The 143,174-nt window shown below is 38.8% G+C and overlaps 8 protein-coding genes, 2 long non-coding RNA genes and 2 pseudogenes across 23 annotated transcripts in view; 7 read left to right on the top strand and 5 right to left on the bottom strand.

Annotated features, from left to right (window-relative positions):
• Positions 1-3,390, top strand: part of LOC148743187 (uncharacterized) — a 10,594-nt gene extending 7,204 nt beyond the window's left edge. The window contains exon 4 of the transcript XR_016002575.1: positions 2,822-3,390. The gene's annotated coding sequence lies outside the window, so the exon portion shown is untranslated. The remainder of the gene's footprint in view (positions 1-2,821) is intronic.
• Positions 3,391-3,489: 99 nt separating this feature from the next.
• On the top strand, positions 3,490-15,217 carry LOC148743186 (delta-1-pyrroline-5-carboxylate synthase-like; annotated as a pseudogene). Its single transcript, XR_015997042.1, has 9 exons — positions 3,490-3,708; positions 4,441-4,631; positions 5,815-5,829; positions 7,579-7,800; positions 8,521-8,680; positions 12,008-12,186; positions 12,564-12,738; positions 13,356-13,451; positions 14,832-15,217. The product of XR_015997042.1 is annotated as a delta-1-pyrroline-5-carboxylate synthase-like (transcript).
• Positions 15,218-15,489: 272 nt separating this feature from the next.
• On the bottom strand, positions 15,490-25,586 carry LOC148743185 (vesicular glutamate transporter 2-like). 3 transcript variants are annotated; one of them, XM_088763506.1, is made up of 6 exons: positions 25,390-25,586; positions 22,753-22,853; positions 20,379-20,475; positions 18,734-18,870; positions 17,949-18,120; positions 15,490-17,794 (listed from the first exon to the last, which is right to left on the bottom strand). In XM_088763506.1, the coding sequence occupies exons 3-6, from the start codon at positions 20,402-20,404 to the stop codon at positions 17,773-17,775; spliced, it is 357 nt and encodes a 118-aa protein (XP_088619632.1). In that variant the 5' UTR covers positions 20,405-20,475; positions 22,753-22,853; positions 25,390-25,586; the 3' UTR covers positions 15,490-17,772. The 3 variants fall into 3 exon arrangements, with proteins under 3 accessions (XP_088619632.1, XP_088619640.1, XP_088619635.1); XM_088763514.1 differs by having other exon boundaries at positions 15,490-17,728; XM_088763509.1 differs by having other exon boundaries at positions 22,753-22,850.
• A 6,412-nt stretch (positions 25,587-31,998) lies between these two features.
• LOC148743184 (uncharacterized) lies at positions 31,999-34,137 on the top strand. The gene is made up of 2 exons (XM_088763488.1): positions 31,999-32,203; positions 32,399-34,137. The coding sequence occupies exons 1-2, from the start codon at positions 32,091-32,093 to the stop codon at positions 33,660-33,662; spliced, it is 1,377 nt and encodes a 458-aa protein (XP_088619614.1). The 5' UTR covers positions 31,999-32,090; the 3' UTR covers positions 33,663-34,137.
• LOC148743183 (uncharacterized) lies at positions 33,654-35,662 on the bottom strand. Its single transcript, XM_088763491.1, has 2 exons — positions 35,407-35,662; positions 33,654-35,264 (listed from the first exon to the last, which is right to left on the bottom strand). The coding sequence occupies exons 1-2, from the start codon at positions 35,578-35,580 to the stop codon at positions 34,212-34,214; spliced, it is 1,227 nt and encodes a 408-aa protein (XP_088619617.1). The 5' UTR covers positions 35,581-35,662; the 3' UTR covers positions 33,654-34,211.
• A 2,047-nt stretch (positions 35,663-37,709) lies between these two features.
• LOC148743182 (uncharacterized) lies at positions 37,710-42,752 on the top strand. 3 transcript variants are annotated; one of them, XM_088763470.1, is made up of 6 exons: positions 37,710-37,847; positions 39,460-39,531; positions 40,004-40,015; positions 40,514-40,609; positions 41,843-41,980; positions 42,624-42,752. In XM_088763470.1, the coding sequence occupies exons 1-5, from the start codon at positions 37,817-37,819 to the stop codon at positions 41,956-41,958; spliced, it is 327 nt and encodes a 108-aa protein (XP_088619596.1). In that variant the 5' UTR covers positions 37,710-37,816; the 3' UTR covers positions 41,959-41,980; positions 42,624-42,752. The 3 variants fall into 3 exon arrangements, with proteins under 3 accessions (XP_088619596.1, XP_088619594.1, XP_088619601.1); XM_088763468.1 differs by lacking the exon at positions 37,710-37,847 and adding an exon at positions 38,181-38,436; XM_088763475.1 differs by lacking the exon at positions 37,710-37,847 and adding an exon at positions 38,962-39,065.
• A 21,490-nt stretch (positions 42,753-64,242) lies between these two features.
• Positions 64,243-131,211, bottom strand: LOC111320911 (uncharacterized). 2 transcript variants are annotated; one of them, XM_088763459.1, is made up of 6 exons: positions 130,845-131,211; positions 130,635-130,700; positions 130,164-130,343; positions 129,930-130,031; positions 128,950-129,148; positions 64,243-65,713 (listed from the first exon to the last, which is right to left on the bottom strand). In XM_088763459.1, exons 1-5 carry the CDS (start codon positions 130,896-130,898, stop codon positions 129,095-129,097), a joined length of 456 nt encoding a protein of 151 aa, XP_088619585.1. In that variant the 5' UTR covers positions 130,899-131,211; the 3' UTR covers positions 64,243-65,713; positions 128,950-129,094. The 2 variants fall into 2 exon arrangements, with proteins under 2 accessions (XP_088619585.1, XP_022779378.2); XM_022923643.2 differs by lacking the exon at positions 64,243-65,713 and adding an exon at positions 126,204-126,814.
• On the top strand, positions 69,156-79,905 carry LOC148743181 (delta-1-pyrroline-5-carboxylate synthase-like; annotated as a pseudogene). Its single transcript, XR_015997035.1, has 10 exons — positions 69,156-69,332; positions 72,261-72,482; positions 73,202-73,357; positions 74,243-74,567; positions 74,901-75,049; positions 75,944-75,961; positions 76,705-76,882; positions 77,261-77,435; positions 78,047-78,142; positions 79,520-79,905. The product of XR_015997035.1 is annotated as a delta-1-pyrroline-5-carboxylate synthase-like (transcript).
• Positions 80,178-87,490, bottom strand: LOC148743180 (uncharacterized). The gene is made up of 4 exons (XR_016002569.1): positions 87,440-87,490; positions 85,066-85,162; positions 83,424-83,560; positions 80,178-82,482 (listed from the first exon to the last, which is right to left on the bottom strand). It is a non-coding gene; the product is annotated as an uncharacterized LOC148743180 (long non-coding RNA).
• LOC148743179 (uncharacterized) lies at positions 99,073-104,100 on the top strand. 3 transcript variants are annotated; one of them, XM_088763425.1, is made up of 6 exons: positions 99,073-99,193; positions 100,805-100,876; positions 101,349-101,360; positions 101,859-101,954; positions 103,188-103,325; positions 103,972-104,100. In XM_088763425.1, the coding sequence occupies exons 1-5, from the start codon at positions 99,163-99,165 to the stop codon at positions 103,301-103,303; spliced, it is 327 nt and encodes a 108-aa protein (XP_088619551.1). In that variant the 5' UTR covers positions 99,073-99,162; the 3' UTR covers positions 103,304-103,325; positions 103,972-104,100. The 3 variants fall into 3 exon arrangements, with proteins under 3 accessions (XP_088619551.1, XP_088619542.1, XP_088619557.1); XM_088763416.1 differs by lacking the exon at positions 99,073-99,193 and adding an exon at positions 99,618-99,780; XM_088763431.1 differs by lacking the exon at positions 99,073-99,193 and adding an exon at positions 100,147-100,409.
• Positions 103,320-105,910, bottom strand: LOC148743178 (uncharacterized). Its single transcript, XR_016002567.1, has 3 exons — positions 105,369-105,910; positions 104,747-104,930; positions 103,320-103,449 (listed from the first exon to the last, which is right to left on the bottom strand). It is a non-coding gene; the product is annotated as an uncharacterized LOC148743178 (long non-coding RNA).
• Positions 131,212-136,922: 5,711 nt separating the features above from the next.
• Positions 136,923-143,174, top strand: part of LOC111320927 (uncharacterized) — an 8,824-nt gene continuing 2,572 nt past the window's right edge. For 2 of the 5 annotated variants that reach the window (XR_016002554.1, XR_016002555.1), the window contains exons 1-8: positions 136,923-137,024; positions 137,122-137,212; positions 138,151-138,304; positions 139,198-139,242; positions 139,438-139,482; positions 141,351-141,458; positions 142,611-142,679; positions 142,796-142,854. Coding sequence is in view for 3 of the 5 variants with exons in the window: in XM_088763380.1 (XP_088619506.1) it covers positions 136,982-137,024; positions 137,122-137,212; positions 138,151-138,304; positions 139,198-139,242; positions 139,438-139,482; positions 141,351-141,458; positions 142,611-142,668; positions 142,796-142,854 (603 nt within the window). In the remaining 2 variants the exon portion in view is untranslated. The remainder of the gene's footprint in view (positions 137,025-137,121; positions 137,213-138,150; positions 138,305-139,197; positions 139,243-139,437; positions 139,483-141,350; positions 141,459-142,610; positions 142,680-142,795; positions 142,855-143,174) is intronic. The other 3 variants (XM_088763380.1, XM_022923673.2, XM_022923672.2) reach the window with 3 other exon arrangements.

Genomic DNA, 143,174 nt, shown 5'->3' with positions numbered 1-143,174 from the left:
TCTCCTCGAGAGTACGAGTCGGGAGTGTTTGGAATTGGTAGAACTGACTTTACCAGGTGTATCCGGCCCAATTCTGTTCTGCGCTTTAACAAGATGTTTCTGTCTGTATTGTTTTGGACCACGACGGCCACGTGACTAGAGGTTCCCGGGGTTATTTTAGTAAGTTCCTCGCCCAATTCCAGTCCGTCTGGGAGCTCGCTGTCTTCCTTGGGCTCAAATATTACTGGCATCCCCTCTGGAACTGGTCCGAGGTGAGTTTGACACTTAACTGTCGTTGCCTCTCCTTTTGGCAGCATAACATCTCTCTTTCCGACTTTAACAGCTGCAGTACCGGTATCCTGTGTTCTTGACTGGATCAGATTGATCAGGGTACCTATGCGAGTATGATGAATTGAAGGGAATGACTGCTGAATGATGTTACTTGCCGCTTGGTGGTTTCCACCATATTGAGCGAGGATTTCTTCTATAACATTGAAGCCAATGATTGGGTACTCTTGTTCCTTTTGTCCCACCAGTACTGGAACTGTCAGCTCATGAGCAGTTGTATCGTCCCCAGCCAACTTAAACCCGATCTCAATCCAACCGTCAAATGGAATGTTTGTCCCATTCATCGCTTCCAGATTCAGCTCTTCTCCTGCTCCCAACAACTCTTCAACATTTCTTAACACCTCCTGCGGTAAGTGAGTTTGTTGCCACTTCCTTGACACAACACAAACCTGGGAACCTGTATCCCATAATGCCTCCACTTCCTTTCCCTGCATTAGGCATTTTACCACGCACCTCCGTCCCACGATTTTTGTCAGTCCGAGCTGCTGCCTTGGCGTCAGGTGGCAGGGAAACGTCGTGTTCAAATCATGGCCATCATCTCCGGCTGCTTTCTGTTTCTCAAGTTCCTGTATAGCCATGCAAACTGGTTTATGCACAGCTCTGTATTTTACTTGACATTCTTTTGAATAATATCTATTGGTCTTACAGGCTCCGCCGCGGTTAAGTGATACATGGTCTGTGCTTTGTTTTCCACACTGCACGTAACGGGACTGGTTTTCTTGCCTGGTCACACCCTGTCCCATGGACGTGACCTCTGGCCGTTTCCCTGGAATTCTGCTGGAGAGCGTCGGCTGAATTGGGCATTACACTCGCGTACATAATGGCCACTCGCCCCACACCTGAAGCAATGGTTGCACGGCCATCCATTCCCACTTTGTTGGCAGGTCCTACACCGTGGGGGTTGTCTCATAGGCTGTTGTGTGAGGGGGGTTTGAACCCGGAGTGGGGCCCGAACTCTCTCTTTGACTGCGGCCACCTCTGCCTTGAGCTCCCTTAGTTCTTTCATGAGACCTTCCTCCACCCCATTATTCTTTGTCTCCTGCTTGTCCCCTCCCTTTTGAACAGTATTTACCTTGGGGGTTAGCTGTGAACCGAATTTCTGTGATCGCTCCAGTTCGTCACTGAAACACACATTTAATTTCTCGAATAGTTCTTCATCGCTTATAAATTTCTTTTCCAAGTAGGGCTTCATTTCGATCTTGATATTCTCATTTTGCAGGCCAAGGGAAAAACTATGGACAAACATGCCATGTACTAAGGTAGGATCATATTTCAGGTCCGAGTCAGTTTCTTGAGATGCAAACAAGATCTTCTGTTTCAAATCGAGAAGGCGGATCAAGAATTCTTGAGGTTTTTCCTTTGGCTGTTGGACAGTTGAGCTCAACTGATGATATAGTTCGGTTGCTGTTCTCTCCTGATAATGGGAACGCATAATTCTCCTCAATTTGGCCAGTGTTAAATCTACCTTACCCTCCAAATAGCTTCTTAGGCTTAACGCCGGATTTATCGCTTTTATCACAGCCTCTTTGATTTCATCCTCTGTATAGTCGTTCTTTAACCCATTCTCAATTTGATGTACTAGCGAGGAAAAACTCAAACGATCCTTTTGCGACGCGTCGTCAATCTGGCCCGAAATCTTGAAGTCGCGTTTGAATTTTGAAATTGACACCGCGGGATTTTGCTCTATTTTGACGGTCGCCTTACTATTTTCAGAAGCTTTCGGCGGTTCCGTTTTCTGTTCCGGTACAAATTTTCCCTGCATACTTAGAGATGACGACAACACTTTGAGCTTCTCATTATCTAATTCTTCCGTTTCGAGGTATTTATTTAGAGCTCGGATAAAAACCAACCTTCCCTTGCTCTCAGGCGGTACAGTAATGTTCAGCCCACTACAAACTTCTTTAAGCCTTTCCTCGCTCAAGGAACACAACGCGGCCTGAATTTCGATCTGCAGACTCTCGGTGTCCATCATACTTCCAAGAAATAATCTTTCGTACTCACCAATAGTGCAATCAGCCGTTCACAAAAGAAATGCGACACTCTACGTCAAGATCAGTCCGCCGTCGACAGCAATCGACCACAACCAACTCGCGCTCGACGAATCAATCAAGCGTGCCAATTACTTTGTCCTTCACAACCCAAGGCAGTTCTTCGTCGATGATAAGCCTCTTCGGTCCAGTCCTGGCAGGGTCGCCAATGTTACACACTCAAATCAACCAGATTAATGAAACACAAGGTTATATTTATTTCCAAAACTTTGAGCACGTGCGTTTTCTCTCTCTTTCCCGACACCCTTTTGGGTTCATGAACTCGACAAAACATGTCACGCACTCTACAGTTACACCGATAGTCACAAGACAAGATGAATCCACATTTATAATATCAGTTCTAATTGCTAACTTTCAAGATTGAATGATAATATCAGTTATTAGAACTTTTAAGACTTCAGTAGTCAAGTGGATCGTGTATTTTTTATACTACCTTGCATTTACAGATTTCAAGACAATTGCCCTAAGGCAGCGGCGTCTGCAAACGAGTTTGGAGACGTGGCACAGTGTGACAGTGACAGAGAGATTGAAGAATTCAACGAGAGACTGAAATCTTAAGCGACTGCCTGTCTGCTGCAGAACAAAGCTGTGAAACCGAATCTGACATTACCAATCACGACACAATCACGAGTTGAGCGCTTTCTGAAATACATTAAAACGACTGTCAACAATATTATATATATAGGGTCAGGCGACAAGTCTTTCTCATGTGTAAGTTTATTTTCCGTGAACCGTGAAACTCGAAAATTAATTATCGTGTTTCGTGATTTGCGTTTTTTAATTGTCGTGAACTGTGCGCGCGACCCCCCCTTACGGCCCCTCATCTATTGATCAAGTAAAGTATACAAGCTCAGAGCTTCTGCGTGCAGCTTGCATGGGTATTAATAGGGTCAGGTCCTGCCAGGGGGTTCCCTGTGTTGCTTGTCTGAATTTAAAAAGCTACGGTGTCATTATTTTGTCTATATTTCTCCACCTTGTTGTTGTTGTTGGAATTTTGGTGAACAAGATCTTAATTTTTTCAGACTTTCATATATTATGCTATCACTACTTTTTTGGCCATATCCCTTGTAGGAATTTACCCTGGCTGGGCCTCTATGGGGCCAGCAAGGGAAAGAAGGCAAAAAGGGAAGGGTTGCTATTGTAGCTTAAGGCATTTTGAAATACTTTATTTTAATGTGATACATTTATATAGAAATGGATTGGAAATGCTAGACAAAAGGAAAAGATAAGTTCTGGAGTACAAGCAGCTCCAAAGCCAATTAAGATTCCAACGGGTTCTGGTGACGTGGCTCACACTCCTACAACATGTTCTGTTCAGAGTATTTCAAGTCAGGTGAGAGGCCTGATAATGTTTTCAAACAAAGAACAAATTATTTACATGCATTGTAACTATTATAGACCATTGCTAAAATAATTATAGGGTAACATTAGAGGCATTACAATCCTGGGGGATGGGTTTGCAAATCCCCCCCCTCCTCCCCCATTTCAAAGAATTTTTCAGCATTTGTCAGGCAAAATGCTTAGAATTCAGGCAACAGTAGAATCAATTTTAAGGCAGTTCTGCATCAGTTTAATGCTAACACATTAGGAAATTGTGTAATTTTTTCAGGCATGGAGGTCACAGTCCCCCCCTCCAAGTGCAAGGGTGCCTGTACGTCTATGGGTATCATTAATAAACCTCTACCAGTGAATTATTTCTAAGAAATGAATATTGTAGCTTTCTCTCCTAACTTTGTCTGCTGGATGTTAGTTTTATTTTGGTGCCAGAATACCAGATTTAAATCAATAATGGACAGTGGTTTTGTCAAATGTTTCTAAACCCCAGGAGGGGTACTTGCAAGGGTGGGGGTCCAACAGAGCTCTATATTGTAACCCAAAAGGGTTTTCATCCTCAGCTTCTTTTAACCTTTGACAACATAATAGAGTGGTTGATTAATTTATTTTCAATTTAAGTTAGATCTTTGATTGCTGAGGAAACTGAAAATCATGCAGTGACACTATAATAATCAAACTAATTCAATTGATATTCTGTGGAAATGAAAACTTTAATTTTTTTTTTTGCTAGATGAGTGCAAGAAATTGTCTTTGCCTCAAAAGAACAAAGAAGCTGCCAAGAAGTGGCATGACATGACATCTGCAGAAAAAGATGAGTTCAAAGGAAAAGCAGAAAGTTTAAAGGCCCCAGATGTTTCAGAGCTTAGTGAGGCTCAAAAATCTAAGTTGATATCAGCTCACAGGAAAAATCTTCTAAGTGAGGTAAAGATTTCAATCACTTTACGAAATAATCTCTGAGTCAACTTCCAATTAGGCAGCATAAACCATGAAAATTCAGAATAATTTAAAACTTTATTAAAAGTGGATGAATAATTTCTAATTGTTGTTAGTATAATTTCAGAGCTGAGCAAAGAGTTTCCAACAATCTGATTGGTCGAGCGGTTCCTTATATGACGCTATATAAACCGCTCTGCATGGTTTATATAAAATGTTAAAATAAAATGTTAGTAAATGTTACTAAAATGTTATGATTTTAGAATTTTCTCCGTTGTTCAGCTCTGAAATTATACTTAAACAATTATTCACCTCAGGTTCGGTGAATATTGTGGAATAATCCCCTCTACTTCGTCTTGGGGATTATTTGATGATATTCACCTCTCCTTCGGCGAATAATTCTTAATTATACTCTGTGGTAATTAATGGAACAATTTTATTATTGGATATTATAGCAATTGGGAAATGGGGAGCATAGGATGAAAGGCTGTGCCCTTTCCCCTGGCTTAGTGGTAAAATGTCACTGTCTCTGGAGGGGTTGGGTGAGGGGGAAAGACAGCGTAAAAAATTTCTAGATACACTCATCCGTTGCTGTAGTTTCATTCAAGTTTTCTTGGGCTGTACATCTCTGTTTTGTTTTTAGTGCATGGGACAGTATGCATGCACCTATCGTTCCACTTGATACCTCATGTATAAGTTATTCTTCATAATTACTCAGACTTGTTTGTTCTTCATTATGCTCAAATTGCAAAAAGAGGCAGTGTGCACCACCCATCCACTTGATCCCAGTTGCATACATGTAACTTATTCTTCTAAGATTCTCCATGTACTGGAGGACTTGTTGGTAGCCACATAATGAAGTGGAACTGAAAATGATTGGACAGGGTCGTCAGAAAGCTGATGAGTAAGCTATTTCTACATTATTGTGGAATTGCCATGCCAAAGGAACCAAAGAAATTGTCCAATTGTATGAACAGAGTAGCCAAAAAACATGAAACTCATCATCATAGACAACCTAAATAAAATTTTGTTGAACAGTTCAACTTAAAACAAAGTTTTATGTAGAATTTAGCTCAGTGAGAATGTAGTTAAACGCTAGACAATTGACTTTTCTTACTAACACTGTCACTGTCTCCTTCTCTTACATGCACTTTTCTCACGACTTGATAAGATGGCCTGGGCACCGGTAAGTAACATTTTCAATCACAAATCCCTAATTCAGTTACTTAGCACCATTTAGAGAGGTTAGTTGGCACAAGAAGTTGTAGTCAGTGAAGACAAAAATTTAATGTTGAAACTTTACCATCTGTTTCCGGGTTATTATCAATTCCAAGAACCCTAAAAAATATGTATTAATTTTAGCAGTTTCCTTAAACTTGAGAGGCCCAATTGAAGTATAGCATGTACATGTTTATTTTATTGTCAAACTTTGAGAACATTACCTTTAATTTGTGGATCAGCGAGTGAAATGTTTAAATTATGCTCTGGCATATTGGAGATTGACCTAGTATTTTAGCTTGCCATGCATTTTTTGGCATTAGTACATAGCTGCATTGTGGCATTTTTAGCTTTTAACCATTAATCCTAAGATCTGATTGCTAATTCTCCCCTCTAGCTGCTACACATTTCCTTGTAAATTAGTTACAAGAATTTGGTGTTAGATCACAATCACAAATTCTACTTGATAAGTTTTGAGTATTCTCTTTACCTGTTAGCTGGATATTATTGAATATTATTGGGGGAAGTTACATGTTGATCACTTCTTGGAGTTCTTTAGGGTCCACCAATTCTAAGCACAATTTATCACAATTTATCTTTAGTTTCCTTGGTGACTCTGTCTTGGTCTGAATTAATCTCACTCATAGGATTGTTTGCTGTTCCTGTCAATATGTCTATGTTTATGTTGATTCCAAAGCCTTGTTGCATGCTCATTGTAAACAGTCATACAAAATACACTCTTTACGAGCTGTTCTTCTAGTGAAAAAACTTTGAAATTTTGTTACAGAAATCAGCCTAGTAGTGAAAATCTTGTTTATAATCTTAGTCAATGGACTTTTAGAAGAGATTGACAGATATCTTGTCCTTACAATATCAGTAAGCAAATTCTCCACACTGTTCACCAGTGCGGTACTGACTAGGAGAGTTTGTTGAATGATCAGTAGCTTCTGCAGTTGGTGATCATTTGCTTTATTCTCAGTACTGTAATGTTTGATTCAGCCGTCATATTGTAAGAAGAATTAGATGCTTGTCACCCGCAGGGTTAACCAGCATTCAGTGTTCATCAGATCGTAGGAGCTGCAGACATTACTTATCAGTCAGAGAGTTTTTAGCTTGATGTGACGCTATAAACTCTCAAATTCTCAACATCTATTTATCGGTAATCAAACGACATTGGATGCAATTTGGAATGAAAAAAACGCGTGGAAAACTTTTTACTGATAAAAACAAATTGTGCACTTTTTTGATCCAGCAAATAGCCACTGACAAAATTGAGAGCAATCACTGTATCCTCAACATGACAGATACAAATCTGCAGGTGTTCTAAGCATGTAGGAATCTAATTCATCCTCGGGGTAAAAACCTGACGAGGGTTTCTTTGTTTCATGAGGTATTGTTTTGCTGTACGCTATAGTTTATAATGTTTTGTTGTCTTTGTTTTACGTCACTTGTGAGCTTCACAGGTTTTTACATCGAGGATGAGCCGGGAATCTTAGCTGTAGATAAAATTTTAGACCAATTTTCAATTGTGTGCTGAAATTAATACGGAATTGCTGTGGGGTTTTGCTTAACTTTCCTCGGTGACTTCCTGATGTTACTGTAAATGAATGAATGAATGTATGAACTATTAAGCTTCAACGTAAATGTGAATTTCATAATAACGTGACTGTTATTCCACTGTTCTTAAAGAAGATTCGATTCTCATTGTTTTCATCAGGTGATAAGTTTAAAGGAGAATGATAGTTTATCTTCCTTGCTAACAGTGGAACTGAAGTCAGATTTGCTGTTGATATTATCAGGTGTACAAGGCATTAACAGCGGCCCTCCCGACTTGCCTGAGTCTCGCCTTCTAGACACATTTAGGCCAGCGGACGTCAGTAATATTAAATTCGGAGAAAAGTCACGTGTTGGCAGGGGAGGCATGGAGTCTAAAGTGAAGGTTTGTACTTCCAATAGTCTCAAACAAGTTTGCAAAGAGTATGAAGGGGGAACTTTAGAAAATTGACCGTCCATGAGCGAGGATTGTTAGAGCACCGGATACTCTTAAGGCGAGGTCAGGTAAATTTTATTGGAACGCAGCATTGAAATTCCCATTCGCAAGCAACGAGTTGTCATTCAAAAACATGGTGAAACAGCAGTCTTTTTGATTCAATACAATCACAAAAAAGTACAAACGAGAAAGATACTGAATCTTGAGGTAAACTTCAAGGCAGACAGACAGATACTGAAATTTATATGTAGCCAAATCCTTTCAATTTTGGACTACCCGTACACAGTTACATTATTCTCTGAGTACATTTTAGTTACCGTATGGCCTATAGTGCCGTTTTGAAAATTATCTGTAGTTTAAAACTCTCTGTTTTCAGTGGAGAATTCTTTCGGATAAGTGTGGACGCAAGGCAGAACGATGACAGAAAGTCACAGCACGGTGGGAACGGGACTTTATGCTAAATTTAGTACGAGTCATAAATCGTGTTATGATTCCTTTACAAAGGCAAGTTTGCGTTTGAATCTTTGGGAAAAAGAGATCGAAACAGTTTCGCATGGCGTGTCTTCTGCGATTTGCTCTCAGAGAAAAAGGCTTACAAAATAACGATGAATTTAAGTTCAACTCTCGTAACTTAACCGTTTTAATTTTACCTTCTTTATGACTGTTCAGGCTGCAGCCTGGGCACTAAAGAGCGCTACGAGTGTAGTTATAGCCAATGGTACAGGAAGTGATTACGTCATTCGTCAAGTTCTGAATAGCCGAAAAGTTGGAGCATTCTTCACTATGGTCGACGAACCAGGGCCATCTGTAGAGAATCAGGCTGCGGCAGGTACGTCAGATTGTACCTTGTCCATGTCATCGTCATGTTGTAGTTTACCTTATAGTGATTGGTTGGAAACTTAAGGCAGCAGGCCAATCGGAGAGCGCTTTATATTAGATCGAGACTTGATTGCGATACTTTTATGTTTAGAATTCTCAAACTCTAATGGCTATCTGATACAGAGTTGATCTCGACCTTAACTTAAATATTAAGAAACGCTGGAGGGACAGGATCCTGAAATCAAACAATTAAAGAGGAGATTGGGATGTCCACATAGGGTTCTGTGAAATTATTGATTTTAGTTGCCAGATTGGGGGCAGTTTTTGTAAAAATGCCATATCAGCGTTTTCATTCAGTGTGCATCCTAAACTAGATACCGAGTGTTTTTAGTGATTACAGTGTCTGGTTAAGCCTTTCAGTAACTTCCCCCATTCCCCCCTCCCTCCTGAAAATTTGTGGTAACTCGCGCGTGATGATATTCCAAGTGGTCCAGGTTGATCCTGTGACTGTAAATTTGCACCTTCTCGGGATATACTAGTTTTATAGAATTGCTTACTGTAATTCTGCTTTCCTTTTTTTCTGCGTAAATGTGTTTTTAGGTTTCTCTTATTAAATCGCTTTTTTCATAGCTCGATCTAGCGGAAAATGCACGGAATAGTTGTCGACGAGATGTTTGACCAAAATAACCCAGAATTCCCTTTGGTTGAGGGGTAGTGTTCGGCTTTTGCCACCATCTCTTATTGCCTCGGCCTAGGTTTAGAGCACGACTTCAAGCTGAGTCTTCTCGCGCCTCATGTATCATTTCAACATTCAAACGTCACGCGCAGTAATGCAGTTTAAATGATGCGCCTTTGTTTTTCTTTTACGTGTTTTGTCTAGCGGGTCAGAATCATTTACAAATTAGCCGACCTTCTTATCGAACGCAAGGATCAAATTCTAGATGCAAACTTCAAAGATCTGGACTATGCTCGGTTTGAGAGACACTTAAGTGCCCTTATGATGGACAGATTACTTTTGACACCGTCCGTCCAAACTTGAAAACCTTTCTCAGGGACTGAGACAGATTGCGAATTCCTCGCACAACACCTTGGGTCGTGTGCTAAAACGAACCAAAATCGCTTATGGTTGAAAGCTGAAACAACAAACTGTTCCAATTGGAGTGCTTCTTGTGATTTTTGGATCTTGCCCAGCTGCTTTAGTGCAGGTACAGCTGTAGTGGGTTTAAATGTTTCTCATCCTATTCCTTACAAAGTATTGTAAGATTTAGAAGTTGACTTACCTGGTGTTTAGATATGAAAAGTATTTGTTCGTTCGTTCGTTCGTTCGTTCGTTTTGTTTTGTTTTGTTTTTTCTTTTTTTGTGTGTTCCTGTTGACTTCTTCTTGATCCAAAGTAATCTGAAAACATAAAAATCCTGCTTTTATAAAACCAGGGATTTTGAGCCTTACCCATAAAAAACGAAAGGGATTTTTTCCCTCTGGTTTTGTTTGTTCATGTATTTGTCTCTTCATAAGCTGGAATTTTTTTCTCCAAGGTGGCCTGTTTAGCCATCAGCACAGGCAACGGTTTGCTTCTGAATGGTGGTAAAGAAGCTTATCACAGCAACAGATGTCTTCACAGTCTTGTTGCAGAGGCTTTGTCCATGTACGTTCCCCCCTCCCCCTCCCCCAAGCTGTTAGTTTGGTAAGTTTTGTGACGGTGCTTAGGCTGATCAGCTGACACTAATCCAACATCCTTGTTGTTTTTTTCGCCTCAACAGACGTCAGTAAATGTTTACAATTTTTACTGTCATTTGTAGAGAGAGTCAAATAATTTCGTGATAGTAAACCGGCAGCAGTAACTTTTTCTGAAGGATTAAAACATTAAACGGGCCCTTATAAACTTTTCATACATCAATTTTCTGCTCTCAATTTAAACTTTCTATTGACTAACATTGACTGACCTCCTCGCAGCCATTGACTTTGATTCAGAGTTTTACTGCCTTGCAATTCACTTCGCACACTGAATGTGGACTAATTAGGTTTCAGTATGTCTTCGATGCTCTCAGTAATTACTCAGGGATGAACTTCGCAATTCTTTTGCTTTCCAAAACATGAATAAGCAAAGTGGGTACCCTGTTCCAGAAGTTCTCTCAGACCGCTTTTCGATTGGGTATCGTAAAACAAAACTCAAGTAATCACAAGGAGCCAATGACGGCTCAAATAAAAAAAAGCAAACGTTTGAGCGACCATCTCGCCTCTGGTTGTAGTTTTGGATCCGATTGGTCGAGGAAGTGGTACGAGTTTTCTGGACCAATGACGAGGCGCAGTAAATTAAACCAAGATGAAGACAATTCCGAATTTCTTTTCACACTCAAGTGGAAATTTCTCTAATAAATGAAGCGCGATGGTACGAAGAGCGTTGAATTGGGAAAGTTTGGCGTCTACCCTTCCCAAACCTCCTCTCCCTTCTCACCGGCGATCATTTCTCGTAGAAGCCGTGCCACAGATCTGTGATCGAACTCTGTGAGCCGATCACACCCGTGTCAGTCCTGTAGTCTTTATATACTGACTGTGTACATGTTATTCTTACTGTTAGGTCAGCACTCGAGAAGAGGTAAATCATCTTAATCAGTTGGGTAAATACGTGGATGTAATCATCCTTCGAGGCTCCAGTGAGATGATTGAGCGCATTCAGACAGAGCAAAGAAATTCCTGTTCTTGGCATGCTTAAGGAATTTGCCACGTGTATGTCGACAAAGATGCAGATCTTGAAATGGCCACAAAGATTGGTGAGCATTATATAACTCATTATTATACCTCATGCTTGGTGAAAAAGCGTTTCATTGCCGATTCTACTTGATTTTTAATTGGAAGTAGTAATAACCCACGGTTGCATTCGTTGTGCTTAACTTCGCTCGGTGATTGGTCCAAAAAACTTGCAGCATTCTTCTAACCAATTATTCTTGATTCGGGTGCGATTAACGCGACAAGAACCCGCATTCTGCAATCTTCAGCGATAACTTCCTCGATACTACTTGTGGTGTTTGTGTGGGGATCAACTTTACCACATGGATTTACTTTACTTCAAGGATCGTGAAATACGAAAATTTTGGCTTTTTTTCCCAAAAACCATTTGATAACTCTCGCTATTCAACTAGATGTTTAAACGCGCAGAACGTATTCGGCCCAGCAAAGCTGAAAATGTTGGTCATCAACGAATATTTAACGAAATCTCATGGGTAATATCCTTAAACCAAACCGTTCTTCAATGGCTTTCCGTTTTGGCTTAATGATTGCCGAGACAAACATTTCGTTGTGGGTGATCATGCTCGTACGGTACATCTGTTAAACTTGATTTTTTGGCATCGATCGTCTGTATTTTGGTTGCAGTATACTCTATTCTTCCTTTGTAATAATGGATTCCAAATGTGACTACCTTGCAGCTTGCAATGCTATGGAGACTCTTTTAGTCCTCAGGGATCTTATTAGGTCACCATTTCTGGAACACATGCTGAAAGCTCTCAGGGAAAAAGGAGTAAGTTATGAATTTTTGTGTTATTCTGCGCAATTGAATTTATTTGGTCTTTGTTTTTGTTTTTTTTTTTTTCATCGCTCTATGCGTTTAAGCGTCAAAATCACGAAATTTGACAAAACTATGAAAACACAGCTTTGAGTGAAATTGAAGTGCGAAGCTGTTTTATTATTGTTATTATCATTTTTTTGTTTATTTTTTTTTCAATCAGTACGCTTTTTTTGTTCGTCGCTAACCTACGTAAGTTCGCTAATTACTCATGCTGGACAAAATGTGCGTCCTTATTAGGACCACCAACTCACCAACTGACCCCGTTCGCTAATTTTGTTCTTATTTCTCGTATTAATTTTATTTGTTTGTTTAATTGATTTTCTTTTGAGGTGATAGTTCACGCCGGACTCAAGTTGGTCAAGACTTCACCGGCTCTGGCCAAGACTACGAAGAAAGAACACAGCGAGTTAGAGTGTGCAGTGGAAGTAGTCAGGACTACAGAGGAAGCCATTGATCGCATCCATCAATTTGGAAGCTCTCACGCTGTCATTATCACTGATAATGGTAAGAATATCTTACTTAATCTCTTCGTAATCAGGGTTCTTCTCAGCTCTGTTTTGATCGCAATGATTTCGCGGAGCTATGACAGTGTGATGAAGATTATATCAGTGTTTTTGGTAATTCAAGTGATATTTAAGAGCTATTCACCGAGTGAGGGTGGCTATGCAGCGAGGTGAATATCCACCGCTAGCTACATGTAAAAAACATTAGTCTTTCAATGTTAACGCCACGCGCTATTTTAATTTGCCGCATATGTTGACTAAGCATTTGCTAAAGTTTTCATTATAACAATTCAACGTCCGTTTGTTTCCAGTATGGGGCATTTCTTTCAATGATTGTAAGGTCCGTTTTTAGAGGTCATTTCTGTTGGCCATCATCTCTACACTGTGATGTTTCGTATGTTTGTTTGTTTGTTTGTTTGTTTGTTTGTTTGTAGAATCCTTAAAGCGAACGTAAGCTGCGCAACGCAGAAAAATATAGACAGCTTACTTATGTTTTCCAAGTTTCTATGTTATACTACATATTGCTCAGTTCACAAATTTGTAAGCCGCGCAAGATGCATTTATGGTTTGCGTTGTACCGATTACTAAAAGCCCCTTATCAAAATATTTTATTTTTAGAGGGGACTGCTAATCACTTTCTAAAAGCTGTGGATAGTGCGTGTGTCTTCCATAACACAAGCACTAGATTTTCCGATGGGTATACCTTTGACCTGGGTAAGTATGAAACAGTGTGCTTAGCTATTACAGGAACACAATTGCCGTTAATTAGGTAAAATAAAAGATTCAGTTCGTGGAGCGCAAAATTGATTAGTAACCCGATGGGAGGAGAAATTTGCTTCGGTTCCGGTAACAAGGGTTCTAGTTATGGAGTGTGAAGGGTTAAAAGATTATCCCGAAGGGAAATAAAAATCTTGTCGAGTTTTCGGGAGGCTTGAGGCAAAAAAAATGTAACCTGCGACGATCCTTAATTGGTAAAAAGGGATACTTTTGCTCATAGATATCAGAGGTCCGGGAAACAGGTTGCAGGCGCGCAACTACGGCAGTTATGGGATTGGATTTCTTATTTTGACACCGTAATGATGATGACATCCTCCATTCCCAGTGTTCTTCGTGTAGCGTGGCACCTTTCGTATTCTTTTTATGTAATCATTTGGAATTTAGAAGCTTGTAAACCTTTAACTTCCATCATTGACTCGGGGCCCGTTTCTCGAAGGTACAGTGCAATTAACGGGCCGGTAAAGCTGTTCTGTTTTTGCGGCTACTGTTTCCTATAGGAGGAATATGTTGTTATTCAATGTGGGGTTTCAGAAGATTTGTAAATTGTGCAATAAAACTATCAGCTAAAGGAACAAAATGTACAGGTTAGAGTACCAGAACCTGCGAATCTATTCTCTAAATTTTGATTGTAAAATATGGCTTCGGGCCTGTTCAGTTAATGGGACTTTCGGAAAACGGGCCCCAGAATTTCTCCTTAGGGAATTATTTATTGATCCAATACCAAATTCTCCGAACTAGTTTCAATCTATTTGTATGGCTGCCTGTGAGGAGAATTGCTAATGATATCTTGGGAGTGAACGGGCTAATCTAATTAAATACGCATAGGTAGGATTTTTTAAAGGCGGTGGGAAGAGGGATAGGGACGCTGTCACGAATTTCCGCGCTCTTATGTGAAATGGCTCATACTGCATATTTACGCGTTTGCATTCAAGCGGGGAGAATGACGAACAAGTGGAGTATCTAGCCACGGAAAACATATAATGCCATGACGATTCTTTGGATTTAGGCAGTTTTCCAAAAGTGATTCTGAAGATTTGAATGTTGTTGACCTGAAAAGGTCGTTTTACAAAGGGAGGGGAAATTATGCGCGCATCGGGACTCCTACCTTCCAGGTACACCCGTGAGTCCATTAGAACCTTGAAACCCCGGTATAGCTCCAGTGCTTTGCCCGTTTTTCTACCTGTTGATTATCGTGGGTCTTCTTGCCCTGCGTAGGAGCATAGTGTGTCGCGGAACTTGCTATAGGTAGCGGAGATGGGAATTCATCGAGTCCTTCAAAGGTACAGGATACTAAATAAACATCATTATTTTATTTAGCTGCTAAAGTAGGTATCAGCACAGGTCGTATCCATGCCCGGGGTCCTGTGGGTGTGGAAGGATTACTGACCGCTAGATGAGTAATGACTGGCCAGGGACACACAGTGGATGACTTTGCTGATGGAGGCCTGCTCAAATATCTTCACGAGACCCTCCCGATTGAAGACACTCCTCAGGATTCTGTTGACGAAGAAATGACTTCGGATAATGGCGACAGCGAAGTAATACAGAAATGATTACGTAATGCTAAACGTGTGCTTCAGTTTGCGCACAGCACTCGTTATACGAGTCAATGTTATGCTTTTGATGAGCGTATGTTTTGAAACGTCCCGCCCAAGAACGTATTATTATGTTGAATTAATTTAACTATTGCTCTCATGCTTGTATCTCAGTTATCCGTTTTTGTTGTCCAACTACAATTCATAGAGGACAAATAACGCCAAAGACGAGTACAAATATCACGCGGTATTTGTACTCCAGAAAGCCGGTTAGACAGGTTTTCTTGCATCGCGCAGGCGAAGAATTGGATTAAAGTTACGGGAAAAAAGATGGCGGACAATTTGAATCATATTTCTGACGACAAAGAGTCGGAATGGGATGGCAAATATAGATTTAAGTTTATTAGTTGAATCGAACGAAGAAAAAAAAGCTTGACGAGTAGGAAACTTTTTCATTTATTGAAGAAAATAGAAACAGGAACACGACAACGCGTCAATTCCGTCCCGCCTCCTGAAGTAACAGTTTGGCGGGTTGGATAATAAATAACTCATTAGACGTTTGATTGTGTAGTATCGCTGAGTATTTTTACTAAATACGGCACAACTCGTAAAAATACTCAGCAATAATACACAACAAAACGTCTAATTAACAATTATTGCACGAGCGCGCGTTGGATATGAGATGATAGATAGCCAACGAAGCGCGTAGCGCTGAGTTGGCTTTAATCATTTCATATCCAACAAGAGCGAGTGGAATAATTGTTTTATTAAAAACGTTAAATTAAGTATAAAATTTTATTAAATTTTTAGCTCCCTTTTATTATTAAGCTGACACTTACGATGGCCATATTTGTAGATTATGGTATGTTGGTTGATATACCATAATGGCTAAGCCAATAAAAAGTCTTGAATTGCATTATCCAATGATCTAGTTTTTAATAATAAGATATATATATCTTATTGCTAGACACTGTAAAAATATCACTGACAAGGAACTTTTTCCTCTGTGGATAGCTAAAAGCGGAACTCCATTTTTAAGAAAATAGGAATATTTAAAACTGTTTGGTTGGCTTTCCGTTCGACTTAACGCAATCTTGATACCTTGTTTCCGTTCTTGTGCTCCATGCTCAAGCGATACTGATGAATATACCGTAATAATAACTGTACGTTGACCCCAATAGTTGACTGTCACGTTCTCAGGACAGACTATGCAAAGCAGAAAACCTGACTCTTGATCAAGGATACAAAACTGTTCGAGAGTTTTCGTGATAATAATAGTTGTTATATTGGTATTACCGAGATGTTGCTGTCAACCCCGAGAAAGCAAGATATTGGTTTACTTCGTAATTCGGTTCTTAAGTCAATCCCGTGCATGTTCCACGATTGTCCGCGGAGGAAAGGGGCAGCTGAAAAGTCCCTGGTCCTGATGCCTGTTACAAGAACATGCACAGTTTGAAAATTGTTCTTAAAGCAGACTCTTTGTGTGTTCGGGGGGAGGGGGGAGAGATAGGATCTGTGCAATCAGTTCTGACATGTGGAAAATGCATAGGACACAACTCTGCTATTTTAGTACGGTTATCGTTATCAGACACAATGAGAATTACATGAAAAAAATTAATAAATAAAACGGAACCGAATCGTTGAGACAGAATCGTTACGACATCAATGGGTTCTCTGCATCTTCTATTTTCTATCTGCCCTTTCGCCCTCCCTTTCCCTCTCACGTACAAAACAAAGATCTGGTCGGCTTGCTGACAAGTATTATTATTAACAGAGTTTCAACTAGCCGTAGCGTACTGTAACGTGAAAGGTATTTTCTCTTGCGAAATACTCTTTATTAACAGTTTTATCACCGATGAAGGAGACAGGTTCTACGTAACAGAGACTAAATAATGTAACATTCAGAATAAAACTCCATGAAATAAATACGTTTGATAAGTTCCTTTCTTAACTGGTGCATATTCGCTGACGTTTAAACCAATCGTGTTCAAGCAAAATTATATGATGGATTAACTATCTGAACGGATCTTGGACATCACTGTCCGCCTGTTATCCTTTTTTTCGAGAGGTAACAATCATAGTCACGTCATTTGCAGCCTGGAGACGAAAGATTCCGGTAGCCCGGCTAAAGATAATACGGTTCTTCGCAGCAGTGTCAGTACGCTTTCCCCTATTCTCTCCCAGATCAGAACATGTGGACCGCTCTGAAAAGAAATACTGCAAAGTAGTAGGATGATTAAAGATTCATTCTTCAGTTAAAACTTATCTTACGTTTGTTCATAGAGGCCAAATGTTCATATTTTTTCTTAATTAAGGTCGACATACTTCGAAGATGATACTGATCGTATAAAAAGTCATAATTGTTGATCACGCCCTTCAAACTGCCAAACTCCTAGCCTCGGTCGGATGATGAAGTAGAATTACTGCGTCTCACTATGAGCCACACGTTGGTACGTATTCCTTCGCTCTTTGCTTCGCACTAATTAAACGGAACAAAAGAGTAAGGACTAGAACCAGCTTGCCACCGTGATACTGGAACATGTAACCATTGCACCTTGCCACGTAGTTTCTACTGTAGCACTGTATCATTCTGTGTGAGTCTTAGGAGTCTTATTCCTCTTTGTCTATATCTTCCTGCGTAGTAGGTGATGCCCATGGCTGGTGTTCTCCTAAACAAGGCTGTGTGTAGAATATTACGGCGTTAACAAGTGTGTTCCAGAACACTATCCTCCAATCTTCTTGTATCTAAATGAGAAAAACAATTACAGCCTTTAAGCTTGCGGAATGGACTACCATTGTAAACAGTGGAATGTACAGGGCAGAAAAAGTGCAGATTCAGTTTCGAAACAAAGCATGCGTGGTTGGTTCCTTGAGGTCCCTCTTATACATGTCAACTTACTGGGTTATAAATCCAGGAGCTGATGCAAAGGGTGGGGCAATGTCCAAATGATCGACAGCGTAACCAATAGCATTTAAACCAGAAAATTCAACACCCAATACCAGGAATATAACACTTGTTCTCCTTAGCCAAATATAGCCTGTTGCCACTATAAATATTCCAGCTAATAAACCTATGGACAGAATCGGAGAAGATTCATCTTTAAGTGAATCTTTAAGTCAAAATTTCATCCACTATCAAGTGAGATTTACGCATGGCCCGCATACATCTCTCCACATACGCTCAGACTATAAGTTTTGAAAATTTGAAAAGTTTGTTTTGACTTAAATGGAACGCCATAGACTGGCGCGCGCGAAATACCACAAAAACGATCCTACAATAAAAAAAATTTTCATTTATTTTCTCAAGTCAGAACAAGAAACTCACAATTCATCGAAAACATTACTTATTTTCTCTTTTTTTTTTCACTGTTGTCACTTTTTTTTTTTTTTGCAACAAATGCAAAGAATGTTGGTTTGTTTTTTTGTGCAATAAAGGCGTACAAGAGAACCAGAGCCGCATGGCTTTCTCCCGACCGGCTCACGTCAACCCGTCCAGCCCTGTACACGTCAGCTTTTGGTACACTTTTCTATGGGATTGCGCGAGCAGGGCCAGACGGATCATATGCTAATTTTACTAATCCCTGCGACAAAGACGATCATATGCGAGCCTTAACAGAACCATAGTTTATGCTACTGGCCTTAGTGATTGCTAACTACTTACAGATATACAAATGTAAGTATTACCTGCCCCGTAGTAAATTTTTCGTATTGTACCAACTTTACAAATCTTGTATCTTATGAGCATATCAGCTGTTATTCTTCCTACTGGACCTAGAATGGCTTTAAACAAATACGGACAAGTTGCTAGGAATCCGGCCAGTCTGAAACGAGAAAAAAAATAAACATTGTCTTTACGTCGGCAGGTGAATTCATAACTTTTATGTACATCCTAAAAAAAGCATACGTCTCTTTGGTGGTTTTGATAATGTTTTCTTCGTTTAGCTTTTCATGTCTTAGTCTTGCCTAATTTCTATGAGAATCTACTTTAAGGAGATGCGGAGAAAAGGTTACTGGTCAGGCTCATTTTTTCAGCGTCTCGAGTTGGCCCGCCTGACCAAGACCAACAATGTGGCAATTAGAGAAAAAAAAAAAAAAGCAAATTTAAAAACTGCCAGGGAGCTGGAATAAATCAAAGTCATCAACAATGGATAGTTCTCATTTGACTTTAATCCATGGGTTTTAAGGACCTTAATCACAAAATAATGCTCTCAAAAACAAAACATCTGACAGAGTAATGGTAGCAAATTTTAAAATGTCGACTATTTCAGCGATATTCCCTCGTCATAGATCCAACAGAGGGTAAATTGATGCTCAAGACTTCTTCTACACTTTTCAAAACTCGCCACAGTTGCTTGCCTGACTCTAGAGAATCATAAAGAAAAATGCTTATTGTTTGACTTTGCCGCAGATGCCTGATCCAGTAAGGTGAAAGTTTTGATGACAGTTTAATGACATATTACAATATTACAAGAAATATGCACTGCCCGCAGTCAGCAAAGGCTAGTCGAAGCGGGCAGTGTTTAATACATATATTAAAAAAATATCAAATAAAAAAGATTTACAGAGAAGAGATTCAAAATTCTAGACAAATTACACCTCAGGGCAGGAAACTTTCTTTTCAATTCACTTGTCCCTTTGGACAAGTGTAGTGTGTATTTTACTTGTCCGAACCACAAAACTACTTGTCCCAAAAAATCGGCAACAGCAATTCAGGGTTCCAAAAATCCTTTTTTATCAGTTCAACAATGCCCCAGTTAAGTGGAAATCAATGGCGACGCTGAGCGAAGAAATCAAATACACAGCTTGCACAAAAAGAAAACAAAGTTTATTTCCTAGGCTCTTAGTTGTAAAATACGGGAAAAAATTATTTATTATTTGTCCAAAGTCAGGCAACGTTAGAGCTCTACAACTTAGGCCTAGTTTATACGTCGCCTCAGTCGAATTTAATTCAGACCAATTTAATTCCATTAAATTCTTCGTTCCTTCAACGTAAACCGTGGCGTGGTTTTATGCGTCGAAATCAATACGATCGAATTTAATTCTCTTCCCAAATGCAGTGCCTCGGGTCGCTGCGGGCTCGCCAAAATAAATTGAAATACATTAAGAAAATGTATGCATTTCATTCGACGCGGTGCTAGTGGGACGTTAAAACTGAAGACGCGTTATCGCTATTTTATCCGTCTTACCAAGACGGGTAAAACGTGAAGGACGAATTCAATTTACCAGACGAATTTAATTCGTTTTAGACGTCGCGCTATCGTCAAATTCAATTGCTTGTGGAACCTTGAATTAAATTCGACTGCGGCGCGACGTATAAGCTAGGCCTTACTTGTCCAATCGCACAGCTTCGATCATCTTTTTCCTTGTCCGAATGGAAAAGTTACCCGTCTCCGACGTTCGGACGGGCCAAGTTTCCTGCCCTGAAACTACATTAATACATTTAAGATAAGGCAAGAAAACAGAACAAGCTGGGGTCTTATAGTTGTGCTATTAAAGTAGACAAATCAATATAATCGTCATATTTTTTTCGAGTCTCTGGAGGAGGAAATCGTGAGTTTTACTCTTAAAATTGTATTTTGATAAGGTCCACATTACATAAAATAACTTTGTGTTCTATAATAATTATGTGGTTGCCATGACACCAACACATGAGAATTTTAACAGTGAGAAACAGTGATAAGAGTTTCCATCAGAAGGTCAACCCGCAAAACTAACATGTATTGTAAATAGTAAAGGAGAGAAAACACTATTAGATATGGTGTTAATGCTAAAGTAATCTAAAATTGTGGACAGAGAAACTAAGTTGAGGTAACAGCTAAATGCAAGCTTGGTGTTTGTCTAAGCCTGTGTATAACTGTACAGCATGTATATGTCACACCATTTTGACCCCTACTTCATTCTTCAATGTTGTTTTACAAGTGACTGTGGTTTTTCTTTTTTTCTCGGATAACATTGATGCTAATGTACATGTACTGTAGATTAGTTTTATTCACATAATAGAGACTTTTGATCCCAAAATGCACAAGTACTTTGCTGAAAACAATACCATTAATAGTACGAGCATATACAACTTTGTAAGGGGTTTTAGGAGGGCTTATAAATAAAGGGCCTTACAAACACAATGTATATATCTAAGGGAGCTTAAATTTACCAGAACAGAAACACTTTGATACAAGCTGTGGCAGCACTCATCAAAATATGTTTTACATTTGAGAAATTGAATTCATTTCATTACATTTGGAACAGAATTAAATTAAAGCTTAACAACTTGAACAAATTAAGCTGGAATGTAACAAAAAAGTAGTTCAGACTTTTAGCTTGAAGCTCATGTTTTCTCTTAATTATTAAAATTTTAATGTTGAATTCGAAGCAGTGAGGCTTCCAGCTTTGTTATAATTAAAACAAGAAAAACCATATAATTTTATCTCAGCCAGTAAGAAGTACATCATTATGAAATAACAACATTGACCACGCTTTGTAATGGCAATTATGATCTTCCTGGACAATTAGATGCTACAAATGCTGTATTTACTGACGCAAATAATGATCTCTTTTTTTTTAAAAGGCCAGAGCAGCAGCTACTTGTGAACCACTCGACATGGTTATTGCGAGTTGTTGGTTTGTGGCAAGATTACTGAGTTGATTTTGAAAATGGCCATTTCTTACCTCTTGATTGTGTTTTTTATTTTCTTGAGATCTCAAGACACAATAATAGCGTTCAAAAGATATATTTTTAAAAGCGAAGACAGATACGACTCAGTTTTACTTCCTTTAAAAAGAATAGACAGTACTCTTGTCTTCTGACTGCTGTCATCAAACTATTTGATTCGGAGAACTCCTTCGCGACATAGAAAGGAATGACAAGGACACATCAAAACCAGTCTCCAGACACTTTATCTACCTATAGTCATTCTAAGCAGTGTCAATGAACGCTGTTCATTCCTACTAATTCATTCTTCTTTTTCTCGTCACCCAGTTCCCACCCAGCATTTAAGCTCCACTTTCTGCATATAAACACACACAACACACAATTCTCCCATTTGCTCTGTCAGGAAGGGCTAACGCTCCAAATGTCAGCTTTTTAACTCTTTTACGGTGGTGGCCAATTTACAATTTCAACTTAGTTGATAAAACCAAATTACCATGTTACACCAACTGACGCAGCACCACAGTTTCTTTAGAAACTTACCCCTTTTATTCCTTAATTTTGACATTTAGAAAACGGAGGAGATTTAAGTATGTTGAAGTCATACATGTTTTTACTCAGAGTGTTTGGAAGGTGTATTTAGTAAGCTCAAATAACAAATTGTAGAGGAAGATGATGATCATTTTTTGCTCAGGTTGACCGAGGACAATAATAAACAGAACACTTAACTGTCCGAGATAAACACAGGTGCATGATGTTGGTATTAGTAAGCTTGGAAAGAAATTAGTGAAGGACCCAATTTTGTTTATTAATTCAGTTGCAGCCTAAGCATACATGCGAGTCATTAAGTTGTTAAACACACGTCATGGTTTTTTTAATTGTTGTTTAACTGCAGCTAGAACTGAAAATCGTTTCTACAGCTGACTACATGTATACTCTTTCATCAACAATTCCGAAAGAGTTATTTGAGGCTTGATGCTCATGATGATGTTAAGGATTTCCTAAATTTTAAAAGGAATTAATAAAGAAATGATCTTTTATAAGATGTTAAACTTACTTGAACCCTTTTCAAATGGTTCCAAAGGCTGTACTTCACAGAAATCACAGACAAGTGCAGGCAAATCATCTACTCTTCATCAACTTACATTGTGTCATCTGCTATAAAAAACAAAACTAAACTAAAACAAAAACACGAGGGAAATGAATTCAATTTTTCATATCCTTATCAGCAAATGTGACTGATTAACTGTTGTTCAGTTATCACAAAAGATATAATTTTAATGAAGCAAATTTAACCTGCAGATGAAATTCAAGCAAAGAAACGATCCTCACAAGTTGACTGTAATTCATATAATTATTATAAGCAATTGCAGAAACGAAACCAGAAAACATTCAGGCTTTGAAAGGATTCAAACCCCTGCCTCCAAGATACTAGTTGAGCAGTCTACTACCAACTTATCAGCTACAAAGCCACATGTTTAAATAGGCAAAATTTTGAAGCAAATCTAATAAAAATTTTCAATGAATAATCAATTTGAGCTGCAGGTGAAAAGTAAGCAATGAAACAGTCCTTGCAGGTGGACTGGACACTAAAGTACCAAGAGAGAGATTACTGAGCCATGAAGCCAGATTCAGAGCAAAAACTAAGAACAATGAACTCATTTGCCCCCAAAAGCTAAAAAGGAAAGATTTTCAACAAGGGTTGTCATAGGGATGCCCAGCATCATTACTGAAAGCTTAATCCAGTAAGGTTCAAATTACATAAAAATTTCTGTGTTGACTTCTATAATAAATATGTGGTTGCCATGACACCAACACATGAGAATTGTAACAGTCAGAGAAACAACTCAATGAACAGTGATAAAAGTTTCCATCAGAAAGTCAACCAGCAAAACTAACATGTATCGTAAATGGTACAGGGGACAAAACACTATTAGATATGGTGTTAATGCTAAAGCAATCTCAAAATGTGGACAAAGAAATCAAGATGAGGTAAGAGAGCTGTCTGTCTGAGCCAAATATATGTACAACTGTACAGCATGTATGTCACACCATTTCGACCCCTAATTCATTCCTCGATGTTGTTTTATTGGCAACTGTTTTTTTCTTGGATAACATTGATGCTGATGTACATGAATTGCAGATCAGTTTAATTATTTCACATTATAGTGACTTTTGGACCCCAAAATGTAACAAATACGTCTGTATACAAGTACTGCATTGAAAACAATACCATTAATTAACTCAGCATAACAGTATAAAACTGCTGGTTTAATTAATAGTCTGAGCATATACAACTTTGTAAAGGGTTTTAGAAGGGCTCATAAATAAATGGCCTACTTCATTCTTCAATCTTGTTTTATAAGTGACTGTGTTTTTTTTTTTCTTGGATAACATTGATGCTAATGTACATGTACTGTAGATTAGTTTTATTCACATTATAGTGACTTTTGACCCCAAAATGCACAAGTACTTTGCTGAAAACAATACCATTAATACTCGGTGTAACAGTATAAGACTGCTGGTTTAATTAATAGTACGAGCATATACAACTTAGTAAGAGGTTTTAGAAGGGCTTATAAATAAAGGGCCTTACAAACACAATGTATAATTATATCTAAGGGAGCTTAAATTTACCAGAACAGAAACACTTTCAATTGATACAAGCTGTGGCAGCACTCGTCAAAATATGTTTTACATTTGAGAAATTGAATTAATGAAAATTTCAATTCATGAAGCTCTTGATACATTTTGTTTCTAGTACACACTGTAAGTCAATACATATATTGTTTTGCTGTGTAGTATTGCTGATCGAGTATTTTTACAAGTTGTGCTGTATTTTGACGAGCCCGTAGGGCAAGTAAAAATACAAAAAATGAGTAAAAAACTACTCAGCGATACTACACAACAAAACATCTAAGACGAGATTTACTATCCAACAAGCTAAATTGTTATTTCAGTGTGAGGGAATTTTGCAGATATTTCTGGAGTACAAATGTCGCGTGATATTTGTGCTTGCAATTGTCTTGCACGTTATTTGTACTCTTCAAAACACAATTGGATAATAAATATATCTTATTAGTCAGACGTTTTTTGTGTAGTATCTTGCTGAGTATTTTTAGGAGTTGTGCTGTATTTTAACAAGCCCATAGGGCGAGTCAAATACAAACAACGACTAAAAATGCTCAGTGATACTACATAACAAAACGTCTAATAAGAGATTATTATTCAACACGCCAAATTGTTATTTCAGTGCGGGCGAATTTCGTGGACATTTCTGAAGTACAAATATCGCGTGATATCTGTACTCGTCTCGCGCGTCACTGAAGGACCAAACAGCTCATTTTATCGATTTCTCGCCCCACTTCATGACCGATACTGAGGGAGGTTAAATGTCTTTGCCCTATATTTCGATGGAAGAATTTAGAATATTTAAAATAATCGCCTAAATTTCGTGGTGTTTGTTGTGACTAACAAAAAGCAAAACGAAAAAATCAAAAGGTTGCATGGTCTATGTACTTTGAGTTGTTCAACGAGGTTAGGTAAATGGACTGGAGGTCATTGTTTTGTCCACCAATCCATTGCTTGGTGATCAGTTCTTTCAACATTTGTTAAAGGATAAGTACGCAGTGGTACTAATAAGATACATGTCATAGACATTGAATAAGTTGAAAGTCTTGTTATTAGACCTCACCTGTCGAAGTATAAATTCGAATTTTCATCCAGGAGGGTTTGAAGTTACTTCCCACATCCGATGTACAGAGTGAAGAGGAGAATACTCTTTTTTTTAGAAAAGGTTGCCAAATGTAACACAGCTGTCGAAACCAACCGTCCTAACTATACAGTGCGACATCAATTCTTTCAGTATTCAATCCACAGCCGTCCGCCACTTCGAATGTGGTTGCTAGGTAACTGAGTCGAGAGGAAGTCATGGCCAATCAGAAATAAGAAACCGCGTTCAAAGAAATCTTTGCTTTTCATTGGAAAATCTGGATTTTGGAAATCCAGATTTCGGATTTTAGGGTGATTCCCTCGTTTTGCACTGCGCAACCTTTTCTGTTCATAACATTGCGACATCCAAGATGGCGGCCGTTCTTCCCGCTAGCGTGAAAAGAACAGACAAGGGACGGTTTAGCGGAGCAAAAGCTTTTATTCGTAATAAGAATGCCGCAAATCGGCTAACACTTCCAGGTCTGCTCTCGAAAAACAAGTAAATGAAAAGGAAGTGCGTGATCCGGAAGTCTGCAGTAGATTTCCACTTCGCGGCCGTCGAGTTGTAGAATTAAATGTCCTCACTGAGGCTTTGGACGGGAGCTGTGAAGCGTGTGGGGCAGCTCTACGGCTCTCCGACTGCGTAAAAGAAACAGTCTCTGGGCTAGGATCACTACTCTACATAAACTGTTTAAACTCCGAGTGTGGAAAGACAAATATCTGTCGAAGAAAGAAGACCCACCGCAGGTAGCACCGGAACAACGCGAGGGAGACCAATCTTTGATGTAAACACGAGGCTCGCTGCGGGTTTGTTTACATTTAATGTTGCTAAGAATATTGTTTTCCACAATAAAAGTACCCATTTAACATCTAGAAAAAATCCGAGCCCCAGATGGGACTTGAACCCACGACCCTCCGTGATCTAGTCGGATGCTCTAACCAATGAGCTACTGAAGACTCGACTGGAACCGCATCGCGCGGCTACACAGCCAAGTATTGGTAAGCACCTGTGAAAACTCACCAACAGCATCACGCTGTCACATTAAGGCATATCAAGATGGGGCCAACCAACCTCCAAAGTGAGCATGTAAAGATGAAACAATTTTCAGTGTAATAGAAAAAATCCGAGACCCAGATGAGACTTGAACCCACGACCCTCCGTGATCAAGTCGGATGCTCTAACCACTGAGCTATCGGAGACTCTATGGTGAGCAAGGGTCAATTTGTGGGCCTCGACTGGAACCGCATCGCGCGGCTACACAGCCAAGTATTGGTAAGCCCCTGTGAAAACTCACTAACAGCATCACGCTTACCAATACTTAGCTGTGTAGCCGCGTGTAAAGATGAAACAATTTTTAGTGTAATAGAAAAAATCCGAGCCCCAGATGGGACTTGAACCCACGACCCTCCGTGATCTAGTCGGAGGCTCTAACCACTGAACTACTGGAGACTCTATGGTGAGCAAGGGTCAACTTGCTTCGACTGGAACCGCATCGCGCGGCTACACAGCCAAGTATTGGTAAGCGTGATGCCGTTAGTGAGTTTTCACAGGTGCTTACCAATACTTGGCTGTGTAGCCGCGCGATGCGGTTCCAGTTGAGGCCCACAAGTTGACCCTTGCTCACCATAGAGTCTCCATATGATGTGCGATCCTCGCAGTAGATAGCGCTATTTATGCAATAGCGAAAATCAGACCTGAAAAAAATCAGGCCTGTACGGGACTCGAACCACTGACCTTTGCGATACTAGTGCAGCGCTCTACCAATTGAGCTAAAAAGCCAACTGGGAGCAGGCCGTTAAGTTGATTCGTAATAAACCCGTGAAAGTGATAAATGAGATGCAATAAATATATGAAGTTCATATATTTTTGAACTGCGGTATTAGATACGTATGATGGGCGATCCTCGCAGTAGATAGCGCTATTTATGCAATAGCGAAAATCAGACCTGAAAAAAATCAGGCCTGTACGGGACTCGAACCACTGACCTCTGCGATACTAGTGCAGCGCTCTACCAATTGAGCTAACAAGCCAATTGAGCTAACAAGGCAATTGAGCTAACAAGCCAATTGAGCTAACGAGCCAACATTTATCACCTTCACGGGTTTATTAAGAATCAACTTAACGGCTTGCTCCCAGTTGGCTTGTTAGCTCAATTGGTAGAGCGCTGCACTAGTATCGCAGAGGTCAGTGGTTCGAGTCCCGTACAGGCCTGATTTTTTTTTTTTTTTCTTCAGGTCTGATCTTCGCTATTGCATAAATAGCGCTATCTACTGCATGGCTTTAGGGTTGGTATGACATTCGTACTTAGCTGCCCGCTCCCGATATTGACGATGATCTTTATTCTGACAGACATACTCTACGAAATGAATATTGACAGATAATTAAATAAGTAATAATAGGCAATAGAAAACAATTAAAAAGCTGACGTTTTGAGTATAAGCTTTTCGTCAGAGCGAATGGAGGAATTGTGGGTTGTGTGTGGGTCTTATGCAGAAAGTGGAGCTACGCTATTGGTGGGAACATGGTGACGAGATAAACATGAATAGATTAGTAGAATGAAAAGCGTTCGTTGATACCTATGGGGTTAATAGTGCCCATTTCAAAGATAAAATTTTGTTCAAGAGTTTTGCGGCTCTCCGAGCTACCTAAATGTAAGGAAATACCACAGATTGCCATATGCTAGTCAGAATGATAAGGTAGATTAAAAGGTCTAGCGTTTTACTCGTCACCATGTTCCCACTAATAGCGTAGCTCCACTTTCGGCATAAAACCCCCACACAACCCATAATTCCTCCATTCGCTCTGACGAAGGGCTAATGATCGAAACGTCAGCTTTTTAACTCTTTATGGTGGCCAATTTACATTTTCGACTTAGTTGATATTACCAAATGACCTTGTTACCCCCACCGACGCAGAATCAGTTTCTTTAGAAACTTACCCCTCTATTCAATAGAAAATAATGTCTGTCAGCATCCTCTTTAAAACTGCTAGATTTTCCTTCCTTGGAATTTAACTAAAAGAAAAAATAGACAGATAGGTAAAGAGATGAATTTTTAATTAATGAACTATTGATCAATAGAGAGAGCGATAACTCCGATGAATGGAATTTCCTTCTGTATTTGATTTTGACAGACAGGGTAATAAAATTAACTAAAATTGATGGTGAGGATCACGCACATAAAAATATCAGCTGAAAGTTGATATTCTCTTGCAACGAAATGATGATGACGTTAAACGGGATAATTTGAGCGTCACTGATTCACACTGTCACAGGTCACAGATAAAGTTATGAGTTAGGGCCTGTTTACACGGAGGTGGAGGACCCTAGGTAGGTGAGGTAGCCCGCCTGGCCGTGGTCGGAAAATAAAATGCCTTTACATACAATCTTACAACCCTGTGGTGCCGGGGTGAAATTTTTCGAGGTTGTTGTTGCGCTTGTAATTAGGGACTTGAAGCATAGGCGTCCCAGGCTGACGTCTCGAGAAAGACGAAAGAATTATTCTCGAAAACGTTTGTGCTTATTCATAAAAGCGCCACGCGATGTGTTACACGGTGTTAGGTTACGCAAGGAACGTACCGTTGACAATTTGAACCGGTTTTGAACCTAAAAGATTAAGATCTAACTCTAAGCGTGAGCGTGGGACGTTAAAAAAAAAAAAGGAAAAAATATAAAAAAAAAAATTAAGAAAATGAAAAAGGATAATAAAAGCAACGAATATAACGTGTTGAGTCTCCTTACTTTTTTTCCGCTACCGCTTTGTCGTTTACAGTCCTTTTAACGCTTTGCTAATACCTACCCGTTCGAGCAGCATTATTATTAGATATTGATAAAGCACTCTCACGGATGGAAATTTGAGGGATATCGGTCGACTTTTGTGGAATTTATCAGCCTTCGCTTAAAATTCGATCTTATTATTTTAGGTATTGCCGCCAATGACCTTTAGACCCCAAAATCACAAAGCAAGCTTGGGTCTCCTGTGTTGATACATTATATGGAAATGTAGTGATAACGAAATATGGCTGATTTACAACGCTAATTATTCCGAAATGTGAATATTTTAGACTCCTTGTGTGTCCGTTGCAACTTCTGGTGATTTCTGCTGTTTTGGACTTGCTTTGCCATCACTGTTATTCCTATTAGACTCCTTCTTATGGGACGTCACTTGTTTTTCCATAAGATTTTCACCAATAGGTCGATAACATATGAATGCGGCAGTGTTGAGTTCAAAGTAAAAATGTAAGTTAATCACTTCCGAGGTTTCATTGGTAAGAGGACGTAAAATTTGGTGTTTTAACGTTTTAATTCTGTATGGGACAGCTAGGAAAGTTTTACAACACGCTTGTTTCGTTTTTAAGCTTTTTTTTCCATAAACGTGGCCCTGGTTAGACGGGCTACCCCACCCTGAGGCGTTTGCGTGGCAAATTGTCACCTCGGCTGACAGGGTTACCCTACCTGGTAGACCGGGCTACCCGCTTAGGCGGGTCATCCCACTTAAGCGGGTCACTCCACTTAGACAGGCTACCTCACCTACCTGGGGTCCCCCACCTCCATGTAAAGAGGCCCTTATTTACTTTCTCACTAACAGTTTCTAATTGAACGTTACTAAAGGCTTCTCACTAAGAGAATACGGTTTATAATGTTTTGCTTCTCACTGCCTTTAAACGATGGTGGGGAATTATCGCACAGTTTAAAAACTAACTTTAAATGTCATAGGTCACAGAAAAGGAGAAATGGATATTATATTAATTCTAATGCTTCCGTTATGTTTGTCCTTGTATTCGTTTATCTGCGAACGAACGAGAGTATGCAATGATGAGCGAGGCTTCTGCCAACATGACAAGCACTTGATACTCAAAATGTTTCAGAGTTCTAAAGCTAAGACGCGAATGGTGTCTTCTGATCGTTTCAAGTTATCTGGAATTAGTTTTCTTTTATCTTTTTCTTATACCTTGGGTCCAAGACAAAATAATGATAGTATAGTGATACAAGCTTGGGATCTTCAAGAAACTTGATAAATTGTAGATTTGAAAAAGAAAAGGGGGGATTATTCAGCATAAGCATTGTGCACAGAGCGTCTGTGTGAGATTTCGTTTGTGTGTTTGTGTACATGAGCGTGAGTATGTCTTTACTTACAGGTACAATATCAGATACTGTACATGCTCATTAGCAACAAAATTAGTATTCCAAAGTTGACCGACTTAGCCTCACCTAGATAATTATAGACTGAAATAAGCAGTCTATTCTTATTTGCGTAAACTGAGGCCACCGCACGTCGAATTAGTAAATCGGATAACTCCGCACTCTCGTGACTGAAATGCTATTGGCCGTAGAAGTCCTCAGGGAAATTCCCAAGACCCTTTATACGCTTTTGCAAGCATAACTTCTCTCTCCTCGCACGTCTACTGACGCCACGGTCACAAGAACCTACTGATTCGCTGAGATTTGGAAGAAAGCATAGCTTTCTTCGCTGTTGCTTGTGTATAGCATCAAACTGTCTCTATGGGATACAATGAAATATATGAAGTTCATATATTTCATATATTTAAATATATGAACTTCATATATTTCATTGTATCTGATTTATCACTTTCACGGGTTTATTACGAATCAACTTAACGGCCTGCTCCCAGTTGGCTTGTTAGCTCAATTGGTAGAGCGCTGCACTAGTATCGCAGAGGTCAGTGGTACGAATCCCGTACAGGCCTGATTTTTTTCAGGTCTGATTTTCGCTATAGCTTAAATAGCGCTATCTACTGCGAGGATCGTGCATCATACCTGTCTCTATGTCTTTGATAAGAACTCCTAATTGAAAAGTCTACAGAAGGGCGTTAGTCCCGCGATATTCTTTGGTGCCTAATAAGTTGCAAACCATGCTTTATTGAGCAAGGTGACTTTACTCACTTTAAAGCAGCTGATCTGTCACATTTCCTGAAATAACAGGAAATTCATTTTATTTCTGAGACGAGTCTTTGATCAAAGGCATTGTGGAAGAACTTTCTTAGCGTAAAGCTGGAAACGTTCACCACAAAGGAAATAGCCTTAGCCAGTTGACGATAATATCATTATATCAGATTGATCTCCTGCATGTTGATTGGTTATAACTAGTGACCTATTAGAGGACTGAGGCGTAGATGACGTCGCCACAAACAACAACTGGCTTCTCAGTACATACTGAAAAAACAGATTCCACTTTAGCTCGTGTCTGTTAAGTAATATTTCAAAAACTCGTGCTTCGTGTTTCATCGGGGTTTCCAAACACGAGAAAACTGATGAAAGCACGAGGCCGTAGGCCGAGTGCTTTTATTGTTCTCGAGTGTTTGAAAACCCCGATGAAACACGAAGCACGAGTTTTTGAAATTGCTCCTCAATCGTGCATTATTAGCCAAGAACAATGAAAAAATTCTGACTGATTCTGGCATTTTACGGGGAATTGGGGTTTGACATTTTATCAAGCTCTAGGGTTTGATATTTTATCAAAGTATAGTGGGAAAGCCTTTGGGTTTCTAAACACACACATGTGCCCAAATTTGCGTATTGTGATTGGTTTGTAACTTGATGAATTATTAATAAGTTTGAGAAGTAAGAGATCATAGAGTGCCGAAGTGTGACGTCATGTTACCATGGTAGCATTTTTGCTGGATCTAAACACTATTTGGCGTCTTTCGTTACATCTCATCATAAAATGGGCCAATGCTTCGTTCCCGACTGCAATCATCAGTCAGAAAGTCACAATTGCAGCTTTTACCGTTTCCCCAAAGATCCTGCTCAAAGAAGAAAATGGATTTCTCTAATAAGGTAGGTTGATTTTTGGTACAATGACCACCATGATGCACGGCCACGTGTCGGTTATAGTTACGCGGAAGATGGTTTTATTTAACCACTCAAAAGTGCACTGACCTGTGGATTATACCTTTGAAAGACCTCTAGAGAGAAAAAAAGCTTTTTTTTACGTTATGATTAAAGGTTAAAACCTTCGATTTCTCTCTCCAGACGAGCTGATCGTGAACCTGGCAAAGGCGCTCGAGTTTGTAGTTGTCATTTCCGAGGAAGTAAAGAAGAAGGCCCCGAGGTCTTTTCCTGGAATAAAGACAAACTATTTGAATCTCGAAATGCTCCAAAAAGGAAAAAGCAAAGAACTGAAGTCCCAGAGACAACGACTATCGAGCAGATCCTTTCAGAATCTTCGACGAAGAGCAACCAGAACGAGCCTTGCGAGCTCAGTTGCGAGGAGATGCAAATGAAATGCACTACTTTGCAGACTGAAAATATCCTGCTACAAGCAGAGCTAGGGACATTAAAGACCCAAGTATCCGAGTTGAAAGAAAAAGAAAGCTACTTAAAAAGAAACTACAGCTCTTTTAACATGGATTCAAAGGTAATCAACATGGAAACTGGCCTCCCAAACAAAGAAATGTTCCACATTGTTGTCGAATATGCCGAAAGATACCGCAACGATATTGTTTACGTGTGTGGCTGGAAAGTAGACAAGATATCTTTTGAAGATCAAATATTGATAACATTGATGAAGATTAGACATAATTATCATAACTTACATTTAGCTGAACTTTTTAGTTGCAGTACTGCTACAATAGCGAATATTGTGACAACATTTATCCATGTTTTGCACCAAATTCTATATGAAGATCAAATGGAGATAGCTGTTCCATCCAGACAAAAAAACAAAACTTCACTTCCAGGCTCATTTAGCTTATTTGGAGACTGTCGTATGGTAATAGATTGCACCGATATCGAGGTTGCTACACCTAAGCTTATGAGTGACCAAAAATTGACATATTCAACGTACAGGGGTATGAATTCTTTTAAGACAATTGTTGGTGTGGCACCCAACGCGGTTATAACTTATGTAAGTAAACTTTTCCCTGGCTCAGTATCAGATAAAGTAACGGTTCAAAAGTCAGGAATATTAAAGCATTTTGTTGCTGGGGATATTATACTTGCGGATAAAGGGTTTTTGATAAATGATATTGTTCCTAATGGTGTATATGTGAACATTCCCCCATTCTTGAACAATGGAAAATTTACAGAAAGTGAAGTTAAGTTAACAAAGAGCATTGCAAAATGTCGTATACACGTAGAACGTGCTAATGCTAGATTGAAGAACTATAAAATTTTAAATTTTGTGCCACCATACTTGCGATCCCTCTCTGGTAAGATTATACAGCTATGTGGTGCTTTAGTTAATTTACAAAACCCATTAATTAAGGAAACCAATGACACTGTTGACTTTGATTAGTCATTTTAATTGAAATATTGATCATCTTACATCAGTTTACTAAGGCCTGGTATACATTGGCATTGTCTGATCATAGTTAATCAATTAACTGTATTCTGATACAAAGAGTGGACAGGTGTTGTGTGATCTGTGAAAAGCTTGTAACCCTATTTTACTTGCTCATGATACAAGGAATCATGATACACAACTTAATGACAAACTATTTATTTCTGATCAGTATTCCTGCCACCACACCCTTATGCTAGTCTTATTATGAATTCAGATAACCAACTGTATTCAAATACAATTACAATGAATCTATCATTTTCTTGTCTCAAGTAGCTAATGTAAAAACCCCAGCAAATGTTGCTGTTTAAAGAAAAACAATTTTAAGATTAACATGAACATTTTTATTTTATATACACCCTTCAGTTACTGCATATTTGTTGTAAAAGTTGCAATGATTTTACCAAATAAAACAATATTTTAAAAAATATTTCTAAAAGTATGTATTATCAAATCCATTACTTTATAAAAAACTACATTAATTTTACAACAAAGTCTTAAAATTTAAAGACCACCATCAACAAGTGCAGGAATCATGTGAATTGTATAAAATTCTTGAAGTGAAAGAAGATTTGGTTCCCATGTGCAGTCTTTCTGGATTGCCAACACAACAGTTTGCATTGTTGTCCAAACCACAAAGTAACAGATTTGCTTCCCAGTTATAAACAGCTGACCCTGGACTTGATGCCAGTAGTGGTGGGATTGTTTTAAACAATAGCCAGCATCTCTCTTTACTAAACAGAACTTAGGGTCTTTAACAGCCTCCTCAATTGTTGAATTGCGATGTGTGTAAGGGCATTTGACTTCAATGATCGCATTGTCATCAACAAGTCCATCTGGTGATGCACCCAAAACACCAGACTTGTGTAGCCAAAGGCCACAATCCTTTACTACTTTCATTGTTAATTTGGTGAAGGCCTTTATTCCTTCTTTCTCGTTAACGACACCCCATCGAACAGCCTGCACTCGAGAGATGTCGTATTCTCCAAGAACACGCTTGATAAGGGAAGGAGTGACTCTTTTTGCTTCAAGAACTGGACCAAAATTGCTAGCAGTCAAACGTCCTTTTCTCACCACATGCCACTCTCCACATTCACGTTGCTCTTTCGTGATCTCACAGACTGATTTCACTTGCTGCTCACTTACTTTCAATTTTTCCAACAAGAAATTTGTATCAAGTCCGCTTTCAACAAACTCTCTCGATAAAATGATTTCTTCGACTGTGGAGATCGGCAGACGATTCTCTTTGTCAGGTTCGGGGCTCAAAAGCCATAACATTCCTGTGAACTCGCCGTATCTCTTCAGCTTGTTCCGTAGCCATTCTCTGTCCTCATCTGTAGTTTTTCGTTTTAGGACTTTAGTTTCTTTGGGTGGATACAGATCTTCTACCGTTTTAACCACCTCGGATGCCTTTTGTTTCTTCCACTGACATTCGATGTCAGTTCTACTTAAGTTGTGGTAGCCATGAAGGAACAGAGCTACAGCGTGACTACACTTTGAACCGCCACGAGGGCACTCGCATTCTGTGGAACGTATTTCGTTTTCTTGAAGATATATCTGCGAAGGAAAGAGAAAAAGAAATATAAGCTTACTTTTCAAGATTTCCTTTAAACGAAGATTCGAAATCACTTAATTTAAATAAGTTTTGGTTTGGCGATGTTAACGGATAGACATCGAGTAATAGAAATTTTACACTTACTGTGACTTTATACGTCGTACTTTTCATGCTCGCTTGCACTGACCCTCTGATAATTCCATCACAATAGCAAAAAGATAGAACGTGTCCAGATTGGTAATGGTTTTCGCCACGGTTTAAAGATTTAGGCTCATCTGAGAAGTATTTTGCGAACGATGTTATCGACAACGCCGCCATGTTAAACACATGTGAGTTTGTTTAGATCCAGCAGAAATGCAACCATGGAAACGTGACGTCAGGGCTTCGGTACTCTATAGTAGAAGGCAAAATGCGATAAGAATATCAGTAGCTCATTTGGTGGCGCAACTTCTACATTATGACGTCATGTGTGATCTGGCAAATGCATGGCAACATGGAATATATTTGTTGATGTCACACAAATTTGGCTGAAAGAAATGCATCAAAAAAAGAGGTGGAAAGCTACGCTTTTCTGCAATCGTTTTGCTCATTGCTGCTTATGTTGAGTCGGGGATTAACAATTTTCAGTCAAATCTATCACAGTTTCTCCGAACTGTAAGGCTCTGTAACCGACTTGGCACGAGCACATAACTTCGTAAAGCAAAAACTGTTTAACTTCAAAAGCAGTTTTCGGATAAATAGGGGAGTTTTGATGCTTTCCATGAAAGTCCTATCTAAGGGAATAATTAGGCGTACCTCTTGGTCCGGTGGAAGCATGGAATAGTAAAAATATAAATCAGAGAAAGTGGTGCGATTCATAGTGATCTACACCCTCGACAAAAGGTCCTCTCATTCTTACATAAAATACAAAAAATAGAAATTGTATATCAAAAAGTCAAGGTTAATATTTCAATTCCCTGTTTTTCTAGTTCACATAGCATTAAAGAAGTGCCGCATGGCATTACAGAAAAAAAATGGAATTGAACTTTCCTCTTCGAGACGCAGCAACCACATGGTAGGACTACGATGTTGAAAATGTGTGAGAATAATGCACCGGACACTCTTGTCTCACTAAACAGATGATAGATTTTTTTCGCAAGAAAACAAAATTCCCAGTGCACCTGGCCCCAAGTCGGAAAATTCTGCTTACGTAAATTATCTAAACTTATAATTATGCTCAAGGAGCGAAACAAGGCTTCGCTTGTTAGCTCAATCTACTCTGCATTCAGTTTGAGTCAGTTATACCAGAGCGGAGTACTGGTGGCTCCTTTTCAATTCAGTAGAAGATTTAAGATGGAAAAAACATGAAACCTGAAACGAACACAAATTAACAAAGGGTAAACACCACAGCGTACACTATTGAGTTATAGATACACGTGGGTGGTTGCTATGCACGAAAGAGGCGTAAGAGTTCCGCGTGGCGATAGCCGACAGCGACTCTAGCTTCTTGAGTGTTCAGCAAACTTCTCCAAGTGCATTAATAACTCAATAGTGAACGCTGTAGCGTTTCCCATTTGTTTTATAACAAATCATTGATACACTGTACCAAAAGAGTTTTCTTATATTTAACAAGTCTGGCGTGACCAGAAAAAACAAGCGCGCGCGGAAAACTAGCCTTTGCATTTGCTCACGTCAGCAGCGTACACTATTAGGCAAATGGTGGACACTGAATTGACCAATCAGAGCGCGCGCCTTACCTTGGTTATATTTTACAATTATTCGCCGAAGGCGAGGTGAATATCGTCGAATAATCCCCGAGACGAGGTCGAGGGGATTATTCGACAATACTCACCGAACCTAAGGCGAATAATTGTTTTAGTATAATTTCAGAGCTGAACAACAGAGAAATTTCTAAAATCATAACATTTTAGTAACATTTATTAACATCTTAGTTTAACATTTTATATAAACTACGCGGAGCTGTTTATATAGCGTCATATAAGGAACCGCTCGACCAATCAGATTGCTGGAAACTCTTTGTTCAGTTCTGAAATTCTACTAATATAGTGTAATTCAATTTCTAAATAAACTGGCCTCAAGTCTGTAGATTATTTAGATCTTTCCCTTCGCAGTTTTTCTGGCTTTATACGAGGAAGTTTCTACCACTCTATCTTTATCCACATGCGCCTTATTAACTCAAAAAATTAAAACTTCTCTGTTTCCCTCGAGTGATAACCCAGAAAAAGATAAGGAAGATCTTCTTGCCTATTATAATTATTATCTTTCCATCTCTGTCGTTGCGCTAATTATAACTATTAAAGGAAAGCTCTGCTTTCCAACTCTGTCACTGATGCATGTCGATTGGACTCAATTTGCACCGCCACGTGCAAAATAAATCTCAAGTGAATGACCATGAATGGCACCTAATTATAGAATGTACCCCATAAGTAAGTTCTGCTCGCTAATTATAACTATTAAAGGAAAGCTCTGCTTTCCAACTCTGTCACTGATGCATGTCGATTGGACTCAATTTGCACCGCCACGTGCAAAATAAATCTCAAGTGAATGACCATGAATGGCACCTAATTATAAAATGCACCACATAAGTAAGTTCTGCTCGCTAATTTAGTTGTAACTATTAAACGAAAGCACACTTTTCCCCGGCGCCAGTGATAGAATAGGAAAACTATATATATATATGCTTCCTTATATTTATCATTTTATTAGGTTATGCTATTTCTAAAGAACGCAGTCCATTATCTACCTTGCAGTAACAATAATGGACTGCTCTTTTGTGATAAAGCAACAAGGTCCTACAGCTTAAACCTTATGCAATAGGTGATAACCGCTGATAATTCTCCAAAAGCTGTCCAAGTAATGATCTTGGCGAGCACAGTAAAAATTTTGTGTAGTGTGCAAACCAAAAGTTTTCAATATAAGAAACGTGACTAAGAAAGAAGGGTTGGTGCCATGCTCGAGTGATGATGTTAGTTTTCCAAAATTAAAACCTGTACATGTCACCGAACTTTCTTTGCTAGTCACGCTTCTTATAGCGAGTACTGTACTCAGTGTGTTGTTTTGCCCTTTGCACAAACTTTTCGCCGGACTCTTCAAGATGGAATTACATTTATTGCATAGGCGTTGAACATATGTTGACTACAACGAAGTATTATTACGATTGTACTTGGAGAGGAAGTTAGTGATGCACAATTTTTGGTTACGTGCGCCAGCGATAGAGTAGGAAAGTTGTGCTTACTTGCATTTATACGTTTATCGTTAGGCTATGTTTTAATTACTCATGTAATTATCTACCTTACAGTAACAACTGACTGCTCTATTATGAGAAAATAACAAGGTCTAATGACAACCTTACCGCGGTTAGTGATGACCCGATAATTGTCAGAAGGCATAGCTTTCCAACATTGTCACTCGTGCATGTCACCAACCTTTCTTTCTATCGTAGTTTCCCTTCAAAAGACTCTCTCTTAATTTCATTCGAAATAGAATTAACAAAAACGTTCATTACTACAGTTTCCTACAAATACCCTCAGTAACAAGTTTTCTTCTTGGTGTTAATCTCTAAAAGGGTATATTTAAAAATAAGGACCTTCTTGTTTGAGACACTTGATTAAACACCATGAAGCGCTCTGCAAGATATCATGGCCTCTTGAGCAAACTGAATGGGCTGCGCAATGCAATCAAATTGTTAATTTTGTCACTGGTGCATGTTTAATGAGATGTTCAATGCCATAAAACAACTCCTTTATCGAGAATTGCAAGGCATTTTATTTGCTTGAACTTCTTGTGAAGACTTCCTCAGAAAGGTAAACTCCGTTTTAGAAAACAAATGGCGGAAAATAGACAAAAGTTAAGGTCTTGCAGTAATTTTTTTTTTATGTCTCCCTCTTGTTTGTTCATGGCTGCGCGAGATTTTATCTTCATATTTAGTTGCCTTTAGAGCTATTGACCCTTGCCATTTTGCCATGCCAAAGTTAATTTAACGACACACATTCGTCAGTGTTGTTACCTATATGTTTTCCTCGCAATAAGAATAACTACAAGAGAACACAAAAACCCATAAATGGGCTAACGTATAATTTCTTTATTTTATTTTATCTAGATTTGTCTGCCATGTCTCTCGCAATAAGAATAATTACAACAGAACACAAAAACCCATAAATGGGCTAACGTCTAATTTCTTTATTTTATTTTATCTAGACTTGTCTGCCATGTCTCCCAAGCTTGGATTATTGTTGCTTATGTTGGTGCTAATGTGCAGCATTCAATATTGTAAGTATAAACATACGCACGCATATACAAGCACGCACTGACGGAACTATGCACACACGCGAAGCAACAACTACACCGGGGAGTCCTGATTTCTTAAGTCTGAAGTATGTCGCTTATACCGAGTTTCTCAAAAATGACATTACAACGCTGTGACCTGTGGATTTTCATGTCATGAACCAACGGTATGGGTCACGCTGAGAAATTTTTTCACGGTTATGGTCTTGCCAACAATGGGAAAGAGACGTGTTTTATACGTAAGACTTCTTGAGAGTTTTGAAAATCAATTGCTCTCCTTACGAGCAGAAGATTCATGCTTTGAAACATGGAGTCGCTCATTCCTGTGTACACAAATCCACGAGCAAAAAGCTGTTTTTCTTTATCGACACAGCTAAGACACTGAGCAAAGTTAACTCAAGTATTCAGTTCCAGTTTCTTCTCTTTAGTTAATTTAGTTTTAATTACTTTCTTGTAGGTGGAGCACACGGTATGTTGTTAGATTTGCTGAGTCTACAGAGCAGGTTACCAAGAGGAACTACAAACAGACTTACTTTCCTAGTTGATGGATGATTGTCCCTTCCAGGGATAAAAACTATCGCTTTTATCTTTTAGCACTGTTGTGTAGGATCAAAGAAAAAATGTCTTATTTTTCAGTGTTTCACCGTGACCTGGTTTAAGTAGATGTATTTTACAGTTCATTTTAGATGGTAATAAGCTCTTCACTTGAAACTGGCAGATCACAACGATATCCTTCCTTAGGCCTTCGATATCAAATTAAAGAGCTAAGAACATCATAACAACGGTAATATCATAACACCATCATGACAAATGAACTTGCTAAAGTGAACCCAAACACAATCTACGTTATGTACGTCTTCCTGAAGTTTTCTATCGGTGATATTTCCCCCAAAGAACTTTCGAGTGTTTAGCACGTTTAATCAAATAAACACAAACATAGGATTATCAATATTAATTTTCTTCCCAGGATGCTTTGACAAAGAAGATTGTCGAGGGACACACCCTAACGATTGCTATAACTATCACAAGTTGATAGCTTGTCCCAGAACCTGTGGCGTATGTGGTGAGGATTTTACTGCTTCAATTTATAATAACTTGTTATGCATTGGGATAGTAGCCTTAAGGTTATTTTAAAGTAGGAATCCCTGTTGACAGGCGAGGAGCCGATAAAATAAACTTTGTCAGTGGGACTGATGCAAAATTGTACCACTCAAATACCGTTCAACGCGTTAAAAAAAACCTGTAAAGTATGTTTTCACAAGAGAAGGAAAAATCTTTGTCATCTACAAGTGGTCTACCAGTGTACATTTTTGAACGTTCAACTGAGATTTGAAAGGTTAAGCAATTATTAGCAGGAAACCTCTACTTCTAAGAAAGTGAACAATTATGAGGAGGCCATGGAAGACCACGGCAGGCAATCTTTTCCAATCATTATTTTTGGAAATAAATCGATGAAAATTAATCTACTTAGCCTTTTAGGAGAAGTAAAATCACCAACTGCATTTAACAAAAGGACTTTCTGATGCAGCGGAATTAAAAAACTATATGATCGAGTGTCACTAGCACTTCATTCCAGAACTTACCTAATTTCATTAAAATCTCGTTCGTCACAATCAAGCATTTCATTGAAGTGGAGGCAAATTATTCTTTTTCATATATGCATGGGGGAATAGGTTCAAGGGTTGGTTATTTACTTATTCATTTATCTTTCATTTTTTATTTTTATTTTTATTTCATACATCTATTTTTTACTTTATACAATTATTTAATTTTGATTTTGATACTACAACTACTACTCCTTCTGATTTCTTAATTTAAATTGTTTTAGAAATACGAAAGCACTGGCAAATATCAACTGGTTCCTCTGACGATTGACCGTCCCGAGACCCCTCAATTAGTATGATAACACAGTGCTCTTAATACGAAAATCGGAATCAAAACCAACTTCCCACCTGTAAAATATCCTTTTGCTACCTTTGAGTGTCATTCCTTGGGGACCAGTGATTATGTATCTCCTGTGGCGGGAATGAGGATCATAAGAACATTTCAGACCTTTGTTGTGGGAACAGACACAATTTTATTGTGACATAAGTAAAATCTTCCGAACCCCCTCCTCTCCCCTCCCTGGCGGCCCCTTAAAGAGTATTTTCAGCTGTATTCTGTGGTATTGTATTTAAGTTAAAAAAAACAACAACAACGACAACAACCAAGACAACAAAAACAACTAAACAAGAGAACAAAGCAAATCCAAAATCAAACAAAACAAAATAGCTTTCCTTTATTTTTTTTTCATTAGAGTCCTACTGTGAGGATCGCCATCCTGACTGTAAGGCTTGGGCAGATAGGGGTGACTGTCATTACAGTCCAGATGCCGTGATCAGGATGTGCCCTGCTTCTTGTGGTGCTTGTTAGTGATTTTTAGAGACTCTGATCGGTATGTATATCGTCTTTTAGCTACGCAATATTTTTTGTTCACCTTTTTGCTTCCGGTCTATTTGCCTTCGGTTATTTGCTGAAAGCGCAATAGAAAAAATGCCTGGTACAAATACCCTCGGTCTCTGGAAAAAAATCATAAAAAATATTGTCAGCTTTTGGATGAACAAAAGAGAATAAAAACATTGTGGAGCCAAGAAAAAATAATCATAACCTGCATTTATTTGCAGTAAAAAGTGTTCCTTAGATATTCAACTCAGTTTTAAGGGGGAAAAGGTGAAATTACTTAAAGCATCAATTTAAGCAGCTAAAAAAACCTACCAAGCTGTTTTTTATAGAAACCATGCTGAGGAAGAAGTTTTCAGTTTTTTAGGTTTTTTGTTTTCTTCATCACACTGATGGTCTTCGCAGAAGATGTATTTTATTTCATCTTATTATATTACACGTTCTTCACTCTTAGAGAGAGCAGGTTGAGTTGCGAGATCAAACAACTGCTACAAAGGGGACGGCCATTATACAAGGCAATCAGAATTTATTATATATATCTTGTGGAGGTCTTGTGGTTGATTTCGATGCGAGCTCTGTTTAAGGCCAGCTGACTTTTTTCTTCTTCTTCTTAATGTTTTTTAATTTTTTTTTTTAAGGCTCGGAGGGATAGCTCAACCGATTTTACTACAGACTTTCAAGAAAACGGAGCGATGCTTTTATTCACTGTAACTGTGTACAGCAGTCAATACTAAAATGCTGACAATAAAACTGAGTTAAAAGTTGAATTTTTGTACTCTTGCTTTTTTTTAAGAGGGTTAACTTGATGCTTTTTAAGTTCAGTCCAAGTTTTCTAGGAAAAATGTGATAATTGAGATTTAACTCGAACAACATAATGTTTCGTTACATTAAGTCCATGGCCACTAAAGAAATGGCAGTGAACGTGCGTCAGACCACTTATAAATAAATTTGCTGGGATAAGGAAAAGTTTAAATTTCTTTCTTTTTTGAGATGGGTCTGTAGAAACAAGCACAATGGCAGAACTTTCTCGGCATAAACTCGAAAACTTTCTTGACAAAGAAAACTTTCCTAATAATGTAATTTCTGTAAATGGATTAAGCATAAATACTGTTGGAAGCTGCAATATCGACCAGGTGAGGAGCTTAGAATATTGAACGCCTATTATTCTTGATCTTTTGTCAAACAAAAGTAGTCGCTCTGATAAAAAAGAATTATCACCGTGTGACAAATCCGCGCCACAAAGGTGGGCGCTCTCCAACATACACAAAACACGAAACATGAACAAGCCCGAGAAGACACTCCGAAATACAACTAAATGTAGGCTTAGAAATATTTATTACTGTAACTAAGACAATATGGCAATTAAAAATTACAAACAACAAAATTAAAAAACAATAAACTAAATTATTTACCCTAATTACGATAATCATATCAAACTGTTTCCCCACTGCGATGGACATTTGTTTTTGTCGGTTCCAGCCTGGCGCGGCCGCTAACCCAGATGCCCTCCGGAGCAAATTTTCAAAATGGCGGACAAGCCAAAGAGAGATAAGAGGACCAAAGCGATTCTGCAACGATTACTCAGCATACACCCCTGTTAAAAAGGTCATTTCACAGAGAAAAGACACAAAATTGTATGATATTGAAGTCACGGAGGTTGAAAAACCCAACAAGAGACTGAAAATTCACTACATTGGCTACGGTACACGCTTCGATGAGTGGAGACCCTTCGGGGTTCTGTCCTCGTGTACCGGTTCACAAGAGCCAATACAAAAGACCAAACAATTCACAATAGCTAACCGTTAACTCCTAAACAAAGAAAGAACAATGGTAATTCCCTTGTGAACCGGTACACCAGGACAGAACCCCCTTCGGGGACGGTGAAGCATCTGAATATTTTCCTTCGAAATTGTATAGATTAGCAGGCTGCAAGAAAAATTTATTGGACGACGTTTAGGGCAAAAACAGCAATCTAACCTGAAAAAAATGTATTTATTCCGACTCTTTCGGAAAATAACTTTACAAATCTTACTTGTTTATCTCGTAAGTAAACGATGGTGAAGCGCTTTCCGAGCTACCCGATTCTTCTCCCACTGCTTCCACGCTTATAAAACAGGAAACGACCAAAAAGAGGAAGGTGTGGCTGTTTTGACTAGCCATTTGACGAGGTTAAATGTGCTCCTTGTTCGACAATTTACATATCAAAACAAAGGAAATTTATTCTTCTCTTTGATTTTGGCGGTATATTTTCAATTTGCGCTTGCATAAGAGAGAAATCGCCCAAGACTCCTTGCTCGGTCTTGTTTTGACCACGAACGCCTTCTTAATTTTGACGGACCCGCTCGGGAAAAGGTGAAAATGACGAGGGAAAAACTTTACTTTGTAGTACGAAAATACACAAAATGGAAAGCCATGATATTATAGTTCAATATTTCGGTGGTACATTGTTAACTTTTTATACAGAGAGTCGGCAAGATGATATAACACCAAAAAATCGCACTCGATTTGAGTGGGTCGATGAAGTGGGCGTGGTCACGAAATTCAGTAAGAGACTATTTGTACCCTGTGAGTTTGATATGACAATAAAACTAAATTGCTAAATTATTTACCTAAATTACTTTACAAGAGTTTACAAGAACGTAATAATTTTAAACTAGAATGCGCTAACTATATTTACAAGAGTATCATTAAGATAAAAAGGAGGGTTTTTTTTCAGTTCAGTTCGGTTAGGTTTAACCTTACGCCCGCGTCCGTGTTCTTGTCTTGCCCACAACTCATCATGCTCCACCAACAAACGGTGCCCTGCCGAAACAAACTCCCGTTTCTCCCACCAGGTTCCCGTCTCATTAGTTTTCAAATTTGCTCGTTTCCTTCGTTTCAGCTTTGCTCCGTCTTCTGAAAACTTTGCAGTTTTCAACTTTTTACTTCTCATAACTTGACTCACTCAAACTTGTCGTAACTTGACTCAGTCAAACTTGTCGTAACTTGACTCACTCAAACTTGTCGTAACTTGACTCACCCAAACTTGTCGTAACTTGACTCACTCAGACTTGTCGTAACTTGACTCAGTCAAACATGACGTAACTTAACTCACTCAAACTTGTCGTAACTTGACTCACTCAAACTTCTCGTAACTTGACTCACCCAAATTTGTCGTAACTTGACTCACTCAGACTTGTCGTAACTTGACTCACTCAGACTTGTCGTAACTTGACTCACTTAAACTTGTCGTAACTTGACTCACTCAGACTTGTCGTAACTTGACTCAGTCAAACTTGTCGTAACTTGACTCACACAAACTTGTCGTAACTTGACTCAGTCAAACTTGTCGTAACTTGACTCACTCAGACTTGTCGTAACTTGACTCACTCAAACTTGTCCTAACTTGACTCACTCAGACTTGTCGTATCTTGACTCAGTCAAACTTGTAACTTGACTCGCTCAAACTTGTCGTAACTTGACTCGCTCAAACTTGTGGTAACTTGACTCACTCAGAGTTGTCGTAACTTGACTCACTCAAACTTGTCCTAACTTGACTCAGTCAAACATGTCGTAACTTGACTCACTCAAACTTGTCGTAACTTGACTCGCTCAAACTTGTCGTAACTTGACTCGCTCAGACTTGTTGTTGAATGAGTTACTGTCTCTTCTTCCTTTAGCTCACAGTCTGGTAGATTCTTTGCACACCCGTTCCCAGGCAAATGGTTACCTACCGTAAAGTGGAACGATTTCTCTGAATGAATTTGTCAGAAATGATATTGTGCCTAGTCTTCTTTCCCTCAAATTTATCCACGCTCTTCGCTCGTAACTCGCCAACCCTCACCTCATTTCTTCGTAACCGTGGCCAAATCCTTCATTAAATACGGATGCAAGGTGCGAGAAAAAAAGGGAAGAAAACTATTGAATATTTAGAATAAGGGTTAATTACATAAGTAAAGAATAGGAATTACTTGACTAATACAAATACCACACACTAGACATATCCTAAGAGAGTAAAAAAATGCATTACATAATCCTAAGTTAATTCTTTTGAATGCGTTCATGACACTCTCCGAATTTTCGCAAGCTGGCTGTTTGGCTAGCTGTTGTTTTTTGCCTAGTATAAGAAACTCTGTTTTGTCGTCATTTAGCGTTAGATTGTCCGATATCATCCAGATCCTGAAATCACTGATGCAGTCAGTCAGACTTTATAGCAGCATCCGCTTATGGCGACTTTGTCGCCGACATTATCCAAAAGTTACGAACTTTGTAAGTCCGCTCCACGCACTTTTTCTCTTGCGCGGGATGAAAGCGGGAAGTCCAGAGCAGGTAAGATGGGCCCATCTTGCCCTGCCCGCTCGGGTAGCCAATCAGAACATACGATTCGCTTCGTCTTGCCCGCTCGGGTAGCCAATCAGAACATAAGATTCACTTCATCTTGCTTGTGGGCGCTGCCAGCTCTATCAGCCAGCTATATAATGAATTAAATCATCGCGCCATATTTTATTTCTATCGCTCGATAAAATGCGACATGTCTTCTATAGGCCACAGTAGAAAACAGTTTTTTCAGTCTTCCTAACAGTTTTCTTAAGAAAATGCGGTTGTAAAACAAATCACCTCCGTTTCTGTTGCAAACAGCCGAAAGAAAGAAAAACCTTTATGAGCACATTTTTGGTTTTTGAAATTTTGTTTGGTCGTTCGGGACAGCGAGATTTTAGTCTTTGTCTTCAGACAAAGTTCACCAAGAGAACTAAGTCCATGATCAGCCATCTTGAGCTCCCCTCTACCAACTAACTATAGCTACAAACTAAATCCAATATTGAAATTATATCGAGGCAGTTTTCTCTTTTTCTCCTCCTTTGTAATTTTGGGGTATTCCAGTGCGACATGCGTGACCTGATCAATTAATGACTCACTTTCAGAGACCTTGAACGTGACACTGGGATTAGCATGGACTCTCCTTTGGAATTGAGTTGAGTTTTGTGGCCTTTTTGCATCATGAATTTGTCGCTGGTTTTTTAATTGAAATGTAAGACTTTTCCAAGGCTTTGTTTTCATTCAAATGCTGTACGCAACGTAAACGTAAACATATACTTCATCTTTGTTGGCGGAGTTTACATTATAGCAAAAGAAATAACCTGCCGGCAAAAGAAAAAACCTCGCGGCAAAAGAAATAACCTCGCGGCAATAAAAATAACCGAGCGGCAAAAGAAATAACCTCCCCGCAAACGAAATAACCTCGCCGCAAAAGATTACTTCGCGGTAAAGGAATTAACCTCCCGGAAAAAGAAATAGTCTCGCTGCAAAATAAATAGTCTCGCGGCAAAAGATATAAACTCGCAGCAAAAGTTTAGTCTCGCAGCAAAAGAAATAATTTCGCGGCAAAAGAAATACCCTCGCGGCAATAGAAATCGTCTCGCGGCAAAAGAAATAATCTCGCGGCAAAAGAAATAATCTCGTGGCAAAAGAAATAACCTGGCGGCAATAGAAATAACCTTGTGGCAAAAAAAATAGCCTCGCGGCAATAGAGATAGTCTCGCGGCAATAGAAACAGTCTCGCGGCAAAAGAAATAGTCTCGAAGCAAAAGAAATAATCTCGTGGCGAAAGAAATAACCTCGCTGCAAGAGAAATAATCTTGCGGCAATAGAAATAATCTCGAGGCAAAAGAAATAATCCCTCGGAAAAAGAAATAATCTCGCGGCACAAGAAATAGCCTCACGGCTGAAGAAATAACCTCGCGGTAAAAGAAAAAGACTTACGGCAAGGGGAAAAACCTCATAGTAAAAGAAATAATAATAAGTGATACTAAGGGTACTGCTTTACTACGCTCTGTAATTTGTCTGTAGAACTTGTGACACCTTCTTAACAAACAAGATGCAAAGGAAAAAAACAGAGCAACAGAGCTCATTGATGCCGTCGTTTATCAGCAGACAGAATCCTCATCGACAACTTCAAAATATTTTTCTCACTTCTAATTGGGTGTTTTAATATCTTTCGTTTTGGGTTTACCAAAAGCGTTGAAACCTCTGCAAAGCAGTATCTATTTTTCTTTTTGTCGAGACAAAGTATGAAATGGAGGCGAGACTCACCAAGTGACGTTCCTTCTTGCTCTCCGAAGTTGGCGATCCTCTTCGATTATCTCCTTCTCTCTCTCGACTGCAACAAGACCGCATAAATAGAGAAGAAAAGAAAAGTAGTACCTCGTCGGTAAAGTGTTTTAAAGACGATTGATTTTGAAAGAAGGTTAGTATTTGAAAACGTTCCGACCACGTTTCCGCTATTAGGAAGTTCAAGGAATGAGGCGTGAGTAGTCCAGTGGTCAGTGCGCTGGACTCTAGGTCAGATGGCCCGGGTTCAAGTCCTGGCTGGGGCTTGACGTTGTGTCCTTAAGCAAGACGCTTCACTCACATTGCTTCGTCTTCTCGGATAGGACGTAAAGCCGGAGGTCCCGTCTCCTGCACCTATCAATTAGTTAATTTCGGCAAGGGACGTTAAAGAACCCACATCACGAGATTACTGTGATGTGGTGTGGCCTGTTTACTGGGAAGGGGGGGAGGGGGCATCTGTAAAAATTTCTCCTTTATTAATTGTAAACTGCCGCCGGCAGTCTGGAAAAGTCCCCCGCACATTGTTGTAAAGCGCATTAGAGCATTTACATGGAAATGCGCTATAGAAATTGATCTATATTATTATTATTATTAATGATAATAGTGATAATAATAGTCTTAATAATCATGGTAATAACAAATATAATAATCATCATCATCACCATCATCATATTAATCATAATAATAATTGATCACTCCCCCAAAGGGGCTTTTCAGGGCCTTTTCGGTCGCCACGATATCAACAAACTTAAATTCAATCGTAGCACTAGATTTCCCAATCTTTCCTCTAAAGAGTGGCCAGCGCTGAAAAGCCTAAAAAAACGCAAAGACATTGTTATCAAAGCGGCCGACAAGGGCGGCGCGGTAGTTGTTTGGCGGACCGACCTCTACCAAAAAGAAGCTTTGCGGTAACTTTCTGACACCTCTTGTTTTCGAAAGGTTGACAAAGATTTCACCTCCATTAATCAAAACATGTCAAAAATACGATTAACGAACTCATAGCTGAAAAAGAGCTGCCGCCACTGTAAAAAATCTCATCGTTACCACTCCTAGAACCTCTTGTATTACTTTTCACCTAACATTTACAAACATAACAACCCAAGCCGACGCATTGACTCGGCTTGCATTTGTCCTACTGTCATGAAAGCATGGTAGTTAACAAAGAATTTCTTTAAGTGTGTGTAATTCATTCTTTTACTCTCCGGAGGCAGCGTGACCTAGTGGTTAGGGTGCTGGACTTGTAATCCGGTGTCCCATTGGATTTGTTCTCGGTTTCCCTTAGTTCAACTCTTTGGGCAACGATTTATGCACTAGTGTGTATAAAAAACCTAGACTCACATAGTTACTTGCTGTAGACATCTATATTTATACAGGATAGCCCCTTCAGTGTGTTAAACACTGGTATCAACGTGGGTCCTGTTAACCACCCATCCCACCCCAGGAGAGGGCATCCATCACGCAGTAATCTCGTGCGTGGGAAATTAACGTCTCCTGCCCCTAACCCTGCAGGAGACGGGACCTCCATTTATTCGTCCCTATCCGAGAAGACTAGAATATCTAGACATTTCTTGATGTTATAGAGAGGCAGCATATTCTTCTCAATTATTTTAAGACCCTGAGTATTGGTCCAGCCGGGGCTAGAACCCTCGACCTCCCGCACAACAGTCCAGCTCTCTATCCATTGAGCTAACTGGGAGGCGGTTAGTATGTATCTTTGCATCCATCTTATTTCAAGAATTCCATTCCCTTTTCTCAGTTTCTAAGACTTAGTCGTTTCTGTAGTGTTGACTGATTTTGTCGACAAATTAAGGTCACTGTGCCACTTTTTCGAAAAACGTGGCCACACTGTTTCTGTCGTTCAAGTGGGTCACTACCGCGCCCAACTTATTGATGGACAGTCAGCACTACAAACGTCACAGAAGGAAAATTCCGACCGCACCCTTACCATAAAAGATAACCTTGAAGTATAACTTCAAGTATACTACAAGCATACTGCACTCTGCATCAATAATAGTTATACTGCAATCATACTTCAATAACCCTTCAATAGTACTGCACTTAGTTAAGTACAACTGCAGTACCATTTTTGAAGTACACTTTAAGTATACTGTTTAAGTGAAAATCATTTTCTTTGATGTGGATGTAGGGTACAAGTATACTTTAAATGTCTCACACACATGTAAATCAAGGTCAGGTCTGATTAATTAGGACTGGAATAACTCTACTGAAAAGGTACTGATGCTTCAGTTGAAATATTATCAACGAACATTTTCCATTCCATTAATTCATTCTTGTTTTTCTCGTCATCATGTTCCCACCAATAGCGTAGCTCCACTTTCTGCACATAAACACACACACAACCCACAATTCCTCCATTTGCTCTGACGAATGGCTAACGCTCCAAACGTTAGCTTTTTTATCTCTTTCACAGTGGCCAATTTACAATTTCAACTTAGTTCATAAAACCAAATTACCTTGGTAACCCCCACTGACGCAGCACCACAGTTTCTTTAGAAACTAATACCCCCATTATTACTTAACTTTCACATTTAGAGAATTGGGGAGAAAGTATGTTGAAGTCATACATGTTTTTCCTCAGGCTGTTTGAAAGGTACATTTAGTAAGCTCAAATAAAAAAATGTAGAGGAAGCATGATCGTTTTTTATTCAGGTTGTTGAAGGACAATAATAAAGAAAACACTATTGTCAGAGATAAACACAGATAATATTGTCATTAGTAAGCTAATGGAAAGAAATTAGTGGAGGTCCCAATTTTGCCAATTAATTTAGTTGCAGCTGAGGCATTCTTGTGGAAAAATAAAAGACATAATGAAGTAAAAAGAGCAGTAATATGTCAGCCATTCTCTCTCATGGTGGTGTGAACTTCCCAAATTAAATATCCACACTGTGGTAAAATCACTATACTTGAGCTGGTTAGGCAGGTTTCCAAATTTCACAAATGAGACCTGGCAAGCTATTCCTAATAGTTATTTTAATAAATATGGAGGATTATCTTTCCTACTGAAATGTAATTACAACTCTAAGCACTTTGACAAGAAAATGCCACTTTTTTTATAGCGAAATGTCAGACTATTTCAAGGATTTACGCAGTGGTTATCCTGATGTGTACATTACTAAATTTATTCTTTGGAACAATAAAGAAATTACAATAGAGAGCAAATCTATTTCATGGAAATATTTGTTTGAAAAAGGAATTTATTTCATATAGGACTTACTAAATAGAGACGGTAAGTTCTTATCTCAAGAAAATTTGAAAAGGAAATATAATGTTGAACTAAACTATTTAAAATATTTTCAACTTATTGCTGCAATCCCAAACTATTTGAAGAGAAAAACAGAAATATGTTAGAGGAATGGAATATTTTCTATCTGTCTAAAAACAGATGTATCTCTTTAACTAAATGTAGATGTAAAGATTACCACAAGTTACTTCAGGAAAAGATTAGGATGGGATGCCCCTCTCGATGAGGGACTTTTTTTGAGGTACTCGCAATGGTTATCGGATCTGTCAAAGGCCGAATGTATCCAGATCCAAAGATGTTATCTTTCAGACGAGAGCGTAATTTATATTCAATTACACGGTTTTGGAGAAGGGTCAGAAGTTGCGTACGCGGCAGCAGTTTATCTAGCTGAGAGTTGAGACGAGTCAACGAGTCTACGTTCGGTTGTTGTTGTCTTTGAGTTTTAACTCGCGTTTATTTTAAATCCCTGAGTTCGGAATTTTTACGAAGTGAAAGGGTTTTATTCAAACCGAGTGTTGTGATCATTTTAATTACATATCTTCTACGGAGTTTGGACTCTAGTTTGTTTCTTCGCTATTTGATTTTTTACAACAAACGAAACGGAAGGGGGGAATGCAGCATACGCAAGCATGCATCAGTTGAGTTTGATCCTGGCACCAACGCACGCGCTCACGCCGTTGCCGGACTCCTCGAATCGCCTTTTTCCCTATTTTCTCTTTTGTTTGTTGTTGTTGTTGTCGCTTTTTTATCTTTGCACGAAAGGCCTAAGTATAAAGGTGGACCTCGGGGTGATTGCAACGATTACAGTCCAATCTTGGTCCTTTCAGTTATTTATACAGTTATCGAGAGGCACGCTGCAAACTCTTTACTTGCTTACTTACAAGATAATGGCTTGATTTTCCGAGTGCAACCAGGATTCCGACCAAATCACCCGACGGAGACTGCTCTCATCAAGCTCACTGACAAATTTCTGTTTGACGTGGATGGTGATAAAGTATCAGGCCTTATCTTTCATTGACTTCAAAAAGGCCTTTGACCTGGTAAGCCATAAAGTTCCATAAGATAAGATTGGAATATACAGCCGAACTGTTCGAACTGTCAAGTGGTTTGAATCGTATCTGAGTCAGTCTGTTGAGGTTAATAGCACTATTTCCTCTCTTATGTCAGTTAAACAAGGAGTACCCCAGGGTTCAATTGTTGGACCTATATTCTTCTTGCTTTTGTTAATGACTTGCAACTCTATGTTAGTAATTCTAACTTTCTAACTTTGATATTTGCGCGGATGACGCAACCCTTTCATATGGTACAACCTGGAATAATGAGAAATCATTAATGGAAAAGTATATCTCAGAGGAAAAAGAAAACATTGGAGATTGAGCTAGAAGAAAACAATGTACCTTAGTGAAACAAAACAAATCCGTGTTATCGACTGACAAGCGTTTAAGGAGGCGGTCGGGCATAATAATAATAGTTACACAGCATTTGTAGTGCGCAAATTCCATGTGGATGTGCTAAAATGCGTAGATAGCAGAATGAAGACCTGATATCCACAAAAATTATACCGAGACCGAGCAAGTTAGGACCCATAAACTCCTGGGTGTTGTAATTGACGAGGATTTGAACTCTGATGCACTTACTGGTACTTTATGTAAAAAGTTATCTAAAAAAATTGGGCTTCTAAAGCAACTCAGCCCCCTTTTAACTCGTCCATAGCGGGACACGTACTCTATCGCAGTAATCAAACCCACTCTTTAATATGGATTAAGTGTCTGATCATCTACAAACAAGGCTAATCAAGACAACATTTTAAGACTTCAAAAGAGAGCAGCAAGAGTAATTCTAGATCCGCCTCCCAAATCAAGATCCGTGAACCCATTTAAAACCCTAAATTGGATCCCATTCTACCAAGACTCGTACATCAACAGAAGCTCACTGCTTTATAAGAGAATAAAGAAGAACACTCCTAAATATATGAACGATATTTTGAAAACAAACTCAGATATTCATAATAGGAACACTCGATATAGCAAGTTAAATCTAAGGTGCCCGATATATAAGAATGTTACTGAGGATGGCCGAAGTTTTACCGTGCATTCAATTAAGGAATGGAATTCCTCTCCTAGAGCACTTAGAGAATCTAAAGCATCATTAAAGAAGGACATCCTAAGTAAACATACAGACAGAACAAAGCTATCTTCCTCATATGTAATAGATGCACCATTGACATGTGCTTTGCATATGTACGGGTGGGTTGTCTGTTCAAATAAAATGTTAATAAATGTTACTAAAATGTTATGATTTTAGAAATTTCTCTGTTGTTCAGCTCTGAAATTATACTAAAACAATTATTCACCACAGGTTCGGTGAATATTGTTGAATAATCCCCTCGATTTCATCTCGGGGATTATTCAACGATATTCACCTTGCCTTCATCAAATCATTGTTAATTATATCTATATATACAGTATGTATATGTATATTTCTTTTTTATTTAATATTATTTTGTGGAAAACCTTACAACAAGCTTCTGCTAAGTGTTTCTACCCAGGCACATTAAATAAAGATTATTATTATTTTTTTATTATAATTGTTATTATTATTATTATTATTATTATTACTATAACTAGTTAAAATAATTTTTGTGGGCTCCTATAATAACCTGATAAGGCATCTGCTTGCAAACTGAATGACCAATCAGACAATGCATACTTTGTCCATTAGGTTGTTCACATTGATTACCACAATTCTAGCAGACCATGTTTAGCAAGAAGAAAGTTCTCTCATTCATGTAAATTTAAAGTACCGCACACACATACACTATAAATGCATTACTAAAACGTAATACAGCCTGCAGGGGTTGTTTTTCTATTCTTAAGCGTTAATTAGCTACAGTTAGCTGCAATTTTGTCTTATTTTCTCGTGGCAATTCAAAGCTGCAGGCCACAGCAATATCATATATGTACTAGTAGTCATATGTCTTCTAGACAAGTTCCCTAAAGTATATAACCTTATCAACTCTGGATGCACAAAGAGGGTTACAAAGTGACTGCTATCACTGGAGATGCCCAAAGTTCTCACCTTTGACTCCGATGTCAGCTTTCCATCAATTTCCAATGCCAACTGATTTTTATTTGTCTCTTTCTTTAAATCAGATCTTTTCAACAGGTGATAGTTGTCAAAGAGCTGCAGAAAATAGATTTACAAAATTTCGTTATCATTTGCAAGTTTGATTATCATGTGTGTCAAGTTATATTTAACAATTATGCCCCGGAGGTGAGGTGAATATCGTTGAATAATCCCCAAGATGAAGTTGAGGGGATTTTCGACAATATTCACCGAACCTTAGGCGAATAATTGTTTTAGTATAATTTCAGAGCTGAGCAACAGAGAAATTTCTAAAACCATAACATTTTTGTAACATTTATTAACATTTTATTTTACCATTTTATATAAACCGTGTGGAGCGGTTCATATAGGGTCATATAAGGAACCGCTTGACCAATCAGATTGCTGGAAACTCTTTGCTCAGCTCTGAAATTATACTAAATATATATGTAGAATAGATAGATAGCCCTAGTCCATTACTTGTAGTTGTGAAACAACAGTTTGTTGCACAAAAAGAGAGTTCCTCCTCTTACTTTAAGCGACTGGTAAAATAGCAAATAAAAATACAGTTTATCTTCTTAATCTGCAGTCCTTAATGCATAAAATAATTTTCTTTCACTGAAGAAACTTCCCATTGGTACAAAAGAAAATATGATAGCATGAAGGGCTCGTGCAATCAACGATTTGTGGTCACTTCTGATGTTTTAAGAGGTTTTCAAATTACACTCGCCAGTCTGGATTGTGTTTGAGCGATAATTTCCAATGTGCAAAACACACGTTACACACCAAAAAACTATTCGTTTCACACACTTTTCGCTCGTTATCAGATTCATCTTGTTACATCCTTTTCTCTATTTCATATTACGATTTCCTGTTCGCTTAAACGTAGTGAATTGTAAATACGTGTGAGGAATTTATCAAATAATTAAGCAGCTTTTTTGGCTTCCCAACTTTTGTGCTACGAGTTTAACAAAAAAATAGTGACACTAGAATAGGAGCAACATAAAAACTTAAGACTATGGGAGAGCTTACATATCTGTCGTACATAAAACCAAATTGTTGGGCTAAATCCTCTACTTCTTGCTGACTCCCGAGAACTTTAACCGCCCAGGCGTTACTGTAGGTCTCAATTGCCAGAACCTTAGTTCGAATGAAGAAGATTATCACCAGAACGAAGAGGGAAAACGTAGCCATCGTAGGTTTCTCTTTACCGAATTCAGTTTCGCCTGCTCGTACTTCCCTTGTACGTGTTCACGGCGTTGTCGCTTTTACTTTTTTATGGTGACAGCTGAGTGGCCTGACAGACTTGTGTCACTTCCGTGTAAATGAACCTAGTTTCAAACCCCAAGGAGCAGTCTTTCGTGCATTCAAAGGAAAATTCAAAGGTTACATACGCCAGATCGAGAAACGAGAGGTATGCATGGTATGCGGTATTCCTGAAAATCTCGTCAAATAGGTGGGTTGCAGCCAATCTCTAGAGACGCAAGTAACAATGGTGAAAGGAACAAATGCTGGTGGACGAACAAAAGAAGCTAATGCGTCCACCAACATGGCGGCAATGACGTAACGTGCAAACCACCTTTATATAACCTGGAAATAGAATGGCCGTTCGAGACCTGGGTAACAATGAAAACAACGAATCATGTTCGAATCATGACCTCTACTTTAATCTGTGCAGGTTGTCGAATACTAATTTTGTCGTACATCACGTTTGCGTATGTGCATACAAGAAAAACACACGGTTTTGAATATGAACTCTTTCGCTATTTAGCTCATGCTCAGCTGGTCCTCGACGTTTCCTATGAAGTATTTCCGTCGAAACAGTGGGTTCTTTATGAATAATACTCACCCAACTACAGATCGTGCGCGTTGCTGATAAGGAAGTGTTTTCAAGTAGATCCTGAAACGTTTTCACTATATCCTTTCTAGACTTACAACAATATCGCTCTAGCTTATTTCTCTTATGTAAGCTTACAAAGTTTTGAAGCAAACAGCTTGCAATTTGTTTGATATGGTTGAACGTAAACACAAATATAAATTTTGTTTTCAGCACATCGTCTTAGATCTTTCGAGCAGGAATTTACAAACTCTAATCAGTCTTCTATTTTTTGTTGCGAATGTTATTAGGTGTTGTTCTGGCCATTGATGCACCGAGTTCTCTTAAATTTTAAGCTGCTTGCCCCAAGGATAATCGAATGCTGCCGATCTTCAGCGGATGCCGAGCTTGTCGAAGGCTAGAGCCTGTCGCTTTGAACAATGACTGTTTCTTTTTTTTTTTTTTTGACAAAATGCTGCCATTTCTCTCTTTATTGGGCCTGTTTTTTTTTTTTTTCTTTTTCTTTACCCAAGGACTCCTCTCTAATTTTGAGTTATGTTTTTTATCCAGGATAAAAGGCTTTCCACGAGCAGATAACTTCAAGGTGTGAATTTTTGTCATGCGCGCGATGTAAACAAAATATGCAAATGACATGAAATTGCCCCGAATATTCCCCTGGGGGGTTCGCTCGTTTACGAGATTATGACACCTTCCTGATTTATTAACTTTTATTTGAAAATAGGTTTTTCCAAATAAGTCCGACGCTTTTTGAGATTTTTTAATTTTTTTGTTGTTGCAAACGTACGAAAGCCGAGAAGGGACTTCAGACTTCAGACTTCAGACTTCAGACTTCAGACTTCAGACTTCAGACTTCACAGTTCAGACTTCAGACTTCGCTCCCTGGGCACCAGTCCTTCAATTTTTCATTCCTTATGACGATGTAAGTAAATTTGTTATGTATTCCTCTGTGTTTTCACTTCTTTTTGAATCACCAAAAAGTTACTTAGTCCGCACATCGTATCCTCCTCTACGAAGATTGATGATCAATTCAAGGGCAGTTTTTAAGCAAACAAAGCATTCTTCGTTCAGCCAAACAGATTTCAAGAAAACCTTCGCTACCCTGTGAAAACCTCCTTCATTACCACCAGCTTTGTAACCTAGCTATTTAAGATCAATACCGCCGTTTTACGGGCTCTGAAAGCTTCAAAATCGAGCAAAATGCAAAAATATGAAAATTGACTGCTATGAAAATTAACCTACCCCTCGTTTACGCTTTATCTTGCAAATAACCCGCTCCACTTCATAAAATTGTCCCTGTCGTGAATATGTTTTGCTTTCTTTTCTCAATAAAAAAGTCGACGGTGGTTAAATTATTTACCTCACGATAAAAGGCAATTTTAGCATTTTTTTTGTGCAACCACATTTGTTATTTAAATTCCGCAATTATGAGCCCACGATTAAGTCCGTTGACTGTCCTGGTATTTACTTCAACGCCAAATTAATGCATTTTGGCGTTAAAAACCAAAATGTGTGATCTGTTTGTGGCCTATCCTGAGAAAACTATCTTGTTTAAGTTTCATTGTGTCACTGCAAGACGAATGTTTTGTTAATCTTTCAATATTTCAATGTTAATGTTTCTGTTGATTTCTGTTAAAGGGCACAACCAGGGCTGATATGTTTGAGTAAGGAGAAGTATTAAGAAAGTCTAAGTGTTATTTCATCGACGCACATGAGTTCATGGCGTCGAGATCAGACAAGATGTTGACTGATCTGGTTTTAGAATACCGCCATGTTGAACTTCAGAAGTTCCCCACCCTCCCCTTCCTCGTTTTGCCTGCCTTGAAGAAGGCATAGTTGAACAAGATGTTTTTTCGAGTATGGAATCTCTGCAATTGCAAGGTTCAGCTATGACTACTCAAACACAGTAAGAGAATTAAGATAGGGTGTAAAACCGCCTCATTGATTGATCCTCATTCTGCAATCTTAAACAGCCCTGCAGAGATCAAAATAAATAAAAATGAAAATAGCTTACATTTCGTGTTCTGCTTATAAGTAGCTTGTGATAAAAGCCACAGATCTCGTAACAAAACTAAGACATGATTGAAAACTGAGGAAAAATACTCAGGATCACAGAAGATGACTTTTGTTGATTTGTGCTGTTAAAGTCACTTGGAAGTAGAGATACAAGATGGTTGCCATTTACATAAAAATATGACAGTTTCTAGTCAGAAGACAAACTAGGCGGTTGTAATTCCATAATTTGCATAGATTTTAGGACCTCCTTGGCAGTTAACATTTTTGATGCTATCGTTGATATTTATAGTTACAATATCCATAGACTAACTGACCATTCAACATTTGCATCAGCGTCAGTAACACTAACAGCGTCAGTTATGTTCTACCACAGTGGCAAGCTAGCCTTCATTAACTCTAGTTACGACAAGTTATTCTTAACATCACTCTAACGAAAAAGCACTTGAAATAACATGGTTATGGGGCATAAAAATGCTACATACAAATAACATGATATTAATAATACAAATGTTGCTTTATCTTTACTTGTTCTCTGCTTTTCCCACACAAGTCAATTCGAGACGAGGTTCGAAAGCTGATAAAATGCGGTGAAAGAAAACCACAACTGTCAGATTAAGTGATCCAGTTTACGGAATTGATAATCTCGGAGTACAATTTAAGAGCCTCGTGTCCATTCAAGGCTGGAGAATCATCTGGTTTGATCAATCTCGCAAACTCTTCTATATCCTCGTTATGGTCGACTCAACTCTCAGCATACATGTCTTTGCACAGATTTACATCTTTGATGTTGACATTCACCAAGTAGTTGTGTGTTCCATAGATTTCGGGTGTAAAAACACGACGTCTGGTTTTCCACCCTCCACTTCCAGTCGTTGTTGTTGCTGAATGTTATGTGTATTCCACAACTCTGCCACAAGATATAATTTCTGGCGAAGGATAGGCGAGAAAAAAATGAGACATTCGTGACGAGCAGTTGTGTAGACAGGTAAAACGCTTTGTACTGGACGTAACGTGTTCAGAAGGAAGATAAGATGGAGCAACCTGTTTCAGAACATAGAAAACGTTAAATCAAGCACCACTCACTCACGTCTTTAATAGAATGATTAAAACAAGTAAGGATCAGGGAATCTTCACTCGCTGAAACATGACGACGCACACTGACGGATTCAAAAAATTTTTTCACCTTTGGAAGACTGAGGACAGAATTCTGAAGTCTGAAGTTTGATTTCGTGAACTGTGAAGGCTTAAATCCTTAACTCTTCAGTCACATGTTTTAAGTCTGAAGTATGAAGTCTGAACTCTAAAGTATGAAGTCTGAACTCTGAAATCTGAAGTCCCTTCTCGGCTTTCGTACAAACGTTAGTTAAGATGTCTAACTTCAATCTAGGCCAAAAAAAAAAAAAAAACGATTTTTTCGGCCTTTGAAGGTAGGAAGTAACCTTAAGTGATAACTTCAAGAACGAGTGTTAATTCGTCGTCTTCTTTGCTGTAGGTCTCAAGCTTAAGGCCATCCTATCGTCTGCAAGTTCAGGAAATTTTATTCGTGTGAATGTTATCATCTTCCGGTGCCGTTAGGCGCGTTCAAAATGCCGCATGTTGTAGATGATTTCTCCATCATCATCTCTGAAATTTCTTCTCAAGCCCATTTCACTTGGGCGATCACCCACGAGGAATCGTGGGGTGACCGCCTAAGATAGGTGAAAATATAGTGTTAAAATTGAAAACATTTCGGGACTTTGGCAACCCACCGCTTAATACAGGGTGACTGTTTAATACATTGAGGTTCGACTCTGACTCACGTGCTTTAACCGGGGCTAATCGTGGACAATCTCAGGCTGTAACATAAGATCGTTCGTTACATATGTCATAGAATACAATAGAATACATCAAATAAAATTAAAAGTTCATCAGTTTCACCCGCTCACAGGCTGCTTCTAAAAAAGAGGGTTGGGATTATTTCAAAAGCTTCCATTCGGATGTTACGACATTCCCCGGAAATGCGTAATTTTCTCTCAACCAACGTAATGGTGTTTGGTTCTTGTTATTACATGTTTCAATTTTTATGACAATTATTTCAAAACTCTCGCAGGTGTCTCGCGTTCCTCCTTCGCAAAATGATGACGAAGCCATCGTCCAAAATTACTGGATCATAGCTGACCAAGTCGACAAAGCTGTTTCTCAGAGAAGAAGCTCAAAACTTCTGCGATGACTTCCCAATCTACCGCTCACAAAAGGTTGGGCTGAATTCCACTATCAGCCATGGCGATGGAGGGCGCGCTCGTACAGGTAAATAAAGGATTGAGTCAATACAATACATTTTCTGAGTTGAGTGGCTCACAGCCTCTTTAATTAGCAAAGGAGTCGATATCATACAAGTATCGAAAAGTGATTTAAGCCTCAAAACATGTCCTAGTATCCTCCGTAAAATTCCTCACATTCGTTCCTTTATTTCGGCAGCAAGAGATCCCCCCACCCTCCGCAACCCAGATCCCCGCCCCCCCCTGTACAAACAAGCTTTTCAGACTCAGTGCAATCCCGTGGATTGGTTGTATGATCACAAAGTCTGTGGTAGGACAGGCACTTGGTGGTTAACTTGTGATTTTAATAAGTTGGACATTGATTGTGGTACTATTAGAAACTGGGATCACGAGTATAACAGCATCATCTGTTACATTCCACGGTGTCCCTAGAGGTCGTCACACTTGGAGGAGACCTTTTGAAGGGAGCTCATTGGCAAACAAATCTCGAATAAAGCAATTCGGTTAGAGTGATAGAGTCCCAAATTTCCGAATTGAATTATTCCAAGTATCTAGTTGCTGATGTGCTAGGAAAAACCATTCCCGAGCAGATGTCCAGTTAAACAGTTAATTAATTAAGAATTAAGTTCTTTTACGGTGTCAGATTTACCCTGTGGGTGATAGAAAAAAATTGTCTCGTCAAGCAATTTTTTTGGCTCACCCACCAATACTCCTGTCTTGACTTTTGCGGGTTCCAACACGCAAAGTTTTGGTGCTCACGCGCAAGATGATCGCTAAGCGCGCGAGATTTGATGTATGAGTGATGAAACCTCTGGACCATACCTCGAAAATAATTGATGGTCAACATTTTGATCTGTGAAAACAAAACTCGCCCTCTTACTCACTAGCTTGATTCTGATCAGCTAAACAATTAATTTATGCATTGAACGTGAATTAAACACACTAACTCATCCCTCCCTCCCTTCCTTCCTATTCTATGGTTTTATCCTCAAAGTCCATCTCTTGTATTCGGTTCATATATCGGGGGGGGGGGGGTTAGGACAAACGCGAAATTGTTGCCTCAGAAAAATGTGATCAGCATGATTCAAAATGGTGTCCCGTGTCGGGTCAAACGCTAAAATAGTCTAGGCAGTTTTTCCTTCTCACCGCTCCATTCTTAATCAAAATACACCTTAAAAGGCCTGTAAAACAAAGATAGAACATGCAAAAGAATACTAAGCTCGAAGAGAAACGGTTTCAAAGTCTAAAATCGGCGATGGCATCAAAGATCAGCGACAAGCGGTTGGATCTAGTCGAACTGGCAGGTTCACTGATTTGGCTCAAATTTTGCATATAAACTTGGTTAGGGGTTCTAATCACGAAATGGATATTTTAAGATTAAACTTTTTTTCGTGGCGGTGAAATTACGGCTCACGGTCATTTGGAGCAAAGTTTTGGTGCTCACGCGCAGGATGATCGCTAAGCGATCCCTTTGGGACATGGAAACAAGGCTTACCAAGTGCAATTTTTCAATGCCTGGATTTCACTTGCTTTTCCATTTTTATATTTGTTTTAATTATAAAAAACACCAAACTCTTCCTCTGTGTTTTGAATGGCAAATTTTGTAGAAAAATATAAAGAGGGGGGATGGAACGCGCCATTCAATTTACTTGGATTTAGGTGTTTAAAGATTCCCTTTTAGTTGTTGCCAAATTCTCCGTAGTCGTCGCCACACCTTCCTCAATTGTTGCCTAACTCTCCTTAGTTCTCGCTGAACACATCTTAGTTGTCGCCAATCATTTCTTAATCGTCGCAAGACATTTCTGAGTTCTTGCCGAACTCTCCTTAGTTGCCGCCAAACATTTGTTAGTGTCGACAAACCTTCCTTAGTTGTTGCCAAACTCCTTAGTTGTTGCAAAATTCTTCATAGTAGTCACCAGACTCTTCTTAGTTGTCACCAGACTCTTCTTAGTTGTCGCCAGGCTCTTCTTAGTTGTCGCCAGACATTTCTGAGTTCTTTTGCCAAACTCTCCTTAGTCTTCGTCAAACACTTCTTAGTTGTTGCCAAACCCTCCTTAATTGTCGCCAAACACTCCTGAATTGTCGCCCAACTTTCCTAAGTGGTCACGAAACATTTGTCAGTTGTCGCCAATAATTTCTTAATCTGTTGCTTAACCCCCATTTGTTTTCTCCAAGCTCTCCTTAGAATGAATTGCGAGACGCCCTCAAAACTTAAAAGAGGGCGATTCCATTATGGTTCTCCTAACGGACAAAAGGGCGCGCAAACATAGTCATGGATACCAACACTTTGGTTGGTTTTGCATTCTTTAACACCTTCGCATACGACCTGTCCGCCTACCTAGCTAAAATATTGTCTCCTCTAGCTCAAACAGGCAGCTCGGATTTCACTGTGACTAATTCAGCTCAACCATCAGCCGTGAGATGATCCTAGACGACGAGATCATGGTGTCTTTCGACGTAAAGTTCCTGTTTACTAACGTTTCTACAGACACCGCTGTACAAGCCGCACTGTGGAAACTGGAGAATGACCCCAGTCTCCCAGACCGCACGACGCTAACACCTGCTCAAATCGCCGACCTTTTCAATTTCGTTCTGATATTTACATACTTTCAGTATAATGAATCGATTTAAGAACATCAAGAAGGCCCAGCCATGAGGGGCCTGGTTTACGCAGTTATTGTTAACCTCTAGATGGAGAGTTTTGAAGAATAGACGATAACCTCAGCCTTTTAATTTATTTTTTGAAATAGTAATCATAAGCCAGTACCTGAGTGAAAAAGGAAACATTTCATGGAGAGCCGCTCATTATTCATCGCCTGGTGGGGTGGGGTTGGGCTTGGAGAATTTGGTTGTGTCGCAATAAATTTTACATAATTCCCCCACAGGCTCTGTAATATACTTATGATCCCCCTCGTTGACAGTTAATTTTTTTATAACCCCCCCTCCTCTGTTGGTGATAATTGACCCCCTTCCATTCCCTTAAAAATCGTGTGATCCCCCTGAGTCCTCAGGAGGATGGCAAAGGGGGGAGGGGAGAGAGGAGTTCCTGACACCGTTTCATATACGAATTCTAAAATAATTCACGTGTCACTTGCATTCTGAACAGTATTTCACGTGGCACGAATTTATAGGGAAAAGCTCCAATCTATGCTGAAAATAAATCCCGGGAATGACCAGTCAAAACACTAAGGTCGTTCTAATCAGGTTCTTTAATTTTGAAATATATCAATTGATAGCCTACGCCTACGCTCAAGCCAAAGTGAGTCTTAGGACTTAGACGGGGAAAGACCCACAGTTAACACTTAACACAGTAACATCAGTATACATATTCTCAATACTGTTCTCTTTACATTACTACGATGCTGACAAAGAGAATTTGTTTAGAAATCAAGAGCTTCTTCAGTTGGTGATCATTTCCTTTATTCTTATGACGTTAACATATAACTCAGGGCTGAAGCTGTAAGCAGAAATTACCAGACGCTAGTCACTCTTAGGTTACAAATTGTTGAGAGATCACGGGGAGACTGAGAAAGAGGCTTCTGGTCCAGCTGTTGGGATATGTCAATTTCACTTGAGTTATTTTAGGAAAATCGTAGGTGGGACACCCCATGCGTGGGCCGACATGTAAAACAAACTATTGACAAGAAGGTTTAGAAATGGATAAAGCACACGATAAAATCTTCAGACTAGCCAAACATAATGAATCAATTTTTCCTGTACAAAGCTACATAAAACAAAAGCTGTGGAAACAAGACACCTCGATAAACTGCAAGGCGAGAGTCACTTTAGCTGAAAAACAAATGTTATGTAATTGTTTCACAAAAGTTGCCATAACCTGAAAAAAAAACAGTCCTCTTTCAGTGAGCCACCTTGGTCGCCGGTAAGTAATATTGATATATTGGGATATTTTCTGTTAACATTAAACTGAGTCTGACAGGGGCGGATCTAGGGGGAGGGTGCAGGGGGTGCGCACCCTCCCTCCCCCGAGATGACCTGCGGCTTTCTAATACGACCAAAACGACACATTACTTTTATAGCATTGCATTGACATTGTGCAGTCCGCTTAACAGTCATACAAAATCGACTGTATCGTTTGATATGTACTCTCAGCAGTTCATGTTATGTTATTGCCTAGGCAAAAGCCTTCTTCGTATTCGCTATTAGTATAATTTCAGAACTGAGCAAAGAGTTTCCAGCAACGTGATTGGTCGAGCGGTTCCTTATATGACGCTATGTAAACCGCTCCACGCGGTTTATATATAAAATGTTAAAATAAAATGTTGATAAATTTTACTAAAATGTTATGATGTTAGAAATTTTTCTGTTGTTCAGCTCTGACATTATACTAAAACAATTATATTCGCCTCAGGTTCGGTGAATATTGTCGAATAATCCCCTCGACTTCATCTCGGGGATTATTCGACGATATTCACCTCGCCTTCGGTGAATAATTGTTAATTACAATTTGTTTACGTCCGGTCACCAGTCAGTTACGCCATTCTTTAGTGGTGCACCCCCTCCTCAAAAAATCCCGGATCCGCCCCTGTTCTGATGATAGGAAACTATATTAGTAAACCAGAATGCTTCCCGCGCCAAGCAAAAACACCTTAATTGAAATCGACATTTCCCGGCCAGCACCCTGATTTTCCATCTTTGTTCCCTTATGATCTCATGAGATGGTCTAAGCCCGTTTGTTTGAACAGAACGAACAGGCATTACGAAGTCGAGTCCCTGCAAGGCCGAGGTAGGATTCTTGGTTAAATTCTTCTGAACTCTCAAATGAAATTTAAAAAAAAAGTTATCGAAGAGGCCAATTGGAGTCGACAAAGCAAATCACTACTTATTACAGAATCAAAGGTGAGTTAAACATCCGTTTTAAGAAGCTTATTTTAAAGGAAAATATCCACGAAGGTTCCCCTCGTGTGTCATGACTTTATGGGCAGCGAGGTTGGTAGCAGATTACCGAGTCATAATGGTGGTCCCAATTTGTGACACTACAGTTCACGATTTTTCTGATACTATCGGTGCGGCATGTTGTCCTCCATATACAGTGCCGACCACGGATCTTTGCGTCAAACAACCAGTCGATAGGATTGCAATCAAAGGGCAACTGAGAGGGCGAGCAAACATAGAAGCTCATAAAATCTAGTGAAAGGGCACGTCTGACTGTTAAAATAAAAAAAAAAGGTAAAAGAAAATGTACAGAACCGCATACATATATACATACATACATAAACTTTATTTACCTCGAATTGATTTAAGAGTAGCTGTAAGCTAATATCTTTGAGTGATTAAAATGAAGTAAAAGGAATAAGCTAAACTAGAATAAATGGATAATAATACATTAATGACATACTGACATAAATTTTTATCTAACTGAGATGTATGCTTTTTTTGACTACGGCTATACTTTTCTTTCATCTACTTAAACCGAGCTAATGGAAGAAGCGCATCATTTGCATAAACCTGCATAAACTGCATGATAATTTAATATTTAATAGTTAAATTCAGAAAAAACTGGCAGGTTGCTGATAGGTTAAGTGGCAGATCTAGGGGAGGGGGAGCTGGCAGGTGAATATACGCAAACAAAAGTGCCCCCACTCCCCACTCCCCCCTCCCTTAGCTCAAGGTCTAGATCCGCCACTGATGTTACATTTAGCTCTTAGAGAATTACTTTGGGATGATTACACATGTTATTTAATTCATTTGACCTGCGGATGAAAACTGAAGTAAACAAACGATCTTCGTAGATGAACTGCAATTTGAGAAATTGCAGAAACGAAGCCTGACAAGTCTTCAACGGAATGCAAACTTGGGCCTTCCAAATACTAGTTGAACGCTACTGCCAACTGAACTAGAAGACGCACGTTGGGAGCCAGGCGAATTTTAGAGAGCTATTTTTCTTCTTTTCTGAAATTGCACTCCACCTGCGAGGATCATGTCGTTACTTGACGATAAGCAATTATTCGATGGGTCGAGCATGAGATCATGAATAATGATCCATCAAACATTTGCACTCACGCACGATTGGTCTAAACGCTTCTCGTGATCGTTATTCCCCAGCTAAAACTAGGGGATATTTAGTAAATAAACCCCTTCGGGCGGCTGGTATGTCGGCTGATACTGTCCGCGGCTGAGAGATTGTCCGAAAAATGAATATTTGGCCGAGAAGCGAAGCTTCGAGGGCAAATATGAAATTTTAAGGACAATCTCTCAGCCGCGGACATTATCAGCCGACTTACCAGCAAGCCAGAACGGGGTTTATTTATTTTATAACCTTTCCATTAATTTTCACATCGCAATTAAACTGCGCGTAAACACAGTAAAAAAGCCAGTGGTGATCTTATGGCGAATGCGCGTGATTGACGCAAGCAAGCAAAAAAAAAACCAGTTTGGTTTCCTTCCATGGAAATAGGAGAACGGAAAAGTTGAAACTCTTGTGTTGATTATGTTTCTTTTTCACGGAAAAAATCGGAGGACAAATATCGACACGGACGGGGGTTATTGCGTGATAACTGCCCTGTGATTTTGCACCACGTGACGTAAAGTAACCAATAAAATCGCGCCAAAATTAATGGGTGGATTAAAATCGAGGATATCCCCCAAGTGATATTCCCCAATTTCAAACCTTGCGTCCACTACGATAAGTCTTCGTTAAAACTCAGTCCAAGGTGAGAGAGCGTTTTGAGAAAGGAGATATATGTTTGATCATAAAGTCATACCAGAGAACACTCAAAAGAAGAAATAAAAAAAACTCGTCGACAAACTTCATGCTCAGTTTTCTTAATTACTAGGTTCCTCGGACTAATGATTTTAGAATTAAATGCTTTTTTCAAATCACATCCACGTGCACTCATTGTTGCGAGTTTTCATCAAGAACCACACCAACAAAGACTCAAACCTCTAAGGTGAAGTGTGAAAGAGTTTGAAATGCTAAACCACTATAAGCAGACTGACAAGTTTGCTGATTGGCTGAGAGACTTGATACGAATGTCTAATGACCAGAAAACAATAGCTATCATTAAATGACTTCCTCGAAAAAACAACGAAACGCTAGATAGTCAACTACCTTTTTTTCCGAGATTGATGTATTCCTGTTTTTCTCAGAATGCCGGTCACGCTTTGATGCTATTCACACGCATTTCCATTTCAAAAGCATATAGTTTGTAGAAAAGCCGAAGTCATAAAATATTTTCCATCAGCAGGTATAAAAGTATAGAGTTGGCTTTATACCAGATCATTTTCGCATAAGTGTTCTGGTACCGCCGACTCTTCTATTGCTAATGTGGCCACATCTAAGAAATGTTTAGCGACAACTAGGAAAGGTTGGCAACAGCTAAGGAATGTTTGGCGACACTGAGAAAGAAGTGTTGGTGACAACTAAAGGGGACTGGGCGACAGCTTAACTAATTTTAGCGACAACTAAGAAATGTTAGGCGACAACCATGAAAAGTTTGGCAACAAGTAAATTAAAATATATTTGGCTAGAACTAAAAGTGTTGAGCAAAAACTAAGGACAGTTAAGCCTTAACTAGGAAGAGTTTGGCGACAACTAAGAAACTTTTGGCGACAACTAAGCGTAGTTTTGCGACAAATGAGAAATGTTTGGCGACAGCTCAGGAGAGTTTAGCGACAACTAAGGAGGGTTTGGGGTCAACTCAGAAGTAATTGACGACGACTAGGGACACAACTTCTAAATAAGACGTAGTGGGATTGCGCCAATGGGAAAAGTATCCCATGCGAAGCGCAATCCAAACTGTAATTAAAAAGTCTGATGAGAATTTTGAATTCTTTAATAAAATTAAAATAAATCTAATTAATTATTTGTGGTGCACAGTGAAGTACAATTAAAATCAATCAGAGAGAAATTGACAGCTGTGGGAAGGGAAGCTACTGGAGTGAAACCAGGTGCTGGGCATGTCAATATTATAAGTAGTGTCTACTACGGTAAAACAAGTGGCGCGCAGAAAATTGGCAAATATACCTAGACCAGAGTCCACCAGAAAACTTGTCATAAGGGTGAAGTTGCAGATAATGTTCCAGGTTTTTTTTTTTTTTTTTTTACAAATCTATTTAAAAATTGAGGCCTGAAAAGTTGCGGTCTTACAGTAACCAAGTTCTTGTACGAGGGTAGGGTTTTTAGAGCGGGTCGGCAGTGTGTGACAAAACTAACATATTGACCGATATTCCTGACTTCCAATCTGACGGAAACCGCCCAATGCGTAGAGGATAATTGAATAGGGCACAAAGACTCAGTGCGATCTGCTTGCTGCACTCTAAAGAATGCGCGCAGGAATTTCATCGGCACCCTACTTACACAATCTAAATTGCTAACACCCATATAATCTAAATTTAGATCAGTGGGTTCAAGCCGTGTCAAATGATCATCTAAGTCTTCCCAGTAGCTTATTAAATATGTATAAACATTTCGACCAATCAAATTCCTTCACTTGGAATGCGTAAGGGGAAATCCTTTAAAATAGTTACGAATTCGCTATAGTTACGAATAGTTACGAATTCGAATAGTTACGAATTCGCTAGCTCTACTTGGTTTGGACGTTCAGGTATTATCGGCTTTGTCGTGTACTTTTGGCGCTTCTTCGTCACTATGACTGACAAGGATACAAGTAGAGCTCGCAAAAGAACATATAATAAAATAAGCGATGTACAAAAGTCAAAACTACAAGAATATTATGACGGCGGCATGAAGACATGCAGTTCTGATAATACGGGAAAGATTGGTGTGGCAGCCCAGGAAACTGGGCTGACTATTGATCAAGTAAAGGTAAGATATTTATTAGTTGGACTGAAACACTACCATGTTTGATGTATGCGGAATACCCCGCCACTTATTTACATCTCGTTGAATAATAATAGCGATCATTGTGGTGACTGCTTCTTTCTTCAAAGCGCACCGACATATGTAAATGATGTAGCGGTATATTGTCCTTCAGAATTATTCTTCCCTTACTCTATGTACTGCACCAACTTATCTTTTAAAGGATTGAATCTTAAACAAAATTTTGCCCGTCATACACCAAGGTCAAGGAAGTTCACTGTACGATTATACTTAAACAATTATTCACCTCAGGTTCGGTGAATATTGTGGAATAATCCCCTCTACTTCGTCTTGGGGATTATTTGATGATATTCACCTCTCCTTCGGCGAATAATTGTTAATTATACTCTGTGGTAGTTAATGGAACATATTATTGGATATTATAGCAATTGGGAAATGGGGAGCATAGGATGAAAGGCTGTGCCCTTTCCCCTGGCTTAGTGGTAAAATGTCACTGTCTCTGGAGGGGTTGGGTGAGGGGGAAAGACAGTGTAAAAAATTTCTAGATACACTCATCCGTTGCTGTAGTTTCATTCAAGTTTTCTTGGGCTGTACATCTCTGTTTTGTTTTTAGTGCATGGGACAGTATGCATGCACCTATTGTTCCACTTGATACCTCATGTATAAGTTATTCTTCTTAATTACTCAGACTTGTTTGTTCTTCATTATGCTCAAATTGCAAAAAGAGGCAGTGTGCACCACCCATCCACTTGATCCCAGTTGCATACATGTAACTTATTCTTCTAAGATTCTCCATGTACTGGAGGACTTGTTGGTAGCCACATAATGAAGTGGAACTGAAAATGATTGGACAGGGTCGTCAGAAAGCTGATGAGTAAGCTATTTGTACATTATTGTGGAATTGCCATGCCAAAGGAACCAAAGAAATTGTCCAATTGTATGAACAGAGTAGCCAAAAAACATGAAACTCATCATCATAGACAACCTAAATAAAATTTTGTCAAACAGTTCAACTTAAGACAAAGTTTTATGTAGAATTTAGCTCAGTGAGAATGTAGTTAAACGCTAGACAATTGACTTTTCTTACTAACACTGTCACTGTCTCCTTCTCTTACATGCACTTTTCTCACGACTTGATAAGATGGCCTGGGCACCGGTAAGTAACATTTTCAATCACAAATCCCTAATTCAGTTACTTAGCACCATTTAGAGAGGTTAGTTGGCACAAGAAGTTGTAGTCAGTGAAGACAAAAATTTAATGTTGAAACTTTACCATCTGTTTCCCGGTTATTATCAATTCCAAGAACCCTAAAAAATATGTATTAATTTTAGCAGTTTCCTTAAACTTGAGAGGCCCAATTGAAGTATAGCATGTACATGTTTATTTTATTGTCAAACTTTGAGAACATTACCTTTAATTTGTGGATCAGCGAGTGAAATGTTTAAATTATGCTCTGGCATATTGGAGATTGACCTAGTATTTTAGCTTGCCATGCATTTTTTGGCATTAGTACATAGCTGCATTGTGTCAGCCTGGCATTTTTAGCTTTTAACCCTTAATCCTAAGATCTGATTGCTAATTCTCCCCTCTAGCTGCTACACATTTCCTTGTAAATTAGTTACAAGAATTTGGTGTTAGATCACAATCACAAATTCTACTTGATAAGTTTTGAGTATTCTCTTTACCTGTTAGCTGGATATTATTGAATATTATTGGGGGAAGTTACATGTTGATCACTTCTTGGAGTTCTTTAGGGTCCACCAATTCTAAGCACAATTTATCACAATTTATCTTTAGTTTCCTTGGTGACTCTATCTTGGTCTGAATTAATCTCACTCATAGGATTGTTTGCTGTTCCTGTCAATATGTCTATGTTTATGTTGATTCCAAAGCCTTGTTGCATGCTCATTGTAAACAGTCATACAAAATACACTCTTTACGAGCTGTTCTTCTAGTGAAAAAACTTTGAAATTTTGTTACAGAAAGCAGCCTAGTAGTGAAAATCTTGTTTATAATCTTAGTCAATGGACTTTTAGAAGAGATTAACAGATATCTTGTCCTTACAATATCAGTGAGCAAATTCTCCACACTGTTCACCAGTGCGGTACTGACTAGGAGAGTTTGTTGAACGATCAGTAGCTTCTGCAGTTGGTGATCATTTGCTTTATTCTCAGTACTGTAATGTTTGATTCAGCCGTCATATTGTAAGAAGAATTAGATGCTTGTCACCCGCAGGGTTAACCAGCATTCAGTGTTCATCAGATCGTAGGAGCTGCAGACATTACTTATCAGTCAGAGAGTTTTTAGCTTGATGTGACGCTATAAACTCTCAAATTGTCAACATCTATTTATCGGTAATCAAACGACAGTGGATGCAATTTGGAATGAAAAAAACGCGTGGAAAACTTTTTACTGATAAAAACAAATTGTGCACTTTTTTGATCCAGCAAATAGCTACTGACAAAATTGAGAGCAATCACTGTATCCTCAACATGACAGATACAAATCTGCAGGTGTTCTAAGCATGTAGGAATCTAATTCATCCTCGGGGTAAAAACCTGACGAGGTTTTCTTTGTTTCATGAGGTATTGTTTTGCTGTACGCTATTGTTTATAATGTTTTGTTGTCTTTGTTTTACGTCACTCGTGAGCTTCACAGGTTTTTACATCGAGGATGAGCCGGGAATCTTAGCTGTAGATAAAATTTTAGAGCAATTTTCAATTGTGTGCTGAAATTAATACGGAATTGCTGTGGGGTTTTGCTTAACTTTCCTCGGTGACTTCCTGATGTTACTGTAAATGAATGAATGAATGTATGAACTATTAAGCTTCAACGTAAATGTGAATTTCATAATAACGTGACTGTTATTCCACTGTTCTTAAAGAAGATTCGATTCTCATTGTTTTCATCAGGTGATAAGTTTAAAGGAGAATGATAGTTTATCTTCCTTGCTAACAGTGGAACTGAAGTCAGATTTGCTGTTGATATTATCAGGTGTACAAGGCATTAACAGCGGCCCTCCCGACTTGCCTGAGTCTCGCCTTCTAGACACATTTAGGCCAGCGGACGTCAGTAATATTAAATTCGGAGAAAAGTCACGTGTTGGCAGGGGAGGCATGGAGTCTAAAGTGAAGGTTTGTACTTCCAATAGTCTCAAACAAGTTTGCAAAGAGTATGAAGGGGGAACTTTAGAAAATTGACCGTCCATGAGCGAGGATTGTTAGAGCACGGATACTCCTAAGGCGAGGTCAGGTAAATTTTATTGGAACGCAGCATTGAAATTCCCATTCGCAAGCAACGAGTTGTCATTCAAAAACATGGTGAAACAGCAGTCTTTTTGATTCAATAAAATCACAAAAAAGTACAAACGAGAAAGATACTGAATCTTGAGGTAAACTTCAAGGCAGGCAGACAGATACTGAAATTTATATGTAGCCAAATCCTTTCAATTTTGGACTACCCGTACACAGTTACATTATTCTCTGAGTACATTTTAGTTACCGTATGGCCTATAGTGCCGTTTTGAAAATTATCTGTAGTTTAAAACTCTCTGTTTTCAGTGGAGAATTCTTTCGGATAAGTGTGGACGCAAGGCAGAACGATGACAGAAAGTCACAGCACGGTGGGAACGGGACTTTATGCTAAATTTAGTACGAGTCATAAATCGTGTTATGATTCCTTTACAAAGGCAAGTTTGCGTTTGAATCTTTGGGAAAAAGAGATCGAAACAGTTTCGCATGGCGTGTCTTCTGCGATTTGCTCTCAGAGAAAAAGGCTTACAAAATAACGATGAATTTAAGTTCAACTATCGTAACTTAACCATTTTATTTTTACCTTCTTTATGACTGTTCAGGCTGCAGCCTGGGCACTAAAGAGCGCTACGAGTGTAGTTATAGCCAATGGTACAGGAAGTGATTACGTCATTCGTCAAGTTCTGAATAGCCGAAAAGTTGGAGCATTCTTCACTATGGTCGACGAACCAGGGCCATCTGTAGAGAATCAGGCTGCGGCAAGTACGTCAGATTGTACCTTAGTCCATGTCATCGTCATGTTGTAGTTTACCTTATAGTGATTGGTTGGAAACTTAAGGCAGCAGGCCAATTGGAGAGCGCTTTATATTAGATCGAGACTTGATTGCGATACTTTTATGTTTAGAATTCTCAAACTCTAATGGCTATCTGATACAGAGTTGATCTCGACCTTAACTTAAATATTAAGAAACGCTGGAGGGACAGGATCCTGAAATCAAACAATTAAAGAGGAGATTGGGATGTCCACATAGGGTTCTGTGAAATTATTGATTTTAGTTGCCAGATTGGGGGCAGTTTTTGTAAAAATGCCATATCAGCGTTTTCATTCAGTGTGCATCCTGAACTAGATACCGAGTGTTTTTAGTGATTACAGTGTCTGGTTAAGCCTTTCAGTAACTTTCCCCATTCCCCCCTCCCTCCTGAAAATTTGTGGTAACTCGCGCGTGATGATATTCCAAGTGGTCCAGGTTGATCCTGTGACTGTAAATTTGCACCTTCTTCTCGGGATATACTAGTTTTATAGAATTGCTTGCTGTAATTCTGCTTTCCTTTTTTTCTGCGTAAATGTGTTTTTAGGTTTCTCTTATTAAATCGCTTTTTTCATAGCTCGATCTAGCGGAAAATGCACGGAATAGTTGTCGACGAGATGTTTGACCAAAATAACCCAGAATTCCCTTTGGTTGAGGGGTAGTGTTCGGCTTTTGCCACCATCTTCTCTCTCTTATTGCCTCGGCCTAGGTTTAGAGCACGACTTCAAGCTGAGTCTTCTCGCGCCTCATGTATCATTTCAACATTCAAACGTCACGCGCAGTAATGCAGTTTAAATGATGCGCCTTTGTTTTTCTTTTACGTGTTTTGTCTAGCGGGTCAGAATCATTTACAAATTAGCCGACCTTCTTATCGAACGCAAGGATCAAATTCTAGATGCAAACTTCAAAGATCTGGACTATGCTCGGTTTGAGAGACACTTAAGTGCCCTTATGATGGACAGATTACTTTTGACACCGTCCGTCCAAACTTGAAAACCTTTCTCAGGGACTGAGACAGATTGCGAATTCCTCGCACAACATCTTGGGTCGTGTGCTAAAACGAACCAAAATCGCTTATGGTTGAAAGCTGAAACAAGAAACTGTTCCAATTGGAGTGCTTCTTGTGATTTTTGGATCTTGCCCAGCTGCTTTAGTGCAGGTACAGCTGTAGTAGGTTTAAATGTTTCTCATCCTATTCCTTACAAAGTATTGTAAGATTTAGAAGTTGACTTACCTGGTGTTTAGATATGAAAAGTATTTGTTCGTTCGTTCGTTCGTTCGTTCGTTCGTTTTGTTTTGTTTTGTTTTTTCTTTTTTTGTGTGTTCCTGTTGACTTCTTCTTGATCCAAAGTAATCTGAAAACATAAAAATCCTGCTTTTATAAAACCAGGGATTTTGAGCCTTACCCATAAAAAACGAAAGGGATTTTTTCCCTCTGGTTTTGTTTGTTCATGTATTTGTCTCTTCATAAGCTGGAATTTTTTTCTCCAAGGTGGCCTGTTTAGCCATCAGCACAGGCAACGGTTTGCTTCTGAATGGTGGTAAAGAAGCTTATCACAGCAACAGATGTCTTCACAGTCTTGTTGCAGAGGCTTTGTCCATGTACGTTCCCCCCTCCCCCTCCCCCAAGCTGTTAGTTTGGTATGTTTTGTGACGGTGCTTAGGCTGATCAGCTGACACTAATCCAACATCCTTGTTGTTTTTTTCGCCTCAACAGACGTCAGTAAATGTTTACAATTTTTACTGTCATTTGTAGAGAGAGTCAAATAATTTCGTGATAGTAAACCGGCAGCAGTAACTTTTTCTGAAGGATTAAAACATTAAACGGGCCCTTATAAACTTTTCATACATCAATTTTCTGCTCTCAATTTAAACTTTCTATTGACTAACATTGACTGACCTCCTCGCAGCCATTGACTTTGATTCAGAGTTTTACTGCCTTGCAATTCACTTCGCACACTGAATGTGGACTAATTAGGTTTCAGTATGTCTTTGATGCTCTCAGTAATTACTCAGGGATGAACTTCGCAATTCTTTTGCTTTCCAAAACATGAATAAGCAAAGTGGGTACCCTGTTCCAGAAGTTCTCTCAGACCGCTTTTCGATTGGGTATCGTAAAACAAAACTCAAGTAATCACAAGGAGCCAATGACGGCTCAAATAAAAAAAAGCAAACGTTTGAGCGACCATCTCGCCTCTGGTTGTAGTTTTGGATCCGATTGGTCGAGGAAGTGGTACGAGTTTTCTGGACCAATGACAAGGCGCAGTAAATTAAACCAAGATGAAGACAATTCCGAATTTCTTTTCACACTCAAGTGGAAATTTCTCTAATAAATGAAGCGCGATGGTACGAAGAGCGTTGAATTGGGAAGGTTTGGCGTCTACCCTTTCCAAACCTCCTCTCCCTTCTCACCGGCGATCATTTCTCGTAGAAGCCGTGCCACAGATCTGTGATCGAACTCTGTGAGCCGATCACACCCGTGTCAGTCCTGTAGTCTTTGTATACTGACTGTGTAAATTTTATTCTTACTGTTAGGTCAGTACTCGAGAAGAGGTAAATCATCTTAATCAGTTGGGTAAATACGTGGATGTAATCATCCTTCGAGGCTCCAGTGAGATGATTGAGCGCATTCAGACAGAGCAAAGAAATTCCTGTTCTTGGCATGCTTAGGGAATTTGCCACGTGTATGTCGACAAAGATGCAGATCTTGAAATGGCCACAAAGATTGGTGAGCATTATATAACTCATTATTATACCTCATGCTTGGTGAAAAAGCGTTTCATTGCCGATTCTGCTTGATTTTTAATTGGAAGTAGTAATAACCCGCGGTTGCATTCGTTGTGCTTAACTTCGCTCGGTGATTGGTCCAAAAAACTTGCAGCATTCTTCTAACCAATTATTCTTGATTCGGGTGCGATTAACGCGACAAGAACCCGCATTCTGCAATCTTCAGCGATAACTTCCTTGATACTACTTGTGGTGTTTGTGTGGGGATCAACTTTACCACATGGATTTACTTTACTTCAAGGATCGTGAAATACGAAAATTTTGGCTTTTTTTCCCAAAAACCATTTGATAACTCCCGCTGTTCAACTAGATGTTTAAACGCGCAGAACGTATTCGGCCCAGCAAAGCTGAAAATGTTGGTCATCAACGAATATTTACCGAGATCTCATGGGTAATATCCTTAAACCAAACCGTTCTTCAATGGCTTTCCGTTTTGGCTTAATGATTGCCGAGACAAACATTTCGTTGTGGGTGATCATGCTCGTACGGTACATCTGTTAAACGTGATTTCTCGGCATCGATCATCTGTATTTTGGTTGCAGTATACTCTATTCTTCCTTTGTAGTAATGGATTCCAAATGTGAGTACCTTGCAGCTTGCAATGCTATGGAGACTCTTTTAGTCCACAGGGATCTTATTAGGTCACCATTTCTGGAACACATGCTGAAAGCTCTCAGGGAAAAAGGAGTAAGTTATGAATTTTTGTGTTATTCTGCGCAATTGAATTTATTTGGTCTTTGTTTTTGTTTTTGTTTTTTTTCATCGCTCTATGCGTTTAAGCGTCAAAATCACGAAATTTGACAAAACTATGAAAACACAGCTTTGAGTGAAATTGAAGTGCGAAGCTGTTTTATTATTATTATTATCATTTTTTTGTTTATTTTTTTTTCAATCAGTACGCTTTTTTTGTTCGTCGCTAACCTACGTAAGTTCGCTAATTACTCATGCTGGACAAAATGTGCGTCCTTATTAGGACCACCAACTCACCAACTGACCCCGTTCGCTAATTTTGTTCTTATTTCTCGTATTAATTTTATTTGTTTGTTTAATTGATTTTCTTTTGAGGTGATAGTTCACGCCGGACTCAAGTTGGTCAAGACTTCACGGGCTCTGGCCAAGACTACGAAGAAAGAATACAGCGAGTTAGAGTGTACAGTGGAAGTAGTCAGGACTACAGAGGAAGCCATTGATCGCATCCATCAATTTGGAAGCTCTCACGCTGTCATTATCACTGATAATGGTAAGAATATCTTACTTAATCTCTTCGTAATCAGGGTTCTTCTCAGCTCTGTTTTGATCGCAATGATTTCGCGGAGCTATGACAGTGTGATGAAGATTATATATCAGTGTTTTTGGTAATTCTCGTGATATTTAAGAGCTATTCACCGAGTGAGGGTGGCTATGCAGCGAGGTGAATATCCACCGCTAGCTACATGTAAAAAACATTAGTCTTTCAATGTTAACGCCACGCGCCATTTTAATTTGCCGCATATGTTGACTAAGCATTTGCTAAAGTTTTCATTATAACAATTCAACGTCCGTTTGTTTCCAGTATGGGGCATTTCTTTCAATGATTGTAAGGTCCGTTTTTAGAGGTCATTTCTGTTGGCCATCATCTCTACACTGTGATGTTTCGTATGTTTGTTTGTTTGTTTGTTTGTTTGTAGAATCCTTAAAGCGAACGTAAGCTGCGCAACGCAGAAAAATATAGACAGCTTACTTATGTTTTCCAAGTTTCTATGTTATACTACATATTGCTCAGTTCACAAATTTGTAAGCCGCGCAAGATGCATTTATGGTTTGCGTTGTACCGATTACTAAAAGCCCCTTATCAAAATATTTTATTTTTAGAGGGGACTGCTAATCACTTTCTAAAAGCTGTGGATAGTGCGTGTGTCTTCCATAACACAAGCACTAGATTTTCCGATGGGTATACCTTTGACCTGGGTAAGTATGAGACAGTGTGCTTAGCTATTACAGGAACACAATTGCCGTTAATTAGGTAAAATAAAAGATTCAGTTCGTGGAGCGCAAAATTGATTAGTAACCCGATGGGAGGAGAAATTTGCTTCGGCTCCGGTAACAAGGGTTCTAGTTATGGAGTGTGAAGGGTTAAAAGATTATCCCGAAGGGAAATAAACATCTTGTCGAGTTTTCGGGAGGCTTGAGGCAAAAAAAATGTAACCTGCGACGATCCTTAATTGGTAAAAAGGTATACTTTTGCTCATAGATATCAGAGGTCCGGGAAACAGGTTGCAGGCGCGCAACTACGGCAGTTATGGGATTGGATTTCTTATTTTGACACCGTAATGATGATGACATCCTCCATTCCCAGTGTTCTTCGTGTAGCGTGGCACCTTTCGTATTCTTTTTATGTAATCATTTGGAATTTAGAAGCTTGTAAACCTTTAACTTCCATCATTGACTCGGGGCCCGTTTCTCGAAGGTACAGTGCAATTAACGGGCCGGTAAAGCTGTTCTGTTTTTGCGGCTACTGTTTCCTATAGGAGGAATATGTTGTTATTCAATGTGGGGTTTCAGAAGATTTGTAAATTGTGCAATAAAACTATCAGCTAAAGGAACAAAATGTGCAGGTTAGAGTACCAGAACCTGCGAATCTATTCTCTAAATTTTGATTGTAAAATATGGCTTCGGGCCTGTTCAGTTAATGGGACTTTCGGAAAACGGGCCCCAGAATTTCTCCCTAGGGAATTATTTATTGATCCAATACCAAATTCTCCGAACTAGTTTCATACTATTTGTATGGCTGCCTGTGAGGAGAATTGCTAATGATATCTTGGGAGTGAACGGGCTAATCTAATTAAATACGCATAGGTAGGATTTTTCAAAGGCGGTGGGAAGAGGGATAGGGGCGCTGTCACGAATTTCCGCGCTCTTATGTGAAATGGCTCATACTGCATATTTACGCGTTTGCATTCAAGCGGGGAGAACGACGAACAAGTGGAGTATCTAGCCACGGAAAACATATAATGCCATGACGATTCTTTGGATTTAGGCAGTTTTCCAAAAGTGATTCTGAAGATTTGAATGTTGTTGACCTGAAAAGGTCGTTTTACAAAGGGAGGGGAAATTATGCGCGCATCGGGACTCCTACCTTCCAGGTACACCCGTGAGTCCATTAGAACCTTGAAACCCCGGTATAGCTCCAGTGCTTTGCCCGTTTTTCTACCCGTTGATTATCGTGGCTTTTCTTGCCCTGCGTAGGAGCATAGTGTGTCGCGGAACTTGCTATAGGTAGCGGGGATGGGAATTGATCGAGTCCTTCAAAGGTACAGGATACTAAATAAACATTATTTTATTTAGGTGCTAAAGTAGGTGTCAGCACGGGTCGTATCCATGCCCGGGGTCCTGTGGGTGTGGAAGGATTACTGACCGCTAGATGAGTAATGACTGGCCAGGGACATACAGTGGATGACTTTGCTGATGGAGGCCTGCTCAAATATCTTCACGAGACCCTCCCGATTGAAGACACTCCTCAGGATTCTGTTGACGAAGAAATGACTTCGGATAATGGCGACAGCGAAGTAACACAGAAATGATTACGTAATGCTAAACGTGTGCTTCAGTTTGCGCACAGCACTCGTTATACGAGTCAATGTTATGCTTTTGATGAGCGTATGTTTTGAAACGTCCCGCCCAAGAACGTATTATTATGTTGAATTAATTTAACTATTGCTCTCATGCTTGTATCTCAGTTATCCGTTTTTGTTATCCAACTACAATTCATAGAGGACAAATAACGCCAAAGACGAGTACAAATATCACGCGGTATTTGTACTCCAGAAAGCCGGTTAGACAGGTTTTCTTGCATCGCGCAGGCGAAGAATTGGATTAAAGTTACGGGAAAAAAGATGGCGGACAATTTGAATCATATTTCTGACGACAAAGAGTCGGAATGGGATGGCAAATATAGATTTAAGTTTATTAGTTGAATCGAACGAAGAAAAAAAAGCTAGACGAGTAGGAAACTTTTTCATTTATTGAAGAAAATAGAAACAGGAACACGACAACGCGTCAATTCCGTCCCGCCTCCTGAAGTAACAGTTTGGCGGGTTGGATAATAAATAACTCATTAGACGTTTGATTGTGTAGTATCGCTGAGTATTTTTACTAAATACGGCACAACTCGTAAAAATACTCAGCAATAATACACAACAAAACGTCTAATTAACAATTATTGCACGAGCGCGCGTTGGATATGAGATGATAGATAGCCAACGAAGCGCGTAGCGCTGAGTTGGCTATAATCATTTCATATCCAACAAGAGCGAGTGGAATAATTGTTTTATTAAAAACGTTAAATTAAGTATAAAATTTTATTAAATTTTTAGCTCCCTTTTATTATTAAGCTGACACTTACGATGGCCATATTTGTAGATTATGGTATGTTGGTTGATATACCATAATGGCTAAGCCAATAAAAAGTCTTGAATTGCATTATCCAATGATCTAGTTTTTAATAATAAGATATATATATCTTATTGCTAGACACTGTAAAAATATCACTGACAAGGAACTTTTTCCTCTGTGGATAGCTAAAAGCGGAACTCCATTTTTAAGAAAATAGGAATATTTAAAACTGTTTGGTTGGCTTTCCGTTCGACTTAACGCAATCTTGATACCTTGTTTCCGTTCTTGTGCTCCATGCTCAAGCGATACTGATGAATATACCGTAATAATAACTGTACGTTGACCCCAATAGTTGACTGTCACGTTCTCAGGACAGACTATGCAAAGCAGAAAACCTGACTCTTGATCAAGGATACAAAACTGTTCGAGAGTTTTCGTGATAATAATAGTTGTTATATTGGTATTACCGAGATGTTGCTGTCAACCCCGAGAAAGCAAGATATTGGTTTACTTCGTAATTCGGTTCTTAAGTCAATCCCGTGCATGTTCCACGATTGTCCGCGGAGGAAAGGGGCAGCTGAAAAGTCCCTGGTCCTGATGCCTGTTACAAGAACATGCACAGTTTGAAAATTGTTCTTAAAGCAGACTCTTTGTGTGTTCGGGGGGAGGGGGGAGAGATAGGATCTGTGCAATCAGTTCTGACATGTGGAAAATGCATAGGACACAACTCTGCTATTTTAGTACGGTTATCGTTATCAGACACAATGAGAATTACATGAAAAAAATTAATAAATAAAACGGAACCGAATCGTTGAGACAGAATCGTTACGACATCAATGGGTTCTCTGCATCTTCTATTTTCTATCTGCCCTTTCGCCCTCCCTTTCCCTCTCACGTACAAAACAAAGATCTGGTCGGCTTGCTGACAAGTATTATTATTAACAGAGTTTCAACTAGCCGCAGCGTACTGTAACGTGAAAGGTATTTTCTCTTGCGAAATACTATTTATTAACAGTTTTATCACCGATGAAGGAGACAGGTTCTACGTAACAGAGACTAAATAATGTAACATTCAGAATAAAACTCCATGAAATAAATACGTTTGATAAGTTCCTTTCTTAACTGGTGCATATTCGCTGACGTTTAAACCAATCGTGTTCAAGCAAAATTATATGATGGATTAACTATCTGAACGGATCTTGGACATCACTGTCCGCCTGTTATCCTTTTTTTCGAGAGGTAACAATCATAGTGACGTCATTTGCAGCCTGGAGACGAAAGATTCCGGTAGCCCGGCTAAAGATAATACGGTTCTTCGCAGCAGTGTCAGTACGCTTTCCCCTATTCTCTCCCAGATCAGAACATGTGGACCGCTATGTAAAGAAATACTGCAAAGTAGTAGGATGATTAAAGATTCATTCTTCAGTTAAAACTTATCTTACGTTTGTTCATAGAGGCCAAATGTTCATATTTTTTCTTAATTAAGGTCGACATACTTCGAAGATGATACTGATCGTATAAAAAGTCATAATTGTTGATCACGCCCTTCAAACTGCCAGACTCCTAGCCTCGGTCGGATGATGAAGTAGAATTATTGCGTCTCACTATGAGCCACACGTTGGTACGTATTCCTTCGCTCTTTGCTTGGCACTAATTAAACGGAACAAAAGAGTAAGGACTAGAACCAGCTTGCCACCGTGATACTGGAACATGTAACCATTGGACCTTGCCACGTAGTTTCTACTGTAGCACTGTATCATTCTGTGTGAGTCTTAGGAGTCTTATTCCTCTTTGTCTATATCTTCCTGCGTAGTAGGTGATGCCCATGGCTGGTGTTCTCCTAAACAAGGCTGTGTGTAGAATATTACGGCGTTAACAAGTGTGTTCCAGAACACAATCCTCCAATCTTCTTGTATCTAAATGAGAAAAACAATTACAGCCTTTAAGCTTGCGGAATGGACTACCATTGTAAACAGTGGAATGTACAGGGCAGAAAAAGGGCAGATTCAGTTTCGAAACAAAGCATGCGTGGTTGGTTCCTTGAGGTCCCTCTTATACATGTCAACTTACTGGGTTATAAATCCAGGAGCTGATGCAAAGGGTGGGGCAATGTCCAAATGATCGACAGCGTAACCAATAGCATTTAAACCAGAAAATTCAACACCCAATACCAGGAATATAACACTTGTTCTCCTTAGCCAAATATAGCCTGTTGCCACTATAAATATTCCAGCTAATAAACCTATGGACAGAATCGGAGAAGATTCATCTTTAAGTGAATCTTAAAGTCAAAATTTCATCCACTATCAAGTGAGATTTACGCATGGCCCGCATACATCTCTCCACATACGCTCAGACTATAAGTTTTGAAAATTTGAAAAGTTTGTTTTGACTTAAATGGAACGCCATAGACTGGCGCGCGAAATACCACAAAAACGATCCTACAATAAAAAAAATTTTCATTTATTTTCTCAAGTCAGAACAAGAAACTCACAATTCATCGAAAACATTACTTATTTTCTCTTTTTTTTTTTTTCACTGTTGTCACTTTTTTTTTTTTTTGCAACAAATGCAAAGAATGTTGGTTTTTTTTTTTTGTGCAATAAAAGCGTACAAGAGAACCAGAGCCGCATGGCTTTCTCCCGACCGGCTCACGTCAACCCGTCCAGCTCTGTACACGTCAGCTTTTGGTACACTTTTCTATGGGATTGCGCGAGCGGGGCCAGACGGATCATATGCTAATTTTACTAATCCCTGCGACAAAGACGATCATATGCGAGCCTTAACAGAACCATAGTTTATGCTACTGGCCTTAGTGATTGCTAACTACTTACAGATATACAAATGTAAGTATTACCTGCCCCGTAGTAAATTTTTCGTATTGTACCAACTTTACAAATCTTGTATCTTATGAGCATGTCAGCTGTTATTCTTCCTACTGGACCTAGAATGGCTTTAAACAAATACGGACAAGCCGCTAGGAATCCGGCCAGTCTGAAACGAGAAAAAAATAGACATTGTCTTTACGTCGGCAGGTGAATTCATAACTTTTATGTACATCCTAAAAAAAGCATACGTCTCTTTGGTGGTTTTGATAATGTTTTCTTCGTTTAGCTTTTCATGTCTTAGTCTTGCCTAATTTCTATGAGAATCTACTTTAAGGAGATGCGGAGAAAAGGTTACTGGTAAGGCTCATTTTTTCAGCGTCTCGAGTTGGCCCGCCTGACCAAGACCAACAATGTGGCAATTAGAGAAAAAAAAAAAAAGCAAATTTAAAAACTGCCAGGGAGCTGGAATAACTCAAAGTCATCAACAATGGATAGTTCTCATTTGACTTTAATCCATGGGTTTTAAGGACCTTAATCACAAAATAATGCTCTCAAAAACAAACATCTGACAGAGTAATGGTAGCAAATTTTAAAATGTCGACTATTTCAGCGATATTCCCTCGTCATAGATCCAACAGAGGGTAAATTGATGCTCAAGAATTCTTCTAAACTTTTCAAAACTCGCCACAGTCGCTTGCCTAACTCTAGAGAATCATAAAGAAAAATGCTTATTGTTTGACTTTGCCGCAGATGCCTGATCCAGTAAGGTGAAAGTTTTGATGACAGTTTAATGACATATTACAATATTACAAGAAATATGCACTGCCCGCAGTCAGCAAAGGCTAGTCGAGGCGGGCAGTGTTTAATACATATATTAAAAAAATATCAAATAAAAAAGATTTACAGAGAAGAGATTCAAAATTCTAGACAAATTACACCTCAGGGCAGGAAACTTTCTTTTCAATTCACTTGTCCCTTTGGACAAGTGTAGTGTGTATTTTACTTGTCCGAACCACAAAACTACTTGTCCCAAAAAATCGGCAACAGCAATTCAGGGTTCCAAAAATCCTTTTTTATCAGTTCAACAGTGCCCCAGTTAAGTGGAAATCAGTGGCGACGCTGAGCGAAGAAATCAAATACACAGCTTGCACAAAAAGAAAACAAAGTTTATTTCCTAGGCTCTTAGTTGTAAAATACGGGAAAAAATTATTTATTATTTGTCCAAAGTCAGGCAACGTTAGAGCTCTACAACTTAGGCCTAGTTTATACGTCGCCTCAGTCGAATTTAATTCAGACCAATTTAATTCCATTAAATTCTTCGTTCCTTCAACGTAAACCGTGGCGTGGTTTTATGCGTCGAAATCAATACGATCGAATTTAATTATCTTCCCAAATGCAGTGCCTCGGGTCGCTGCGGGCTCGCCAAAATAAATTGAAATACATTAAGAAAATGTATGCATTTCATTCGACGCGACGCTAGTGGGACGTTAAAACTGAAGACGCGTTATCGCTATTTTATCCGTCTTACCAAGACGGGTAAAACGTGAAGGACGAATTCAATTTACCAGACGAATTTAATTCGTTTTAGACGTCGCGCTATCGTCAAATTCAATTGCTTGTGGAACCTTGAATTAAATTCGACTGTGGCGCGACGTATAAGCTAGGCCTTACTTGTCCAATCGCACAGCTTCGATCATCTTTTTCCTTGTCCGAATGGAAAAGTTACCCGTCTCCGACGTTCGGACGGGCCAAGTTTCCAGCCCTGAAACTACATTAATACATTTAAGATGAGGCAAGAAAACAGAACAAGCTGGGGTCTTATAGTTGTGCTATTAAAGTAGACAAATCAATATAATCGTCATATTTTTTTCGAGTCTCTGGAGGAGGAAATCGTGAGTTTTACTCTTAAAATTGTATTTTGATAAGGTCCACATTACATAAAATAACTTTGTGTTCTATAATAATTATGTGGTTGCCATGACACCAACACATGAGAATTTTAACAGTGAGAAACAGTGATAAGAGTTTCCATCAGAAGGTCAACCCGCAAAACTAACATGTATTGTAAATAGTAAAGGAGAGAAAACACTATTAGATATGGTGTTAATGCTAAAGTAATCTAAAATTGTGGACAGAGAAACTAAGTTGAGGTAACAGCTAAATGCAAGCTTGGTGTTTGTCTAAGCCTGTGTATAACTGTACAGCATGTATATGTCACACCATTTTGACCCCTACTTCATTCTTCAATGTTGTTTTATAAGTGACTGTGGTTTTTCTTTTTTTCTCGGATAACATTGATGCTAATGTACATGTACTGTAGATTAGTTTTATTCACATAATAGAGACTTTTGATCCCAAAATGCACAAGTACTTTGCTGAAAACAATACCATTAATAGTACGAGCATATACAACTTTGTAAGGGGTTTTAGGAGGGCTTATAAATAAAGGGCCTTACAAACACAATGTATATATCTAAGGGAGCTTAAATTTACCAGAACAGAAACACTTTGATACAAGCTGTGGCAGCACTCATCAAAATATGTTTTACATTTGAGAAATTGAATTCATTTCATTACATTTGGAACAGAATTAAATTAAAGCTTAACAACTTGAACAAATTAAGCTGGAATGTAACAAAAAAGTAGTTCAGACTTTTAGCTTGAAGCTCATGTTTTCTCTTAATTATTAAAATTTTAATGTTGAATTCGAAGCAGTGAGGCTTCCAGCTTTGTTATAATTAAAACAAGAAAAACCATATAATTTTATCTCAGCCAGTAAGAAGTACATCATTATGAAATAACAACATTGACCACGCTTTGTAATGGCAATTATGATCTTCCTGGACAATTAGATGCTACAAATGCTGTATTTACTGACGCAAATAATGATCTCTTTTTTTTTAAAAGGCCAGAGCAGCAGCTACTTGTGAACCACTCGACATGGTTATTGCGAGTTGTTGGTTTGCGGCAAGATTACTGAGTTGATTTTGAAAATGGCCATTTCTTACCTCTTGATTGTGTTTTTTATTTTCTTGAGATCTCAAGACACAATAATAGCGTTCAAAAGATATATTTTTAAAAGCGAAGACAGATACGACTCAGTTTTACTTCCTTTAAAAAGAATAGACAGTACTCTTGTCTTCTGACTGCTGTCATCAAACTATTTGATTCGGAGAACTCCTTCGCGACATAGAAAGGAATGACAAGGACACATCAAAACCAGTCTCCAGACACTTTATCTACCTATAGTCATTCTAAGCAGTGTCAATGAACGCTGTTCATTTCTACTAATTCATTCTTCTTTTTCTCGTCACCCAGTTCCCACCCAGCATTTAAGCTCCACTTTCTGCATATAAACACACACAACACACAATTCTCCCATTTGCTCTGTCAGGAAGGGCTAACGCTCCAAATGTCAGCTTTTTAACTCTTTTACGGTGGTGGCCAATTTACAATTTCAACTTAGTTGATAAAACCAAATTACCATGTTACACCAACTGACGCAGCACCACAGTTTCTTTAGAAACTTACCCCTTTTATTCCTTAATTTTGACATTTAGAAAACGGAGGAGATTTAAGTATGTTGAAGTCATACATGTTTTTACTCAGAGTGTTTGGAAGGTGTATTTAGTAAGCTCAAATAACAAATTGTAGAGGAAGATGATGATCATTTTTTGCTCAGGTTGACCGAGGACAATAATAAACAGAACATTTAACTGTCCGAGATAAACACAGGTGCATGATGTTGGTATTAGTAAGCTTGGAAAGAAATTAGTGAAGGACCCAATTTTGTTTATTAATTCAGTTGCAGCCTAAGCATACATGCGAGTCATTAAGTTGTTAAACACACGTCATGGTTTTTTTAATTGTTGTTTAACTGCAGCTAGAACTGAAAATCGTTTCTACAGCTGACTACATGTATACTCTTTCATCAACAATTCCGAAAGAGTTATTTGAGGCTTGATGCTCATGATGATGTTAAGGATTTCCTAAATTTTAAAAGGAATTAATAAAGAAATGATCTTTTATAAGATGTTAAACTTACTTGAACCCTTTTCAAATGGTTCCAAAGGCTGTACTTCACAGAAATCACAGACAAGAGCAGGCAAATCACCTACTCTTCATCAACTTACATTGTGTCATCTGCTATAAAAAACAAAACTAAACTAAAACAAAAACACGAGGGAAATGAATTCAATTTTTCATATCCTTATCAGCAAATGTGACTGATTAACTGTTGTTCAGTTATCACAAAAGATATAATTTTAATGAAGCAAATTTGACCTGCAGATGAAATTCAAGCAAAGAAACGATCCTCACAAGTTGACTGTAATTCATATAATTATTATAAGCAATTGCAGAAACGAAACCAGAAAACATTCAGGCTTTGAAAGGATTCAAACCCCTGCCTCCAAGATACTAGTTGAGCAGTCTACTACCAACTATCAGCTACAAAGCCACATGTTTAAATAGGCAAAATTTTGAAGCAAATCTAATAAAAATTTTCAATGAATAATCAATTTGAGCTGCAGGTGAAAAGTAAGCAATGAAACAGTCCTTGCAGGTGGACTGGACACTAAAGTACCAAGAGAGAGATTACTGAGCCATGAAGCCAGATTCAGAGCAAAAACTAAGAACAATGAACTCATTTGCCCCCAAAAGCTAAAAAGGAAAGATTTTCAACAAGGGTTGTCATAGGGATGCCCAGCATCATTACTGAAAGCTTAATCCAGTAAGGTTCAAATTACATAAAAATTTCTGTGTTGACTTCTATAATAAATATGTGGTTGCCATGACACCAACACATGAGAATTGTAACAGTCAGAAAAACAACTTGAACAGTGATAAAAGTTTCCATCAGAAAGTCAACCAGCAAAACTAACATGTATTGTAAATGGTACAGGGGACAAAACACTATTAGATATGGTGTTAATGCTAAAGCAATCTCAAAATGTGGACAAAGAAATCAAGATGAGGTAAGAGAGCTGTCTGTCTGAGCCAAATATATGTACAACTGTACAGCATGTATGTCACACCATTTCGACCCCTAATTCATTCCTCGATGTTGTTTTATTGGCAACTGTTTTTTTCTTGGATAACATTGATGCTGATGTACATGAATTGCAGATCAGTTTAATTATTTCACATTATAGTGACTTTTGGACCCCAAAATGTAACAAATACGTCTGTATACAAGTACTGCACTGGAAACAATACCATTAATTAACTCAGCATAACAGTATAAAACTGCTGGTTTAATTAATAGTCTGAGCATATACAACTTTGTAAAGGGTTTTAGAAGGGCTTATAAATAAATGGCCTACTTCATTCTTCAATCTTGTTTTATAAGTGACTGTGTTTTTTTTTTTCTTGGATAACATTGATGCTAATGTACATGTACTGTAGATTAGTTTTATTCACATTATAGTGACTTTTGACCCCAAAATGCACAAGTACTTTGCTGAAAACAATACCATTAATACTCGGTGTAACAGTATAAGACTGCTGGTTTAATTAATAGTACGAGCATATACAACTTAGTAAGAGGTTTTAGAAGGGCTTATAAATAAAGGGCCTTACAAACACAATGTATAATTATATCTAAGGGAGCTTAAATTTACCAGAACAGAAACACTTTCAATTGATACAAGCTGTGGCAGCACTCGTCAAAATATGTTTTACATTTGAGAAATTGAATTAATGAAAATTTCAATTCATGAAGCTCTTGATACATTTTGTTTCTAGTACACACTGTAAGTCAATACATATATTGTTTTGCTGTGTAGTATTGCTGATCGAGTATTTTTACAAGTTGCGCTGTATTTTGACGAGCCCGTAGGGCAAGTAAAAATACAAACAATGAGTAAAAAACTACTCAGCGATACTACACAACAAAACATCTAAGACGAGATTTACTATCCAACAAGCTAAATTGTTATTTCAGTGTGAGGGAATTTTGCAGATATTTCTGGAGTACAAATGTCGCGTGATATTTGTGCTTGCAATTGTCTTGCACGTTATTTGTACTCTTCAAAACACAATTGGATAATAAATATATCTTATTAGTCAGACGTTTTTTGTGTAGTATCTTGCTGAGTATTTTTAGGAGTTGTGCTGTATTTTAACAAGCCCATAGGGCGAGTCAAATACAAACAACGACTAAAAATGCTCAGTGATACTACATAACAAAACGTCTAATAAGAGATTATTATTCAACACGCCAAATTGTTATTTCAGTGCGGGCGAATTTCGTGGACATTTCTGAAGTACAAATATCGCGTGATATCTGTACTCGTCTCGCGCGTCACTAAAGGACCAAACAGCTCATTTTATCGATTTCTCGCCTCACTTCATGACCGATACTGAGGGAGGTTAAATGTCTTTGCCCTATATTTCGATGGAAGAATTTAGAATATTTAAAATAATCGCCTAAATTTCGTGGTGTTTGTTGTGACTAACAAAAAGCAAAACGAAAAAATCAAAAGGTTGCATGGTCTATGTACTTTGAGTTGTTCAACGAGGTTAGGTAAATGGACTGGAGGTCATTGTTTTGTCCACCAATCCATTGCTTGGTGATCAGTTCTTTCAACATTTGTTAAAGGATAAGTACGCAGTGGTGCTAATAAGATACATTTCATAGACATTGAATAAGTTGAAAGTCTTGTTATTAGACCTCACCTGTCGAAGTACAAATTCGAATTTTCATCCAGGAGGGTTTGAAGTTACTTCCCACATCCGATGTACAGAGTGAAGAGGAGAAAACTCTTTTTTTTAGAAAAGGTTGCCAAATGTAACACAGCTGTCGAAACCAACCGTCCTAACTATACAGTGCGACATCAATTCTTTCAGTATTCAATCCACAGCCGTCCGCCACTTTGAATGTGGTTGCTAGGTAACTGAGTCGAGAGGAAGTCATGGCCAATCAGAAATAAGAAACCGCGTTCAAAGAAATCTTTGCTTTTCATTGGAAAATCTGGATTTTGGAAATCCAGATTTCGGATTTTAGGGTGATTCCCTCGTTTTGCACTGCGCAACCTTTTCTGTTCATAACATTGCGACATCCAAGATGGCGGCCGTTCTTCCCGCTAGCGTGAAAAGAACAGACAAGGGACGGTTTAGCGGAGCAAAAGCTTTTATTCGTAATAAGAATGCCGCAAATCGGCTAACACTTCCAGGTCTGCTCTCGAAAAACAAGTAAATGAAAAGGAAGTGCGTGATCCGGAAGTCTGCAGTAGATTTCCACTTCGCGGCCGTCGAGTTGTAGAATTAAATGTCCTCACTGAGGCTTTGGACGGGAGCTGTGAAGCGTGTGGGGCAGCTCTACGGCTCTCCGACTGCGTAAAAGAAACAGTCTCTGGGCTAGGATCACTACTCTACATAAACTGTTTAAACTCCGAGTGTGGAAAGACAAATATCTGTCGAAGAAAGAAGACCCACCGCAGGTAGCACCGGAACAACGCGAGGGAGACCAATCTTTGATGTAAACACGAGGCTCGCTGCGGGTTTGTTTACATTTAATGTTGCTAAGAATATTGTTTTCCACAATAAAAGTACCCATTTAACATCTAGAAAAAATCCCAGCCCCAGATGGGACTTGAACCCACGACCCTCCGTGATCTAGTCGGATGCTCTAACCAATGAGCTACTGAAGACTCGACTGGAACCGCATCGCGCGGCTACACAGCCAAGTATTGGTAAGCACCTGTGAAAACTCACCAACAGCATCACGCTGTCACATTAAGGCATATCAAGATGGGGCCAACCAACCTCCAAAGTGAGCATGTAAAGATGAAACAATTTTCAGTGTAATAGAAAAAATCCGAGCCCCAGATGAGACTTGAACCCACGACCCTCCGTGATCTAGTCGGATGCTCTAACCACTGAGCTATCGGAGACTCTATGGTGAGCAACGGTCAATTTGTGGGCCTCGACTGGAACCGCATCGCGCGGCTACACAGCCAAGTATTGGTAAGCCCCTGTGAAAACTCACTAACAGCATCACGCTTACCAATACTTAGCTGTGTAGCCGCGTGTAAAGATGAAACAATTTTTAGTGTAATAGAAAAAATCCGAGCCCCAGATGGGACTTGAACCCACGACCCTCCGTGATCTAGTCGGATGCTCTAACCACTGAACTACTGGAGACTCTATGGTGAGCAAGGGTCAACTTGTGGGCCTCGACTGGAACCGCATCACGCGGCTACACAGCCAAGTATTGGTAAGCGTGATGCTGTTAGTGAGTTTTCACAGGTGCTTACCAATACTTGGCTGTGTAGCCGCGCGATGCGGTTCCAGTTGAGGCCCACAAGTTGACCCTTGCTCACCATAGAGTCTCCATATGATGTGCGATCCTCGCAGTAGATAGCGCTATTTATGCAATAGCGAAAATCAGACCTGAAAAAAATCAGGCCTGTACGGGACTCGAACCACTGACCTTTGCGATACTAATGCAGCGCTCTACCAATTGAGCTAAAAAGCCAACTGGGAGCAGGCCGTTAAGTTGATTCGTAATAAACCCGTGAAAGTGATAAATGAGATGCAATAAATATATGAAGTTCATATATTTTTGAACTGCGGTATTAGATACGTATGATGGGCGATCCTCGCAGTAGATAGCGCTATTTATGCAATAGCGAAAATCAGACCTGAAAAAAATCAGGCCTGTAGGGGACTCGAACCACTGACCTCTGCGATACTAGTGCAGCACTCTACCAATTGAGCTAACAAGCCAATTGAGCTAATAAGGCAATTGAGCTAACAAGCCAATTGAGCTAACAAGCCAACATTTATCACTTTCACGGGTTTATTAAGAATCAACTTAACGGCTTGCTCCCAGTTGGCTTGTTAGCTCAATTGGTAGAGCGCTGCACTAGTATCGCAGAGGTCAGTGGTTCGAGTCCCGTACAGGCCTGATTTTTTTTTTTTTTTTTCTTCAGGTCTGATCTTCGCTATTGCATAAATAGCGCTATCTACTGCATGGCTTTAGGGTTGGTATGACATTCGTACTTAGCTGCCCGCTCCCGATATTGACGATGATCTTTATTCTGACAGACATACTCTACGAAATGAATATTGACAGATAATTAAATAAGTAATAATAGGCAATAGAAAACAATTAAAAAGCTGACGTTTTGAGTATAAGCTCTTCGTCAGAGCGAATGGAGGAATTGTGGGTTGTGTGTGGGTCTTATGCAGAAAGTGGAGCTACGCTATTGGTGGGAACATGGTGACGAGATAAACATGAATAGATTAGTAGAATGAAAAGCGTTCGTTGATACCTATGGGATTAATAGTGCCCATTTCAAAGATAAAATTTTGTTCAAGAGTTTTGCGGCTCTCCGAGCTACCTAAATGTAAGGAAATACCACAGATTGCCATATGCTAGTCAGAATGATAAGGTAGATTAAAAGGTCTAGCGTTTTACTCGTCACCATGTTCCCACTAATAGCGTAGCTCCACTTTCGGCATAAAACCCCCACACAACCAATAATTCCTCCATTCGCTCTGACGAAGGGCTAATGATCGAAACGTCAGCTTTTTAACTCTTTATGGTGGCCAATTTACATTTTCGACTTAGTTGATATTACCAAATGACCTTGTTACCCCCACCGACGCAGAATCAGTTTCTTTAGAAACTTACCCCTCTATTCAATAGAAAATAATGTCTGTCAGCATCCTCTTTAAAACTGCTAAGATTTTCCTTCCTTGGAATTTAACTAAAAGAAAAAATAGACAGATAGGTAAAGAGATGAATTTTTAATTAATGAACTATTGATCAATAGAGAGAGCGATAACTCCGATGAATGGAATTTCCTTCTGTATTTGATTTTGACAGACAGGGTAATAAAATTAACTAAAATTGAAGGTGAGGATCACGCACATAAAAATATCAGCTGAAAGTTGATATTCTCTTGCAACGAAATGATGATGACGTTAAACGGGATAATTTGAGCGTCACTGATTCACACTGTCACAGGTCACAGATAAAGTTATGAGTTAGGGCCTGTTTACACGGAGGTGGAGGACCCTAGGTAGGTGAGGTAGCCCGCCTGGCCGTGGTCGGAAAATAAAATGCCTTTACATACAATCTTACAACCCTGTGGTGCCGGGGTGAAATTTTTCGAGGTTGTTGTTGCGCTTGTAATTAGGGACTTGAAGCATAGGCGTCCCAGGCTGACGTCTCGAGAAAGACGAAAGAATTATTCTCGAAAACGTTTGTGCTTATTCATAAAAGCGCCACGGTGTTAGGTTACGCAAGGAACGTACCGTTGACAATTTGAACCGGTTTTGAACCTAAAAGATTAAGATCTAACTCTAAGCGTGAGCGTGGGACGTTAAAAAAAAAAAGGAAAAAATATAAAAAAAAAATTAAGAAAATGAAAAAGGATAATAAAAGCAACGAATATAACGTGTTGAGTCTCCTTACTTTTTTTTCCGCTGCCGCTTTGTCGTTTACAGTCCTTTTAACGCTTTGCTAATACCTACCCGTTCGAGCAGCATTATTATTAGATATTGATAAAGCACTCTCACGGATGGAAATTTGAGGGATATCGGTCCACTTTTGTGGAATTTATCAGCCTTCGCTTAAAATTCGATCTTATTATTTTAGGTATTGCCGCCAATGACCTTTAGACCCCAAAATCACAAAGCACGCTTGGGTCGCCTGTGTTGATACGTTATATGGAAATGTAGTGATAACGAAATATGGCTGATTTACAACGCTAATTATTCCGAAATGTGAATATTTTAGACTCCTTGTGTGTCCGTTGCAACTTCTGGTGATTTCTGCTGTTTTGGACTTGCTTTACCATCACTGTTATTCCTATTAGACTCCTTCTTATGGGACGTCACTTGTTTTTCCATAAGATTTTCACCAATAGGTCGATAACATATGAATGCGGCAGTGTTGAGTTCAAAGTAAAAATGTAAGTTAACCACTTCCGAGGTTTCATTGGTAAGAGGACGTAAAATTTGGTGTTTTAACGTTTTAATTCTGTATGGGACAGCTAGGAAAGTTTTACAACACGCTTGTTTCGTTTTTGAGCTTTTTTTCCATGAACGTGGCCCTGGCTAGACGGGCTACCCCACCCTGAGGCGTTTGCGTGGCAAATTGTCACCTCGGCTGACAGGGTTACCCTACCTGGTAGACCGGGCTACCCGCTTAGGCGGGTCATCCCACTTAAGCGAGTCACTCCACTTAGGCAAGCTACCTCACCTACCTGGGGTCCCCCACCTCCATGTAAAGAGGCCCTTATTTACTTTCTCACTAACAGTTTCTAATTGAACGTTACTAAAGGCTTCTCACTAAGAGAATACGGTTTATAATGTTTTGCTTCTCACTGCCTTTAAACGATGGTGGGGAATTATCGCACAGTTTAAAAACTAACTTTAAATGTCATAGGTCACAGAAAAGGAGAAATGGATATTATATTAATTCTAATGCTTCCGTTATGTTTGTCCTTGTATTCGTTTATCTGCGAACGAACGAGAGTATGCAATGATGAGCGAGGCTTCTGCCAACATGACAAGCACTTGATACTCAAAATGTTTCAGAGTTCTAAAGCTAAGACGCGAATGGTGTCTTCTGATCGTTTCAAGTTATCTGGAATTAGTTTTCTTTTATCTTTTTCTTATACCTTGGGTCCAAGACAAAATAATGATAGTATAGTGATACAAGCTTGGGATCTTCAAGAAACTTGATAAATTGTAGATTTGAAAAAGAAAAGGGGGGATTATTCAGCAGAAGCATTGTGCACAGAGCGTCTGTGTGAGATTTCGTTTGTGTGTTTGTGTACATGAGCGTGAGTATGTCTTTACTTACAGGTACAATATCAGATACTGTACATGCTCATTAGCACCAAAATTAGTATTCCAAAGTTGACCGACTTAGCCTCACCTAGATAATTATAGACTGAAATAAGCAGTCTATTCTTATTTGCGTAAACTGAGGCCACCGCACGTCGAATTAGTAAATCGGATAACTCCGCACTCTCGTGACTGAAATGCTATTGACCGTAGAAGTCCTCAGGGAAATTCCCAAGACCCTTTATACGCTTTTGCAAGCATAACTTCTCTCTCCTCGCACGTCTACTGACGCCACGGTCACAAGAACCTACTGATTCGCTGAGATTTGGAAGAAAGCATAGCTTTCTTCGCTGTTGCTTGTGTATAGCATCAACCTGTCTCTATGTGATACAATGAAATATATGAAGTTCATATATTTCATATATTTAAATATATGAACTTCATATATTTCATTGTATCTGATTTATCACTTTCACGGGTTTATTACGAATCAACTTAACGGCCTGCTCCCAGTTGGCTTGTTAGCTCAATTGGTAGAGCGCTGCACTAGTATCGCAGAGGTCAATGGTACGAATCCAGTACAGGCCTGATTTTTTTCAGGTCTGATTTTCGCTATTGCTTAAATAGCGCTATCTACTGCGAGGATCGTGCATCATACCTGTCTCTATGTCTTTGATAAGAACTCCTAATTGAAAAGTCTACAGAAGGGCGTTAGTCCCGCGATATTCTTTGGTGCCTAATAAGTTGCAAACCATGCTTTATTGAGCAAGGTGACTTTACTCACTTTAAAGCAGCTGATCTGTCACATTTCCTGAAATAACAGGAAATTCATTTTATTTCTGAGACGAGTCTTTGATCAAAGGCATTGTGGAAGAACTTTCTTAGCGTAAAGCTGGAAACGTTCACCACAAAGGAAATAGCCTTAGCCAGTTGATGATAATATCATTATATCAGATTGATCTCCTGCATGTTGATTGGTTATAACTAGTGACCTATTAGAGGACTGAGGCGTAGATGACGTCGCCACAAACAACAACTGGCTTCTCAGTACATACTGAAAAAACAGATTCCACTTTAGCTCGTGTCTGTTAAGTAATATTTCAAAAACTCGTGCTTCGTGTTTCATCGGGGTTTCCAAACACGAGAAAACTGATGAAAGCACGAGGCCGTAGGCCTCGTGCTTTTATTGTTCTCGAGTGTTTGAAAACCCCGATGAAACACCAAGCACGAGTTTTTGAAATTGCTTCTCAATCGTGCATTATTAGCCAAGAACAATGAAAAAATTCTGACTGATTCTGGCATTTTACGGGGAATTGGGGTTTGACATTTTATCAAGCTCTAGGGTTTGATATTTTATCAAAGTATAGTGGAAAAGCCTTTGGGTTTCTAAACACACACATGTGCCCAAATTTGCGTATTGTGATTGGTTTGTAACTTGATGAATTATTAATAAGTTTGAGAAGTAAGAGATCATAGTAGAAGGCAAAATGCGATAAGAATATCAGTAGCTCATTTGGTGGCGCAACTTCTACATTATGACGTCATGTGTGATCTGGCAAATGCATGGCAACATGGAATATATTTGTTGATGTCAACACAAATTTGGCTGAAAGAAATGCATCAAAAAAAGAGGTGGAAAGCTACGCTTTTCTGCAATCGTTTTGCTCATTGCTGCTTATGTTGAGTCGGGGATTAACAATTTTCAGTCAAATCTATCACAGTTTCTCCGAACTGTAAGGCTCTGTAACCGACTTGGCACGAGCACATAACTTCGTAAAGCAAAAACTGTTTAACTTCAAAAGCAGTTTTCGGATAAATAGGGGAGTTTTGATGCTTTCCATGAAAGTCCTAACTAAGGGAATAATTAGGCGTACCTCTTGGTCCGGTGGAAGCATGGAATAGTAAAAATATAAATCAGAGAAAGTGGTGCGATTCATAGTGATCTACACCCTCGACAAAAGGTCCTCTCATTCTTACATAAAATACAAAAAATAGAAATTGTATATCAAAAAGTCAAGGTTAATATTTCAATTCCCTGTTTTTCTAGTTCACATAGCATTAAAGAAGTGCCGCATGGCATTACAGAAAAAAAATGGAATTGAACTTTCCTCTTCGAGACGCAGCAACCACATGGTAGGACTACGATGTTGAAAATGTGTGAGAATAATGCACCGGACACTCTTGTCTCACTAAACAGATGATAGATTTTTTTCGCAAGAAAACAAAATTCCCAGTGCACCTGGCCCCAAGTCGGAAAATTCTGCTTACCTAAATTATCTAAACTTATAATTATGCTCAAGGAGCGAAACAAGGCTTCGCTTGTTAGCTCAATCTACTCTGCATTCAGTTTGGGTCAGTTATACCAGAGCGGAGTACTGGTGGCTCCTTTTCAATTCAGTAGAAGATTTAAGATGGAAAAAACATGAAACCTGAAACGAACACAAATTAACAAAGGGTAAACACCACAGCGTACACTATTGAGTTATAGATACACGTGGGTGGTTGCTATGCACGAAAGAGGCGTAAGAGTTCCGCGAGGCGATAGCCCACAGCGACCCTAGCTTCTTGAGTGTTCAGCAAACTTCTCCAAGTGCATTAATAACTCAATAGTGAACGCTGTAGCGTTTCCCATTTGTTTTATAACATATCATTGATACACTGTAGCAAAAGAGTTTTCTTATATTTAACAAGTCTGGCGTGACCAGAAAAAACAAGCGCGCGCGGAAAACTAGCCTTTGCATTTGCTCACGTCAGCATCGTACACTATTAGGCAAATGGTGGACACTGAATTGACCAATCAGAGCGCGCGCCTTACCTTGGTTATATGTTACAATTATTCGCCGAAGGCGAGGTGAATATCGTCGAATAATCCCCGAGACGAAGTCGAGGGGATTATTCGACAATACTCACCGAATCTAAGGCGAATAATTGTTTTAGTATAATTTCAGAGCTGAACAACAGAGAAATTTCTAAAATCATAACATTTTAGTAACATTTATTAACATCTTAGTTTAACATTTTATATGAACCGCGCGGAGCGGTTTATATAGCGTCATATAAGGAACCGCTCGACCAATCAGATTGCTGGAAACTCTTTGTTCAGCGCTGAAATTATACTAATATAGTTTAATTCAATTTCTAAATAAACTGGCCTCAAGTCTGTAGATTGTTTTGATCTTTCCCTTCGCAGTTTTTCTGGCTTTATACGAGGAAGTTTCTACCACTCTATCTTTATCCACATGCGCCTTATTATCTCAAAAAATTAAAACTTCTCTGTTTCCCTCGAGTGATAACCCAGAAAAAGATAAGGAAGGTCTTCTTGCCTATCATAATTATTATCGGAAAGCACAGCTTTCCATCTCTGTCGTTGAGCTAATTATAACTATTAAAGGAAAGTTCTGCTTTCCAACTCTGTCACTGATGCATGTCGATTGGACTCAATTTGCACCGCCACGTGCAAAATAAATCTCAAGTGAATGACCATGAATGGCACCTAATTATAGAATGCACCCCATAAGTAAGTTCTGCTCGCTAATTATAACTATTAAAGGAAAGCTCTGCTTTCCAACTCTGTCACTGATGCATGTCGATTGGACTCAATTTGCACCGCCACGTGCAAAATAAATCTCAAGTGAATGACCATGAATGGCACCTAATTATAAAATGCACCACATAAGTAAGTTCTGCTCGCTAATTATAACTATTAAAAGAAAGCTCTGCTTTCCAACTCTGTCACTGATGCATGTCGATTGGACTCAATTTGCACCGCCACGTGCAAAATAAATCTCAAGTGAATGACCATGAATGGCACCTAATTATAAAATGCACCACATAAGTAAGTTCTGCTCGCTAATTATAACTATTAAAGGAAAGCTCTGCTTTCCAACTCTGTCACTGATGCATGTCGATTGGACTCAATTTGCACCGCCACGTGCAAAATAAATCTCAAGTGAATGACCATGAATGGCACCTAATTATAAAATGCACCACATAAGTAAGTTCTGCTCGCTAATTTAGTTGTAACTATTACACGAAAGCACACTTTTCCCCGGCGCCAGTGATAGAATAGGAAAACTATATATATATGCTTCCTTATATTTATCATTTTATTAGGTTATGCTATTTCTAAAGAACGCAGTCCATTATCTACCTTGCAGTAACAATAATGGACTGCTCTTTTGTGATAAAGCAACAAGGTCCTACAGCTTAAACCTTATGCAATAGGTGATAACCGCTGATAATTCTCCAAAAGCTGTCCAAGTAATGATCTTGGCGAGCACAGTAAAAATTTTGTGTAGTGTGCAAACCAAAAGTTTTCAATATAAGAAACGTGACTAAGAAAGAAGGGTTGGTGCCATGCTCGAGTGATGATGTTAGTTTTCCAAAATTAAAACCTGTACATGTCACCGACCTTTCTTTGCTAGTCACGCTTCTTATAGCGAATACTGTACTCAGTGTGTTGTTTTGCCCTTTGCACAAACTTTTCGCCGGACTCTTCAAGATGGAATTACATTTATTGCATAGGCGTTGAACATATGTTGACTACAACGAAGTATTATTACGATTGTACTTGGAGAGGAAGTTAGTGATGCACAATTTTTGGTTACGTGCGCCAGCGATAGAGTAGGAAAGTTGTGCTTACTTGCATTTATACGTTTATCGTTAGGCTATGTTTTAATTACTCATGTAATTATCTACCTTACAGTAACAACTGACTGCTCTATTATGAGAAAATAACAAGGTCTAATGACAACCTTACAGCGGTTAGTGATGACCCGATAATTGTCAGAAGGCATAGCTTTCCAACATTGTCACTCGTGCATGTCACCAACCTTTCTTTCTATCGTAGTTTCCCTTCAAAAGACTCTCTCTTAATTTCATTCGAAATAGAATTAACAAAAACGTTCATTACTACAGTTTCCTACAAATACCCTCAGTAACAAGTTTTCTTCTTGGTGTTAATCTCTAAAAGGGTATATTTAAAAATAAGGACCTTCTTGTTTGAGACACTTGATTAAACACCATGAAGCGCTCTGCAAGATATCATGGCCTCTTGAGCAAACTGAATGGGCTGCGCAATGCAATCAAATTGTTAATTTTGTCACTGGTGCATGTTTAATGAGATGTTCAATGCCATAAAACAACTCCTATATCGAGAATTGCAAGGCATTTTATTTGCTTGAACTTCTTGTGAAGACTTCCTCAGAAAGGTAAACTCCGTTTTAGAAAACAAATGGCGGAAAATAGACAAAAGTTAAGGTCTTGCAGTAATTTTTTTTTTTATGTCTCCCTCTTGTTTGTTCATGGCTGCGCGAGATTTTATCTTCATATTTAGTTGCCTTTAGAGCCATTGACCCTTGCCATTTTGCCATGCCAAAGTTAATTTAACGACACACATTCGTCAGTGTTGTTACCTATATGTTTTCCTCGCAATAAGAATAATTACAACAGAACACAAAAACCCATAAATGGGCTAACGTATAATTTCTTTATTTTATTTTATCTAGATTTGTCTGCCATGTCTCTCGCAATAAGAATAATTACAACAGAACACAAAAACCCATAAATGGGCTAACGTCTAATTTCTTTATTTTATTTTATCTAGACTTGTCTGCCATGTCTCCCAAGCTTGGATTATTGTTGCTTATGTTGGTGCTAATGTGCAGCATTCAATATTGTAAGTATAAACATACGCACGCATATACAAGCACGCACTGACGGAACTATGCACACACGCGAAGCAACAACTACACCGGGGAGTCCTGATTTCTTAAGTCTGAAGTATGTCGCTTATACCGAGTTTCTCAAAAATGACATTACAACGCTGTGACCTGTGGATTTTCATGTCATGAACCAACGGTATGGGTCACGCTGAGAAATTTTTTCACGGTTATGGTCTTGCCAACAATGGGAAAGAGACGTGTTTTATACGTAAGACTTCTTGAGAGTTTTGAAAATCAATTGCTCTCCTTACGAGCAGAAGATTCATGCTTTGAAACATGGAGTCGCTCATTCCTGTGTACACAAATCCACGAGCAAAAAGCTGTTTTTCTTTATCGACACAGCTAAGACACTGAGCAAAGTTAACTCAAGTATTCAGTTCCAGTTTCTTCTCTTTAGTTAATTTAGTTTTAATTACTTTCTTGTAGGTGGAGCACACGGTATGTTGTTAGATTTGCTGAGTCTACAGAGCAGGTTACCAAGAGGAACTACAAACAGACTTACTTTCCTAGTTGATGGATGATTGTCCCTTCCAGGGATAAAAACTATCGCTTTTATCTTTTAGCACTGTTGTGTAGGATCAAAGAAAAAATGTCTTATTTTTCAGTGTTTCACCGTGACCTGGTTTAAGTAGATGTATTTTACAGTTCATTTTAGATGGTAATAAGCTCTTCACTTGAAACTGGCAGATCACAACGATATCCTTCCTTAGGCCTTCGATATCAAATTAAAGAGCTAAGAACATCATAACAACGGTAATATCATAACACCATCATGACAAATGAACTTGCTAAAGTGAACCCAAACACAATCTACGTTATGTACGTCTTCCTGAAGTTTTCTATCGGTGATATTTCCCCCAAAGAACTTTCGAGTGTTTAGCACGTTTAATCAAATAAACACAAACATAGGATTATCAATATTAATTTTCTTCCCAGGATGCTTTGACAAAGAAGATTGTCGAGGGACACACCCTAACGATTGCTATAACTATCACAAGTTGATAGCGTGTCCCAGAACCTGTGGCGTATGTGGTGAGGATTTTACTGCTTCAATTTATAATAACTTGTTATGCATTGGGATAGTAGCCTTAAGGTTATTTTAAATTAGGAATCCCTGTTGACAGGCGAGGAGCCGATAAAATAAACTTTGTCAGTGGGACTGATGCAAAATTGTACCACTCAAATACCGTTCAACGCGTTAGAAATAACCTGTAAAGTATGTTTTCACAAGAGAAGGAAAAATCTTTGTCATCTACAAGTGGTCTACCAGTGTACATTTTTGAACGTTCAACTGAGATTTGAAAGGTTAAGCAATTATTAGCAGGAAACCTCTACTTCTAAGAAAGTGAACAATTATGAGGAGGCCATGGAAGACCACGGCAGGCAATCTTTTCCAATCATTATTTTTGGAAATAAATCGATGAAAATTAATCTACTTAGCCTTTTAGGAGAAGTAAAATCACCAACTGCATTTAACAAAAGGACTTTCTGATGCAGCGGAATTAAAAAACTATATGATCGAGTGTCACTAGCACTTCATTCCAGAACTTACCTAATTTCATTAAAATCTCGTTCGTCACAATCAAGCATTTCATTGAAGTGGAGGCAAATTATTCTTTTTCATATATGCATGGGGGAATAGGTTCAAGGGTTGGTTATTTACTTATTCATTTATCTTTCATTTTTTATTTTTATTTTTATTTCATACATCTATTTTTTACTTTATACAATTATTTAATTTTGATTTTGATACTACAACTACTACTCCTTCTGATTTCTTAATTTAAATTGTTTTAGAAATACGAAAGCACTGGCAAATATCAACTGGTTCCTCTGACGATTGACCGTCCCGAGACCCCTCAATTAGTATGATAACACAGTGCTCTTAATACGAAAATCGGAATCAAAACCAACTTCCCACCTGTAAAATATCCTTTTGCTACCTTTGAGTGTCATTCCTTGGGGACCAGTGATTATGTATCTCCTGTGGCGGGAATGAGGATCATAAGAACATTTCAGACCTTTGTTGTGGGAACAGACACAATTTTATTGTGACATAAGTAAAATCTTCCGAACCCCCTCCTCTCCCCTCCCTGGCGGCCCCTTAAAGAGTATTTTCAGCTGTATTCTGTGGTATTGCATTTAAGTTAAAAAAAACAACAACAACGACAACAACCAAGACAACAAAAACAACTAAACAAGAGAACAAAGCAAATCCAAAATCAAACAAAACAAAATAGCTTTCCTTTATTTTTTTTTCATTAGAGTCCTACTGTGAGGATCGCCATCCTGACTGTAAGGCTTGGGCAGATAGGGGTGACTGTCATTACAGTCCAGATGCCGTGATCAGGATGTGCCCTGCTTCTTGTGGTGCTTGTTAGTGATTTTTAGAGACTCTGATCGGTATGTATATCGTCTTTTAGCTACGCAATATTTTTTGTTCACCTTTTTGCTTCCGGTCTATTTGCCTTCGGTTATTTGCTGAAAGCGCAATAGAAAAAATGCCTGGTACAAATACCCTCGGTCTCTGGAAAAAAATCATAAAAAATATTGTCAGCTTTTGGATGAACAAAAGAGAATAAAAACATTGTGGAGCCAAGAAAAAATAATCATAACCTGCATTTATTTGCAGTAAAAAGTGTTCCTTAGATATTCAACTCAGTTTTAAGGGGGAAAAGGTGAAATTACTTAAAGCATCAATTTAAGCAGCTAAAAAAACCTACCAAGCTGTTTTTTATAGAAACCATGCTGAGGAAGAAGTTTTCAGTTTTTTAGGTTTTTTGTTTTCTTCATCACACTGATGGTCTTCGCAGAAGATGTATTTTATTTCATCTTATTATATTACACGTTCTTCACTCTTAGAGAGAGCAGGTTGAGTTGCGAGACCAAACAACTGCTACAAAGGGGACGGCCATTATACAAGGCAATCAGAATTTATTATATATATCTTGTGGAGGTCTTGTGGTTGATTTCGATGCGAGCTCTGTTTAAGGCCAGCTGACTTTTTTCTTCTTCTTCTTCTTAATGTTTTTTAATTTTTCTTTTTAAGGCTCGGAGGGATAGCTCAACCGATTTTACTACAGACTTTCAAGAAAACGGAGCGATGCTTTTATTCACTGTAACTGTGTACAGCAGTCAATACTAAAATGCTGACAATAAAACTGAGTTAAAAGTTGAATTTTTGTACTCTTGCTTTTTTTTAAGAGGGTTAACTTGATGCTTTTTAAGTTCAGTCCAAGTTTTCTAGGAAAAATGTGATAATTGAGATTTAACTCGAACAACATAATGTTTCGTTACATGAAGTCCATGGCCACTAAAGAAATGGCAGTGAACGTGCGTCAGACCACTTACAAATAAATTTGCTGGGATAAGGAAAAGTTTAAATTTCTTTCTTTTTTGAGATGGGTCTGTAGAAACAAGCACAATGGCAGAACTTTCTCGGCATAAACTCGAAAACTTTCTTGACAAAGAAAACTTTCCTAATAATGTAATTTCTGTAAATGGATTAAGCATAAATACTGTTGGAAGCTGAAATTTCGACCAGGTGAGGAGCTTAGAATATTGAACGCCTATTATTCTTGATCTTTTGTCAAACAAAAGTAGTCGCTCTGATAAAAAAAGAATTATCACCGTGTGACGAATCCGCGCCACAAAGGTGGGCGCTCTCCAACATACACAAAACACGAAACATGAACAAGCCCGAGAAGACACTCCGAAACACAACTAAATGTAGGCTTAGAAATATTTATTACTGTAACTAAGACAATATGGCAATTAAAAATTACAAACAACAAAATTAAAAAACAATAAACTAAATCATTTACCCTAATTACGATAATCATATCAAACTGTTTCCCCACTGCGATGGACATTTGTTTTTGTCGGTTCCAGCCTGGCGCGGCCGCTAACCCAGATGCCCTCCTGAGCAAATTTTCAAAATGGCGGACAAGCCAAAGAGAGAGATAAGAGGACCAAAGCGATTCTGCAACGATTACTCAGCATACACCCCTGTTAAAAAGGTCATTTCACAGAGAAAAGACACAAAATTGTATGATATTGAAGTCACGGAGGTTGAAAAACCCAACAAGAGACTGAAAATTCACTACATTGGCTACAGTACACGCTTCGATGAGTGGAGACCCTTCGGGGTTCTGTCCTCGTGTACCGGTTCACAAGAGCCAATACAAAAGACCAAACAATACACAATAGCTAACCGATAACTCCTAAACAAAGAAAGAACAATGGTAATTTCCTTGTGAACCGGTACACCAGGACAGAACCCCCTTCGGGGACGGTGAAGCATCTGAATATTTTCCTTCGAAATTGTATAGATTAGCAGGCTGCAAGAAAAATTTATTGGACGACGTTTAGGGCAAAAACAGCAATCTAACCTGAAAAAAATGTATTTATTCCGACTCTTTCGGAAAATAACTTTACAAATCTTACTTGTTTATCTCGTAAGTAAACGATGGTGAGGCGCTTTCCGAGTTACCCGATTCTTCTCCCACTGCTTCCACGCTTATAAAACAGGAAACGAGCAAAAGGAGGAAGGTGTGGCTGTTTTGACTAGCCATTTGACGAGGTTAAATGTGCTCCTTGTTCGACAATTTACATATCAAAACAAAGGAAATTTATTCTTCTCTTTGATTTTGGCGGTATATTTTCAATTTGCGCTTGCGTAAGAGAGAAATCGCCCAAGACTCCTTGCTCGGTCTTGTTTTGACCACGAACGCCTTCTTAATTTTGACGGACCCGCTCGGGAAAAGGTGAAAATGACGAGGGAAAAACTTTACTTTGTAGTACGAAAATACACAAAATGGAAAGCCATGATATTATAGTTCAATATTTCGGTGGTACATTGTTAACTTTTTATACAGAGAGTCGGCAAGATGATATAACACCAAAAAATCGCACTCGATTTGAATGGGCCGATGAAGTGGGCGTGGTCACGAAATTCAGTAAGAGACTATTTGTACCCCGTGAGTTTGATATGACAATAAAACTAAATTGCTAAATTATTTACCTAAATTACTTTACAAGAGTTTACAAGAACGTAATAATTTTAAACTAGAATGCGCTAACTATATTTACAAGTGTATTATTAAGATAAAAAGGAGGGTTTTTTTTCCAGTTCAGTTCGGTTAGGTTTAACCTTACGCCCGCGTCCGTGTTCTTGTCTTGCCCACAACTCATCATGCTCCACCAACAAACGGTGCCCTGCCGAAACAAACTCCCGTTTCTCCCACCAGGTTCCCGTCTCATTAGTTTTCAAATTTGCTCGTTTCCTTCGTTTCAGCTTTGCTCCGTCTTCTGAAAACTTTCCAGTTTTCAACTTTTTACTTCTCATAACTTGACTCACTCAAACTTGTCGTAACTTGACTCACCCAAACTTGTCGTAACTTGACTCACTCAGACTTGTCGTAACTTGACTCAGTAAAATATGACGTAACTTGACTCACTCAAACTTGTCGTAACTTGACTCACTCAAACTTCTCGTAACTTGACTCACTCAAATTTGTCGTAACTTGACTCACTCAGACTTGTCGTAACTTGAGTCACTCAGACTTGTCGTAACTTGACTCACTTAAACTTGTCGTAACTTGACTCACTCAGACTTGTCGTAACTTGACTCAGTCAAACTTGTCGTAACTTGACTCACTCAAACTTGTCGTAACTTGACTCAGTCAAACTTGTCGTAACTTGACTCACTCAGACTTGTCGTAACTTGACTCACTCAAACTTGTCGTAACTTGACTCACTCAGACTTGTCGTATCTTGACTCAGTCAAACTTGTAACTTGACTCGCTCAAACTTGTCGTAACTTGACTCGCTCAAACTTGTGGTAACTTGACTCACTCAGAGTTGTCGTAACTTGACTCACTCAAACTTGTCCTAACTTGACTCAGTCAAACATGTCGTAACTTGACTCAATCAAACTTGTCGTAACTTGACTTGCTCAAACTTGTCGTAACTTGACTCGCTCAGACTTGTTGTTGAATGAGTTACTGTCTCTTCTTCCTTTAGCTCACAGTCTGGTAGATTCTTTGCACACCCGTTCCCAGGCAAATGGTTACCTACCGTAAAGTGAAACGATTTCTCTGAATGAATTTGTCAGAAATGATATTGTGCCTGGTCTTCTTTCCCTCAAATTTATCCACGCTCTTCGCTCGTAACTCGCCAACCCTCACCTCATTTCTTCGTAACCGTGGCCAAATCCTTCATTAAATACGGATGCAAGATGCGAGAAAAAAAGGGAAGAAAACTATTGAATATTTAGAATAAGGGTTAATTACATAAGTAAAGAATAGGAATTACTTGACTGATACAAATACCACACACTAGACATATCCTAAGAGAGTAAAAAAATGCATTACATAATCCTAAGTTAATTCTTTTGAATGCGTTCATGACACTCTCCGAATTTTCGCAAGCTGGCTGTTTGGCTAGCTGTTGTTTTTTGCCTAGTATAAGAAACTCTGTTTTGTCGTCATTTAGCGTTAGATTGTCCGATATCATCCAGATCCTGAAATCACTGATGCAGTCAGTCAGACTTTATAGCAGCATCCGCTTATGGCGACTTTGTCGCCGACATTATCCAAAAGTTACGAACTTTGTAAGTCCGCTCCACGCACTTTTTCTCTTGCGCGGGATGAAAGCGGGAAGTCCAGAGCAGGTAAGATGGGCCCATCTTGCCCTGCCCGCTCGGGTAGCCAATCAGAACATACGATTCGCTTCGTCTTGCCCGCTCGGGTAGCCAATCAGAACATAAGATTCACTTCATCTTGCTTGTGGGCGCTGCCAGCTCTATCAGCCAGCTATATAATGAATTAAATCATCGCGCCATATTTTATTTCTATCGCTCGATAAAATGCGACATGTCTTCTATAGGCCACAGTAGAAAACAGTTTTTTCAGTCTTCCTAACAGTTTTCTTAAGAAAATGCGGTTGTAAAACAAATCACCTCCGTTTCTGTTGCAAACAGCCGAAAGAAAGAAAAACCTTTATGAGCACATTTTTGGTTTTTGAAATTTTGTTTGGTCGTTCGGGACAGCGAGATTTTAGTCTTTGTCTTCAGACAAAGTTCACCAAGAGAACTAAGTCCATGATCAGCCATCTTGAGCTCCCCTCTACCAACTAACTATAGCTACAAACTAAATCCAATATTGAAATTATATCGAGGCAGTTTTCTCTTTTTCTCCTCCTTTGTAATTTTGGGGTATTCCAGTGCGACATGCGTGACCTGATCAATTAATGACTCACTTTCAGAGACCTTGAACGTGACACTGGGATTAGCATGGACTCTCCTTTGGAATTGAGTTGAGTTTTGTGGCCTTTTTGCATCATGAATTTGTCGCTGGTTTTTTAATTGAAATGTAAGACTTTTCCAAGGCTTTGTTTTCATTCAAATGCTGTACGCAACGTAAACGTAAACATATACTTCATCTTTGTTGGCGGAGTTTACATTATAGCAAAAGAAATAACCTGCCGGCAAAAGAAAAAACCTCGCGGCAAAAGAAATAACCTCGCGGCAATAAAAATAACCGAGCGGCAAAAGAAATAACCTCCCCGCAAACGAAATAACCTCGCCGCAAAAGATTACTTCGCGGTAAAGGAATTAACCTCCCGGAAAAAGAAATAGTCTCGCTGCAAAATAAATAGTCTCGCGGCAAAAGATATAAACTCGCAGCAAAAGTTTAGTCTCGCAGCAAAAGAAATAATTTCGCGGCAAAAGAAATACCCTCGCGGCAATAGAAATCGTCTCGCGGCAAAAGAAATAATCTCGCGGCAAAAGAAATAATCTCGTGGCAAAAGAAATAACCTGGCGGCAATAGAAATAACCTTGTGGCAAAAAAAATAGCCTCGCGGCAATAGAGATAGTCTCGCGGCAATAGAAACAGTCTCGCGGCAAAAGAAATAGTCTCGAAGCAAAAGAAATAATCTCGTGGCGAAAGAAATAACCTCGCTGCAAGAGAAATAATCTTGCGGCAATAGAAATAATCTCGAGGCAAAAGAAATAATCCCTCGGAAAAAGAAATAATCTCGCGGCACAAGAAATAGCCTCACGGCTGAAGAAATAACCTCGCGGTAAAAGAAAAAGACTTACGGCAAAGGGAAAAACCTCATAGTAAAAGAAATAATAATAAGTGATACTAAGGGTACTGCTTTACTACGCTCTGTAATTTTTCTGTAGAACTTGTGACACCTTCTTAACAAACAAGATGCAAAGGAAAAAAACAGAGCAACAGAGCTCATTGATGCCGTCGTTTATCAGCAGACAGAATCCTCATCGACAACTTCAAAATATTTTTCTCACTTCTAATTGGGTGTTTTAATATCTTTCGTTTTGGGTTTACCAAAAGCGTTGAAACCTCTGCAAAGCAGTATCTATTTTTCTTTTTGTCGAGACAAAGTATGAAATGGAGGCGAGACTCACCAAGTGACGTTCCTTCTTGCTCTCCGAAGTTGGCGATCCTCTTCGATTATCTCCTTCTCTCTCTCGACTGCAACAAGACCGCATAAATAGAGAAGAAAAGAAAAGTAGTACCTCGTCGGTAAAGTGTTTTAAAGACGATTGATTTTGAAAGAAGGTTAGTATTTGAAAACGTTCCGACCACGTTTCCGCTATTAGGAAGTTCAAGGAATGAGGCGTGAGTAGTCCAGTGGTCAGTGCGCTGGACTCTAGGTCAGATGGCCCGGGTTCAAGTCCTGGCTGGGGCTTGACGTTGTGTCCTTAAGCAAGACGCTTCACTCACATTGCTTCGTCTTCTCGGATAGGACGTAAAGCCGGAGGTCCCGTCTCCTGCACCTATCAATTAGTTAATTTCGGCAAGGGACGTTAAAGAACCCACATCACGAGATTACTGTGATGTGGTCTGGCCTGTTTACTGGGAAGGGGGGGAGGGGGCATCTGTAAAAATTTCTCCTTTATTAATTGTAAACTGCCGCCGGCAGTCTGGAAAAGTCCCCCGCACATTGTTGTAAAGCGCATTAGAGCATTTACATGGAAATGCGCTATAGAAATTGATCTATATTATTATTATTATTAATGATAATAGTGATAATAATAGTCTTAATAATCATGGTAATAACAAATATAATAATCATCATCATCACCATCATCATATTAATCATAATAATAATTGATCACTCCCCCAAAGGGGCTTTTCAGGGCCTTTTCGGTCGCCACGATATCAACAAACTTAAATTCAATCGTAGCACTAGATTTCCCAATCTTTCCTCTAAAGAGTGGCCAGCGCTGAAAAGCCTAAAAAAACGCAAAGACATTGTTATCAAAGCGGCCGACAAGGGCGGCGCGGTAGTTGTTTGGCGGACCGACCTCTACCAAAAAGAAGCTTTGCGGTAACTTTCTGACACCTCTTGTTTTCGAAAGGTTGACAAAGATTTCACCTCCATTAATCAAAACATGTCAAAAATACGATTAACGAACTCATAGCTGAAAAAGAGCTGCCGCCACTGTAAAAAATCTCATCGTTACCACTCCTAGAACCTCTTGTATTACTTTTCACCTAACATTTACAAACATAACAACCCAAGCCGACGCATTGACTCGGCTTGCATTTGTCCTACTGTCATGAAAGCATGGTAGTTAACAAAGAATTTCTTTAAGTGTGTGTAATTCATTCTTTTACTCTCCGGAGGCAGCGTGACCTAGTGGTTAGGGTGCTGGACTTGTAATCCGGTGTCCCATTGGATTTGTTCTCGGTTTCCCTTAGTTCAACTCTTTGGGCAACGATTTATGCACTAGTGTGTATCAAAAACCTAGACTCACATAGTTACTTGCTGTAGACATCTATATTTATACAGGATAGCCCCTTCAGTGTGTTAAACACTGGTATCAACGTGGGTCCTGTTAACCACCCATCCCACCCCAGGAGAGGGCATCCATCACGCAGTAATCTCGTGCGTGGGAAATTAACGTCTCCTGCCCCTAACCCTGCAGGAGACGGGACCTCCATTTATTCGTCCCTATCCGAGAAGACTAGAATATCTAGACATTTCTTGATGTTATAGAGAGGCAGCATATTCTTCTCAATTATTTTAAGACCCTGAGTATTGGTCCAGCCGGGGCTAGAACCCTCGACCTCCCGCACAACAGTCCAGCTCTCTATCCATTGAGCTAACTGGGAGGCGGTTAGTATGTATCTTTGCATCCATCTTATTTCAAGAATTCCATTCCCTTTTCTCAGTTTCTAAGACTTAGTCGTTTCTGTAGTGTTGACTGATTTTGTCGACAAATTAAGGTCACTGTGCCACTTTTTCGAAAAACGTGGCCACACTGTTTCTGTCGTTCAAGTGGGTCACTACCGCGCCCAACTTATTGATGGACAGTCAGCACTACAAACGTCACAGAAGGAAAATTCCGACCGCACCCTTACCATAAAAGATAACCTTGAAGTATAACTTCAAGTATACTACAAGCATACTGCACTCTGCATCAATAATAGTTATACTGCAATCATACTTCAATAACCCTTCAATAGTACTGCACTTAGTTAAGTACAACTGCAGTACCATTTTTGAAGTACACTTTAAGTATACTGTTTAAGTGAAAATCATTTTCTTTGATGTGGATGTAGGGTACAAGTATACTTTAAATGTCTCACACACATGTAAATCAAGGTCAGGTCTGATTAATTAGGACTGGAATAACTCTACTGAAAAGGTACTGATGCTTCAGTTGAAATATTATCAACGAACATTTTCCATTCCATTAATTCATTCTTGTTTTTCTCGTCATCATGTTCCCACCAATAGCGTAGCTCCACTTTCTGCACATAAACACACACACAACCCACAATTCCTCCATTTGCTCTGACGAATGGCTAACGCTCCAAACGTTAGCTTTTTTATCTCTTTCACAGTGGCCAATTTACAATTTCAACTTAGTTCATAAAACCAAATTACCTTGGTAACCCCCACTGACGCAGCACCACAGTTTCTTTAGAAACTAATACCCCCATTATTACTTAACTTTCACATTTAGAGAATTGGGGAGAAAGTATGTTGAAGTCATACATGTTTTTCCTCAGGCTGTTTGAAAGGTACATTTAGTAAGCTCAAATAAAAAAATGTAGAGGAAGCATGATCGTTTTTTATTCAGGTTGTTGAAGGACAATAATAAAGAAAACACTATTGTCAGAGATAAACACAGATAATATTGTCATTAGTAAGCTAATGGAAAGAAATTAGTGGAGGTCCCAATTTTGCCAATTAATTTAGTTGCAGCTGAGGCATTCTTGTGGAAAAATAAAAGACATAATGAAGTAAAAAGAGCAGTAATATGTCAGCCATTCTCTCTCATGGTGGTGTGAACTTCCCAAATTAAATATCCACACTGTGGTAAAATCACTATACTTGAGCTGGTTAGGCAGGTTTCCAAATTTCACAAATGAGACCTGGCAAGCTATTCCTAATAGTTATTTTAATAAATATGGAGGATTATCTTTCCTACTGAAATGTAATTACAACTCTAAGCACTTTGACAAGAAAATGCCACTTTTTTTATAGCGAAATGTCAGACTATTTCAAGGATTTACGCAGTGGTTATCCTGATGTGTACATTACTAAATTTATTCTTTGGAACAATAAAGAAATTACAATAGAGAGCAAATCTATTTCATGGAAATATTTGTTTGAAAAAGGAATTTATTTCATATAGGACTTACTAAATAGAGACGGTAAGTTCTTATCTCAAGAAAATTTGAAAAGGAAATATAATGTTGAACTAAACTATTTAAAATATTTTCAACTTATTGCTGCAATCCCAAACTATTTGAAGAGAAAAACAGAAATATGTTAGAGGAATGGAATATTTTCTATCTGTCTAAAAACAGATGTATCTCTTTAACTAAATGTAGATGTAAAGATTACCACAAGTTACTTCAGGAAAAGATTAGGATGGGATGCCCCTCTCGATGAGGGACTTTTTTTGAGGTACTCGCAATGGTTATCGGATCTGTCAAAGGCCGAATGTATCCAGATCCAAAGATGTTATCTTTCAGACGAGAGCGTAATTTATATTCAATTACACGGTTTTGGAGAAGGGTCAGAAGTTGCGTACGCGGCAGCAGTTTATCTAGCTGAGAGTTGAGACGAGTCAACGAGTCTACGTTCGGTTGTTGTTGTCTTTGAGTTTTAACTCGCGTTTATTTTAAATCCCTGAGTTCGGAATTTTTACGAAGTGAAAGGGTTTTATTCAAACCGAGTGTTGTGATCATTTTAATTACATATCTTCTAAGGAGTTTGGACTCTAGTTTGTTTCTTCGCTATTTGATTTTTTACAACAAACGAAACGGAAGGGGGGAATGCAGCATACGCAAGCATGCATCAGTTGAGTTTGATCCTGGCACCAACGCACGCGCTCACGCCGTTGCCGGACTCCTCGAATCGCCTTTTTCCCTATTTTCTCTTTTGTTTGTTGTTGTTGTTGTCGCTTTTTTATCTTTGCACGAAAGGCCTAAGTATAAAGGTGGACCTCGGGGTGATTGCAACGATTACAGTCCAATCTTGGTCCTTTCAGTTATTTATACAGTTATCGAGAGGCACGCTGCAAACTCTTTACTTGCTTACTTACAAGATAATGGCTTGATTTTCCGAGTGCAACCAGGATTCCGACCAAATCACCCGACGGAGACTGCTCTCATCAAGCTCACTGACAAATTTCTGTTTGACGTGGATGGTGATAAAGTATCAGGCCTTATCTTTCATTGACTTCAAAAAGGCCTTTGACCTGGTAAGCCATAAAGTTCCATAAGATAAGATTGGAATATACAGCCGAACTGTTCGAACTGTCAAGTGGTTTGAATCGTATCTGAGTCAGTCTGTTGAGGTTAATAGCACTATTTCCTCTCTTATGTCAGTTAAACAAGGAGTACCCCAGGGTTCAATTGTTGGACCTATATTCTTCTTGCTTTTGTTAATGACTTGCAACTCTATGTTAGTAATTCTAACTTTCTAACTTTGATATTTGCGCGGATGACGCAACCCTTTCATATGGTACAACCTGGAATAATGAGAAATCATTAATGGAAAAGTATATCTCAGAGGAAAAAGAAAACATTGGAGATTGAGCTAGAAGAAAACAATGTACCTTAGTGAAACAAAACAAATCCGTGTTATCGACTGACAAGCGTTTAAGGAGGCGGTCGGGCATAATAATAATAGTTACACAGCATTTGTAGTGCGCAAATTCCATGTGGATGTGCTAAAATGCGTAGATAGCAGAATGAAGACCTGATATCCACAAAAATTATACCGAGACCGAGCAAGTTAGGACCCATAAACTCCTGGGTGTTGTAATTGACAAGGATTTGAACTCTGATGCACTTACTGGTACTTTATGTAAAAAGTTATCTAAAAAAATTGGGCTTCTAAAGCAACTCAGCCCCCTTTTAACTCGTCCATAGCGGGACACGTACTCTATCGCAGTAATCAAACCCACTCTTTAATATGGATTAAGTGTCTGATCATCTACAAACAAGGCCAATCAAGACAACATTTTAAGACTTCAAAAGAGAGCAGCAAGAGTAATTCTAGATCCGCCTCCCAAATCAAGATCCGTGAACCCATTTAAAACCCTAAATTGGATCCCATTCTACCAAGACTCGTACATCAACAGAAGCTCACTGCTTTATAAGAGAATAAAGAAGAACACTCCTAAATATATGAACGATATTTTGAAAACAAACTCAGATATTCATAATAGGAACACTCGATATAGCAAGTTAAATCTAAGGTGCCCGATATATAAGAATGTTACTGAGGATGGCCGAAGTTTTACCGTGCGTTCAATTAAGGAATGGAATTCCTCTCCTAGAGCACTTAGAGAATCTAAAGCATCATTAAAGAAGGACATCCTAAGTAAACATACAGACAGAACAAAGCTATCTTCCTCATATGTAATAGATGCACCATTGACATGTGCTTTGCATATGTACGGGTGGGTTGTCTGTTCAAATAAAATGTTAATAAATGTTACTAAAATGTTATGATTTTAGAAATTTCTCTGTTGTTCAGCTCTGAAATTATACTAAAACAATTATTCACCACAGGTTCGGTGAATATTGTTGAAAAATCCCCTCGATTTCATCTCGGGGATTATTCAACGATATTCACCTTGCCTTCAGCAAATCATTGTTAATTATATCTATATATACAGTATGTATATGTATATTTCTTTTTTATTTAATATTATTTTGTGGAAAACCTTACAACAAGCTTCTGCTAAGTGTTTCTACCCAGGCACATTAAATAAAGATTATTATTATTTTTTTATTATAATTGTTATTATTATTATTATTATTATTATTATTACTATAACTAGTTAAAATAATTTTTGTGGGCTCCTATAATAACCTGATAAGGCATCTGCTTGCAAACTGAATGACCAATCAGACAATGCATACTTTGTCCATTAGGTTGTTCACATTGATTACCACAATTCTAGCAGACCATGTTTAGCACGAAGAAAGTTCTCTCATTCATGTAAATTTAAAGTACCGCACACACATACACTATAAATGCATTACTAAAACGTAATACAGCCTGCAGGGGTTGTTTTTCTATTCTTAAGCGTTAATTAGCTACAGTTAGCTGCAATTTTGTCTTATTTTCTCGTGGCAATTCAAAGCTGCAGGCCACAGCAATATCATATATGTACTAGTAGTCATATGTCTTCTAGACAAGTTCCCTAAAGTATATAACCTTATCAACTCTGGATGCACAAAGAGGGTTACAAAGTGACTGCTATCACTGGAGATGCCCAAAGTTCTCACCTTTGACTCCGATGTCAGCTTTCCATCAATTTCCAATGCCAACTGATTTTTATTTGTCTCTTTCTTTAAATCAGATCTTTTCAACAGGTGATAGTTGTCAAAGAGCTGCAGAAAATAGATTTACAAAATTTCGTTATCATTTGCAAGTTTGATTATCATGTGTGTCAAGTTATATTTAACAATTATGCCCCGGAGGTGAGGTGAATATCGTTGAATAATCCCCAAGATGAAGTTGAGGGGATTTTCGACAATATTCACCGAACCTTAGGCGAATAATTGTTTTAGTATAATTTCAGAGCTGAGCAACAGAGAAATTTCTAAAACCATAACATTTTTGTAACATTTATTAACATTTTATTTTACCATTTTATATAAACCGTGTGGAGCGGTTCATATAGGGTCATATAAGGAACCGCTTGACCAATCAGATTGCTGGAAACTCTTTGCTCAGCTCTGAAATTATACTAAATATATATGTAGAATAGATAGATAGCCCTAGTCCATTACTTGTAGTTGTGAAACAACAGTTTGTTGCACAAAAAGAGAGTTCCTCCTCTTACTTTAAGCGACTGGTAAAATAGCAAATAAAAATACAGTTTATATTCTTAATCTGCAGTCCTTAATGCATAAAATAATTTTCTTTCACTGAAGAAACTTCCCATTGGTACAAAAGAAAATATGATAGCATGAAGGGCTCGTGCAATCAACGATTTGTGGTCACTTCTGATGTTTTAAGAGGTTTTCAAATTACACTCGCCAGTCTGGATTGTGTTTGAGCGATAATTTCCAATGTGCAAAACACACGTTACACACCAAAAAACTATTCGTTTCACACACTTTTCGCTCGTTATCAGATTCATCTTGTTACATCCTTTTCTCTATTTCATATTACGATTTCCTGTTCGCTTAAACGTAGTGAATTGTAAATACGTGTGAGGAATTTATCAAATAATTAAGCAGCTTTTTTGGCTTCCCAACTTTTGTGCTACGAGTTTAACAAAAAAATAGTGACACTAGAATAGGAGCAACATAAAAACTTAAGACTATGGGAGAGCTTACATATCTGTCGTACATAAAACCAAATTGTTGGGCTAAATCCTCTACTTCTTGCTGACTCCCGAGAACTTTAACCGCCCAGGCGTTACTGTAGGTCTCAATTGCCAGAACCTTAGTTCGAATGAAGAAGATTATCACCAGAACGAAGAGGGAAAACGTAGCCATCGTAGGTTTCTCTTTACCGAATTCAGTTTCGCCTGCTCGTACTTCCCTTGTACGTGTTCACGGCGTTGTCGCTTTTACTTTTTTATCGTGACAGCTGAGTGGCCTGACAGACTTGTGTCACTTCCGTGTAAATGAACCTAGTTTCAAACCCCAAGGAGCAGTCTTTCGTGCATTCAAAGGAAAATTCAAAGGTTACATACGCCAGATCGAGAAACGAGAGGTATGCATGGTATGCGGTATTCCTGAAAATCTCGTCAAATAGGTGGGTTGCAGCCAATCTCTAGAGACGCAAGTAACAATGGTGAAAGGAACAAATGCTGGTGGACGAACAAAAGAAGCTAATGCGTCCACCAACATGGCGGCAATGACGTAACGTGCAAACCACCTTTATATAACCTGGAAATAGAATGGCCGTTCGAGACCTGGGTAACAATGAAAACAACGAATCATGTTCGAATCATGACCTCTACTTTAATCTGTGCAGGTTGTCGAATACTAATTTTGTCGTACATCACGTTTGCGTATGTGCATACAAGAAAAACACACGGTTTTGAATATGAACTCTTTCGCTATTTAGCTCATGCTCAGCTGGTCCTCGACGTTTCCTATGAAGTATTTCCGTCGAAACAGTGGGTTCTTTATGAATAATACTCACCCAACTACAGATCGTGCGCGTTGCTGATAAGGAAGTGTTTTCAAGTAGATCCTGAAACGTTTTCACTATATCCTTTCTAGACTTACAACAATATCGCTCTAGCTTATTTCTCTTATGTAAGCTTACAAAGTTTTGAAGCAAACAGCTTGCAATTTGTTTGATATGGTTGAACGTAAACACAAATATAAATTTTGTTTTCAGCACATCGTCTTAGATCTTTCGAGCAGGAATTTACAAACTCTAATCAGTCTTCTATTTTTTGTTGCGAATGTTATTAGGTGTTGTTCTGGCCATTGATGCACCGAGTTCTCTTAAATTTTAAGCTGCTTGCCCCAAGGATAATCGAATGCTGCCGATCTTCAGCGGATGCCGAGCTTGTCGAAGGCTAGAGCCTGTCGCTTTGAACAATGACTGTTTCTTTTTTTTTTTTGACAAAATGCTGCCATTTCTCTCTTTATTGGGCCTGTTTTTTTTTTTTCTTTTTCTTTACCCAAGGACTCCTCTCTAATTTTGAGTTATGTTTTTTATCCAGGATAAAAGGCTTTCCACGAGCAGATAACTTCAAGGTGTGAATTTTTGTCATGCGCGCGATGTAAACAAAATATGCAAATGACATGAAATTGCCCCGAATATTCCCCTGGGGGGTTCGCTCGTTTACGAGATTATGACACCTTCCTGATTTATTAACTTTTATTTGAAAATAGGTGTTTCCAAATAAGTCCGACGCTTTTTGAGATTTTTTAATTTTTTTGTTGTTGCAAACGTACGAAAGCCGAGAAGGGACTTCAGACTTCAGACTTCAGACTTCAGACTTCAGACTTCACAGTTCAGACTTCAGACTTCGCTCCCTGGGCACCAGTCCTTCAATTTTTCATTCCTTATGACGATGTAAGTAAATTTGTTATGTATTCCTCTGTGTTTTCACTTCTTTTTGAATCACCAAAAAGTTACTTAGTCCGCACATCGTATAATCCTCTACGAAGATTGATGATCAATTCAAGGACAGTTTTTAAGCAAACAAAGCATTCTTCGTTCAGCCAAACAGATTTCAAGAAAACCTTCGCTACCCTGTGAAAACCTCCTTCATTACCACCAGCTTTGTAACCTAGCTATTTAAGATCAATACCGCCGTTTTACGGGCTCTGAAAGCTTCAAAATCGAGCAAAATGCAAAAATATGAAAATTGACTGCTATGAAAATTAACCTACCCCTCGTTTACGCTTTATCTTGCAAATAACCCGCTCCACTTCATAAAATTGTCCCTGTCGTGAATATGTTTTGCTTTCTTTTCTCAATAAAAAAGTCGACGGTGGTTAAATTATTTACCTCACGATAAAAGGCAATTTTAGCATTTTTTTTGTGCAACCACATTTGTTATTTAAATTCCGCAATTATGAGCCCACGATTAAGTCCGTTGACTGTCCTGGTATTTACTTCAACGCCAAATTAATGCATTTTGGCGTTAAAAACCAAAATGTGTGATCTGTTTGTGGCCTATCCTGAGAAAACTATCTTGTTTAAGTTTCATTGTGTCACTGCAAGACGAATGTTTTGTTAATCTTTCAATATTTCAATGTTAATGTTTCTGTTGATTTCTGTTAAAGGGCACAACCAGGGCTGATATGTTTGAGTAAGGAGAAGTATTAAGAAAGTCTAAGTGTTATTTCATCGACGCACATGAGTTCATGGCGTCGAGATCAGACAAGATGTTGACTGATCTGGTTTTAGAATACCGCCATGTTGAACTTCAGAAGTTCCCCACCCTCCCCTTCCTCGTTTTGCCTGCCTTGAAGAAGGCATAGTTGAACAAGATGTTTTGTCGAGTGTGGAATCTCTGCAATTGCAAGGTTCAGCTATGACTACTCAAACACAGTAAGAGAATTAAGATAGGGTGTAAAACCGCCTCATTGAGTGATCCTCATTCTGCAATCTTAAACAGCCCTGCAGAGATCAAAATAAATAAAAATGAAAATAGCTTACATTTCGTGTTCTGCTTATAAGTAGCTTGTGATAAAAGCCACAGATCTCGTAACAAAACTAAGACATGATTGAAAACTGAGGGAAAATACTCAGGATCACAGAAGATGACTTTTGTTGATTTGTGCTGTTAAAGTCACTTGGAAGTAGAGATACAAGATGGTTGCCATTTACATAAAAATATGACAGTTTCTAGTCAGAAGACAAACTAGGCGGTTGTAATTCCATAATTTGCATAGATTTTAGGACCTCCTTGGCAGTTAACATTTTTGATGCTATCGTTGATATTTATAGTTACAATATCCATAGACTAACTGACCATTCAACATTTGCATCAGCGTCAGTAACACTAACAGCGTCAGTTATGTTCTACCACAGTGGCAAGCTAGCCTTCATTAACTCTAGTTACGACAAGTTATTCTTAACATCACTCTCACGAAAAAGCACTTGAAATAACATGGTTATGGGGCATAAAAATGCTACATACAAATAACATGATATTAATAATACAAATGTTGCTTTATCTTTACTTGTTCTCTGCTTTTCCCACACAAGTCAATTCGAGACGAGGTTCGAAAGCTGATAAAATGCGGTGAAAGAAAACCACAACTGTCAGATTAAGTGATCCAGTTTACGGAATTGATAATCTCGGAGTACAATTTAAGAGCCTCGTGTCCATTCAAGGCTGGAGAATCATCTGGTTTGATCAATCTCGCAAACTCTTCTATATCCTCGTTATGGTCGACTCAACTCTCAGCATACATGTCTTTGCACAGATTTACATCTTTGATGTTGACATTCACCAAGTAGTTGTGTGTTCCATAGATTTCGGGTGTAAAAACACGACGTCTGGTTTTCCACCCTCCACTTCCAGTCGTTGTTGTTGCTGAATGTTATGTGTATTCCACAACTCTGCCACAAGATATAATTTCTGGCGAAGGATAGGCGAGAAAAAAATGAGACATTCGTGACGAGCAGTTGTGTAGACAGGTAAAACGCTTTGTACTGGACGTAACGTGTTCAGAAGGAAGATAAGATGGAGCAACCTGTTTCAGAACATAGAAAACGTTAAATCAAGCACCACTCACTCACGTCTTTAATAGAATGATTAAAACAAGTAAGGATCAGGGAATCTTCACTCGCTGAAACATGACGACGCACACTGACGGATTCAAAAAATTTTTTCACCTTTGGAAGACTGAGGACAGAATTCTGAAGTCTGAAGTTTGATTTCGTGAACTGTGAAGGCTTAAATCCTTAACTCTTCAGTCACATGTTTTAAGTCTGAAGTATGAAGTCTGAACTCTAAAGTATGAAGTCTGAACTCTGAAATCTGAAGTCCCTTCTCGGCTTTCGTACAAACGTTAGTTAAGATGTCTAACTTCAATCTAGGCCAAAAAAAAAAAAACGATTTTTTCGGCCTTTGAAGGTAGGAAGTAACCTTAAGTGATAACTTCAAGAACGAGTGTTAATTCGTCGTCTTCTTTGCTGTAGGTCTCAAGCTTAAGGCCATCCTATCGTCTGCTAGTTCAGGAAATTTTATTCGTGTGAATGTTATCATCTTCCGGTGCCGTTAGGCGCGTTCAAAATGCCGCATGTTGTAGATGATTTCTCCATCATCATCTCTGAAATTTCTTCTCAAGCCCATTTCACTTGGGCGATCACCCACGAGGAATCGTGGGGTGACCGCCTAAGATAGGTGAAAATATAGTGTTAAAATTGAAAACATTTCGGGACTTTGGCAACCCACCGCTTAATACAGGGTGACTGTTTAATACATTGAGGTTCGACTCTGACTCACGTGCTTTAACCGGGGCTAATCGTGGACAATCTCAGGCTGTAACATAAGATCGTTCGTTACATATGTCATAGAATACAATAGAATACATCAAATAAAATTAAAAGTTCATCAGTTTCACCCGCTCACAGGCTGCTTCTAAAAAAGAGGGTTGGGATTATTTCAAAAGCTTCCGTTCGGATGTTACGACATTCCCCGGAAATGCGTAATTTTCTCTCAACCAACGTAATGGTGTTTGGTTCTTGTTATTACATGTTTCAATTTTTATGACAATTATTTCAAAACTCCCGCAGGTGTCTCGCGTTCCTCCATCGCAAAATGATGACGAAGCCATCGTCCAAAATTACTGGATCATAGCTGACCAAGTCGACAAAGCTGTTTCTAAGAGAAGAAGCTCAAAACTTCTGCGATGACTTCCCAATCTACCGCTCACAAAAGGTTGGGCTGAATTCCACTATCAGCCATGGCGATGGAGGGCGCGCTCGTACAGGTAAATAAAGGATTGAGTCAATACAATACATTTTCTGAGTTGAGTGGCTCACAGCCTCTTTAATTAGCAAAGGAGTCGATATCATGCAAGTATCGAAAAGTGATTTAAGCCTCAAAACATGTCCTAGTATCCTCCGTAAAATTCCTCACATTCGTTCCTTTATTTCGGCAGCAAGAAATCCCCCCACCCTCCGCCACCAGATCCCCGCCCCCCCTGTGCAAACAAGCTTTTCACACTCAGTGCAATCCCGTGGATTGGCTGTATGATTACAAGGTCTGTGGTACGACCAGGCACTTGGTGGTTAACTTGTGATTTTAATAAGTTGGACATTGATTGTTGTACTATTAGAAACTGGGATCACGAGTATAACAGCATGATCTGTTACATTCCACGGTGTCCCAGACGTCGTCACACTGGAGGAGATCTGTTGAAGGGAGCTCATTGGTAAACAAATCTCGAATAAAGCAATTCGGTTAGAGTGATAGAGTCCCAAATTTCCGAATTGAATTATTCAAAGTATCTAGATGCTGATGTGCTAGGAAAAACCATTCCCGAGCAGATGTCCAGTTAAACAGTTAATTAAGAATTATGTTCTTTTACGGTGTCAGATTTACCCTGTGGGTGATAGAAAAAAATAGCAATTTTTTTGGCTGACCCACCAATACTCCTGTTTTGACCTTTGTGGGTTCCAACACGCAAAGTTTTGGTGCTCACGCGCAGGATGATCGCTAATCGCGCGAAATCTGATTAATGAGGGATGAAACCTCTGGACCATACCTCGAAAATAATTGATGGTCAACATTTTGATCTATGAAAACAAAATTCGCTCTCTTACTCACTAGCTCGATTCTGATCAGCTAAACAATTAATTTATGCATTGAACGTGAATTAAACGCACTAACTCCTCCCTCCCTCCCTTCCTTCCTATTCTATGGTTTTTATCCTCAAAGTCCATCTCTTGTCTTCTGTTCATATATGGGGGGGGGGGGGGTGGGACAAACGCGAAATTGTTTGCCTCAGAAAAATGGAGTGATCAGCATGATTCAAAATGGTGTCCCATGTCGGGTCAAACGCTAAAAATATTCTAGGCAGTTTTTCCTTCTCACCGCTCCATTTTTTATAAAAATACACCTTTAAAGGCCTCTAAAACAAAGAGAGAACATGCAAAAGAATACTAAACTCGAAGAAAAACGGTTTCAAAGTCTAAAATCGGCGATGGCATCAAAGATCAGCGACAAGCGGTTGGATCAGGTCGAACTGGCAGGTTCACTGATTTGGCTCAAATTTTGCATATAAACTTGGTTAGGGGTTCTAATCACGAAATGGATATTTTAAGATTAAACTTTTTTTCGTGGCGGTGAAATTACGGCTCACGGTCATTTGGAGCAAAGTTTTGGTGCTCACGCGCAGGATGATCGCTAAGCGATCCCTTTGGGACATGGAAACAAGGCTTACCAAGTGCAATTTTTCAATGCCTGGGTTTCACTTGCTTTTCCATTTTTATACCTGTTTTAATTATAAAAAAAAAACCAAACTCTTCCTCTGTGTTTTGAATGGCAAATTTTGTAGAAAAATATAAAGAGGGGGGATGGAACGCGCCATTCGATTTACTTGGATTTAGGTGTTTAAAGATCCCCTTTTAGTTGTTGCCAAATTCTCCGTAGTCGTCGCCACACCTTCCTCAATTGTTGCCTAACTCTCCTTAGTTCTCGCTGAACACATCTTAGTTGTTGCCAATCATTTCTTAATCGTCGCCTTTCAATTGATTTTTTGAAATATTAACCATAAGCCAGTACCTGAGTGAAAAAGAAAACATTTCATGGAGAGCCGCTCATTATTCATCGCCTGGTGGGGTGGGGTGGGGTTGGGCTTGGAGAATTTCGTTGTGTCGCAATAACTTTTACCTAATTCCCCTGTAGGCTCTGTAATATACTTATGATCCCCCTCGTTGACAGTTAATTTTTTTATAACCCCCCCTCCTCCTCTTTGGTGATAATTGACCCCCTTCCCTTGAAAATCGTGTGATCCCGCCTGAGTCCTGAAGAGGATGGCAAAGGGGGGAGGGGAGGGAGGAGTTCCTGATACCGTTTCATATACGAATTCTAAAATAATTCACGTGTCACTTGCATTCTGAACAGTATTTCACGTGGCACGAATTTATAGGGAAAAGCTCCAATATCTGCTGAAAATAAATCCCGGGAATGACCAGTCAAAACACTAAGGTCGTTCTCATCAGGTTCTTTAATTTTGAAATATATCAATTGATAGCCTACGCCTACGCTCAAGCCAAAGTGAGTCTTAGGACTTAGACGGGGAAAGACCCACAATTAACCCTTAACACAGTAACATCAGTATGCAGATTCTCCATACTGTTCTCTTTACATTACTACGATGCTGACAAAGAGAATTTGTTTAGAAATCAAGAGCTTCTTCAGTTGGTGATCATTTCCTTTACTCTTATGACGTTAACATATAACTCAGGGCTGAAGCTGTAAGCAGAAATTACCAGACGCTAGTCACTCTTAAAGGTTACAAATTGTTGAGAGATCACGGGGAGACTGAGAAAGAGGCTTCTGGTCCAGCTGTTAGGATGTGTCGATTTCACTTGAGTTATTTTAGGAAAATCGTAGATGGGACACCCCATACGTGGGCCGACATGTAAAACAAACTATTGACAAGAAGGTTTAGAAATGGATAAAGCACACGATAAAATCTTCAGACTAGCCAAACATAATGAATCAATTTTTCCTGTACAAAGCTACATAAAACAAAAGCTGTGGAAACAAGACACCTCGATAAACTGCAAGGCGAGAGTCACTTTCGCTGAAAAACGAATGTTATGTAATTGTTTCACAAAAGTTGCCAAAACCTGAAAAAAAAAACAGTCCTCTTTCAGTGAGCCACCTTGGTCGCCGGTAAGTAATATTGATATATTGGGATATTTTCTGTTAACATTAAACTGACTCTTACAGGGGCGGATCTAGGGGGAGGGTGCAGGGGGTGCGCACTCCCCCTCCCCCGAGATGACCTGCGGCTTTCTAATACGACCAAAACGACACATTACTTTTATAGCACTGCATTGACATTGTGCAGTCCGCTTAACAGTCATACAAAATCTACTGTATCGTTTGATATGTACTCTCAGCAGTTCATATTATGTTATTGCCTAGGCAAAAGCCTTCGTCGTATTCGCTATTAGTATAATTTCAGAGTTGAGCAAGAGTTTCCAGCAACCTGATTGGTCGAGCGGTTCCTTACATGACGCTATAGAAACCGCTCCACGCGGTTTATATAAAATGTTAAAATAAAATGTTAATAAATGTTACTAAAATGTTATGATTTTGGAAATTTCTCTGTTGTTCAGCTCTGACGTTATACTAAAATAATCATTCGCCTCAGGTTTGGTGAATATTGTCGAATAATCCCCTCGACTTTATCTCGGGGATTATTCGACGATATTCACCTCGCCTTCGGCGAATAATTGTTAATTACAATTTGTTTACGTCCGGTCACCAGTCAGTTACGCCATTCTTTAGTGGTGCACCCCCTCCTCGAAAAAATCCCGGATCCGCCCCTGTTCTGATGATAGGAAACTACATTAGTAAACCAGAATGCTTCCCGCGCCAAGCAAAAACACCTTAACTGAAATCGACATTTCCTGCCAGCACCCTGATTTTCCATCTTTGTTCCCTTATGATCTCATGAGATGGTCTAAGCTCGTTTGATTGAACAGAACGAACAGGCATTACGAAGTCGAGTCCCTGCAAGGCCGAGGTAGGATTCTTGGGTTAACTCAGCTATCGCCTGGTACACGAGTTCTACGATCCAAAGCCGTCACGAAACCCCAACTGAACTTGACGCGACTACACAAAAACCTGTCAAAATAACTTTACCATTTAAAGACCAAAAATCGGCCGACACAGTAAGACATCAGCTGAAAGATCTTGGCCGGAAAATCGGAACTGACCTACAACCAGTTTTCACGAGTCGTAAGATCGAGGGAAAGCTCAAGATACAAGAAGAGAAGCCCGCTTTAATTAACCACCAATGCGTTGTTTACACTTTTAAATGTGATTCGTGCGATGCGGATTATATCGGTTATACCACACGCCATCTTCATCAACGCATAGAAGAACATAAAGCCTCTGTCATTGGCAAGCATCTGAAAGAAGCCCACAGTGTAGCGTCCACTAGCCTAGAGGAAATGTTTTCCGTTCTCAAGAAATGCCGCGGGAAAATGGACTGCCTAATTCACGAAATGTTATTCATTCGCGAACAAAAACCAAAGCTAAACACGCAGTCTGACTCAATACGTGCAAAAGTATTTATTTAACATATACTGCACGATCTGACATGCTAAACACCAATAACAATGAACGCTCATTATTCTAATGAAGTTATCACATTTTAGTTGTATATAATCTCTGAGCTACAATTTTACATCAGTTTTAATATTTTACTTGATAATGAGGTCATGCAGACTTCGAAACGTCGTAGTTTTTTACCGTTAATTTTTATTATCAAATGTATTTCTAAACATTCTCTGATTAAATTCTTCTGAACTTTCAAATGAAATTTAAAAAAAAAGTTATCGAAGAGGCCAATTGGAGTCGACAAAGCAAATCTCTACTTATTACAGAATCAAAGATGAGTTAAACATCCGTTTTAAGAAGCTTATTTTAAAGGAAAATATCCACGAAGGTTCCCCTCGTGTGTCATGACTTTATGGGCAGCGAGCTTGCAAGCAGATTACAGAGTCATAATGGTGGTCCCAATTTGTGACACCACAGTTCAGGATTTTTCTGCGACCATCGATGCGGCATGTTGTCCTCCATATACAGTGCCGACCCTGGATCTTTGCGTCAATCAACCAGTCGCTAGGATTGCAACGAAAGGGAATCTGATTGGGCGAGCAAATAGAGACCCTTGTAAAATCTAGTGGAAGGGCACGTCTGACTGTTAAAATAAAATGAAAGGTAAAAGAAAATGTACAGAACCGCATAGATATATACATACATACATACATACATACATAAACTTTATTTACCTCGAATTAATTTAAGACTAGCTGTAAGCTAATATCTTCGAGTAATTAAAATGAAGTAAAAAGGAATAAGTTAAACTAGAATAAATGAATAATAACACATTAATGACATACTGACATAAATTTTTATCTAACTGAGATGTATGGTTTTTTTGACTACGGCTATACTTTTCTTTCGTCTACTTAAACCGAGCTAATGGAAGAAGCGCATCATTTGCATAAACCTGCATAAACTGCATGACAATTTAATATTTAATAGTTAAATTCAGAAAAAACTGGCAGGTTGCTGATAGGTTAAGTGGCAGATCTAGGGGAGGGGGAGCTGGCAGGTGAATATACGCAAACAAAAGCGCCCCCACTCCCCACTCCCCCCTCCCTTAGGTCAAGGTCTAGATCCGCCACTGATGTTACATTTAGCTCTTAGAGAATTACTTTGGGATGATTACACATGTTATATAATTCATTTGACCTGCGGATGAAAACTGAAGTAAACAAACGATCTTCGTAGATGAACTGCAATTTGAGCAATTGCAGAAACGAAGCCTGACAAGTCTTCAACGGAATGCAAACTTGGGCCTTCCAGATACTAGTTGAACGCTACTGCCAACTGAGCTAGAAGACGCACGTTGGGAGCCAGGCGAATTTTAGAGAGCTATTTTTCTTCTTTTCTGAAATTGCACTCCACCTGCGAGGATCATGTCGTTACTTGACGATAAGCAATTATTCGATGGGGTCGAGCATGATATCATGAATAATGATCCATCAAACATTTGCACTCACGCACGATTGGTCTAAACGCTTCTCGTGATCGTTATTCCCCAGGGATGTTTAGTAAATAAACCCCTTCTGGCGGCTGGTATGTCGGCTGATAATGTCCGCGGCTAAGAGATTGTCCGAAAAATGAATATTTGGCCGAGAAGCGAAGCTTCGAGGGCAAATATGAAATTTTGAGGACAATCTCTCAGCCAAGGACATTATCAGCCGACTTACCAGCAAGCCAGAACGGGGTTTATTTATTTTATAACCTTCCCATTAATTTTCACATCGCAATTAAACTGCGAGTAAACACAGTAAAAAAGCCAGTGGTGATCTTATGGCGAATGCGCGTGATTGACGCAAGCAAGCAAAAAAAAACCAGTTTGGTTTCCTTCCATGTAAATAGGAGAACGGAAAAGTTGAAACTCCTGTGTTGACTATGTTTCTTTTTCACGGAAAAAATGGGAGGACAAATATCGACACGGACGGGGGTTATTGCGTGATAACTGCCCTGTGATTTTGCACCACGTGACGTAAAGTAACCAATAAAATCGCGCCAAAATTAATGGGTGGATTAAAATCGAGGATTTCCCCCAAGTGATATTCCCCAATTTCAAACCTTGCGTCCACTACGATAAGTCTTCGTTAAAACTCAGTCCAAGATGAGAGAGCGTTTTGAGAAAGGAGATATTTGTTTGATCATAAAGTCATACCAGAGAACACTCAAAAGAAAAAATCCTAAGCAGCAACCAGTAAGCTGTTCGTAAAAATTTTTCGTGCGCGTTGCAAAATATTTGACAGATAACGAACACAATAATCTCCATGTGATGCGAAAACGTGGCCGTATATTTGTCCTTGAAAATTGAAGCTTGAGCAATGAAGTCTACGATCTCCAATTCATAGAGGAGTTCGCAGAGCGTAGCCCCATAATTATACAAAATGATAGTAGTAACCCATCAAGTCGAAAAAATTTGGACTTAATTATGACCGTACAGGCGTCCGTTCAAGGTGCTACTTTTAGCATGCGCGGTCAACTGTACCGCGGGTACGCCAACGCCACGGCTTTGTCCAGTAGTCCAGTGGTCAGTGCACTGGGCTCCAAGTCGGACGACACCGGTTTTAGTAATGGCCGGGGCAAGGCGTTGTGCCCTTGAGACGTGCGGGAAAAAAAATGCGAGCTCCGTTTTTAGGCTTAGCTAAATCTATATATTAGTCACTGGTGGTCGTGAGACAAACGATTAATCGTTTAATTAGCATTACAAATCACGACTAAAAAAAAAAATTCATTTACCTTTACGAGTGGTTCTTCCATCGTCATCTTCCGCATCAGTGGAAACTAGCTCAACTTTTCGAACACGATAAATTGGGAAACCCGGATCGCAAAAATTTTGGACTTCCTCCTTGAGAAGAGTCTTATCGACTTTTTCTGACACGAACTAGTAGTCTCCAACTATGTCTTGATTTTGCGGAGAACGACGAGCATCAAATACCTATGAATGTTTCAACATGACAGGTCACGGAAGTAAATATTCACCACATAATTACTAGAAAACTTTTAGGTGTCAGTAACCAGATGTAGGAAGACCCAAATGTAGTCGAAGCTGTATTAAGCGGTCCCCCGGGTCGACCACCTATAGCAGGTTCTGCCCTTCTTTTCGAGCGCCTCACTCCCGCGACGCATTGACGTCATCTAAGTGTTCCCCGCGGGGCGCTAACATCAATTTTTTTTTCACTGATTTTTTTTGACTCGCGCGACGGACTTCGCCGAAAAGGAGGGACTGCTCGAATCATAATAGAAGTTAGTTTATACCATAATCGACGACTTAATCTACAAAAAAACTCGCTCAAAATTTCTAATTTCAATGATAAACATAGATTACATTTTGTTTGAAAGATTATTCTTGGTATTATTTTGAGTGGTTCCACTTTAAGTGACGTTGAATACAAGTGGGAGACAATAAAAACGGGCCTTTGGGACTCAGTTAACGGTAACCACTACCGCTTATGCGGTTAACTTTATAAAGTTGAAAATCAAAATACTTGGGGAAAAAATTGGAACTGTGACAAACGACCGCTTCATACAGTGCGACCGCTGACTGATGACAAACGACCGCTTCATACAGGGCGACCGCTGAATAAGGTGCCCCTTAGAGGTTCTTTTTAGCTTCCTGATAACGTGGTCTGAAATGAGGTTCGACCATAGATCTTTCTCTATGTGATCTAAGTTGTTATGCGACCAAAATTGACGTTTCCCTGCGACTATTCCCTTACCTCACTAAATGCAGTCTGTAGGTCACTTCCTTTTGGCAATTTATCCGGCAGTGATCCAAGATAGCAAGCACCGGCTGTGTCGACGCGCCGAAGGAACTCGTTCTAAAACGTATCATAAGCAGTCAAAAAGTTCATAAAGATTTCTAAGAAACGAACAAAGAGCACACATACTGTTTTATGGCTCTTTTAAGAATGAGTAAAACTGAATGAAACCAAATGACTCAAACAACTTACAGTTTTGAAATCCACCAAATAGTCAGCTGCTGCATTTCCCAGCTTATCAGCTGGGACATGGAAATACTCCAGATCGCTTCCCTCGTGTGTCTCTGTTTGCTTTGTTTCACTTCCCTTTGGGCGAGGATTATACTCCTTTGGCAAAATTCTGTCATCCATTATCGTTTTCGTGTTTGGAATCTAAAACAGTCGTTGTGAAATTATACTTATCGAAGCCAAATTGTAAAATGATTAACTTGCAGTTTCCCAAAGCGTTTAGCACTCTAATTTCCGAAGTAGATTCTTAATAGCCAAAGCAAAGATGAACTCTGGTTCCTAGTCAGTCGCCATCTAAATGAGTCTTCTGCTAAGAATGGAGAGGTTTTTTTCAATCTCTCCGAGAAGACATGACACTTAAACAATCACGGCAAATCATTCAACCAAAATTGTCGTTCTCCTTTTATCTGTTTAGAACATAGAATAAACGCTTACCACTAAAGCAATTGCTTGTGATACGCAGAGAAGCAAAAGACTGGCAACGAGAGCTGATGAAAGTTTCTAAAAAAAATAATCAAGAAAACAAAAAATAAGCTATATTAAACAATTTCAGACTCGTTGGCGAGCGATGTTGAAAAAACAATTTTTTTTTCATGACATAGCACATTTTTAAAACCCCCAGCTCGCTATAAAACTCATGCTTACCATGTTTGAAGTCAACCAAAAATTTAGATTCGCCTCTGTGGTCTGTAGTTTCATTCCCTGAATTTAGTCTTAGTTTTGAGGGATGATTTCTCTCTTTTAAATGCTAAAACAAGGAAGCGATCTATGAAAGGCAGAAGCGGTAAACATCCTCTGTATCTGAATGTCCTTTTGGTTGAAACCCGGTGAGTCACGCAACCACGGATTTGATCGATCAGCCCGCTGTAAAGAAAGCCATTGCAAGTTCTACACTAAAGACCAAAGATATTCTCGGAAGCCTAGCGACTGTTCAAATGTAACTGTACTTGATTTCCTCTCTTCTTTAATGTGTATCATCTTCAGCTTTTATTATGTGAACTTGGTCACTTTTGTGAGTCAAGCCGGTCACTTCCTTAATTTGTCCATGTACGTGCTTGCTTTGTTTGTTTCCTTATGGGAAAATAATCAAATTCTTCCGCAATTTCTGTTTCGGTTCGGCTGAAGCAGAGGTAATTTATCCTTTCAGAATTCAGGATTCTTACATTTTGTTTTACTTAAGTCGCACTCGACCAATTTGATTACTCCCCGAATTGTACTCCACTTAGAACTACAACCATCACTCATAATCAGTACATATTTTTTTATGACTATGGCTCCATTTACATGGTCTCGGGTACGAAGCGTTAAAATGAAATTTGACATCCGCTAACCCTTGTTCAGGGCCAGGCCGATAGAGTGGCGTACGACAAGAAAAGAATAGCTGTAATACGCAAGTGCTCTGGTTACCCGAGACGAGTTCACGACCTCATGTAAACGGGCGGCTGAATTTGGAAAGAGATAAGTCAAAAGTTAGCTCGCCAGGGGTAACTCGGGGGTGGGGTTGTCTCGGGTACCCGAGACCATATAAATGAGGCCTAAAAGAGGATTATGTGACGGAAAATGTATTAATTTACCACAATTGGCATAAGTGGCCAATCCCGGGGGAGGGGTACTCGATATATTCCTGGGTGAGGAGGTGCGGCGCGGCCCCTCATACCCTGACCCTGTTTAAGACAAATATCGCTGATTTTCCTACCCTGTTTAAGACAGAATTCCGATTTTTGATACCTTGTTTTAGACATTTAATGTGCCTGGTATCAATGCCAAAATCAACGGAATTCAATATTAATTAAAATTAGAGCTTGTAAAAATTTTGCTGTTTATCTTCCAAGAAAAGATATCCTATACAATGTATATATGAAGTTCATATATTTTGAACTGCAGTATTAAATACGTATGATGCACGATCCTCGCAGTAGAGAGCGCTATTTATGCAATAGCGAAAATCAGATATCCTGTTTAAGACAAAATTGATAAATCGATACCCTGATTAAGACAAAAAATGATAAATTCGATACCCTGTTTAAGACAAAAATCCCGAAAAACATACCCTGGCTGGCCGCACGTCCCCATAAGCCCTTATTAAGGGAGTCCCCCCCCCCCCTCTCCTCCGTGGCCAGTCTGCCTCGGTTGAGCACAGACAACGCTCCCGCGTCAACATGTCACGCAACGTATCACGCAGTAAAAGAATCGTTATATTTGACGTCGATATTTAGGTAGAAAACAAATCTACAGTGGTTTAGCGTGGTCTGTACTCTTATCGACAGACATATTTGCCACACACCGTGGTCAAAATTTGTTGCGGACTCACTCGGCTGCGCCTGATGCAACGACATTCTGACCACTGTGCTAACGAATATCGGTTTATAACTGGCTGATCGCAAATACATTATCACTAAACATAAAGAAATCTAACTTTGTCATTTTAAGACCAAGACAAAAAAAGTTAAATCACTAAGTCAACTTGAGAGTACTTGACCATCATAACAACTAGCACATTTCTTTAGAATGCAAAAATTATGTCAAATATCTGAAAGAGATCATAAGAATATCTTGGAACCTAACTTGGAGGGGGGGGGGGGTTTCAGGTAAATCTTATCGTGACACGACCAAAATCCTCCAGTCCTACCCCAGACGATAAATAATGACCACTTCCTTACACGTCTACGCGTTGGGTTAAAATGAGGCTAATTACCTCGTACCCAGATCCTTCCGTGTTACTGTGACTGAAATTTTGGCAACTGTTTGGCCGTGTATGGTCTGTGTAAGAGACTGAGATTTTATTTATTTATTTATGGTCATTTATGCACTACTGTCATTAATTTCGTCTTACTTTACGTACACAAGAAATACAAAGACAAAGCAATCAGCTGGGAGTCTGGGTGCGAGAAGTTGGCGGGAATCTGTTGTCACAGATTGCCAAATGTATTACAATATATTACAATATTACAAAAAATATGCACTGTTCGCAGTTAGCAAAGGCTAGTCGAGGCGGGCAGTGTTTGATACGTATATTATAAAATAAAAAGATTAACGGAGCAAGAGATTCAAAATTCTAGACAAATTACAACTACATTAATACATTTAAGATACGGCAAGAGAACAAAACAAGCTGGGGTCTTAGTCTCCCTCGCAGCCGTTTTTTTTGGATGTCACGCAACGCACCCCCAAAAGAACGGCTGCTGACAACCGAACTACATTTCTTTCTCCGAATTGGCCAATCACAGCTCGGATTCCATTTTCAGGAACCTTTTCGCGCCAGACTCACATTTTGAGACTCGTCCAATCAGATATCGTTTTCTACCGCGATCCTCAAGTGGAAAACACAAGACAGTGCTTAAAGGAGCTTTTCGCAAAGCGTCGTCAAAGTTCAAAATTTTCGAGCTTAAAGCTCACCAGAAGCTCGCAATTAAAAAAGTTTTGGTCGAGAAAGAAAATATTTTTGTTAAGTTGCCTATAGGATCCGGGAAATCGTTAATATATCAAGCACTCCCGCTCGTGTTTGACCATGTTACCGATGAAAGTGGTCATATTATTGTTATTGTTGTTGCGTTGTGCCAACGTGCGGAAACACTCGGTAATTCGGGCCGATTTCCTGTACTGGTGATAAGAAGCCACGAACATAACTAATCGGGTTCGCTTTAGCTAGCAGCGGACTGGCAAATGAAGAAGTACAAGTAGTGTAGGAGACGTTTGCCGACCTAAATTGCAGTGTTCTCGAAGCTTCGCCCGGTTTGTTGACGGCAAGCACGCGCTTTTTTCCTCCTGATCTCCATCTGTAGGTCGAGGCAAGCGTTTGGCCCTTGGCCTGGATTGAAAGGCGTCTTGTATTTCCTTTTGATTATTGATGTAATTTACTGTTTCTTATATATTCTGACTTTTATAATCTGTAGTAACCTCTTGAAATAGTGCGAATAAAGAGTTTCAGTTCAGTTTTTAGCTTCTACTTTCTCAGTTGCTCGCTGAAACTTTAACAACCGCTCAAACAATCTAGCGTTCGTGTCGTTGGCGTAGCAGTTGACGTCTATGTTAAGCGTAGATTCTATAATTTCAACGAAATTGTGAGAAGTTTTCCCAAAAATATATACTCTATCTTTACCAGGGCACAACGATGAACATGTGAAACATTTCGAGCTCTCATCGACAAATTTCTTCAGTGTTTCTCCTAACATTCACATTTTCGCGTGAAACCTTACGTCATTCAAATTTTCTGGTATGTGATTGGTCTGTTCAATAGACCGCGACCAAACCGCAAGGACAATGAGAAAGGAATGTAGTTCGGTTGTCAGCAGCCGTTCTTTTGGGGGAGCGTTGCGTGACATCCAAATGAAACGGCTGCGAGGGAGACTAGGGTCTTATAGTTGTGCTATTAAAGTAGACAAATCAATATAATCGTCATGTTTTTCGAGTCTCTGGAGGAGGAAATCATGAATTTTACGCTTAAAATTGTATTTTGATTGCTGGCGCACTTCGCAAGACAAGCTATTCCAGATTCTAACACCATTTCTTGAAAATACCTTTTTATGTATATCTAATCTTGAACTTTCAACAAAATAGTCGCCTCTTGAAGATGATCTTGTCCTATGGGGATGAATGTTAGCTTGATAAGTGAATAAGTTAGATATGTTAGAAGGTGACAAAGTATTGGATATGTCATGCATCATGATGGCAACTGATTTAAAGTAACGCATATCCAAAGGAAGGAAACGAGAAGAAACAAAAAACGGGATTACATGAGATCTGCAGTCACCAAAGTACATTAAGGGAAGGGCTCGTTTTTGAAGGATTAGAATTTTATCTCTATGAATTTTTGCAGCTTGACCCCACGCGACTATACCATACAACAAATAGGGTTGGATGAGTGACCTGTAAATGTGTTTTAGAGTACTAAGGGGTGCAAAGTGTCTAGTGATAACGCCGATTGATTTACTTATTTTGGATGCAATATGAGCAATATGGTGACCCCATGAAAGAGTTTCATCAATAAGCACTCCTAAGTATTTAATAAATTCCTTACGTTCTAGAGAAATATAACTGTTAGTATGATGGTCAAAGATTCTCAAATTTATTTGGTGATTCAGTTTTTTCTGTCTGGGCCGAAAAATAACAAAGTTAGATTTTTTTATATTCAGTGATAACTTGTTAGCGATTAACCAATCGTAGATGTTACAGAGTTCAGCATTAACTATGGTTTCGAGTATAACTTGAGATTTTTATCAGCATATAAGAGATTAGTATCATCTGCGAATAAGTAAAAATTTAAATCGATCAGAACTATTAGATATATCATTTATATAAATTAGGAAAAGTAGGGGTCCTAACACCGACCCCTGTGGAGACACCCTTCATGTTTGATAATAGTCCATTTTACAGTTACATGCTTGGTTGCCAAGCCTTTGAATGGGAGTGAGGCTAAGGGTGACCTTGTTATGATACAGACGTTGCTGCTTTTCAGATGTAAATTACTTTGTTATCATGCTAAATAGCTGCTGGTCTCTATCACAGCAAGGTCACCTTCAGCCTCACTCCAAATCAAAGGCTTGGCAACCAAGCACAGAACTGTAAAATGGCCTATTAACAATTTCACGTCATGGCTAGGAGTGGATTTAAACCGCGCAGCGAGTAGGCCATGAAAGATTGTCCTAACATGATTTTTGGCACAATTTAGAAAAACGAGCGTCATGTTTGCTATTATAAAAATAGCATTGCTCACCGTTATCAGCATGTCTTTGTTTTTTTTTGTTTTTGTTTTTTTTTTTCCAATAAGGAACTTTAATAGAGTTATGACACGTTTGGTTTCTAAAACTGATTATTTTCTAGTTCGGTCGGAGACATGTTTGTGGAGATTTTAGTAGGAAAAATTTTGTGGTTCCGTTGCATTAATGTCTACGATAAACCGAGATGATTTTACATTTTCATTTTTGTGGCTACTGCATTCAATAGGAAGCCACATATGTTATTGAGATGAGTGATGGTAAGTAACAAAAGAATTCCTATGTTGACCCAATATTTTGACCCAATATATCCCGGTCAGGCCTCTTACTGATTTTTTTTTCTTTTTTTCGTTGTATAGGTTCGACATTCGCGCTCGATATATATACATTTGACTTCTCTCCTTTTGTAATTTCTGCCTCATAGCCACTAGCGCATTATTTTTTCAGTTCTTGCCGTGACACTACAGAAAACTGCAGGAGACGATGAACAACTCACAGTCATTTCAGGATTGCGCGTGATTAAAATAATAAAAAAAATTCCTTGCAGAAATATCATCATTAAAAGAGTGACAGACACATCATGAAAAAACTTAGAGGAAAAATTGTTTCTTTGAAGAGACACCATTTTACCGTTTGAATCAGCGAATTATACCCAGTAGATCCGGAGATACAATTTTATCAGTTCTTCCCGTAATACTACAAAAGACGAGAAAAATTGCAAAATAATTTTGCAGTGACATCCACTGCACCGACGCAGAATTTATATCAGAATTTTTCCTCGCGGAAAAATCTCTTTGAGTGCAACAAAAGCGAACAAATAAAGCATTGACTTTGTGATATAAAAACAACCTCGTAAGACCACTTATGACAAGTTCACAAGCATCAATACTAGATATACTATATCTACAAGTTGGCCAACAGTGGGCCACGAAATGTCCCATATATGCATATTCCCTCCAAAACTACGTCGCCCTACAACCTAATTTATAATTTGATGGGTCCTATCATCCGCTGATCACGGCTATAATTACATGCTGGCTCATTGCACATGGCACAACAACAAACATAATGGCCGCACCATCGGATGCAGAAATCAAGTCGGCTTTGGCAGGTATTCAACTCTATCAGGGCCAATGAAAGCTTATGTCAAAGAATTTTCACAAATAGAAAAATTAAGGCTAAAAGCTCTACCATATCTTGATTTCCAGACATTTTACGCGATGGTGAACTCTCTCAGCTAACGTCAAGAATTGTTCGCGGTCAACTTGAGGTCAAATTTGGTGTCAGCTTTCTTGCCCGGTAAGTGTGAAAACACTTATGTTTTAGCTTCAATTCACCTTAGTTGCTTACATAGACGAAATTATGGCAAGGAAAAAAATAAAGCATTTAGTTTGAACCAAGAACGTGTGTTCCGCAGAGAAAATGCGACATACAGCTTAATGAATGACTTTAGAATCCAAAGTATATTCTGTTATTTTTCCCAGTTAAAACATTTGGGTCCCTGAGAAAGGAATGAATTGATTCTTCTCTAGTAAAACTGTTGCCGGGAGACGTGGTAAACTGGACGTTAATTTAAAGATAAGATAAACTTATTTAGGAAAAACTAAACCCGACAATGCACAAAATCTCATCAGATTCCGTCGGGGTCAGTGTTAAGCTTTGATTGTATTTTTTACCACGATAAATGTTCAGATTCCTTAGTTAATTAATTCTGCAATTAACGCTCCATTGATATGACAGTAGAGTTATCGGTCCTTCGTTCACCGTTTAAAAAAATGATTTTATTGGACTACTTAATTGTTAAGCTTTTAGTTTTTTTTTCATGATTTGATATGAAAATGATACTTGTGGGAAGTAAGAATAAATTGACTAGGTTATAAATCATGGTAAATTATTTTTCCCTACATTCATTATGTCAATCAATCAATGTCAATCAATACTTTATTTACCCACGTAGCATCAAGGAGCTCATAGAGCTCGTTCAAAATACGTACGTGCCTCTAAGATTAAGAATCTAAAAAACCTAATACATACTTATGGATCAAATCAGTATCTAAAGGACCTTGCACCTACCCCTCTCCTAGTGCAATAAAGGTCAATTGATACACAAGTTACAGTTAATATTTGGTTAGGGGTGGGGTAAGTGCACAGTTTGTCATAAACCTTGTGGTTATATGCAAGATGTGGCTGATGAGCTTAGTGGTTCACTCGCAAATGTCAAAATACATTTTCTGTAGTAAAAAAGAAATTGATAAAATGATGATGGACATGATCACAAGTCAGGAAAAGTCAACAGAAGGTGAAGATGATAAAGAAGAGGAAAGTGGAACCTCTGAAGTAAATGGAGTGAAACAGGAACAGGATGACGAAGAAGACGAAGAATCATCAGAGGTAAGAGTGTTTGCAATAGCGATTTTAATAAAACCATGATGGAATTGGTAACAAGAACCTACATGTAGTAAAATAGATTTCAAATTTCAAATTCAAATTCCAAATTCAATTTCAAATTCCAATTCGATCTGGAACAGTGGACAAGAATAGCCACCCAGTGGATGTCCATTGTTAAATCATTTATTTATTTATTTATTTATTTAAATAGAAGATCTAATGAGCAAAACAGTAGCAAAGTACATGAATTTTAACTTTATACTTCTCCGAGCTGTCCTATACAGAAAGAAATGTGAAATCATTAACTTTTGCATTTCCTTGATAGTAATTTAGCCACATTTTTACTTTGAACTCAACGCTACATTCTAATGTTATTCTAAAGGGAAGATATCACACCATCAGAAATGGTACTTTAAATGCAGTTAGCTCCTGGCAAAACTATCAGGGAAAAAGAAAGTTTGTTTTGGGGGAAATGTTTTCCCATATGTAACCATAGTAATACTTTTACTTCTCTAATGATTAGACAAGTATGACTCAAGAATTTGTATTTAACTCGCGAGTTTATTTTCTGTGTCTGAGCCTGCTTGTTCTAGTAGCTGGCTTAAAACCTATTGCTTTTTATTCTTTGCAAATTTTTTCAAACAAATTAATGGACTGAATATGTGAACAAAAACAGGACCTAGCTATGCCAATCTTTTTGCGAGACATGCTAAAAATCAAATTTTTAAGCAATACAATGGACCTAAACTGGAACTTTTGGGACCCATCATTGATGACCTCAGAAATGTAATTTTAAAAATTTGCCCCTCGGGTTAGAGTCATGATGAGTCCTCTAACCACTACACTGTGTTTTACAGTTGTTGAAATCCTTTTGGTTACAATTTGTTATGTCTTAGGATGATGAACCCTCACCAAAGAAAAGGAAACAGTATAACAAGAAGGTAAATTTTTAAGAGAAATGTATTATTTAAAGTAATTTTGTCAGCAACTTTCCAATTAAGTTGGCATTTGGTTCTGTCAGTTTCTTGCTCTTTGTTTTATCTCCATCAATAGATCTCTTTTCTATAATTCTTTCAAGTTAAGAGTATCAGAATTCTTTTTTCAAATTAAGTTGATTTTACTTTGTCCTTGACTAGCAGTCCAGTGAAAGCGATGAGGGCAGTGATGATGATGGTGATGATGTGAGTATTTTAAAATACTAATCAGGGCTCGACACTAACATTAGCCCACTAGCCACAGATTAGTAGAAATTCACCTTTAGCTAGTGGTTTTCGATTTCCACTAGCTGGTTTGGCTAGTAAACAAACTGACATTGTCATAACATCACTAGCCACTTGGTTAGCAAGTTGAAAAGTTAGTGTCGAGCTCTGCTAATATGGTTGAACCTTGTTTATTCAGACCTCAAATATATGGATTTTTTGATTATAGGGACTTTCTTCTGGTCCCAATTTTGTTGTGAATATTTATTAGTCATGATCAAGGTCAGTGGCCATATTCTTTTTAAAACTACGGCGTTGAAAATTGAAGTAAAGGCAACTTTGTTTCTCTTTTAAAAAGCAAAAGAAGGGCTCACACAGGTGGTAACTAATGAAGAACATTCAAATGAGCTCTGATTGGCTTAGAGTTGCTTTGTTCAGCATGGTATGCGAGATGAACAAGCTACACAGGGTCACAACTGTTTGTTCGTGATCATGCCCTTGAAGCATTAGCAATCCATTCATTCAATAAAATGTTACTTTTTTAATTCCATCAGTTTTTGTTCCTCATTAATATTCATATTCTCGATTATCTGGACCCTAATATTCATATTCTCAATTATTTGGACCCTTGATTATCTGGACTATTTTGTCTAGTCCCAACAAGTCCAGATAATCAAGATTGGACTATTAAAGTGAACCAAAACCCCCAATTTTTTTTTCGCTTTAACAAAATAAGCTTATTTTTTGGAGTATTTCTGTGCAAACATTTTTTAATTTGCTCAAATCTTTAATTTTCTGTGCCCAGTCAAAATACAGAAAATCGGCCGCCATCTTGCCCCACGACTGAGTTTAAAGAGGAATGGCTCTAGCAGGTAATGTGACGTCAAATCGAGAACACAAAAGTCTGCATTTCACACATTTTCACTTGTTTGGGAAGGTTGTTGTCAATATTGTTCGAAATATGCTGACTAGGTCTGTTGTTTGAGGAATGTATGAAGCGCGATACCCTCTTGCAAATTTCGCACGTTGCTACATCCTCCTACAACACACTTAGTCGGCATATTTTCAGACGATATCCACTACAACCTTACCAAGTAAGTGAAAGTGTGTGAAATGCAGACTTTCGTGTTCTCGATTTGATGTCGCATTACCCGCTAGAGCCATTCCTCTTTAAACTCGGTTGTGGGGCAAGATGGCAGCCGATTTTCTGTATTTTGATTGGGCACAGAAAATTGAAGATTTGAGCAAATAAAAAAAATTTTGCACAGAAATACTCCAAAAAATATGCTTATTTTGTTAAGCGAAAAAAAATTTGGGGTTTAGGTGCACTTTAAGTAACATACCATATTTCCTTGAATAAGCTTCAACTATAGCGCGATCAATTTAGTAATATCAACTAGGTTAAAATTGTAAATTGGCCACTGTATAGAGTTAAAAGCTGACGTTTTGAGTGTTAGCTCTTCGTCAGAGCAAATGATGAAGGGCTAACACTCAAAATGTCAGTTACCCCCACTGACACAGCACCGCAGTTTCTTTTAATTAGAAACTTAACCCCTTTATACAGTGCAATCAGTCTGGGTGAATAGCTTCTTTTTAAACATTCCCCTTGATTAAGCACCCTCCTTCCAATATTTGGTCCTCTCTTTGGCCAAAATTTTAAGTTAGGGCGTGGGTGCTTATACAAGGAAATGCAGTTGTTGAATTTTAAAGCTTACCATCATTTTACCTTTTATGGTATCAAATGAAGTGATACAAGACAATGAATATGAGATCCTGAGACCTTCTTAATTGTGAAATTTAAAAAAATAATCAGTTAAGTGTTACTGATGAAACATTTTTCTTTCCTACAGGAAACTCATGTCTTAGATGATGAAGAACTAGCTCGCAAACTTCATGAAGATGAAAAAAATAAGCGATCACGAAAGCCACCAAGTGGAGGCTCAGCAAGGAGACCAGTAGTGAGTTTGTGCTTGATTCCAATTAATTTTAACTCGACCTAAGAAAGTGTGTGTAAACCTTTTACATCCTAACATCAGTATATGAGTTCTCCTTACTGATCTTGATAGATTTCTAATGGTACTTAAAATGATAATTTGGCAAGCAATCAAGAGCGCGAGTTTGTAATCATTACCTTTATTGTTTGATTCAGAAGTGATTTTGTTCGGAGAAATTGGGTGCTCACCACTTACTGGGTAGAAAAGGGGGTCAATGATTGTGTAGAGGAAACAGTTTCAAATGGCACCCTTGCAAATTGTTACATTTACATGCCAAGCTGTGGCACAGCCTGGAGAAAGTAAATTCTAAGCATTACTAATAAGACTCAAAAATAAGATATTTCAGTTTGTGCCTTGGATGCTGTACCAATAAGCTTTTGGACATAAATAGTTCATGTAGCTTAGTATTCACTCATGTGACCATGGCACTGCTACAATGATGCAGATCTCAGTGTGACACTTATACCTTAATACCTTCTAACTCCCAAGATCTAATTGCTACACGTGCAGTGGAATCTTGATTTAACGAACCTCTCTATAACGAAGTCCTCGGTATAACAAATGATTCTTCTGGCTAAAGTTACTGTAAAATGTATGCCACAGAACCTTGATATAACAAACTCTTGATATAACAAACCAATTTCCCCAGTTCCCTTGACACTTTGTTAAATTGAGGTTCTACGCTCAGCTGCAGATTAGTTGGTGCATTGATGAATGCTTCAATTGTTCTACAAGTGACATTTCCTCAAGAGGCTTGCGATGAACTTTGAGGTCTGGCGTCAATGTTTCCAATGGTACCAAAGTAAGAGGATTCTTTCCTCTAGCTGCAACACATTTCCTTATGAATTAGTTATGAGAATATGGTGTTAGATCAACTTGTTTGTGATAGCTTTGAGTATTGTCAATAATCCTTAAGTTTGCTGGATACTGTATGGACATAAAAGAGAGAAGTAACATGTTAATCAATTCTGGGAATTAACAACATAATGGGATGGATTTGGGTTCTCTGCTGTTACCGTTGCAGTTTTCCAGCTGGCAAGGGAAAAAATTGTTCATTGTATTTCTAAAACCTGTATTATTTTATAATATTATATGTTTCTGGAATTTCACTTTTAGGAAAGGAGAAAGCCAGCAAAAGCTAAGAAACCTAAAGAAAGCAGTGGAGAGAGAAGAGGTGAGAATAATGTAAGTTTTTGAAGAAAAGTCCCATTCTTCTGCTCACATTTTGGCAAATCAAGCTGAAAGTCTTCACATGAGACATATGATATGAGCTGACTCTTCATTTCTCTGCTTGCTTCAAGGGTTTACAAAGCCACTGCTGTTGTCACCACAACTTGCAGAAGTTGTTGGTGAAGAAAAGGTGAGTAAGAAATTGTTAAATCTGCATTCCAGTTTTAAGTTTCTCTTTATGTCTGAGTGTTTGTAACCTGATGAAAAACTTTGAGGGGTGTTGTTCTACTGGCAATCTTTGGCTTCACTACTGAATGACATCACTCTTGAAACTCTTGTCAAAATGTGATCTGCCAAGATGTTGAGCAATAATTTGTATCATACAAGAAAATTACTTTCGAAAGAGGTGGGTGAATAGAAGGTGGCTAATCTCCTGTTTTCAGTTTCCCTTTCCTTCTATTTAGCTCATAAGTTATTTTTGTGCCTAACTGATCATTAATTTATTACAAA

This window comes from Stylophora pistillata, chromosome 1, assembly GCF_964205215.1.
Source record: "Stylophora pistillata chromosome 1, jaStyPist1.2, whole genome shotgun sequence".
NCBI lineage: Eukaryota > Metazoa > Cnidaria > Anthozoa > Scleractinia > Pocilloporidae > Stylophora > Stylophora pistillata.
This window is presented reverse-complemented; position numbering and strand designations above follow the sequence as displayed.

What these genes read in the sequence shown, in the direction of transcription:
- LOC148743185 (XM_088763506.1), bottom strand. Translation starts at nt 20,404, where the DNA reads ATGATCGAAGCTGTGCGATTGGACAA. An exon ending in AAAAATTTACTACGGGGCAG is followed by an intron (nt 18,121 to 18,733) that starts GTAATACTTACA and finishes TTCTGTCCATAG; the next exon opens with GTTTATTAGCTGGAATATTT. An exon ending in GCTCCTGGATTTATAACCCA is followed by an intron (nt 17,795 to 17,948) that starts GTAAGTTGACAT and finishes TTTCTCATTTAG; the next exon opens with ATACAAGAAGATTGGAGGAT.
- LOC148743184 (XM_088763488.1), top strand. Translation starts at nt 32,091, where the DNA reads ATGGGCCAATGCTTCGTTCCCGACTGCAATCATCAGTCAGAAAGTCAC. An exon ending in AAATGGATTTCTCTAATAAG is followed by an intron (nt 32,204 to 32,398) that starts GTAGGTTGATTT and finishes TTCTCTCTCCAG; the next exon opens with ACGAGCTGATCGTGAACCTG.
- LOC148743183 (XM_088763491.1), bottom strand. Translation starts at nt 35,580, where the DNA reads ATGGCGGCGTTGTCGATAACATCGTTCGCAAAATACTTCTCAGATGAG. An exon ending in GTACGACGTATAAAGTCACA is followed by an intron (nt 35,265 to 35,406) that starts GTAAGTGTAAAA and finishes TTTCCTTCGCAG; the next exon opens with ATATATCTTCAAGAAAACGA.
- LOC148743182 (XM_088763468.1), top strand. Translation starts at nt 38,391, where the DNA reads ATGTTGACTACAACGAAGTATTATTACGATTGTACTTGGAGAGGAA. An exon ending in CGATTGTACTTGGAGAGGAA is followed by an intron (nt 38,437 to 39,459) that starts GTTAGTGATGCA and finishes TATTTTATCTAG; the next exon opens with ACTTGTCTGCCATGTCTCCC. An exon ending in CAGAACCTGTGGCGTATGTG is followed by an intron (nt 40,610 to 41,842) that starts GTGAGGATTTTA and finishes TTTTTTCATTAG; the next exon opens with AGTCCTACTGTGAGGATCGC.
- LOC148743179 (XM_088763416.1), top strand. Translation starts at nt 99,735, where the DNA reads ATGTTGACTACAACGAAGTATTATTACGATTGTACTTGGAGAGGAA. An exon ending in CGATTGTACTTGGAGAGGAA is followed by an intron (nt 99,781 to 100,804) that starts GTTAGTGATGCA and finishes TATTTTATCTAG; the next exon opens with ACTTGTCTGCCATGTCTCCC. An exon ending in CAGAACCTGTGGCGTATGTG is followed by an intron (nt 101,955 to 103,187) that starts GTGAGGATTTTA and finishes TTTTTTCATTAG; the next exon opens with AGTCCTACTGTGAGGATCGC.
- LOC111320911 (XM_088763459.1), bottom strand. Translation starts at nt 130,898, where the DNA reads ATGAAACTACAGACCACAGAGGCGAATCTAAATTTTTGGTTGACTTCA. An exon ending in TTTGGTTGACTTCAAACATG is followed by an intron (nt 130,701 to 130,844) that starts GTAAGCATGAGT and finishes TATTTTTTTTAG; the next exon opens with AAACTTTCATCAGCTCTCGT. An exon ending in CACAAGCAATTGCTTTAGTG is followed by an intron (nt 130,344 to 130,634) that starts GTAAGCGTTTAT and finishes CGACTGTTTTAG; the next exon opens with ATTCCAAACACGAAAACGAT.